The 144,179-nt window shown below is 44.6% G+C and overlaps 3 protein-coding genes across 4 annotated transcripts in view; 1 reads left to right on the top strand and 2 right to left on the bottom strand.

Annotated features, from left to right (window-relative positions):
• Positions 1-24,193, bottom strand: part of LOC309561984 (putative endonuclease 4) — an 89,304-nt gene extending 65,111 nt beyond the window's left edge. For both annotated transcript variants that reach the window (XM_082266080.1, XM_082266081.1), the window contains exons 1-2: positions 24,101-24,193; positions 316-444 (exon numbers count right to left, since the gene is read on the bottom strand). In XM_082266080.1, the coding sequence (XP_082122206.1) occupies positions 316-444; positions 24,101-24,191 (220 nt within the window). In that variant the 5' untranslated portion in view covers positions 24,192-24,193. The remainder of the gene's footprint in view (positions 1-315; positions 445-24,100) is intronic.
• Positions 24,194-64,661: 40,468 nt separating this feature from the next.
• On the top strand, positions 64,662-65,418 carry LOC309562399 (noggin-2-like; the record flags this gene model as incomplete). The annotated part of the gene is made up of 1 exon (XM_082266601.1): positions 64,662-65,418. Exon 1 carries the CDS (start codon positions 64,666-64,668, stop codon positions 65,416-65,418), a length of 753 nt encoding a protein of 250 aa, XP_082122727.1. The 5' UTR covers positions 64,662-64,665.
• Positions 65,419-71,759: 6,341 nt separating this feature from the next.
• Positions 71,760-137,332, bottom strand: GCAT (glycine C-acetyltransferase). The gene is made up of 10 exons (XM_082265040.1): positions 137,088-137,332; positions 121,478-121,608; positions 120,782-120,883; positions 112,007-112,153; positions 109,783-109,937; positions 107,233-107,315; positions 82,124-82,295; positions 77,215-77,336; positions 73,381-73,762; positions 71,760-72,003 (listed from the first exon to the last, which is right to left on the bottom strand). Exons 1-9 carry the CDS (start codon positions 137,269-137,271, stop codon positions 73,611-73,613), a joined length of 1,248 nt encoding a protein of 415 aa, XP_082121166.1. The 5' UTR covers positions 137,272-137,332; the 3' UTR covers positions 71,760-72,003; positions 73,381-73,610.
• Positions 137,333-144,179: the final 6,847 nt, after the last annotated feature.

Here is a 144,179-nt window from a genome sequence, read left to right as displayed (position 1 = left end):
CTGGTATTTAAAAAAGTAAGAAAAAATCAACAGAATTAAACAGCTGCTGCAAAGCTGCATACATCACCATGTGCATTTGAAAACTGCTGGCCACTCCTAAACCACCTAGCATGTTTTCATACTTTGATGCAAAAAAACTAAATTTGTCGAATGAACAAAAAAAATTGGTCAAATGTAGTTGAAGTAGAAATACAAATATAGAGAACTTCTATATTGGATGCAAATACTTAAACAATTATTTCTGCAAACAATCTGATAAATATGGCATAAGTGTGGCAAAAATTAGTGAGCACCCAAAAAAGGCCTCAGACCCACCTTCATCGGGTTCCTTATTCATGGACACGTCTTCATCATTCTGATCTTCAGTTTTCTCTGCAGTTTCTCCTCTTTTTCTCCTTTGCTTTCTGGGAGACCCTGATTTGGGCACATCTACATCAGGATTGTCTGGCGACATAAGGAGTATAAGTAAACAAAATGGAAATAAGTTTAAATACAAAACGTGTTGGACAAAGGGCATCAAAGTCTTTATCAGTGCTCAAAGGTGAACATTAACAGGCCATAACAACTGGAACTGCCACTATTCTAACATTTGTCTAAAGCGGACCATACACAGCGTGAATTTCGACTCATACACACTACTAGTGACAGCTCAGGTCGGAGCTGCTGTACTAACTGTACGGTGTGAGTACAGCGATCTCCCCTGCTGAGCTTTTGTGTTCTGACAGAATACTCCCATCAGTGCTCATTAGCACGAACTGGAAGCTGGCCGGCAGACCATGAGCCGTTCGGCTGGCTTCTGTCTGACTGGCTGCCGTACACACACGGGCTGAATGTTGTCCGGTTTCTATTGAACCTTGTGTACTAGGCTTAGGACAAAGACCAAACAAGGCTCTAAGGACAGCCCTGTAAAACTCCTCCCACTACCAGCATGCCTCAGGAGTGGATCATAAGAACAGAGTGAAGGGACTCATGTCCTGTTATGTACTCTAAAAAAAGGTTTTTACGGTAAGTCAAAAATCATAATACAGGACAAAGGATGAGTATTCAGGTACATAGGGACATCAAAAGCAGTCCAAATGAGGAGGTGGACAACACAGCAACAAGGTGATATTAAAGACAAAATAATTAAGAGCCATTGTTCAATTTAAAAATGTGTGCATAATGTTACAACAGCTCTTTTTAAAAAAAAAAAAAATTCCAAATACCATATTTTTTGCATGTACAGCAGTAGTCATGTGATCTTTCACTGCTTGTTCCTGTCCGCAGGGAGAGATCTGGGTGAGGATCCTCTACCATACAGATGATGTATGCTATATACATCATCTACTGAACTGTGAACTACATTTCAGTGTCTGATTGATGCTGTAGCAATCACATGACTTAGGCTCCGTTCACATGTAGGCGTTTTGGGGCGTTTTGAGGGCGTTTTTCTGCTCTAGGATCAGCTCTCAAAACGCCCAACAAGACAAATCCTATTCATTTCAATGGCCCCTGTTCACATCTGAGCGTTTTAAAGCTGTATACAAAACGCCCAACACTCAAAAAAGTACATGAGCTTCTTTTTGGGCAGATTACAGGTGTTTTCCATTGGTCTCTATTCAATCTAAAAACGCCTGCACAAAAATCACGGTAAAAATCGCGGTAAAAATTGCGGTAAAAAAACGCGCGAAAACGCTACGCTCAGGTGTGAATGTAGCCTGAATAAAAAAAAAAACACTATCAGAATGAAAATAAAAAATAAATATTATAAAGGGGTGGGGGCGCTTCAGAGCAACGATCCAAGATGGCCACGCACTAGTCACATACAGTTAAATTCCATAATTGGGATGTGGTCCACTCCCACAGGCTGGGGTTCCCCCATATTGGCTCTTTAACCACCTCCCACCCGGGCCATTGTACATATACGGCCGGGTGGGAGTCTCGTCCTTCTGAATGGACGTTCCGGAACGTCCTTCAGAAGGAGCGAGATCGCGCCGCCGCGGGCACGCGCCGCGGGCACGCGCAGCGGCGCGATCTCGATGTGCCTGTGTCCCTCGGACACAGCGCAACAAGATGCGTCAGGAGGGCCCTGTGATTGGCCCTCCTGATCACATGACGGCTGTGTCCAATCACAGCCGTCATGCAATGTAAATACAGCCGTTGTAACGGCTTCGATCTCTTCTCCTCTCTGACAGATCCTGTCAGGGAGGAGAAGAAGAGGATCGATACTGGAGCTGGGGTGATCAGTGAGTATTTCTAAGTACTCACTGATCACAGGGGGGGTCTGTGCTGGTAATCAGATGATTGATTACCAGTGCAGCCCTGGGGGGAGGGGATGCCACTAGAGCCACCAGGGATGCCCACCCATGACCACCAGGGATGCCCACCATGGCCACCAGGGATGGCAAACAGCCTGCCAGTAGTGCCCTCCTATCAGTGCTGCCCACCAATGCCATATATCAGTGCTGCCCACCAGTGCCCGTTATTGCCATCCACCAGTGCTGCCCACCAGTGCCCATTATTGCCCACCAGTGCTGCCTATCAGTGCCCATCAGTGCCCCCCATCAGTGCCCATCAGTGCCCCCCATCAGTGCCGATCAGTGCCACCTATCAGTGCCCACCAGTGCCCATCAGTGCCGCCGATCAGTGCCCATCAGCGCTGCCTATCAGTGCCCACCAATGCTACATATCAGTGCTATCTATCAGTGCTACCTATCAGTGCCCATCAGTGCTGCATATCAGTGCCACCCCATCAGTGCCACCCAATCAGTGTCTCCTCATCAGTGCCTGTCAGTGCGGCATCATCAGTGCAGGAAAAAAACATATCTATTCACAAAATTTTATAACCTAAACAAAAAAACTTTTTTTTTTTTTCAAACTTTTCTGTCTTTTTTTATTTGTGCACCAAAAAAGAAAAAACCTGGCAGTGATCAAATACCACCAAAAGAAAGCTCTATTTGTGGGGAAAAAATGACACAAATTTGGTTTAGGTACAATGTTGCATGACCGCGCAATTGTCATTCAAAATGCAACAGCGCTAAAAGATGAAAATTGGTCTGGGAAGGAAGGGGGTTTAAGTGCCCAGTATTGAGGTAGTTAATCATGCCTATCGCGCCCTGGACCTCTTTCTTACCAGATTGGCTTTCTCCCTACCCACTATGGCGAACGCTAACCCTGAAGATCTATTCACAAAATATACATGTTCCCCTATCGAGAGGTCGAAGGTCTTTCCACAACCTCAAGACAAGCCAGGTTGATATACTTTGTCCGCAGGAGACCAGGTTTTCTTCCACCTCCTCCCCTCGGTTTCTATCCCATTACTATTCATTCTTCTATTTGGCATCCGCCCCCCGAGAAACACCAAGGGGTTCTGATCGCTTTGACGCAACCTGTTATTCTCCTGCTCCAAGGAGGTTGCTGACTCTTCCAGCAGATACTTGCTTCTGGTGGGCTCCCTAAATGGTCATGAGGTCCCCTTGGTTACCCATTATGCCCCCCAAATGGTTAAGACAAATTTGTTTTGCCAACCTCCTTAATGTGGTTTCCCAACATAGTAAGGGCGTGCTACACCTTTTGGGAAACTTCAATTTGATCCTAGACTCTGTAGGTGATAGGCAATACACCTCCGGTACTGCCCCTTCTTATGATTCCTCCTTAGAGGCTCACATGTGTGTGATGCTCCAGTCTCATGGTCTGATCGATGCATGGAGGGAACTCCATCCAAGGGAGAGAGAATTCTCCTTTTATTCGCACCCTCATGATAGTTTTTGCAGGATTGGCCACATCTTTGTGCTTCTTCGGTGCAATTCAATCAGACAAAGTCTCCATTCCTGCCTCCCCATGACCCTGTTGTGATGTCCCTTACCATATCGGGTCTGCACCACCCCTCTTTCCATTGGCAGCTTAATGAGTCCCTCCTTACATCCCAGGACTCATACCTTGGAGGTCCAAACCTGTATCCAAACTTACTTTTCAGCGAATGCTGGCTCGGTGTCCTCGGCAGGGTCCTTATGGGACGCCCACAAAGCTACCCTTCATGGTCAATTCATCCAGCTGGCTTTGGCTAAAAAATGAGGAAGGGAACAGAGGCAAGCAGGAACTTGCTTTGCAATTGGCTTCCGCTGATGAGGCGTGTAAATCCCAACCCTTCGGCTGCAACAAAGAAAGCATGTGACTATCTCGCTGCGGAGCTGGACCTTTTGGCTTCTGAGCAAGCAGAGAAAGCTTTGAGATGGTTCAAACACAAATTCTTCTCCAGGCCAATAGGTCTTGCAAGATGCTTGCAAACAAACTGAATTCTGTAGGACATTCCCACAACCCGATTTGTTTGCTTACTATGGATGGTAACCCAACTTCAGACCTGGTCAAAATCGCTACTTCCTTTGCTGATTTCTTTTACGCCCCAACCTGCCGCTTTCCACACTGACCTTGCAGATTATTTTTTCCAGGATCTTTAAATCCCCTCTCTTTCCAGCTCTGTGAAGGAAACCTTTCACCGCTGAGATTACTGGAGCCAAAGTGGCCCTGGCTATAAAATCGCTGCATCCCCCTAAAGCGCAATTCCCAAATACGCAGAGGATTCGCTAGATCCCAAAGCCTATGGACCAAACTCCTTACTTAACAAGGATATTAAAATCCTAGGGAAAATCCTGGGCTCCCGTATTAGCAAATATTTGCATTCCTTGATACACAGGGATCAAGTGGGGTTTGTTCCCAGCTAGCAAGTAGGGGACAATGTCCGCAAGGTAGTCCACCTAATACATCTTTTACAACGTCGTAAGAATCCAGGCTTTCTCCTCTCACTTGACATCTACAAAGCTTTAAACTCCCTATCCTAGGATTATTTATGCTATGTACTGAAGCGCTGGGGTTTTGGCAACACAATCCTCCGCTGGATCGCAGCTCTTTACTACTCCCCTTCTGCTCACCTCTCTGCCTCCTTCCTATTTCCAGTGGAACCAGGCAAGGAAGCCCCCTCTCCCTGATCCGATTTATACTAGCTTTGGAAGCCTTGGCAATAGCCCTTAGGGTTGACTCTTCTATCACAGGCATTGAGTACGTGGGCTTACACTACAAGGAGAGCTTCTTCGCAGACGACGTCTTCTTGACATTGATTAAACCCCTGACAACACTGCCCAATCTCCAAAGTCTACTTTCTCAGTTCTCAGCTATCTCGGGCCTCTAGATTAATCCCCACCAGAAAATCACCGCCCTTAACATCACTCGGCTATCCCTGATAGGGACGCCTCTCCAGGCCACCTTCCCAAACCACTGGAGCACCTCTTTGGATTACTTTGGCGCTAAACTGACCCCTTCTTATTCAACTCTCTTCTCCTATCCCCTGCTGAGATCTATTACTGCCTTCATGCAATCATGGCGGTTCCGTTACTTACCCTGGATTGATTACATACATGCTATTAAGATGACTGTTCTCCCAAAAATGTTATATTTTTTCCAAGCCCTTAAAGTCCATGTCCCTTCTTTCTTCCTGTGTCTGCTCCAGCAAAGAATGCCATCTTTTCTGGGCCTTTAACCAGTTGCCGACCATCCACCTCATTTATTTTGGAAAATGAAGTAAAAGGAAAATGTATTTTTCTTTTTTCAAAACTTTGTGACAATAATTTGATAATATATATTCATTATTTTGTTTATTTATGTAGAATGTTCTGATGAGCTCCTGAGGACGCAACACATCACGAGACATGTCGAGCTAGAACCCACTCTCCATTTTTTTTCATTTTCCCTATCCGTAGTGCCAACCACTGAGGGGATCTTCATCAGAGACCCACCCTGGGTTAGACACATGCGGTTGGGTTGTATGTCGGTCGGTTGGTGATTGGGTTTTTTATCCTATGTGTTTTGTATATGTGTGATGTTATGTGCTCTTTATTCTTTGTATAAACAATAAAATTTGTAATTTTATACTATTGGTGCCTAAAAAGTCTGTGTTATTCTAGCTTCTATTCGACAGCAGCGGAAGACTGACTAAGTTGCCCTTGGTATTTCCTGCAAATACAGGAGGTGAGTAGAGGGGTGTAGCAGCCGGGACTTTGATGGATTGGTGAGAGTAGTCAGGTAAGTGTTTAGGAACAGGGGGTGGGCAGAACAGGTAGTGGGGCATTTTTTATCTTAATGCAGAGAATGCATCAAGTTAAAAAAAATGATTTGAGTTCAGAGCCACTTTAAGGGCTACTTAACTGGCCACTGCTTCGGCATAGTCCATGGTGGTCTACATGGTCTGATGACCTCAGAGATGGGAGGTCCAGTGTGAAAGGATAACCAAATTGCTTGAATTGCCTGAGTTACAGAATATTGAAAAGGATGACTTACCTCCAAAGTACCTTGTACTGAGAGGGTACCTAGGACTCCTCCCCAGCCCAGATAGCCTGGTATCCATCTTGAGCATTTTCTAAACTGCTAGGAGAAAGATTTTCCCGATTTCAGCTCTGGCGATGTGACTCACCACAAAAGGGGTAAAATAGGGCATATGAGACTGCGCTGAACGAGGACACTATTAGGGCTCATATAAAAACTGTGGTTTGGATGGCTCCTGGTCTGCAGAAGTAGAAAGACTGGAGTTTGTCCTGGGGAAGGCCAACCTTGGCCTAGATACTCCAAGCAAAATAATGGTTCCAGCACTGATTTCTGAAGATTTAGAACCAATCTGAATCTCTGCAGGGATCTGCATGGTTTGTTGGATATTTGCTGACAGAGCCCAAGTCTTCTGTTGCCTCAGAATACTCAAGATGCAGCAGACAGGCCAAAGGGATGGGTAACAAACTGGTAATGTTGCATGCCCACAGCAAAACTCAGGTAGCCATAATGTGCTGGGAAGATAGGGACATGCAAGTAGACATCATCAATATCCAGAGAGATAAGGTTACCTGGATGGAGGGAAGCAATGACAGATCAACAGTTTACAGAGGGAATTTTTTAGTCTGGAGGAGGGCATTGAAGACCTTTAGATGCAGTATGGGGTGGATGCCCCATTTTGCTTTCGGGATGGTAAACTTGTTTGAATAGAAACCTTTCCGTTTCCCACATATTGGCTATGACCCCTTGAGATATACAGATCAGAACATCATAGTGTCATGGGACTGAACTTTTTGGGTACCACAATGATGTACATAACAAAAATATTTCATTTAAAAATTCACAATTTTTATTGTAATTATTGTCACTCAAAATAAAAAATGAGCTGGATCCACTCCTTAGGTAAACCCTGGTGATGCAGAGAGGTGGGGCCAGACGCGGGTGTTTACCATGCATGTACACTGAAGACAGCATGTTGGACATTGCTCCAGCTGTGACTTGTAATGCCAACCCAGACGGAGAACATATAGAGGGAGGGTTTAGACCTATCCCTGTGCGGTCTCTGGGGTGGCACTTCTGACCTCTACCCAGAAATAGATCACATTTTTGTATTGGCCCTTATGTTATACAATGACTAGCTAGGGGCAGCATCCTGTTTTATATTAATACTTTTTTTTTTTTTAAAGGCATAAAATGTATTAATTTTACAAGTGTAACACTCAGAGCATCTAGCCAGGGACAGCAGTTGACACAGGACATTTTTTTATTTAGAGCTTTAAGAAGACTGTTAGGCATACAATGTTAATTTCATAGTGGCAGCCAGGCTACACCAGGAGCTCTGTAGGCAATAAATACACTCGGAGATGGGGCAGAGGTTCTGACTGTGCTGTGAATATCCCCAGCAGCTAAACAAATTTTGTTTGCAGTACAGAGATTGACAACACGTCCTGAAGACTCTTTTGCATCTGACACTGCTTATTCCTAATGTGGAACTTAAAAATATAAAAATATGAGCAGGCAGCCTTTTATGGCAGACGAGAGGTTTCTTCTGCAATAGAATAAACTTACCTGCCTGCCTTGCCTTGCCTTACCTTACAATGTTCTATTAAATGTACACTGAGCTGCGCTTGCAGCCATCTGTTCTTCGAATAATGCCAGTGTGATAGATGAATAATTCCTGTGTACATGCACAGGATTCATGTCACCCCAATAAAGAGGCTAAAAACCTGGCACCCTGAAACAAAGCCTGGGAAGAAGATGGCAGCAGCCGGTAAAGGATCCAGTAGACTCTGGAATGGACATTAAAATTTTGTGGACTATAGTTCCACTTTAGTTGTGCTATAGCTGTAGACTTCACAGGGGGTCAGGGTCAGCATTAACTGCAACCTTTCCAACCCCTAATATTACAGTACTGAATGTGTATTGTCCACATATTCACACATTTTCAGTTGAAATCTCCTCAACAGCCTGTCAGAGCTTTTCTATCATCCTAGATAAGCCTCTTTCAACCGAGGTGCCTTCTGGCTTTGTCAGGGGTGCCTTCAAGCTATGGCAATCCTTGTGATGGTGTAACACATAAATGCAGTGTCAAAGAATTTCTCCTGTTGGGCCACATGTATGCAGCATGTGTTTGTGTTGGGAGCATAAGCAATCATGTCGGCTCCCCCCCAATGCTCAATGAAGGAATAGGTGCTCCCCTCCTATTGATCCCGCACTCACTGCTCCTGATGACGTCATTGATGACGAAACGCGTTTTGGAGTTTCTCTCTTCTTTGCATTTTCTGGATACTGTTATCTTACACTATTGAATCGGTATACCATTGAGGATTTACTGCCTATTAATTCTAATGGTGGAGAGAGTGTGAACGGTTTACCCTGGATTAAGTGGATATCTGGCTAAGTATTGGAGGGATCCATAGGAGATACAGATCACGCTGGTTACCCCTGTAGGGGTACTACCCTCTGGTGAGTGCGGGATCAATAGGAGGGGAGCACCTATTCCTTCATTGAGCACCCCCATTTCTACATATCACCCGGGATCCACTTTTTCCTCACCCTCTCTGGATTTTATTCACATCTGGTTTATGGACTCAATTGTGATAATATTTTTACATATTTATTGCTGCTGACATTTTATGGAATTTTATGAGACTTTTGCCTGAGGCTATCTGATTTATATACATTCTTTCAAGCTGGTTTATTTATTTGGAGCACTGTAAATGCACTTTATATAATCACTTTCTTCGATATAGGCACTTTATATGATTATTTATAGCCACTTTGAGTGGGTTTAATATTTAATTGTTTGATCACTTCCTCACTGTGCAATTTAACATTTGGATTTAGAAACATTTTTTATATGTATTTGTTATCACAAACCCATCAACCATAAGCGCGGAAATCTTTCACTCCTACATTCCACCACTGAAACCACAGGACTTATTCTATCTGAAAACTGGGTGATCCACCTTTGGTGGCACGGTCCATCAGGTGGAAACTGCCTCCGCAAAGGGATAACGGCGTTTAAAGAGCTTGGGCACCACTAGCATGTGCTTAATGCGCCGCCATTGTTCATTAACAATATTGTCAAAAAGCTCCGGACAAGGAAACACCTTGCCTGACTTCTGGGCTTTGCGGGAGCCAAAAGACACCTGCATACCTGACGCTGTAAGATTCACCTGCAATTTTTAAAAGTTTCTCGCACGGAAACTGAGTGATTCCACAATACATGATCCCACGCCGCGGCTGAAGAGGACAGGTCCTCTTAACCATCAGAATGCGAGGACACCGATCCGTCCGGAAGGGCAGCGTGTGGCGGCCATATCTGCCTCAAAATCTGAGGACAGCACTGATAGGGGCAGCGGATGCTGCGGCTATCAATACTCTTGAACACAAAATCTACCTTTGACACCAGGCTTTCCAGACTGCTGTAAAAGCAGACAGACTGCGACCCAGAGGGTCTCGCAGCGGCACTGAGGGGGGTCTGTAGGTGAAACATTATCCTGGGACTCCATTTTCACTGATTTAAAAATAATGCAGTGTCGTTTCAAAAAGATCGCAAAATCGCGTTCTCACCGCCGCACTAGTGTATCACAAATCCCAATCCAGTACAATCTGATAGCAGAGTGAGTAAGGAAAACCTACAGGGGACCCCAAAAACATTACCCGACCGCTCAGGAGGCTTGCTGGAACATTCTGTGAAAAGGAAAGTAAAAACGATCTGACACAGGAAATAGAAATAGAAACAAATGCTTGCGTCATTGCTAGATCAAATGTGCCATGCCTGCTGCCTGTCCAGCGATCTGGACTACAAGAAAATGCCGCCCCATGCATTCTTATGGGGGAACTAAGAAAAAGGCTGCCCATACATTGTCAATGGAAAATGAGCACAAATCTACAGCAAAATGGCGGCCCCAACGGCACGCCATGTGGTCTCCCGGACCCCGAGGGGAGGTCCCAGACAAGTGGCATCGGAAGGTCCTTAACAAAAGACCCCACCAGGACAGCAACCCCCCCCCCGTAGAGACGGCGCTGCGGCCGTAATATTACCCCCCCCAAGGTAGGAACCTACTAGGGGAAGGGGGGAAACAACTGAGGGGGGGGCTGGTATGTCCGAGAGGCCAGAGGAACAGAGGGCTCTCCCGAGGGTCCGACCATTCCCGTGAAGGAGCCCAAGTTCCCCTCGAGACCGCCAGAGGATTGGGGGGGACAGCATTACTCACCACACTGCAGTACCAGGTGTTGGTGCCAGTCCAAACAAGACTACCTCCCACCCGGAGTGGGGGATGCTGCCAATCAGGGCGTTCCAGGTCATCATGACCCAGCGAGACGGTCCACTCGCAGGCTCGTCCCCCCTCCATCGGGGCTCTGTCGTGGCGAGGCCTAGTACTGGACTATAACCTGCTCACGCTCGCTGGCCAGGCTGGGAGACCTTAAGGATCTAGATTATCCAGTCCGAAACCCTGCCGGCTGTTGCTTCTAGTTCTCCAGGAACTCTAAACTAGTAAATAAAAATTACATGTAACAAAAATTTCCACTGGAAATACCTGAGGCCAGTCCTAATGAAATTCAGTATCATGGGCAACTTGTCAAATGCAATACTAGGCCCTTATTTCACCCCAAGTGTGAAGGTTTGGACTTCAGGCATCCTCTCGAACTCTTTTTTAATCGCCAACGGCATCCGTCAGGGATGTCCACTCTCACCCCTGATTTTGCTTTGGTGATTGAGCCTGTAACGGAGCCGCCGACCCACACTGTACTTGTGGTCTTCCGTCAGTATACGGCTTCCTCCCAGTCGTGGACATAGATATCAAATTCTAGCCGCCCCCATACAAACCTAGCCAACAACTTAGCTTGTACAAGTTAAGTAACCTTCTCCTTTAAACAGTTTCACAATCAATTTATACACACATGAGCACATCCCCCTCCTGATCAAATTATTACACACAGGTCAGGGGTTGCCTGACTACATTATCCTATGCAGATGAAATTGTATACAGAAATAGAATTAACATATCTAAACAACAACCAACACAAACAGTATATTTCCACTCAGCAACTAATAGATGACAGTGATTCCATCAACCTGAGCCAATTAAGTAGCAGACAGAGTCCTCGAGCTCCTGCAAGACAATACACAAACAATGGGTGTAAATACAGAACCTATCAGTCTGTGGAAGTCTGGTTTGGGCAGGCCAGACTGGGCTTCTTGGTCACCATGTGTCCCTAATAGACACAGGGTGACTTAGACATAAGAGGGCCTAGGGGGCTGAGAGAGGTATTTCCAAACCTCTCTAAGATAATCTGTGTTCCATGGGCCCTCCCAATGTCTGCACCCACCCAGTACCCCAAATAAATTGTCCAGAAAACAACGTTACTCTCCCAGCCAACCTCTGCCTCTCTCGTAGAACTTACCCGCCACTGGGGATAAGCGTGCACTGGCCCTTCTCCTGGGAGTCCTTTCAGCCACTGGAGAGAAGACAGGGTGGCGGGGCTCACTTGGTCAGGCTGTTGGGGATCTGGGCCGACTGGGGATCTGGGCCGACTGGATATAGAGGTGAAGACCACAGTCCCACCCAGTATCTGTAAGATTCTGGTACCTCCGGTACCCTTAATCACCACTTTCTCTGTAATGCGTCCCACCTTTCTCTTCAGGTGGTACGCATATACCTTTAAGAACGATGATGTCACTGCTGAGCGCCGCAGAGCGGCTATTTCAACCGCCGGCGGTCTCACTCACATTGTTCGTTCAACCTGCCTTGTTATCCACATGCTTTCAAGCCTGTCTCTCGATCGGAACCTCCAGCTATTCCCTTTACCTGGAGCAGACCGGAACCTCGCTACTGATCCCTGTATCTCGCTACCGGATCATTCCTTATCTACTGGACCTCTCTAAACTACTAACATTACAAGTGATAAGTACCCCGCAGGGGAACCCTCCATAACCTTATTGCATTATCTACCTATGCACATTAAGGACTGTTACTACCTATCCATACTATCCTATCATCTGCACTGTTACATAGATTACTAGCTCTTGAGCCTACTACCATCTATCATCTGCACTGCTGCATAGATTGCTAGCTCTCCTGTCTACTACTATCTATCCTTGCACTGGGTTAGTCTATCCTGTATTTGTCATCTGCTGTCCTCACCACCTGTTAGCATACTCGATACTAACCTATCTGCATTCCTAAATACCATCTTGAACTCTCCTATACAAACCTATCAAGTGATTACCATCCTTGTCACTGTTCACACCTGTCCCTTCAGCACATCACCTTCATACTATCATATACATCCTATCACTCCAGGAACATCTCATTGAGTGTGTATATATCTGTATGTTGAAGCTGACAGGCCCACGGTGATGAGTCCTGGAGAGTTGGATCTGGTATTCAACACATCTCTACATGACTACTGAGTGGAGATTTTGCAGCTGCAAATCCAGCCTATACTAAAAACGCAGGAGCGTTACAGATTGAACGAACCTTAAAAATGGATTCAGCAGAATTACCCACTCAAGTGACACAATTAACACAACAAGTAAAAGCGTTAATACTTGCTCTGACTGACGTACAAGAAAAGAATCAGACTCTGACACAGCAGGTAACCCAGCTCTCACGGCTTACTGCTGTTCAGCCTCCTGAACCTAAAATAAACCCTCCTCTAGTGTTTACAGATGATCGGAAAAAATTTTGTGAATTCAAAAACGCATGTCAATTGCTTTTTTTGTTAAAACCTCGTACATACCCCACTGATCAAATAAAAGTCTGTACCGTTATTTCATACTTGACGGGTGATCCACGGGCCTGGGCAGACTCTCTCTTTGAGAATAATGATCAGATTCTCAACACCTATTCCTTATTCCTAGCGGAACTCGCTAGTTTATACGATGATTCCAATAGGCAGAGTACTGCTGATATTCAGTTGAGGGCCTTAGAACAAGGAAGGAGACCTGTAGAAGACTTTGTATCTGAGTTCAAAAGATGGACCCTTGATTCAGGGTGGAAGGACACATCTTTGCGAACTCAATTCAGACTCGGGTTATCAGAAGCTGTTAAAGACGAGCTCGCCCGAGCGGATTTACCTGGCACCTTGGAGGCCTTGATACAACTTAGTATCAACATCGACAGACGACTGCGAGAAAGAAGGGCTGAAAAGATGGGAATGCCATTGTCTAGTCCTTCTCAGATTTCGGCCGTTGACCCTACTCCCATGGATGTAGGAACTATACGCCCACCTTTAACGACTACTGAACGAGCTAGAAGAACATCCAGAAATCTCTGCATGTACTGCGCATCCTCGGATCATTTGATAAGCACCTGTCCCCTTGTCCGCAAAAAAGAGGGTGAGTGTTCACATGTCTTGCTGGGAGGATTAACGACTTCCTTTTCTAACCCCTATCTTTTTGTTCATTTAATATTACAGTGGGACCAAACTAGGATCACCACCAAGGCTATGGTCGACACTGGATCTTGTGGAAACTATATTGATACACGCTTTGTTACCTTAAATAAAATACCTATTATTTCAAAATCTAAGCCTGTTTCTGTTAGTTTCATTAATGGTATTCCACTGTCTTCTGGTCCAATCACCAACCAGACACAGGCACTCCTTGCCACTACCAACGAATCACATGTGGAGACCATCACCTTTGACATACTATCCTCACCCCATTTTCCTATTATTTTGGGACTTCCCTGGTTACACACACACCAACCAATCATAGATTGGAAAAAACGGACTTTGGTTTTCCCTTCTCACTATTGTGAGAATACGTGTAACCTCCCATCTTATGGGAAGATTCTGTCTGTGGTGTCAGATGAAATTGCACCACTATGCTATCAGGATCTGTCTGAAGTGTTCCTTGAGAAAAATGCTCAAGTGTTGCCTCCCCATAGGGATTACGATTGCACTATCGATCTACTCCCTAACAGCAAATTGCCTTTCGGTCATGTTTATCCCCTTTCACAGGATGAACTTTCTCATCTCAAGGAATACTTGGATGAGAATTTGACAAAAGGGTTCGGTTCATTAGACCCTCTACTTCTTCCACTGCTGCAGGACTTTTCTTTGTCCGCAATAAGGATTCCAGTCTCAGGCCTATTATCGATTATAGGCAATTAAACACGATTACGATAAAGGATCGCTATCCTTTGCCGCTCATCCCTGAACTTATTGAACAGGTGCGTGGGGCTACTTATTTCACCAAATTAGACCTGAAAGGGGCATACAACCTAATCCGAATCCGTGACAGGGATGAGTGGAAAACAGCATTCAGAACCAGATACGGACTATTCGAATACCTTGTGATGCCATTCGGGCTATGTAATGCTCCCGCAGCTTTCCAAAGATTCATAAACGACATCTTTAGAGACTTACTTGATGTCTGTGTTGTAGTATACCTAGACGATATACTTATTTATTCTCGATCTTTGCCTGAACACATAAAACATGTAAGACTTGTGTTGTCCAGACTGCTCTCACACAGACTATATGTGAAATTAAAAAAATGTCTATTTCATAAAGAAGAAATATTATTTCTAGGATACTTCATATCCAAAACTGGAATTAAGATGGATATGAGTAAGATATCCTGTATTCTAGACTGGCCTATACCAACAACTCGTAAGGCCCTACAGCGATTCCTTGGATTCTCGAACTTCTATAGGAAGTTCATCAAGAACTTTTCCGCTATTGTGAGACCTCTCACACAACTGACAAGTATAAAAAAAACATTCAAATGGTCAGAAGAAGCAAATCAAGCTTTCTGCTTGTTAAAATCAAGCTTTACTTCTGCTCCTATACTACGCCATCCAGACCCATCCCTCCAAGATATTCTAGAGGTAGATGCGTCAAATATGGCAGTAGGAGCAGTTCTCTCCCAACGACCAACAAACACTTTATCACTCCACCCAGTTGCTTTCTTTTCAAAATCACTAAGCAGCCCAGAGGTGAATTACCCAGTGGGTGAAAAGGAGTTGCTTGCCATAAAACTGGCACTGGAGAATTGGCGACATCTGCTCGAAGGTACCCAGTTACCAATACTCATATATACAGATCATAAAAACCTTCAATACCTCCAGACTAACAAGACTCTCTCCCACCGGCAGGTACAATGGTCATTATTCTTTTTAAGATTTAATTTCCTAGTGACCTACACGCCTGCAGACAAAAATAAAAAAGCGGATGCGCTATCACGATTAACCGAAGATAACTGCGCCGAAATCCCTTCCATTCCCATAATACCCTATGAACGCATTATTGGTGTTGTCCGTTCCTTGAAGGAAGAGATTTTGCACAGTATAAGAATGGATTCACCTCCACCACAACTAAGTACTGATGCAGAAGGCTTCCTCTATTACAATGACAAACTCTACATACCCCCTACTATGCGCACCAAGATCTTGGAATTATCGCATGATGTGCCCATGGCAGGACATATGGGTATAACGAAAACCTTTAATTTGCTCACCAGGCAGTTTTGGTGGCCTGATATGAAGACGTCTGTACAAAAATTTGTTTCTTCGTGTGACATCTGTGCAAGGTCCAAAATTGACACTACAAAACCATCTGGACTACTTAGTAGTCTACCAATACCCCAGGTTCCATGGGAAGTTGTGTCCTTAGATTTCATAGTAGAACTACCACCCTCTAAAGGATTTAATACCATCCTAGTGTCAGTGGACCACTTGACAAAGATGGCACATTTCATTGCTATCCGTAGACTACCTTCATCTAAACAAACAGCGGAACTACTGATGAAACGTGTTTAAGTTGTATGGAATTCCAAAAACTCTTTTGTCCGACCGTGGTTCACAATTCATCTCTAAATTTTGGCAAGCACTTTGTCAAATTTTACGCATTGAGCGAAAGCTCACTTCTCCCTACCATCCTCAGACCAACGGACAGACTGAAAGAGTCAACCAGTGCATTGAGCAATATCTACGTTGCTACACATCATACTTGCAGGATGATTGGGTGGATCTCCTTCCTCTAGCAGAATTTGCTTACAACAACGCAACCCACAGTACTACGAAGCAAAGTCCGTTCTACTTGAACTATGGGTTTCATCCCACTCTTCTTCCACCACGCATCCTACCATCGAGTAACCCAGTAGCCTCGGATTACCTTACCCAAATAAAAGACTCTTTGGGTTTACTCAATACCACTATATCACACGCTCACAGTCAACAAAAAAAGTACTACGACCTTTGTAGAAGACCTTCTCCTCAGTATGCTATTGGGGACCTTGTTTGGCTATCGACAAAGAACTTAAGATTAAAAATCCCTAGCAAGAAGCTTGGACCTTTATTTTTGGGACCCTTCCCAATTAAAAAACTTATCGGAAAAGCTGCAGTACAGCTCACCCTACCAGCAGATCTCAAGATCCATCCCATCTTCCATGTGTCGCTACTGAAGCCCCATGTTCCTAACCAAGGAATAAAGCCTACCATCTTGCCTCCACCTCCAATACAAGTTGAAGGCGGAGAAGAGTATGAGATCAAGGAAATTTTGGATTCTCGCATCCATAGAGGAAGACTCCAGTATCTCATAAGATGGAAGAACTATGGACCCCAAGACGACACCTGGCTAGATACCTCTGATATTCATGCGCCTAGACTTATACGGAACTTTCACTCGAAACACCCAGAGAAACCTGTCCTATAGGCCTTCCGGAGCCGGCCTTAAGGGGGGGGTACTGTAAGATTCTGGTACCTCCGGTACCCTTAATCACCACTTTCTCTGTAATCCGTCCCACCTTTCTCTTCAGGTGGTACGCATATACCTTTAAGAACGATGATGTCACTGCTGAGCGCCGCAGAGCGGCTATTTCAACCGCCGGCGGTCTCACTCACATTGTTCGTTCAACCTGCCTTGTTATCCACATGCTTTCAAGCCTGTCTCTCGATCGGAACCTCCAGCTATTCCCTTTACCTGGAGCAGACCGGAACCTCGCTACTGATCCCTGTATCTCGCTACCGGATCATTCCTTATCTACTGGACCTCTCTAAACTACTAACATTACAAGTGATAAGTACCCCGCAGGGGAACCCTCCATAACCTTATTGCACTATCTACCTATGCACATTAAGGACTGTTACTACCTATCCATACTATCCTATCATCTGCACTGTTACATAGATTGCTAGCTCTTGAGCCTACTACCATCTATCATCTGCACTGCTGCATAGATTGCTAGCTCTCCTGTCTACTACTATCTATCCTTGCACTGGGTTAGTCTATCCTGTATTTGTCATCTGCTGTCCTCACCACCTGTTAGCATACTCGATACTAACCTATCTGCATTCCTAAATACCATCTTGAACTCTCCTATACAAACCTATCAAGTGATTACCATCCTTGTCACTGTTCACAGCTGTCCCTTCAGCACATCACCTTCATACTATCATATACATCCTATCACTCCAGGAACATCTCATTGAGTGTGTATATATCTGTATGTTGAAGCTGACAGGCCCACGGTGATGAGTCCTGGAGAGTTGGATCTGGTATTCAACACATCTCTACATGACTACTGAGTGGAGATTTTGCAGCTGCAAATCCAGCCTATACTAAAAACGCAGGAGCGTTACAGTATCACAGGAACTCCATCTTTTGTAACGTGGGGGCAGAGGCCAGCCGCACTCTGCTCTGTTGCCAGTTCTTCTGCTGGGTTAGTGTCATCATTCTGGGGCGCTGTCTGCTGCTGGGAAGGGGAGTCAGCTTTTCCATCTTCCTTACCCTCATCTGGCTGTTGGGACAACCTTTCTCTGGTACTGTCTCCCAGATGCACAGATCCTGGCTGGGGAGGGAAGACAGTTTCCTCAGCTCTGACTGACTGTTGGAGAGGGAGGACAACAATCTCCTCTCCCTTCTCACCCTGGGCCTCCGGAACTGCCACAGGTGTGGGGCAGAGAGTTGCCAGCGCTTTAGCTGGGTGTAGAAGCTTCACTTCATCAGCTTGTCGCTGGGGCCAGGGGTTGGTAGCACTCTGCCCTGTTGCCAGCTGTTCTGCAGGAAAGTAAACTGTACAGTCAGTGGCCCTGCACACATCTTCCTGGGTCACCAATTGTTGCAGGCAGAGGTCAGCAGCAATAGGCCTGGATGCGGCTCTTCTGCTGTAGGCTCACTGGGATTTTCCTCCTCAGCAGAAAAATATATTAAATCCCCAGTCTCTGGAATTGCTGAAAGTCCAGGGCATGGGCTGGTGGCATTTGGGCCCAGTGCCAACACTGTGGCAGGTGACTTATCATCCATAACATCCTCCGATGAAAAGCCAATTACATCGGTGATCCGTGGTTGGGGAATCAAGATGGCTTCCTCTTCTCCCATACATTTATCCAGTGGCTGGACAGACGCATTCCTCCATCCAAGCTCGTCCTGTGCAGAAACAGGTTCGTCAAGGTGAGTAAGTACCTGCTGCATCCGCCATAAGACCTCCGCATCCAAGACCGTGGGTGCAGGTGAGCAAAGCACACTATTACTGTGCGATATTGTAGATTCTTCAGCCAGAATATCCAGACAGTCAGCTGGTACTTCTGGATATTCCCAGGCAAGGGGAGCCCAGCGCTAAACAGAGTCTAGCAGCCGTCTGTAGGCGATCTCTAGCTCCCATTCCTGAATGGCCAGAAACTTCATATCTTCCAGTGCCCAGAACACTTCTGAGATGTTCAGAATCCTTTCTCTGTAATCCATAATTTCCTCTAACCGCCATTCCAAATCGCTCCCAAAGTTAGGGTCCCCTGACAACAGTCCCCGGCCGCCGTAGCCAAAGCCTTCCGTTGCATTGTCATCTGCTATCCAAGGGCATGTTTGGAATACATGCCATTGGAGGGCTCTATAGCTCTCTTCCAACTGCATCTCTGCCCAGACCAGCCTACTTAACTCAGCTGTCTGCTCCTTGTGCGGTGTATCTCCCAAAAACAGCTCCCGCAATCCATACTGCGACCAGTACCTTTTCTGGATGGAGGGGAGGATTTTTCCCTGGTGGCACTGGTCACGGGCTAGCGTTTCCTTGCAGAGATCCAAGCGCACAGAATCAAGCCATCCTAGCAGGACCTGCTCTGACACTGGTCCCCTGTGCTGTATCCGCATCTCTCAAACCTCCTTGCAAATTCCTCTTCCATGGCGGCTGATATCTGTACCTCTCCTCTTCTGCTATCCGGACCTTGGATCCCGGTGGAGGTTTGGATGTCCCAGACTGCAGGAAGCATCCCACCGCTTGCCACCAATGTAACGGAACCGCCGACCAACACTGTACTTGTGGTCTTCTGTCAGTATATGGCTTCCTCCCAGTTGTGGACAGATCTCATATCCTATCTGCCCCCATACAAAGCTAGCCAACAACTAAGCTTGTACAAGTTAAGGAACCTTCTCCTTTATTGAACAGTTTCACACTAAATTTATACACACATGAGCACATCCCCCTCCTGATCAAATTACTACACACAGGTCAGGGGTTGCCTGACTATATTATCCTATGCAGATGAAAGTGTATTTCCACTCAGCAACTAATAGATGACAGTGATTCCTTCAACCTGAGCCAATTAAGTAGCAGACGGCCGTCCTCGAGCTCCTGCAATACAATACAGAAACAATAGGTGTAAATGCAGAACCTATTGTAGATAACTGGCGAGTACATCAGCATATTCAACGATGTCTGGAAGACAGATGGTTGAGCCGATTATATTAGCATATGGTCTGTCTTTCATTCCCAGTGACACTGAGTACTGTCACAGAGCCCTTGGCCCAAGCTATCCAATTCAGCTCTCTTATCTCCGGGATAACGAAAGGACCCACTTCTCACAGAATCTGCCTCTATGCAGACGCTGTTATTATCGCACTTATGGACACACTGCGTTCGCTTCCCCTTTATACCAGATCCTAGAAAACTTCAGTGCTGTATCTATGTATAACTTGAACAACTCTAAATCATCTCTGATGGGGATCTCTCTTCCCCATTCACTTAAAACCGATATATCCAAAACACCCCCCTTCTCCTGGGCTCCAAACATGACCAAGACTTATTTGGGCATACAATTGACCTCTCCTCTCACTATGCTTATATGTACTAACCTCACCTCTCTTCTGCAGAAATTACAAAATATTAGTTCCTCTAGGTCATCTTCAATTGATTCATCTGTGCGGACCGAAAACCCAGACTTTACTCAAATCTATTAGGCATACCTAGAGATTTTGCTGGCCTTGGAGCCCCTAATATCAAACTGTATTACAAAGAGGTCATACCAGACCAAACAAAACAATGGTGGTCCTCACTTTCTTTTGCAACCTGGCTCCAAATTGAATCCACTGCAGTCTCAAGCTCCTCACTTGCTGCTTGCAGCGACCTGGCTCAATTACCATTTACCTCGCTCCTTCTTACCTACATTCAACGCCAGTTGCAGCCTGGAAAGCCATGCAACAAGCCTACTGAGGTATCCACTTAAAAGCCCAGTCTCTCCCTGCAATCTCCACGCTGTCTTCCCCGCTCTATCCCATCATCGGGAACTCGGCATTTGAGCCCGAAATCGCGGATCCAGTTCTTCGCGGATTGGAGGCGCGGGGAATAACCCAGGCTTCTCACTTTCTTCGGGGGGCCTTCTGGCCATCGATGGAAGACTTGATGGCACAGGAGGGCCCCTTTCGCTTGGGGTTCTGGCGGGCAGTCCAACTCCATCATTTTTTGCACTCTCTGTCGGACCCTTCGCTTTATGCGAGGGACCTTACGCCGTTCGAAGTCCTTTGCGTAGGGGAGGGTGGGCTGCCTAGCCCTCTTTCTAAATCCTACAGTTTGTTGATTACCCCAGCAGATGACTACGCGCTACCCAGTCTGGGGTAGTGGGAACGGGACCCCCAGCTGCAGTTGACCTCGGCTCAACGACTAAAGATCTGTACCCTGGCTTTGAAAACCCCGACCTGTACGAAATTACAGGAATTGAATTATAAGATCCTTACCCGTTGGTACAGAGTCCCCTCTCTTTTACACAAATTCTTCCCGGACACGTCGGAGCTTTGCTGGCGCTGTGGGGAAAGTGTAGGGACCATGTTGCATATCTTCTGGTCATGTCCGCTGATTGCACCCTTCTGGAGGGAGGTGCGGGCGCTTCTGGGGGAACTCACAGAGCGTACCCTCCCCGACACCCCAGAGTTTTATCTTTTGCACTTGTCCACCATGCCGATTTCCAAGAGTAAGAAGTCAATTATCCCACACGTGCTCTGTGCTGCTAAAGCCTGCATTCCGATGCTTTGGAAGTCGACTAAAGCCCCCACTATACAGGATTGCACGCGTAAATTAGTGGAGATCAACCGGATGGAGGACCTCACACTCACGGCACAAAATAGAAGGGAACGATATGAGAAGACGTGGGGATTCTGGAACGCTTTCATCTTCACTGACATGGGGAAGTCCCTATTGGGCGCTTAGAGCTGAGGATTGAGCTGGCGCTTGATTGGCAGGTGACGCAGTCGATGTCGGGCGCCCCATCTATCCCCCACCTCCCCTCCCCCCCCCTTTTTTTCTCTTTTTTTCTTTCTTCGCTTTCGCCCCTCTGTTTCCTTCACTCTTTCCCCTCCCTTGGAACTCCTGCTCTGCACTTCCTTATCTTGTATTTTCAACATTCTATAAAAGGTTGGGTAGTGACAGTTTGGGAAAAGTCGTTGATACCCTGCTGATATCTTGTATCCCTCTCCAGGTGTCTTGAGCTACTGTAGTTCAGACGAGTCCCGAGGGGGGGGTGTTTCGCCCCCTCTTTTGGACGTGGAGACTTGTTTTTCCAGTTTTCTCTTGCACTAATGTGCTACCATTCTTGAATGTTTATTATGTATGGAAGATGCTTCCCCTATTTGACTGAGGTATTTTTCTATCACGATTGTATTTATGTTTGTTTTTTCCACTGTACTGCCTTTCTCAATAAATAAAATATTTGGAGAAAAAAAAAGCCCAGTCTCTGCTTCCACTTCTTTCCTTACATCTCCTCTCTCCAGATATCCCCCTCTTCAACATTGGACTCTATTGGACCTATACCATCTTCTAGACCCTAAAAACTACCAGCAACTCTTAGCCTCATACAATCTACCTAATAAAGACTTCTCAATATATACCTCCAGATCCGTCATATACTCTCCTCTATACCCATCACCAATAGAACAGTATCCAAAGATCCACTCTCGTTTTGTATCCAGACATCCACCACAACCAAAGGAATCTCATACATATACAATTTATTATCTCAACCAGCATCTACTCACAAATCAACAAGTATGGTCTTCTGGGAATCAAAACTACATATCTCGGTACCCCCTGCTGCTTGGTACAAAGCTTCCAGGACTCCATCTCTCTTCTCCAAAAATGTGACTCATTGGGAAACCCTCATGAAAATATACAACTGGTATTATACACCTGCAAGATTAGCCCACATATATCCATCCCACTCTCCGAAACACAGGAGAAAATGTGACACTGTTGGAAACATTTTTCCCATCTGGTGGGAATGCCCAGTCATAGCCCCCTTCTGGAGGAACATCTCCACTATCATTTCTGACATTACTCAAGTTTCACTTAAGTTAACTCCGCAAATGGCTCTCTCTGGTCTACATTCTTCTCATTGGCCCACTAAGTTTATCCCCATCATAATGCATATCTTGATTGCAGAACCCCCTCCCACCAACACTCCCTTCAGTCATTTCTACAATTAACAACCAATGTCATATGGAATACCTCCTCTCCAAATCATACCCGACGGGAGATAAATTCTCGAAACACTTGGCTCCCTGGCTATTAGACCCCTGATGCATTATATTATCTTGACTGTATATACCCCCTCCTCTAACAAGCTCTGTCTATGAGACATGCATTTCCTTAGGCAAAACAAAGCCAGACAAAAGCTTTTGTTTCAGGTACACAGCCTTATACTTGTTAACCTACTTAGTATTTAGGTACACCTTCCTACTGCCTTCTTCCCCTTCTCCTCACCTTTCCTTTCTTTTTCTGTCTTCCTTCCTTCAGCCTTGATACTACCCCCAATGAAGTAGTAGTGTTATGGCTGACCAATGGTTTAAAACTTGCATTCAACTGCATTTTATTCTGTTGTACTACTGACAAGTAACCCAAGATGCTATGTATATGTACTTCTATACAGTTGGTGATTCTTCCCCCTATGCTTGGATTCTTGTATACCTTTTCTCAATAAAAATGCATTGAACAAATAAAAGAAAAACACAAGAAAAAAAAAATTATAAAAATAGTTGAATTAGTTCTTGAGCTTGGATATGGTTAGGGTCCATGATTTTAGGTCCAAAAAAAAAAAAAAGTTTTTACACATTTAGTGTTTGTTTATGTAATAAAAAAAAGCCAAATGCTCACTATTGTTTTTTGGCGATACTACATTTAGAAACAGCAAGTAATGCACACATACAGTATGTGGTATCCTCATGTAGGTCAGGTGATGGATCATGGTAGGATCATGGTAATAGCATAAAATATACAGCTTCTTTCTACTATCTTGCGCCAGTTTTCATATGAAAAAAAAAAAAAATCAAGAGAGATCTATTAATATCCATCTACCAAATAGATTACAATGCAAGTCAGTGATCAGTAAAGGCCTAGTAGGCCAACACCTGGGAGAGTGTTGTAAATCTATAGAAATAAATTAAAAAGCACATTTCCACTGTATGGAGCAACCTAGTGAGGGGTCAGCAGAAAAATATCTAACCTTAAATTAGGTGCTAGTGAATTCAAACAATGTTATTAGATATTAATAAATAACAACTACTTTCTGATAAAATACATAGCCAATACTCTTACCTTTGTTTTCTTGTTTTCGCTTTATTTTAGCACGCCCTACATGTTTTTTAATTTGCTTTTCTGCAAGTTCGACACCATCCTGTCCAGCCATCTTCTCTTTACATTCAGAAAAAAAAAAGAAAATTTTCATTATATGGTATTTAGTACAAAATAGAAACACCAGATAGTCTAGACTAGAGGAAATGAATACATATCTATCTATTAATATGTGAAATACAAACTTAATAACAATGTTTTGCAGGTTTTTGCTTTGACAGTCAGTTCTTATGATTTCTCCTACCTATGGCACTGTCATATAGAATACATAAAAATATTTTAAAAGCATTCTTACTTTACAGCATATGTCCAACACAAGGCCTGCAGGCCGAATCTGGCCTGGTGGGCCATTTCATGTGGCCCTCGCACCTCTCCTGCACCCCCTCACTTCCACCCCCACCTTGTCTCAGCAGCAGACAGGACAGAACTCCTCCATCAGATCCTAAACTTCTGTGTGTAGCCACAGCACCCCCTCCCCTGCTCTCAGCATTCAGCAGACTTCAGCAGCTGACTCCCATCCTTCAGACCATGCACTTTGTGCTTGACCAGCTCTGCCCCCAGCTTCTTCCTAGCAGCAGCACAAGGTAAAGGGCGGGTGCACTGTGATGTAAAGGTAAAGGGGGGGGGGGGACTCTTGACATCTTGACTCTGATATCGGGAAAAGTGGGGTGCTCTGGACCAGTGTTTCTCAACCTTTTTTCAGTTGTGGCACCCTTAACAATTCTGCACAATTTCGAGGCACCCCATTCTAAAAATTAAAAACAAAAAACCTAAACAACAGAACGCAGCAACATCCATACACATGGGCAATCTAACATTAGAAGTGATTTATTCCTCTACTATTGCAAACTGGTATGGACTAGTGTTCTAGGGTTTCTCTTCTCCCTCAGTTTCTTTTCTTCTATTTGCTAATGTGACCCCAGTGCTGATGGAGAAGGGATGAGGAGTAAATAAGGATGCTGTGCAAGCACCGTCATTCTCCTTATCAACCTGGTTGTCAGGGTGTCAGTGGCTTGACCTGCACAGTGCCCAGGGTTGTCAGGGTGCCAGTGGCTTGACCCACACAGTGCCCAGGGTTGCCAGGGTGCCAGTGCCTTGACCTGCACAGTGCCCAGGGTTGTCAGGGTGCCAGTGGCCTGACCCGCACAGTGCCAAGGGTTGTCAGGGTGCCAGTGGCTTGACCAGCACAGTTCCAAGGGTTGTCAAGGAGCCAGTGGCTTGACCAGCACAGTGCCAATGGTTGTCAGGGTGCCAGTGGCTTGATTAGCACAGTGCCCAGAGTTGTAATTCTACAAAGTAAAAACCTGTGGCCATTTTTAGCCATTTTGCCAAGGCACCCCTGAAGAACCCAGGAGGCACACCAGAGTGCCACAGCACCCTGGTTGAAAAAGGATGCTCTGGACATCCAGGGGGAGATTTACCTTAAACTGGTGCACACAGAATCTGGTGCAGCTCTGCATTGAAACCAATCAGCTTCCAGGTTTTATTGTCAAAGTTTAATTGAACAAGCTGAAGTTAGAAGCCGATTGGTTACTATGCACAGCTGCACCAGATTCCGTGTGCACCAGTTTTTGTAACTCTCCCCCTAGTCTTACAGATACAACCAGACCTTTAGGCTACGTTTCCACCAGTGTGACGCCAAAGTCGCACAAATTACAGTGCGACTTTGCAGTGCGACTAATGCAACTTTGAGTGCAATTTTGATCTGACTTTATACACAGACTCAAAGTCGCATCAAAGTAGTGCAGGCATCTTTTCAAAGTCGCTGCAACTTTTAAGACGCAAAGATTGGAACGGGTGCCATTGAAATCAATGGGCTGTGACTAGTCATACGACTTTGTGTCCAAAGTCGCATCACAAGTCGCACTAGTAGAAACAAAGCCTTAAGGGCAACCATAATACTTTTGCAGCCTGCAATAAAATGCAGTTCAACATTAACACTCCTGCTCTACAGCATTTCTTCACACCTGCCTAAAACTTTTGCACAGTAATATTTACACACACACACACCTCAAAAAAAATTAAGGAACAATTTGAAAACACATGAGATCTCAATGGGGAAAAATCTCAGACTGGATATCTATACTGATATGGACTGGGTAATGTGTTAGGAAGGAAAGGATGCCACATCATTTGATGGAAATGAAAATCATCAACCTACAAAAAGGCTGATTTCAAAGACGCCCTGAAAATCAAAGTGAAAAAAATCATGCAGCAGGCTAGTCCATTTTTGCTGAAATTTCATTGCAGCAACTCAAAATGGTACTCAGTAGTTTGTATGACCCCCCCATGTGCTTGTATGCATGCCTGAAAAACGTCAGGGCATGCTCCTGATGAGATGACGGATGGAGTCCTGGGGTAAACCCTCCCAGATTCTGGACCAGGGCATCACTGAGCTCCTGAACAGACTGAGGTGCAACCTGGCAGCTTTGGATGGACCGAAAACAATGTCTCAGAGGCGTTGGATTTAGGTCAGGCGAGCATTGGGGCCAATCAATGGTATCAATTGCTTCATCCTCTAGGAAATGGTTGCATACTCTCGCCACGTGAGGCCAGCCACTGTCATGCACCAGGAGAAACCCAGAACCCACTACACCAGCGTAGGTTCTGACAATGGCTCCAAGGATTTCATCCAGATACCTAATGGCAGTCAGGGTGCCATTGTCTAGCCTGTGGAAGTCTGTGTGTTCCTCCATGGATATGCCACCAAACCGGTCGTGCTGAACGATGTTACAAGCAGCATAATGTTCTCCACAGCTTCTCCAGATCCTTTCATGTCTGTCACGTGCTCAGGGTGAACCTGCACTCATCTGTGAAAAGTGCAGGGCACCAGTGGTGGACCTGCCAATTCTGGTGTTCAATGGCAAATGCCAATCAAGCTCCATGGTGTCTGGCAGTTAGCACAGAGCCCACTAGAGGTCATCAGGACCTCAGGCCACCCTCATGAAGTCCGTTTGGTCAGAGGCATTCACACCAGTGACCTGCTGGAGGTAATTTTGTAGGGCTCTGGCAGTGCTCATCCTGTTCTCCTGGCACAAAGGAGCAGATTACCAGTCCTGCGGATAGGTTAGGGACCTTCTATGGCCCCGTTCAGCTCTCCTAGAGTAACTGCCTGTCTCCTGGAATCTCCTCCATGCTCTTGAGACTGGGAGACACAGCAAACCTTCTGGCAATGGCATGTATTGATGTGCCATCCTGGAGGAGTTGGACTGCCTGTGTAACCTCTATAGGGTCCAGGTATCACCTCATGCAACCAGTAGTGACACTGACCCTAGCCAAATTCAAAACTAGTGAAAAACAGTCAGAAAAGATGAATAGGGAAAAAAAAAGGTCAGTGGCCTTCACCTGTAAATCTATTCCCATTTTGAAGGTTGTCTCATTGTTGCCCATCTAGTGCACCTGTTAATTTCATTAACACCAAAGCAGCTAAAACTGATAAACAACCCCCTCTGCTAGTTAACTGATCAGTTTAATCAGAGTTTAATCGACTTGATGCTATTCTCTGATTAAAAAGTGTTCCTTTAATTTTTTTTTTTGAGCAGCATATATTAGTGAACGAACTATATAGTTTTTTTTACCGTGGATACCGATTTTTGGGTCATCGGATATCGGTATTGGCCGATATTTGCGGACATTAAACTTTTTTTTTTTTTTTTTTTAATGTCTACAGGTATTGTGGTGGAGGGATCTGGGGGTCTAAAAGACCCCAAACCCCTCCTCTGCACTTAAAAGCATTCAAAACGCCAAGTTTGGCTGTTTTGAATGCTGTAAGTTTTTGAATTCTGCGCCGCCAGTAGCAGGAAGTGATGTCATGTCATGACATGTCAGACGGCGCCAGTGAAGGTAGGATGCCCGAGTCTCCTGAGCCGCGGAAGGAGGTGGGAGGGGGGGGGCGTCCCCTCCCGCTCCTTGGAATGACAGCCGAGCGGCTTTTCAGCCACATTGGTTGTCATTACAACACAGCCGACCATCGGCTATGGACACCAGTATCGGGGTGATGCCTCTAGCTGCAGGCATCACCCCGGTACATGTACTTTCCCAAAATATCGGTAATATGGGTAAATCAAAAGGCCAATTCCGAAAAATATCGGGGAAAGTGCATATCGGCCCTCGATATATCAGCTTTGCCGATAATCGGTCGATCTCTAGTATATATTATACAATTATTATTATTCATACAATCAGATATTTCCAGGACAATCTGACATTTCTTTATGTTAAGACAGAAATTTTCTTACCTCAATTGATACCTAAACAAAGTAATGACACAATTTATCATATGCCCCCAACAAGTACTGTCATCAAATCTGTACTACCCTGTAGGCACACTGCACATCACAGTACACTTCATCGCTCTAGAGCAGGGATCTCCAAACTATGACCCTCCAATTGTTCAAGAACTACAATTTCCATCATGTCTGTGAATGTCAGAGTTTTACAATTCCTCATGGGAAGTGTAGTTCCGCAACAGCTGGAGGGCTGTATTTTGGTGATCGCTGCTCTAGAGTGTACAACCTTAGGGTGCATTTTTATATGTCCAAGGGCCTGTTCTAGCAGCTATTTCTAGGGCTATGCCCTGCACTACGATGGGGGCGCACTTAGAAAAAGTACTGAAAGCGCCATTTTATTTCAGCACAGTGGGTTGCAGTGCAAATAGAAATCTATTGACATCTTATGAAGCAGATATCCTACAGAATGACCTGGACAAAATAACAGAGTGGGCAATGACATGGCAAATGAGGTTTAACGTGGAGAAATGTAAGGTTTTGCACTTGGGGACTAAAAACATAAAAACACAATACACGTTAGGAGGGGAACCCTTGGGGGGAATAAAAAATGGAGAAAGATCTGGGAGTCTTGGTTGATGATAGACTAGGCAATAGCATGCAATGTCAAGCGGCAGCTGCCAAAGCCAGCAGAATATTAGCATGCATAAAGAAAGGGATGTATTCCAGAGATAAGACTATAATCCTTCCACTTTATAAAACTCTGGTCTGACCGCATCTGGAGTATTCTGTCCAGTTCTGGTCGCCAGTCCTCAGGAGGGATGTGTTGGAGCTGGAGAGAGTCCAGAGAAGGGCAACTAAACTGATTAGGGGATTGGAGGACCTTAACTATGAAGAGCGGCTGCAATCGCTCAATTTATTCTCCCTGGAGAAGAGACGCCTGAGGGGAGACATGATAGCAATTTATAAATATCTCAATGGGGATCTCAGCTTAGAAAAAATGCTGTTCAGTCGAAGGGATTGCATGAGGACAAGAGGGCATACAATGCGATTAGAGGAGAGGCGTTTTAACCTCAGGCAACGTGGGGGGTTCTTTACTGTTAGGGCTACAAGATTGTGGAATTCTCTACCACAAGAGGTGGTTTCTGCGGGTAGTATGGTGGCTTTCAAAAGACTCTTAGATTTGCATCTCAGGGATCAGGACATTAAGGGCTATGTGAGATGATTACAGCCACACACACCTACACAGGTTGAACTGGATGGACTATTGTCTATTCAACCTCAACTACTATGTAACTATCTTATGATATTTCAATAAAGCTCTATGAAAAAAAAAAAGTTAAAGGATAAGTCCACCCTAAAACTAAAATCCCTGCATCTATAGATCTCCATGTTCTAACACTAACCTATAGAGCCCTGTAAAGAAGAAAGCAGTATACTTACCTTTTTTTAAGCCGATCTGCCCCGATTCCACGCTGAGCTGTCAGCTGCGGCTTCGCTACAGAGGCGGTTGCAGAAGACACGGCGGACAACGGAACCCCCATAGAAAGGTGACGTCACATCCCATGCATGTCACAGCCGTTGTCGGCCATGTTCTCTGCAGAGCTTCCGCTGCTGGAGTTTAGGCCGGATCGGCTTCAGAAAAGGTAAGTGTACTGATTTCTTCTTTTTTACAGGGTTAGATGGGTTAGTGTTAGAACATGGAGATCTATAGATGCAGGGATTTTAGTTTTAGGGTGGACTTATCCTTTAACAGTCAGCACATCAACTATTTCAACAACTAAAGGGAACCTATTATTTTCTCAAGGGGCCCATTTACACTTATGCTTCAGTCAATGCAATGCGATTTGGCAAAGGGTGCAGGCGCTTCTTTTGCCCTATAGTCTCCAATGAAAAACACCTGTACCATGCATTTTCATTGCATGCGTTTTGATGCATGACAACTAGCCCCCACCCCCTAGTAACCAATACTTTATTTCAACTTTACTGGCTAGAAAAAAATAAAAATAAATACATGCAAAACATTAAGGCTACATTCACACCTGAGCGTAGCGTTTTCGCGCGATTTTTACCGCGATTTACAGGCGTTTTTTGTGCAGGCGTTTTTTGTGCAGGTTTTTTGTGCAGGGGTTTTTAGATTGAATAGAGACCAATGGAAAACGCCTGTAATCTGCCCAAAAAGAAGCTCATGTACTTTTTTGAGCGTTGGGCATTTTGCTCACAGTGTCAAAACGCTCAGATGTGAATAGGATTTGTCTTGTTGGACGTTTTGAGAGCTGATCCTAGAGCAGAAAAACTCCCCAAAAACGCCCCAAAACGCCTACATGTGAACGGAGCCTAAGGCCACACTCACATGGCCACATGCGGTGTTCAGCATGCACCAGTGTGAACCCAGACAATGTTCCATGAACGACATCTCGAAACAGAACCCAGGCTTAAAAAAAGCAATGGAATAAAAAAACATCAGTTAGCGGCGTTTTTTGGCGTTTATCAACTTTTATTGATGATTTTACAGCTGAAAAAAGCCACTCAAAACCCACTCGTTTTTGGGGGGTTTTTACAGCCAGAAAACGCCCCTGCCAAAAACTGCTGATACCAGCTGGGGCTGTTTGCCTGCATGGGGATGCACAGGTGTTCCATGCATCCCTGTGCAGGTCTTCCCATTCATGTCATTTGGGACACAGCGTGCACAGACGCTGCTTGCAATTTGACATTCTGTGCAAATGCGGGTGCATGGCATTCATTCAGGGCTGCGCACCTGTACCCACAGGGCTATCAAACTGGAAGCAGTGGTTATATCCGTGCGTTTTTCCATGTGGGCTTGTTTTAGACATTGTTAGCATCAAGACCTGATTTTTCAGCAAAGACACAAAAACAACGTGCCCGGTTCTCACCACAGCACGCCAGCATTGTGCTGTGAGCAGAGCATGTGACAAATGTTTTGTGTGTGGCTTGCTGAGACCAGTGTTAAAAAAAAATACGAGTCTCTCCCTACTGGGTGCCAACAAGCCCATTAGAGCTCATTTAAACCGTTATAAAAAGGCAGATGCTTTAAGACTCCATTCACACTATTACGACTTGTCAGGCGACTTGTGAGCCTGAGAAGTCGCGGTCCGTCGTGGTCCCATTGTGTAGTACGGGAACCGTTCTAATAGGAGCGACACCAGTCGCTCTAACTTAGAAAAAGGTTCCTGTACTACTTCGGGGCGACCTGGAGCGACTTGCATAGACATTCATTTTGTGAAGTCCGTGCAAGTCGCGCCGAAGTCGCGCTGCACGCGACTTCACAGGTCGCCCCCGAAGTCGTGCCGCTGCAGTGTGAATGCGGTGTAAAGCTGTTGTATCCTCAAAAAAAAAAACCCCTGCCGGACAAAGGCATAATGAGCTAGTATGCATCGCATACTAGCTTATTATGAAATACTTACCTTAGAACGAAGCCCCGACACGGTCGCCCGGATACTGCTGAGGCAGCCAACATCTTCACTCGGTGTCTCTTCCGGGTTTGGCGATTCCGGTGCTGTGAGGGGCTGGAGCCGCGATGACGTCACTCCCGCGCACGCATGTGGGGAGTTCACTTTTCTGGCAAGCAGCCAGCAAGGAGCTCTGAAGGTCCACCGGACCTTCAGAGCGCATGCGCCGCTGGTGTCAGTGGCTGCATGCAAGGCGAATATCTCCTAAACCGTGCAGGTTTAGGAGATCTTAATTTTACCTACAGGTAAGCCTTATTATAGGCTTACCCATAGGCAATGTTCCCTTTAAGGTGCGCGCATGCACGGACGTGCAGTGTCATTGAAGGTCCCGCGCAAGCACAGATGCAGATCGTGCAGCCGCAGACGTGGCAGCCGGGGAGCAGAGCATGCGCCCCGAGAGCACGCCCATTGTGTGACAATAGCGAATGAAAATTCACTATTGTCACACGGATCCTCCTCCTGGCCAATCAGGGAGCAGGTCCTCCCGCTTCCTGATTGGCCGAAAGGCCAACCCCATGCCATTGGCCGAGGAGGAGCTGTCGGGAGGACTGAGGAGACGCGGGAAGCCAGGGACTGAACTGGGGAGAAGCTGCCGTGACCGTGAGGTGAGTGCACGGACGGGAGCAGACGTGGGGAGTCGGGACTGAAGAGAAGCTGCCGTCAGGTAAGTGCACTGGTCTCGCGGGGGGAACGCTTGCATCTCTGCATTGATTGGGGGCAATGCTGTGGGCAATCTGCATTGATTGGGGGCAATGCTGTGGGCACTCTGCATTGATTGGAGGCAATGCTGTGGGCACTCTGCATTGATTGGAGGCAATGCTGTGGGCACTCTGCATTGATTGGAGGCAATGCTGTGGGCACTCTGCATTGATTGGAGGCAATGCTGTGGGCACTCTGCATTGATTGGGGGCAATGCTGTGGGCACTCTGCATTGATTGGGGGCACGCTGGTCACTCTGCATTGACGTACCCCCCCCCCCCCCCCCCCCCAGCGGGCCACAGAAAAATGATCAAACGTTGACCGGTCCACGGCGATAAAAAGGTTGGGGAGCACTGCGCTCAGAAATTTTTTTATTTGCTTAGCACAGTAAAAAATTAGAGGGAACATTGTCCATAGGTAAAAGTTAAAAAGCGGAGTATACTACTGCTTTAACTGTAAATTGTCACGTTAAAAACTTGTTTTGCAGTGTTTTTGCATTGGTAAAACTATACTTCTACAAAAGCTTATGGCTCAAAGCGCTCAAACGCCAAATAGCTGCGCTTTTCAGTGTTAGATCGTTTTTACAGCTGAAAACTCAAATCCACTAGTTTCTGAGGGGGGGGGGGGGGGGGGGGGTTGCAGAAGGCTGCTAACAACAGCCTGTGTGTGCATGGACACATAGGATAACATGCTGGGGAGTTTACTGGCTGCAGAAAAAAAATGCCTGAAGCCAAAAACAGCAGCTGTAAAAATATCCAGTGTGCACTAGGCTTTGAGCCCCTGTTCACATCGGGCCGATTTAGGCCTTATGCACACTGGACGTTTTTACAGCGGCTGTTTTTGGCGTCAGACGTTTTTTTCTGCAACCAGTAAACTCCCCAGCATGTTATCCTATGTCTCCATGCACACATAGGCTGTTTTCAACAAGTTTTGGCAGGGGCGTTTAAAAAAAACTAGTGGGTTTTGAGTGGCTTTTTTGCTGCTGTAAAAATGCTCTGATGTCAATAAACGTTGATAAACACTGATAAACGCCAAAAAATGCTGCTAACCGACGTTTTTCATTTCATTGCTTTTTTTAAAGCCTGGGTTCTGTTCTGAGATGTCGTTCATGGAACAAAGCCTGGGTTCACACTGGTGCATGCTGAACACGCATGGGATTTGCACCAAAAACACACCGCATTTCTGTGCGCATCACACGTGATATCTGTGCGATGTGATTTGAGACATATATTTTGTATGGCTCAAATTGCATCACATTTGCACCAAAATGTTGTAGGACCCTTTTTTTCCTCCACACCTAATCGCATTGCATGGGTGTGAACAGCCATGCGATGCGATTTTGGCAAGCACACTGCATTTTGCAATCTGTTTCAGGGTATCTTTCATGGAACATAAAGCCCATTTGACGTTGTGCCGATTTGGCATGCGATTTGTCATGTCAAATCACATTACAAATAGGAGGCTATTGCCGGCAACGACACCGGGTCACACTGAGGGAGGGTTTGAAATCATTCAGCTGAACGCGCACAATTTCAAACTTGCATGTCTGTACAACTTCTGGGGCGATTTGACAGACATCTGTACAGGTTCATGCACAGATGTCTATTGAAATCGCCCTGAAGTCGCCAAAAGTAGTGCAGAAATGACTTTTGGGAATCAGTGTGGCACCGCAAAGTCAGGGTTGCACCAATTCGGACAGTGACGTTGCCAGCAATAGGCTCTGATTTGGCATGCGATTTGACATGTAAAATGTGACCGATGTGAACGGGGGCTTATTGTTCCATGAACGACACCACAAAACAAATTGCAAAATGCAGTGAGCTTGACAGAATCGCATCGCATGGGTGTTTACACCCATGCGATGCGTTTTTGATGCGGGGAAGAAGGTTCCACATTTGCACCAAAATGTTGTAGGACCCTTTTTTCCCTGCACCCAAATCTTATCGCGTGGGTGTGAACACCCATGCGATGCAATTCTGGAAAGCATTGCATTGTGGGACAGTCAGTTACTAAAATAGCAGAGAGGTGATTTTTAGCTAAAAATGCCAATGCGAAAAAGCTAAAAAAAATGCTGGGAAAAACTCACTACAAAGCTACTGGCATTTTTTATAACGTTCAGTTTGCATGAGTCCTTAAAGCGGTTGTAAACCCTAAAAAAAAAAAAAAAAACCCTGCAAGACAAAGGCATAATGAGCTAGTATGCATCGCATACTAGCCCATTATGTGTAACTTACCTTAGAACGAAGCCCCGACACGGACCCCCGGACATCGCTGCGGGTGCTGCCATGATCCCTCACCGTCTCTTCCGGGTTCGGCGGTGATTGGCCGAAAGAGACGGCTCCGGCGCGATGACTGGCCGGAGCCGCGATGAGTGATTTTCCGGCAAGCTCCCGGCAAACAAAATTGAAGGTCCCCTGGACCTTCAGAGCGGCTGCATGCACTGCAAATATCTCCTAAACCATGCCGGTTTAGGAGATATTATTTGTACCTACAGGTAAGCCTTATTATAGGCTTACCTGTAGGTAAAAGTGTCAAAAAGCGGGATACTACCGCTTTAACATGTGAATTGACATGTCAAATCGCAGCCTATTTCCAGCAACGGTGCCGTCTGAATTGGTGCGATGCTGACTTTGCGGCGTTGCATCGATTCCCAAAAGTAATTTCTGTACTTTTAATAGACATTTGTGCAGAAACCCATACAGAGGGCTATCAAGTAACCCTGAACTTGCGCTGACATGCGGGTTTGGAATCGTGTGAGTTCATCTGAACTGGTGTGATTTCAAACCCGCCCTCAGTGTGAACGAGGACTAAGCGCAGGATGAATTCGTAGGCAAGAAAAAAACGCATTTCAAAAAGCTTTTTTTACACCACAGAGTAGGGTTGCCACTTTTTCTTTTACCCAAACACTTTAGCGGCACACAGTACATTTGTTTTGTTTTATTATACACTAGGATTGTAATAGACCTGGGACACCTTTGGGCACTCCAAAGAGACTATTAATGGGGCGCACATATTGCCCCCTCACCCTCCTGCCGTTCACACTGGGGCGATCCGACTTGCCGGGGCAACCTCATAGGTCGCGGCGCGCTGCTCGCACTGCGACCTCGGAGCGGCCGGCACGGACTTCATAACATTGAAGTCTATGCAGGTCGCTCCAGGTCGCCCCAAAGAAGCTCCGGACCCTTTTTCTAAGTCGGAGCGACTTGTGTCGCTCCTATTAGAACGGGTCCATAGCTTCATTATGGCGGGCGACCTGTCAGGCGACCTGCCCCAGTGTGAACGGGGACTTAAGCCCTGAGCCACATTCCTGTTTGAATAATATGTCCGGGTTTCAAGTTTCAAATGCTCCTAAAAAAACAAACAGGTGGCAACCCTACCGCAGCAGTGCTTTTATGCGTTTCATGCGTGTGCGTAAATGCACAGGGAAGCACCATATGTAAATGAAATTCAGTAATAAAATGTAAAAAAAGAACAAAAAAAATAATAAAATATATTATATATATATATCTCACAATGCCCTATCAACAGACACAATGTAAACGTACATGTGGTGTCGCAGTGTAAACATTCCCCATAGATATGAATGCATTGTTACTGACGTCACGTCTGTGTAGCTGACCTCACTGCTCCTCATAACACATGAGATATATACAGCAGGGTAAAGACATCTACTCTTCATCCACACACTGCTACTGGCCGATCACAGTCACCAATCACATACCGAAAACACAAACTTCCAGCTCTAGGTCTACAGTGCGGCCTTCATATTTGTGTAGACCTTTTATTTATTACAGCGAACCGCAAATGGCTCCGACAAAATGGCGGCAAAGAAACACTCCTGTAGACATCATTTTAGGAATAAAATCCTCTCCAGTGGGCGTGTTCCGTGCAGGTAATGGGATACATAAGAGGAATATAATACACGTGGTAAAACAGACACCATTTCATACGTATAAAATCATCAAACCTTATAAAATGCTCGCATAAGCAGTTTAGATAAAGTGTGACCATGCAGGCTCTACTGACGAGAAGTCACGGTAGGCATTGTACTGTGATTTGTTGTACACTGGCGTCCCCTGCTGGTGAACATCGCCCATAGTTACATTGACTTTATTTTATTCTAACTTTCTGGTGAAGGTGTCACACATTTTAACCACTTAACCACTTAAGCCCCGGAGGATTTGGCTGCTAAAGGACCAGGGGTTTTTTTGCGCTTTTTTACTGCGTGACTTTAACGGACAATTGCGCGGTCGTGCGACGGTGTACCTAAACGAATTTGACGTCCTTTTTTTCCCACAAACAGAGCTTTCTTTTGGTGACATTTGATCACCTGTGCGATTTTTTGATCACGCGCTATAAACAAAAAAAGAGCGTAAATTTTGCAAAAATAACAATATTTTTCACATTTTTTTATATGAAATTCCCCAAAAAAAAAAGTAAAAATCAAAATTTTTTAACATTTTTCGGCCAATTTGCTTTATGCTACCTATGTTTGGTAAAAAAAATCGCAAAAAGCGTATTTTGATTGGTTTGCGCAAAAGTTATCGCGTTTACTAACAAAGGGAAAGATTTTTGTCATTTTTGTTTTTTTGTTTTTTAACGCGTAATGGCGGCGATCTGCGATTTTTTTTCCGGTACTGCGACATTGCGGCGGACAGATCGGACCCTTGACTGACATTTTTGACACTTTTGGGGTTACCAGTGACATTACTGCAGTAATCAGTGCTATACATATGCACTGTTACTGCAAAAATGACACTGGCAGGGAAGGGGTTAACTTTATTGGACAGGGAGGGGTTAAGTGTGTCCTAGGGGCGTGATTCTAACTGTGTAGGGACATTCCTATTGGTGTAAAAGCAAAGATCCACCGTTCTACATAGTAGAACGGACAGATCTTCACTTTTACACAGGGAGAACTGACAGGCAGCTTGTTTACACAAGCTGCTCTGTCTTTCTCCCTTCACAGGAGCGATCGCAGTGTGACTGGCGGACATCGAGTCCGCCGGTCACACGCACTGACTTGCCTGTGAACGAGCCGCGGCGGGCGCGCGCCTCGGCGGGCGGGCGCGCGCCTCGGCGGGCGCGCGCCCGCCCGCGATAGGCTCGCAAGTCAGTGACAGGCGAGTGACGTACCGATACGTCACTCTGCCTGGCCGGGGCTGACCGCCGCAGTATATAGTCGTGCGGCGGTCGGCAACCGGTTAAAGCGGAGTTCCACCCTGGATTTTTTTTTTTTTTTTAATTCCCCCGGGACAGTCAGGGCTAGTACATTCCACAATGGCTAGCCTCTGATCTGTCCCGGGTTGCACTTACCTGTTAGGACAAATACTTACCTTGCAAACGTCTTGTCCAGCGCTGCCATCTCAGATGTGGGCAGCTTGAAGCAAGCGAGATCCCCTTCGGCGTCTTCTTCCGCCTTCTTTGGTCCCACGATGCTCTGCGCCGGCCCCGACGTCACTTCCGGGTCGCGCGCGTCATCCCCTTCTAAACAGGGGATGACGCGCGCGACCCGGAACTGACGTCGGGGCCGGTGCAGGCGCAATGATTCCTGGGAGCTATGACGTTCAGCTCCCAGGAATCATTGCAGAGCCAGGAAGTGACGACGGGCCGCGGCCGAGGAAGGAGGAAGAAGGAAGTAAGGTAAGTATTTTTTCTTCGCTACGAGGCAAGTAAAAAAAAAAAAAAATATGCGATTATCCATTTCTTTTTCAGGTGACCCGGAGCGAGAAGATGGAGGTAAGTATAAAAATAGGGTGGAACTCCACTTTAAAGACCAGGCCTATTTCTGACACTTGTTGTTTACAAGTTAAAATCATAAATTTTTTTTTTTTTCTAAAAAAATTACTTAGAACCCCCAAACGTTAAATATATTTTTTTAGCAGAGACCCAAGAGAATAAAATGGAGATCGTGGCAAAACTTTGTCACACCGTATTTGTGCAGCGGACTTACAAACGCAAATTTTGGGGAAAAAATAAACTTTTTTAAATAAATAAGGAAACAGTAAAGTTAGCCCACTTTTTTTTATATAATGTCAAAGATAATGTTACGCAGAGTAAATTGATGCCCAATATGTCATGCTTCAAAATGACGCACGCTCGTGGAATGGCGACAAACATTGGTACTTAAAAATCTCCATAAGCAATGCTTTAAACATTTCTACAGGTTACCAGTTTAGAGTTACCGAGAAGGACTACGGGTAAAATGATTGCTCTCGCTCTAACGATCGCGGCGATACCTCACCTGTAAACCGCTGGCATGTGTCCGCCCCCTCTAGACAGCAGGAATGCCTATCCAGGGGACCAGTGTCACCGACTGCCGCCGGGCACCTGTGATCGCTCCCCGCTAAGAGAGAACGTCAGTCAGCTGTTGTAAACACAGCTGACTGTTGTTCTCTCTGAAATGATCACAGAGCCCATGTGATCTCCTATTTAGGATCACAGGTCTCTATGATCATTTCACAAGTCTCTCCACCATATAGTTAGAAAACACTTCCCTAGGCTCACACTTAACCCTTTGATCCCCTCTGGGTTAACCCCTTCCCTGCCATTGTAATTATTACAGTAACAGTGCATATTTTTAGCACTGATTACTGCAGTAACGTCACTGGTCCCCCGCAAAGTGTCAAAAATGTCAGTTTGGGGTCCGATCTGTCCGCTGCAATGTCGCAGTCCCGCTAAAAATCGCAGATCGCCACCATTACTAGAAAAAAAATATAAATAAATAAATAAAAACGATCACTCTTTCCCCTAGTTTGTAGACGAGATAACTTTTGCGCAAACCAATTTAAAATACGCTTATTGGGATTTTTATTTTTACCAAAGATATGTAGCAGAATACAAATTGGCCTAAAAGGATGAAAAAATTAGATTTTTAAATATTTTTGGGGGGAATATTATATAGCAGAACGTGAAAAATATTGTTTTTTTTTTTTTTTTTCAGAATTGTCACATTTTTTATTTATAGCGCAATACATAAAAAATCGCACAGGTGATCAAATACCACCAAAATAAAGCTCTATTTGTGGGAAAAAAAGGACATGAATTTTATTTAGGTACAGCGTCACACAACCGCGCAATTTTACATTAAAGTAACGCAGTGTCGAATCGCAAAATATTGCCTGGTCATTAAGGGGGCAAATCCTTCAGGTCCAGAAGTGGTTAACCACTTGTCAACTGCTAGTAGTACATATATTGCGGCAGGTCAGCTCTGTCCCACAAAACGATGTAACTGTACGTCACTTTGCTGGACCGCTAGTGCACCGATTGGCCCCCGGGCACCCGCAATCGCTCCCCGTGGAGACAGAACAGCGGTATGCCGTTGTAAACACAGCAGACCACTGTTCTGCCAGTAATAAACACCGGGATCCTGTGTTCCTCTTATTTAGGAACACAGGTCTCTGTGTTAATAAAGTGAATACATCCCCCACACAGTTAGAAAGCACCCCCTAGGGACACCTTTAAACCTTTGATCACCCCTGGTGTTAACCCCTTCCTTGCCATTGTCATTAGTACAGTAACAGTGCATATTTTTAGAAATGATTCCTGTAGTAATGTCACTGGTCCCCCCAAAAGTGTCAAAAATGTTTCAGTTAGGTGTGCGACCTGTCCCCTGCAATGTCACAGTCCCGCTAAATATCGCTGATCCCCGCTATTACTAGTAAAAAAATAAATAAAAATGACATAAATCTTTCCCCTAGTTTGTAGACGCAATAACTTTTTTGCGAAAACCAATCAATATACACTTATTGGGAAGTGATTATTGTGAGATCTGGGGTCAAAAAGACCTCAAATCTCACATCTACCCTTAAAAGCAAAAAAAAAGAAAGAAAAGGGTGAACAAAAAGAATGGTCTCTTTAGGACCGTCGGGTAGGAGCGACTTTTGACGTCGCTTTGGTCCTCCAAGGCAATAGAGTTAAGTGGGGGCCATCTTGTCCTCACTTGACTTCCTGCCTGGGACTGCAACAGACCGGATCGTTTTCCCGGCTACCGATAGCTCCGGTACACGGAGAAAATGACTAGAAAGTGGCTGGGGGGGGGAACCTCTCCCATTGCCCATATAAGTGATCTTGTGTGGATTCTGCTGCTGGGACCACTTTTATGCGAAAAAGGACCGCCGGCCCTGTAAGAAAATACCGGGGTTATGGTAGCCATCTGCTGCCTTAACACTGGTATTTAACGTCAAAGTACAGACGTAAAACTGCGGCAGGAGGTCCAGAAGTGGGTAATAAGGTAGAGTTACGGATATTTCTAACTTTTCTAACTTCTCAAAAATGTATCCTGATCATTAAAGATAAATTCCAGGTATGGACACTTTTGCATAGTTGTACTAATCAATGTAAGTATGTACAGTGCATCCGGAAAGTATTCACAGCGCTTCATGTTTTCTACATTTTGTTATGTTACAGCTTTTTTCCAAAATGAATTTAATTACATTTTTTTCCTCAAAATGCTACAAACAAGTTTCTACAACTTAATTGGAGTGCATGTATGGTAAATTCAGTTGATTGGACATGATTTGGAAAGGCGCACACCTGTCTATATAAGGTCCCACAGTTAACAGTGCATGTCAGAGCACAAACCAAGCCATGAAGTCCAAGGAATTGTCTGTAGACCTCTGAGACAGGATTGTATCAAGGCACAGATCTGAGGAAAGGTACAGAAACATTTCTGTAGCATTGAAGGTCCCAATGACCACAGTGGCCTCCATCATCCATAAATGCAAGAAGTTTAGAACCATTAGGACTCTTCCTAGAGAAGCCACCCAGCCAAACTGAGTGATCAGGGGAGAAGGGCTTTAGTCAGGGAGGTGATCAAGAACTTGATAGCTACTCTGACAGAGCTTCATTGTTTCTTTGTGGAGAGAGGAGAACTTTCCAGAAGAACACCCACCTCTGCAGCACTCCACCAATCAGGCCTGTATGGTAGAGTGGCCAGACGGAAGCCACTCCTCAGTAAAAGGCACATGACAGCCCATCTGGGGTTGTCCAAACGGCACCTGAAGGACTCTCAGACCATGAGAAACAAAATTCTCAAGTCTGATGAAACAAAGACTGAACTCTTTGGCCTGAATGGCAACGGTCATGTCTGGTGAAAACCAGGCATCGCCCATCACCTGGCCAATACCATCCCTACAGTGAAGCATGGTGGTGGCAGCATAATGCTGTGGGATGTTTTTCAGCACCAGGAACTAGAGACTAGTCAGGTTTGAGGGAAAGATGAATGCAGAAATGTACAGAAACACCTGAAGGCCACAGATCCTCTCCCTTGATATCAGGGCAGACCCAAAAAATTGGATTTTTATCTTACGGTAAAATCCTTTTCTCTGAAGTTCAATGATGGACATAGCTCCAGAATCTTTTTGACCATTGAGTTATGCTGCCCCCTACAGGGGTAGGACATTATACAGGAAAAAAAAACTTTACCACACCTATGGGGCAGTCCCAGGGGGTAAACTCCCCCTTCCTGCCATAGGCACTCAGCTTTGTTGCAAACAGTGTCAGAAGAAATATAACCCAATTCAATAGAAGGGTGGGTGCTGTGTCCGTCAATGAACATCAGAGAAAAGGATTTTATGGTAAGGCAAATATCCAATTTTCTCTTTCGTTCATTGACTATACCGCTCCAGAATCTTCTTGACCATTGGGATGTCCCAAAGCAGTGTCAAACATGAGGGGTGGGAAAAAAACACAGCAGAAGAAAATTCCCAAAAAGCTAAACCTAGCCAACCAGGTAACAAGAGCTCAATCAGGAATAACTGGAGCTCACTTGAAAAATACACCCTCAAAGAGGACTAATCCTCTCAAACAGTAGCCTGCAAAACCTTGCGGCCAAAAGGCAGCGTCCGCAGATGCCAACACATCCACTTTGTAAAATTTTGTGAAAGTGTGCACAGATAACCGAGTAACCGTCTTGCAAACCTGCACCACAGACACCTGCAGGGGCGGACTGACCATTCGGGGATTAGGGCACTAGCCTGCATGGAAGCCAGGAACTTCCATGCAGGCTAGGCTGTGGTAGATATTTAAATGCCCACTCTATGTGGCTGAGCTGAAATTTGAAGGTGGGGCTTTGTGTGGCTTGAGTGTGGACACAGGGGGCCCCATGATCTCTGATTGCCCGGGGCCCCATGAGTTGTCAGTCCACCCCTGGACGCCTGATGACAAAATTCCCAAGAGGCACTAAGCGCTCTTGTAGAATGCGCCTTAACAGGGAAAGGAGGATCCTGACCCTTAATGCAATAGGTTTGCACTACCATCTGCCTGATCCATCTGGAAATGATCGCAGCAGATGCAGCCAGCACTTTACGAGGTCCATCCGTAAGGACAAATAGCGCGTCCGATTTCCATAAATGACTCAGTCACCGCCAGATACACCCTGATTGCCCGAACCACATCCAAGGAATGTAAGGCAATTTTCTTAGGATGTTTATGCTTAGGACACAAGGAAGGCAACACGTCTTCCTTTAGATGGAAACCAGAAATTACCTTAGGAAGGAAGGAACAACTGACCGGAAAGAAGCACAACTTTGTCACCGAAGAGGACACAAATGAGGGGCGCCCTGGCTTCAGCTGCCCACACCGCAGATGGCAGCGCTGGACAAGAAATTTTCAAGGTACGTTTTTCTTCTTACAGGTTCACTAAGCAGGGGACATTTCAGAGGCTATCCTTGCTTAAATGCACTAGCCCTGACTGTCCTAGGGGTATTTTTATCCCAAAATTTTTTTTGCCCTGGAACTCGGCTTTAACACCAATGGCAAAATAAATCTTGTACTTTTGTTTCAACTGTAACAGGTAAATCATATCCCATCAAACATTCCATAACTAAGAACATTGTGTACCTTATTACTTGCCCTTGTGGTAAACAAAATATAGGGAGAACCACTCAAACCTTTGCAATACGTGTAAATGAACACGTTGATAACATCAGAAAAGGCACCAAAGACCATACAGTACCCAAACATTTTGCAAGATGCCATAACAGGAACCCTAAGGGCAGGGGAGGACTGGGCGATAGGGCAGGGGGGCAATTGCCCCCTGGGCCGCTCTGATGCCCCATAAAAAGGCTGCACCGCTTCCGCCACAGACATGCCTAAAGGATTCCTGGTGAAGAGAAATAAAAAGTCCCTGCCACTGACCTACTGAGTGTGGGTTGAAGACAAGGACAGAGCGCAGTCTTCCCCCCGCATTGATGGTGTAAACTGTGTCTGAGCAGAGGCCAGTTTCATGTCCACTGGAGACTCTTCTGCCCCAGCCAGCCAACCGAGCTGTCCCAGCTCCCCCCAACCTCCCCCTGCTGGCCAGGTTGGGAACCCAGATTCAGCCGGTAAGTAGAGAGTACCTGGAGCAGGGCTTCAGCTTGGAATGGGGGTCAGGAGGAGGATTGGGAGAGTAGGATGTGAGGGGTGAGAAAAAGTGGGAGGGGGCCTGAGTCACTGCACCATGGGCCTCTGGTTTGTACTTGCCCCCTGGGCCGAAAGTTGCCAGTCTGCCCCTGCCTAAGGGGACCTCCTTTTGTAGCTATTGATAAATATATACCACCTTGGAGAATGGGTTCTATTAAAAGGGGCGTGTCCCAATTGTAGGTTAAGTGGATTTAGGAATTTAAATCCTTTGTCCCCCATGGTATGAATGAGGGCCGGGACATTAATGCCTTTATCAAAAATGCTAAACCCAGTCTCACATTTTTTTTTTTTTACATTTGTTTTTTATTTGTAATTTATAACCATTAGAATAATAAATTCCACCAGTCTGTTGCTTCGCTATTTGGGTCAACATTCTTTTGCCTTAACTCGGTGGAATGTCATTGTTTGCAATGCTGGTGTGTATTTAAATATGTTTTAACCAAGAGATATACAAGCCTCTTTTTTGGTGCGAGATCGCAAATTCAATGGTTAATTGGTTCATTGGTCACAGATGGTGGCTGGCGGGCACATACCGACTCCACGTGACAGGCAAGGGCGGAGCCACGCACAGAACGCACGAGAGGTGAGAGACGTTGGTCACGAACCTTCTATAAAACCGTTAGCACACCAGAACTTTCGCCATTGTTACAGAAGTTCTACAGGAAAGTTTCTCTGTACTACGGAAATTTCTCTGTACTACGGAAGTTTCTCTGTACTACGGAATTTTCTTCATCACCAGAGTTCACCCACCGCAGAATCTTTGCTGTACGATCGAAGGTAAATTCATTTCTTTACAAGAATAGAAAGAAAAGGGGTTTCTATGAACCCCTTTTCTATATGGGACAGTGACAGGTAGTAAGCTATGACAGGAATTAGCTTTGGCGGGCTTAGGTAGGAAGATTTGAGTTACCAGGGGGAAACAGGGTTCCTAGCTGGTGGTTGGCTGAAATAAGCCCCTATCATAGTGGAGATAACAGGTAGCTAGGGAGATTGTCAGAGGTACCTGTTTTTTCTGGATAGCTTCCCGCCTTCTGAGCCTGCTCTCAGCCCTATTTAAGGGGGCTCTCAGGTAGCTGGACCCTCAGACCACCTCATCATCCCGGATCGTGCGGTCCCTGTATCTTCCAGACCATCCATCAAGATGAGCCTCCTTCGCCGACTAATTGAACGAGCTGGTGAAGAGGGTTAAGCGGTGTCTCGCTATCCCGAATCCTTGTCCAGCTGAGCCGCTGGATCCCTTACCTACGCTGCCGGTGGAGTTGGAGCCCGTCGCCGGCCCAAGCTGGAGAGCGGAAGCGCTGACCCCAGCGAGAGGAAGTGCGCAAGCGGTGACCCTGGTGAGAGGAAGTTCGCAAGCAGTGACCCCGGCCAGAGGAAGATCGTCTTCTACCCCGGAACCGGATGAAGATGATCGGGTGACGGCGGAAGTGCGCAGGCGCAGCGCCTCGGGTCCGTCCGCCGAAGATGCCGGTACAGCGAAGAGGAAAAGAATGCCCCGCTGGAGATTCGCCCCGCCCGCCGTGGACCGGACCGCACCGAGACGTTCGAGGAGGTCCTCTTCATGCGCAAGAGAAGCCAGTCAGGACGTCGCCCCCGCCACCGGTAGGCTGGCCCGTTCCAGGGCAGCCTCTCCTCGGCAGCCGCAGACACAGGAGCGCCCGTCCAGGAGTGGAGCTGGTCATGCTGCAGGTGAGCTTTTTAACCCTGTGAGCGCTGTCCGTGACATGTCATTTTTTGCCCCTACAGGTGCTAGCAGGAGGGATCCCTTAGTGGCACCCGAGATGGACAGGAGCAGTGGGTCGTCTGCTTTGTCCTCCATGGGGGATATTGCCAGTATTCTCCAAAATTTTTTGTCAGATTTTAAAAGCCTGCTTAGTTCTCCTGGTGCTGTTCCCTCTACTACGGAGGTAGTGCAGCCTGTGAGTGCTTCTATTGTGGACGTTTGGGCGCCATCTAGCGGCCAGTCCGCTAATTGCGCACCAATTGGTAACAATAATACTGCTAACATGGCTAATTCTGTATCTGATGCCACTATTTTACATGATTTAAATGTTTCTCAAAATTCTAATGCTTTACCTGCTGAGTCCAATTCTTTCTTGTTGGCTAAAGCACAGAACTTGCCCGAGGTTTGCCTGAGAGAAGCTCTGACTTGTGAATTGTCCCCTCTGGGCTTTCACTTGTCTGATTCTGTGAAAGAAAAAATTTGGAATGGAAGCTTTGTAGACATGCTCTCTCTCCTACCCTCGGCCAGGGATTTTGTGTCAAAAAGCGACAAGAAAGAGGATGAGGAGAGGAAACGCCCCGTCACAAAGAATTTTAACAATTGGTTGCAATCATTTTTTATATACGCTGCTGTCATGTGTGAAAGATTCCCGTCTAGGAGTACTGGCCTCTTTCAACACCTGGACATTATTTTGGAAGCGTATAAGAATTTTGGTGGCACAGCGTGGTACAACTACGATGTGGCCTTTCGCCAGAAGTTGGCTGTTCAGCCGAACCTAAAATGGGGTGTCAAGGATGTAAGCCTTTGGCTGGACTTGTTATTTCCTCAACGGCCTGTTCTTAACCGACAGTCCTTTCCCGGCCAGCAGCCTCAACCAGCCACTTCCACTTTTCGCAAGGGAGTGTGCTTTAATTATAACGAAACGCAGTGACGATGGCCTGGGACCTGCAAATATAGGCATGAATGTGCCTTTTGTGCAGGATCCCATCCCGTCCACAAATGTTTCAAGAAAATGCAATGTGCTCAGAACCCAGGAAATTTTCCAAAAGGCCTCAACGCCGGTGAACCTGCCCGCAATGCTCCCTTGGCTGCAGTGGGACCCCGACAAGGTGAAGGCCACCTTAATAACTGAGGGCTTTAGCGATGGTTTTATTTTGCCCAGGTTTTCAGGACAGGGCTGTTCTTTGGTACCAAATTTGAAGTCTGTTCATTATTTAGAAGATGTTGTTGTAGAGAAAATCAATAAAGAATTACAAGCCGGAAGGTTTGCTGGCCCTTTTGTTTATCCTCCCTTTGACAACTTCAGAATTTCTCCTCTGGGCATTGTGCAGAAGAAGGAGCCGAATACTTATAGGCTTATTCATCATTTGTCGTTCCCCTTCGGCGGGTCCTTAAATGATGAGATAAGCGAGGACCTGGCTTCTGTACAATACTCCACTTTTGATGATGCCCTAGTTATATTGAGACGTTTAGGCAGGGGTGCGCTCATGGCGAAGACGGACATCAAGTCCGCTTTTCGCCTTCTGCCAGTACACCCTGATGCATTCAATTCTTTAGGTTTTTATTTTTTAGGCCATTTCTTTTTTGACAGGTGTCTCCCCATGGGCTGTTCCCTGTCCTGTTTTTATTTTGAATGTTTTTCATCCTTTTTAGAGTGGCTAGTCTCTTCAGCATCTAATTCAGCTAATATAGTCCATAATTTAGATGATTTTTTATTTTTAGGTTCAGCCGGATCTTCGGATTGTTTGCATTTATTATATTCTTTTTTAAATATGTGCAAACAATTTGGCATTCCCCTAGCCCACGAGAAGACTGAATGGCCGTCAACGTGCGTTCAATTCCTGGGCATTACTATTGATTCCAGCTTGATGGAATTCAGGTTACCTGTGGATAAAGTGGTTAAACTGGAACATTGCCTTTTAATGATGATTCGCAAGAGGAAGGTTTGCTTAAAAGAGGTGCAGTCTCTTTTGGGCTTGCTCGCCTTTGCTTCTCGGGTTATCCCCCTTGGCAAATTGTTTGCCAGGAAACTTTACTCCGCGATTTCTGGTTTGAAATCTCCCACGGCCCATGTCAGACTGTCAGCCGACATTAAGGAGGATATGCTAGTCTGGATTCAATTCCTGGTACATTTCAATGGAAGGTCTGTCTGGCAAGAGGACTGTCAGGGCACAAACACCAGAAGAAGGGCTCTAGGACCCAGCAGCGCTATCAGCACTTTGGCAGGAGAAGGCCTTTAGGACCCAGCAGCACTACCAGCAATTTACCTGGGCCTATTTAAGGAAGCCTGCCAGTGATTTTAGTTGCTGGTTGATCTTCAGCTCCTCCAGTGTGTTATCCCTGTGATATTCCAGTTCCTGTCTCCTGTTACCAACCCGGCTTGTCCTTGACCTATCTCCTAATTGCTTCCTGTGTTCGACCTCGGCTATCCATCTGACCACGCTTGCTCTGATATCCACCTGGCTCCTGATCTCGGCTATCCACCTGACCACGCTTGCTCTGATATCCACCTGGCTCCTGATCTTGGCTATCCACCCGACCACGTTCCAGTCTCAGCATTATCCAAGTCCTGCAAACACCTCACGGGCGCCACCTGTCTGCTGATTCCACTCCAGCACTCCAGCTGTACTCTGGATCCTCCTGCACACAGTCCAGCAGGCGACCCGTGCTACTTTGGGCCTGACCTCTCCTGTTCTCATCCTCAGGGGGGTCTGGAACTTAGCCGCAAGGGAAGCCCTCTCTCTCCATTGGCCTCTAGCACCAGGTACGTGATAGTATCAACCAGCCAAGATGTCTGAGGCCGAGAGAGGTGCTTCCGCATTAGAGGCCCTATGTCAGCAGATTACAGCTCTTACACAAGCAGTCCAGAGCTTACAAGATGGCTACTTTCAGCTGGAAGGACGCCTTCACCCTCTTAGTTGTTCCGCACCTGCTATGGGTTTACCCCCTCCGGAGCCCAGAGTCCCCACTCCCGATCGCTTTTCAGGTGACCGACGGAAATTCAGAGCTTTCAAAAATGCTTGTGACCTTTACTTTGCCTTACAACCAAGGACTTTTTCTCTTGAGACTGTCAAGGTGGGTTTCATCATTTCACTCTTAACTGATGAGCCACAGTCCTGGGCTCATAATCTCCTTGAGCAAAAGAACTCAGTCCTGGATTCAGTTTCCACCTTCTTTGAAGCTATGGCTACCCTATATGATGATCCACAACTGACTGCCACCGCAGAGTCGGTCCTTCATGCTCTTGTACAAGGCAGACGACCTGTGGAGGATTACATTGTGAAATTTCGCTAGTGGTCAGCTGATACTGGGTGGAATGATGCCGCCCTAAAATACCAGTTCCGGCAAAGCTTATCTGAGTCTCTCAAGGACGAGTTGGCTAGGATTGAGGTTCCCGCCTCACTAGAAAGTCTCATCCAAGTCTCTATCCAACTAGACCGACGGCTGCGGGAGCGAAGGTCCGAACGCACTCAGACCCTTCGACCCACATGGATAATGCCAAAGGTCCTAGGACCAACACCCCCAGCCTCTATTCCCCAGTCCATGAATATGTCTGATGGGGAACCCATGCAAACTGGCCTACTCTGCCCTGCTTTAACCCCTGAAGAGAGAGCACGCAGATGACAGGATAACTTGTGTCTCTACTGTGGGACTTCGGGCCACTTCCTTCGCAGTTGCCCTGTTCGCCCAAGGAAGTCCACGCCCCTCTTACCTCCAGTTGTCTGGGACTATATCCACTCATTTAATCCTCCCCATCTCTCTGCAGGTGGATGAAAAGAAAGTTAAGCTGTGGGCGATCATTGACTCTGGAGCCTGTAGTTGCTTCCTAGATATCAACCTAGCCAAGAACTTGCGCATACCTCTGAAACTGAAGAAACAAAGACTTGATGTACATTTAGCAGATGGCACTGCTCCTAGCTCTGGACCAGTCACTCAGGAGACTATCCCTATCCTTGCCGCAACAGAAGCAGGCCATCGGGAATTCCTCCGCTTTGATGTCATCAGGTCTCCTATTTTCCCAGCCATTCTAGGGATACCCTGGCTACGGGCCCACAACCCGCAAATTGACTGGCCCAAGGGAGAAATTATCTTCTCATCTTCCTATTGTCATCAACACTGTGGCGTCCCCACGCCTGTCAACTCTTCAGTGTGTCTCTCCGTTCAACCTACACCGGATCCCTGTCATGCTGTTCCTTCAGCCTACCTTGACTTCCTTGATGTGTTTGACAAAAAAGGTGCCGATGCCTTGCCCACCCCACATCGGTCCTACGACTGCCCAATTGAGTTGCTACCTGGAGCAGAAGTCCCCTTTGGGCGCATCTTTCCTTTATCCGAAGTGGAGCTGGAGGCCCTCCGACAATATATAGATGAAAACCTTGCCAAAGGATTCATCCGCCCTTCATCGTCACCTGCTGGAGCTGGCATTTTCTTAGTTGAGAAGAAGGATCGTTCTCTCAGACCATGCATTGACTATAGGGACCTTAATAAAATTACTATCAAGAACAGATACCCACTCCCTCTCGTCCCTGAGTTATTCCAAAGATTCCGAACAGCCCAGGTTTTCACAAAGTTGGACTTGCGGGGGGCCTATAACCTGGTTCGTATTAGGGAAGGTGATGAGTGGAAGACCACCTTCCGAACACGCTTTGGTCACTTTGAGTACCTTGTGATGCCCTTCGGGCTATGTACTGCCCCCGCCACATTCCAACATTTTGTGAATGATATTTTCAGAGAATACCTTGACCTGTTCTTAATCGTCTATCTGGACGACATACTAATTTTCTCAGCCTCGCTTGAACTCCATCGAGAGCACGTCAGAAAAGTGTTAAAGACCTTAAGAACCCATGGCTTATATGCTAAAGCAGAAAAGTGTGAGTTCGAGAAACAATCTATCCAGTTCTTAGGACTCATAATCTCCACGAAAGGGATTTCCATGGATCCTCAGAAGGTATCAGCAATCTTGGAGTGGCCTGCACCTTCTGACAAGAAAGGGGTCCAGAGGTTTGTGGGCTTCGCTAATTTTTATAGGAAATTTATTCGGAATTTCTCAACTATTATTGCCCCGATCACCCAGCTCACTCGCCTGTACTCACGCTTCTCCTGGAACCAAGATTCTCAAGCGGCTTTCGAAAAACTGAAGGCTCTCTTCACCTCTGCTCCAGTGTTGCAACACCCTGACCCAGCTCTTCCCTTTGTCCTTGAGGTGGACGCATCCGAAGTAGCTACGGGAGCCGTGCTCTCGCAGCGTCAGGGCCCAAAGGCCCTGCTCCACCCAGTAGCTTATTGCTCCAGGAAGCTGAATCAGACCGAAAGAAACTATGACGTGGGTGACAGAGAACTCCTGGCAATTAAAGTCGCTCTCGAAGAATGGAGGTACCTCCTGGAGGGCGCTAACCATCCAATTATGATCTTCACAGATCACAAAAATTTGGAATATTTAAGATCTGCAAAATGCCTAAGACCTCGACAAGCCAGGTGGGCCTTATTCTTTTCGAGATTTAATTTCCACTTGACATACCGCCCAGGTTCCAAAAATGGGAAAGCCGATGCCCTGTCCAGGATGTTCCCCGAATCTGCTGAATGTGCTCCTCCAAGCACTATCTTATCTGCCCAAAATTTTTTGCTGATTCAACCCAACCTAAAGGCATCCATTGAGCAAGCTTCTGTATCGTGCCCCGAATCTGAACATGACTCATTAAGGAGGCAGGGTGGATTACTTTGGCACCAGGACAAAATCTTTGTACCTCAAGAAGCTAGGTCTCTGGTTCTCAGGGCATTCCACGACCACCAACTTGCAGGGCACTTTGGGGCCCGTAAAACTAACAAGCTCATTCAGTGGTCCTTTTGGTGGCCTAACCTCAGTCGGGACTGTAGATCCTATGTCAAGTCATGCACCATATGTCTACGTAGCAAAAGCGACAAAGTCAAAGCCTGGGGGTTATTAAGACCCTTGCCTATCCCTAATCGCCCCTGGGAAATGATTTCTATGGATTTTATTGTTGATCTTCCTCCCTCTGAAAGATTCACGACCATCCTTGTTGTGGTAGACCGATTATCAAAAATGGCCCACTTCATACCAATGATTGGTACTCCCTCTGCAGCGGAAACCGCTCACATGTTTATCAAGGAGATCATAAGACTTCATGGACTACCAAAGAACATTGTTTCGGATCGGGGGGTGCAATTCACCTCTAGGTTTTGGAGAGCCCTTTGTAAAGCCTTGGAAGTGGAACTCTGCTTATCATCTGCCTACCATCCCCAAAGTAATGGGCAAATGGAGCGTACTAACCAAACCCTCGAGCAATACCTGCGCTGCTTTTCAGCTTTTTCCCAAGATGACTGGGCATCCCTGCTTCCGCTGGCGGAATTTGCCTATAATAACTCTGTCCATTCAGCTACAAATCAGTCCCCATTCTGGGCTAATTATGGATTCCACCCTGCTGCCCTGCCTGAAATTATGCCTGAAACTTCTGTACCCACCTTGCAGGACAGACTTGTTTTCATTCAAAACAATTATCAGGTCCTCCGGGAGTCCATACAGAAAGCCCAAGTGGATTACAAAAAACACTTTGATCGGAAACGAGGGGGAAATCCTTCCTTCAAGGTTGGGGACAAAGTGTTGCTGTCGACTGCCAACCTGAAATTGGCCTGCCCTTCACGGAAGCTAGGGCCAAGGTATATTGGGCCCTTTCAGATCAAACGGGAAATTAACCCAGTGGCTTACGAACTATCTTTGCCTCACTCATATAGGATCCATCCGGTTTTTCACACCTCCTTGCTTAAACCAACTGTTCCAGATCCATTTCCAGGGAGAGTGGAGCCACCTCCACCGCCAGTGACGATTGGTGAGGACACAGAATTCGAGGTGGAAGCAATCCTGGACTGCAGGAAGAGAGGGAGACAAACCCAATTCTTAATTAAATGGAAAGGGTATCCACCCGAAGAAAGCTCATGGGAACCCGAAGCCAATGTACATGCCCCCAGACTCCTCCAAGAGTTTAAGGACAAATACCCAGAGAAAATTTCTCAAATAGGCATCCGGAGGCTGCCCGTCAGGGGGGGCACTGTCAGGGCACAAACACCAGAAGAAGGGCTCTAGGACCCAGCAGCGCTATCAACACTTTGGCAGGAGAAGGCCTTTAGGACCCAGCAGCACTACCAGCAATTTACCTGGGCCTATTTAAGGAAGCCTGCCAGTGATTTTAGTTGCTGGTTGATCTTCAGCTCCTCCAGTGTGTTATCCTTGTGATATTCCAGTTCCTGTCTCCTGTTACCAACCCGGCTTGTCCTTGACCTATCTCCTGATTGCTTCCTGTGTTCGACCTCGCCTATCCATCTGACCACGCTTGCTCTGATATCCACCTGGCTCCTGATCTCGGCTATCCACCTGACCACGCTTGCTCTGATATCCACCTGGCTCCTGATCTTGGCTATCCACCCGACCACGTTCCAGTCTCAGCATTATCCAAGTCCTGCAAACACCTCACGGGCGCCACCTGTCTGCTGATTCCACTCCAGCTGTACTCTGGATCCTCCTGCACACAGTCCAGCAGGCGACCCGTGCTACTTTGGGCCTGACCTCTCCTGTTCTCATCCTCAGGGGGGTCTGGAACTTAGCCACAAGGGAAGCCCTCTCTCTCCATTGGCCTCTAGCACCAGGTACGTGATAAGGACTTTATCCTGGATAGGGATTTTTTGTTGTCCACAGACTCAGCAGGCTCAGTGGGGTTTGCCGCCATTTGGCGCCAATCATTGGTGTGCTGACTCGTGGTGTCATAGGTGGGTTTCCTTAGGATATACCCGAAATAGTGTGCTTTTAGAGCTTTTTCCCATTATAGTAGCATTAGAGATATGGGGTCATCATTTCCGTAATAAGCGCTTGATGGTTAGGACCGATAATAAAGGTGTGTTATTCGCTATAAATTATCTGTCCTCCAAGTCCCCACCGGTGCTGAGGTTGTTGAGATATCTTGTTTCTAAATGCTTACTTTTGAACATTTGGATTAAAGCTACCTTTATTGCGGGCAAAGACAACATATTGGCAGATTCTTTGTCTCGCCGACAGATGGATCGTTTTTTCCAGCTGTTACCAACCGCAGATCGGACGAGTCATCAATACCCAGCCCACCTTTGGGATATTGTTTAAATCTGGTTTCGGACAATATATCAAATTCACTGGCCCCAGCAACCATGGCTGGATATCAGTCAGCATGGTCTCTGTGGTTATCTCATTTAAGCGTGTAAGGGGAAAGTTCTGATGCTTTTTCTGAACACCTGCTATTGATTTTTCTGAATAAATTGTTCGCACAACACTACTCGTGGTCCCACATTAATAAAATTCTGGCTGGGATATCTTTCTTTGTTAAGCTGCGTAATTGTCCCCCATGTTCGTCCTTTTTCTCAATAAGGCAGGCTATGAAAGGTTACCGTAAGAGTACCTGGCAGCGAGATTCCAGGCAACCTATTACACCGGAAATTTTAGAGCAACTGTGCGAAGCTGTGACAAAGGTATGTTTTTCATCTTATGAGTCTTCTCTTTTCCAAGCTGCCTTCTCCATTATGTTTTTTGCTGCTCTAAGAGTCTCCGAGTTGGCCATGGATGTGAGGTATGGCAAATCTGGTCTGCTAATGTCAGATGTCCTGTTTTGTGACAATTCCGTGAGCATTTTGTTGCGCTTTTCAAAGACCGACCAGCTTGGGGTGGGTAAATGGATTCACCTGAATGTTTATAAGGATTCATGTATTTGCCCAGTTTTCCTAATGAAACGATTTCTGTCGGTCCGGTGTCCCAGTCCTGGCCCCTTTTTCGTTCATCAATCAGGAAAACCTTTGACAAAATTCCAGTTCATTGCTGTTTTTAATAAATGTTTAAGTTTTTTGAAGCTCAATCATCTGAAGCTGTCCTCTCACTCTTTTAGGATTGGGGCAGCGACAGAGGCTGCAAGATTGGGTGTTAATGTTGAGTTGCTGAAAAGTATTGGTAGATGGCGATCTAATGCCTACCTGTCATATATTCGCCCTAATTTTATGTTTTAATACTTCTAGGACGCAGGGTCTCAGTGTGGATCGTGAGCCATTCTTTCATCCTCTGGGCCCGGGCGAGAGCTAGAAGGCGAAGTTACACAGAGAATATCGGCTTGGATCCACGTCAGTTTAAGGTCCAATGGTTCAGCAAGCGGGGCATGAAATGGTCCGAGCTTATATTTAAGGTCTGTAGGCTGATGCAGCTCCTTTCCCCTCCAGATGTTCTCATCATTCATCTGGGGGGAAATGATGTGGGCAACATAAAAACTCTTGATTTAATTTTTAGGATTAGGGATGATTTTTGTTTTTTGCAATCCTTTTCCCCTCACACGGCTTTGGTTTTCTCTGAGATTATTCCAAGGTTGTCATGGTTCAAACATCCACATCTGAAGCCTTTAGAGAAAGTCAGGAGGCGTATCAACAGGGCTCTGGAAAAATTGCTGGGAGGTATGGGAATCGCGTCCTTTAGACATCTAGAGCTGGAGGGCGGAATTCCCGGTCTCTATAGAAAGGATGACACACATTTGTCTGACTTGGGTCTGGACATTTTAAATGCTAATCTGGGCACTTGTGCCAAGAGGGCCGCTCTGTGGGGTGGTGACAGGCGGGCGTAAAGTCGCCTGTCTATTGGATATTCTTATTGAGTATTTATTATTGTTAAACCTGGACCGTAGTGGTCGAGTTTATTATTTATGAGTTTAAATCTTTGATGAGTTTCAATGTTATTAAATAAATAATAAACGGCCGCGGCCTTTTAATCCAACAGCTTGTGTGAAGTGTCATCCTTTTTTATAGATAAGTATTAGCTTTAAGGTAAAAGAATCCTGTCTACTGTCCATTATTCTTTGTGGTGTATATGCTATTACAAATGATAGTTGACATTAATTTTGTATGTTGCAGGCGACATGGCAGACAAGTTCACATCACCTTCCTTCTTGCCCCAATTTATTGAGGAGTACAGACAGATGCCCTGTTTATGGAAAATTTAATCCAAGGAATATTCTAACAGGGTTCTGAAAAATGAGGCTTTGGGAAAGCTTATGGAGATGTGCAAAACCATAAGTCCTAATGCAGACATTAACTATGTGAGAAATTAAATTTCCAATCTGCGCACAGTGTTCAAAAAGGAATTGAACAAGATTAAGGAGTCGGAACGTTCTGTAGCTGGAGCAGATGACATCAATGTGACAAGATTGTGGTACTTTGAAAGCTTACGCTTTCTAACGGATCAGTGTGACTGCAGGCCTTCATTGTCTACATTACCATCTACTTCTACTGAGTCTGAGTCACCTGAACTGGTTGGAGAAGAGCACGAGGAGATACCGCTCACACAAGAGCCATCATTGACCCAGGAGTTCTCAGGGACACCGGTAAGTTTTTTTAAAATTTTAATTTATAATAACATTTTTTTAGTTAGATGAAAAAGATGTTTATATGTCTTTTCTCATTATCATCTCTAGGACAGCGACACTGTAATGACCACATCACGCTTGCCTGTAGCAAAAAGGAAGCGGAAACATATTGAGGATGCTACAACGTTGTTTTTAAGTCAAGCTTTAGCAGCTCTAACCAAAAAATATGATGCTTCAGATGCGTTTGGGTTACTGATAGCAAATAAATTGCGTAGCATGTCTGAGGAACAAAGACAAATGGCGGAGTGCCTGTTATTGAACGTTCTCAATAAAGGAGTAAGAGGTGATATTACCAACACCTGTGTGTCTGAGTACATGGCTCCTACTCCACCTCCACCTCCAGCTTCACCTCTGCCAACATCACATTGGCGTTATCCTGGACCAGATGCACATAATAACTCACCATGGCCCCAGGATTACAGATACACTAATTTATGAGTTTGGTTACATATGAAATCTTTTTTTTTTCCACTTTGCATTTGCACTTTTTTAATAAATTTATGTTAAGTTACATGTAAGAGTGATAAATATATGAATTTATTTCCATTTCCAGTTGAGATGAGTAGTGTTCAATGTTTTGTTTATTTTGTTTAAAATAATAATAACCGTTAAGTGTCGGTTCACACTATGGCGATCCGACTTCATGGGGGCGACCTGTGAAGTCGCGTGCACCGCGACTTCGGCGCGACTTGCACGGACTTCACATAATGGAAGTCAATGCAAGTGGCTCCAATGTCGCCCTGAAGTAGTACAGGAACTATTTTCTAAGTCGGAGCGACTTGAGTCGCTCCTATTAGAACGGCTCCTGTAGCACAGAATGGACCGCGACTTGTCAGGCTGACCAGTCGCCTGACAAGTCGCGGTAGTGTGAACCGGGACTAATACATAAAATAATAGTTGTGTTTTTATTTATCCCACACACATACGTCGTTGCAATGCGTATATATCTACATGTATACACATATAATGTAACAACATTGGTGTATAGAGTTTGCATATCCCCTGTAGACTGAATACAAAGACAATGGATATCTAAAGTCTTCACAACACTGTAGGTTTCTGTATGCTGACATATCAACATTGCTGTATAGAATTTACACATCCCCTGTAGACTGAATACACATGTAATGTAACTAATGAATTGCTATACACATACAAAGACAAGTAATACCACGAATATAGATACGAATTATCCATTTTAGTTGTTTTTTTTATGATAAACTTCCGGGTCGTCAGTAACTTCTGATCATGCGCGGTCTTTCGTAGCCGATTTTTCCCCGACGTACTGTGTGCACATTAAACGAAAATTGGTCACGCTGAGGACGGGCGATTAAAATTTTGGTGTTTGTCCCTCCATTTTTTTTCGTTGAAAATGTCGGGATCGGCTGCTGAAAGTTGTGTACACACTAGCCGAAAATCGGACAATTTTACCTCGGGCGGGAATTTTCGGCAGATTTTCTATTAGTGTGTACCCCACTTTAGACTATTACCAAAATGGCCATACCTTTGATTAGAGCATCAGGAATGGCTTTACCCTGCCTATTCATGGACAGTATATACTTGCATGGTGTAGGACATGGACCTCATGCCCCAGGTGACGTTAATTCAAACTGTATCAAATGTTGGAACAACAAAATTTATAACGAAGGTATACTGGACAGCCACTGAAATATCTAGTGAATAATTAAAATGAACAGACACACCAAGAGCAGTTTTGATAAAAAGGCATAAAACAAAACTTTGCTGGACATCAAAATACATAAAGCTTCTTAGCCCCCATTCACACTGGGGCGACGCTACTTCCCGGGGCGACCTGTGAAGTCGCGGTGCGCTGCTCGCACCGCGACCTCGGAGCGGCCGGCACGGACTTCATATCATTGAAGTCAATGCAGGTCGCTCCGGGTCGCCCCAAAGAAGCTCCAGACCCTTTTTCTAAGTCGGAGCGACTTGTGTCGCTCCTATTAGAACGGGTCCACAGCTTCTCTATGGAAGGCCACCTACGGCGACCTGTCAGGCGACCAGGTCATCTGACAGGTCGCCCCAGTGTGAACGGGCTCTTACACATAAAAGTTACCATAAACATTACACAAAATACCATGACTTAAACATACACCCCTACTCCCAATATCCCAAAATATCAAATAATGCTTAGCTTTGGTAGTTGAATGTCAACAGCTTACACTGGATAGCTGGAGGAACAGGACAATAAGTTATCCTGGCTGTATGCTTGGTCTTTCCACAGCTCCAAAAAACAGACTATTCCTCATGCTATGGGCTCTTTTCATAGTCCTGTATACCAGAGACCATACACAGGATGTAATCATTCCTCTTGACCACTCACAGGTCATTTTGTGAGTGAGTTCAGCAACACATGGTTTCACTTCCCCCAAAACCACATGGTCAATTTGATATGCGGCAGCCATCTTTACACACGACGTCAAAGCTTACTAAACCACCTGTGGGTGGGAGATATTATTACACATGTATGGGGACATTTGTCATGAATCAGTTAAAAAATACCCACAACTGATACACACGATATACAACGAAACGCGTCAGAAGTCTATGTCCGGGAGGTACCACGCATGCCAACCCTATATACCAGTCGATCGACTTCTAGAATGTCTTGGATCTATTAATGCTCATTTTATACTGTATTTCTGTACGTGTTTAGCTCTGATTTCTTTTAATAAACTGTCAAGCAGTTTTACACTATGTGGCTGTTTGATCTTTCCTTCATGGGCCCTTCTATGGAGTAAACTTTACCATCAGTCATGACAGTACCATCAACTGCAATATAATAGAGGAAGCTGATTGGATCTTCTATACTTGCATATCACGCCTGACTAGACTCTTATAATTTGGAGTCTACAGACCTCTGGTAAGGAGGCATTTTATATCAATATTGGTGGAGGTGCGCTTGAGTGATCAAAACGCACATCAATTACGCTCACCGTTATTGGATTTTCATCAAAGAATTCACCTGCACTATTTAGAACAGCACTAGTTGTTCACACTTCATAGACACTTGTTTATTTATTATCTATGTTTAGGGCAGCAACATTTTTTATTGAATCACATGGCAGCAACTCAATGCATTTAGGCATCTAGGGTGTGGTGAAGATGACTTACTGAAGTTCAAACTGAGCATCAGAATGGGGAAGAAAGGGGATTTAATTGACTTTGAATGTGGCATGTTTGTTGGTGCCAGACAGGCTGGCCTGAGTATTTCAAAAATACAAATTTTCTGGGATTTTCATGCACAACCATCTCTAGGGTTTACAGAGAATGGTCCCAAAAAGAGAAACTATCCAGTGAGCAGCAGTTGTGTGGACGAAAATGCCTTGTTGATGTCAGAGGTCAGAGGAGAAAGGGCAGACTGGTTTGAAATGATAGAAAGGCAACAGTAACTCAAATAACCACTTGTTACAACCAAGGTATGCAGAATACCATCTCTGAATGCACAACACAACAATCCTTGAAGCAGATGGGCTACAGCAGCAGAAGACTATACCAGGTACCACTCCTGTCAGCTAAGAACAGGAAACTGAGGCTACAATTTCAGCTGCAACATTCAGATGGTAGGGTCAGAATTTGTAGTAAACAACATCAAAGAATGGATCCATCCTGCTTTGTATCAACGGTTTAGGCTGGTGGTGGTGTAATGGTTTGAGGGATACTTTCTTGGCACACTTTGGGCCCCATGGTACCAATTATTATTGAAATTTTATTTTTGGAAGTCTGCACAAAGATTCACTTTATAATACATATTTATTGGACATTTTGGACTTTTACAAATTTTAATAATGTTATATGGGATATGATCTATTCATTTATTATTCTACACTATTTACTTGTAATAGATTTTATGAAATTTAGTATATTCATTTTATAGAGATTAATTTAAAGCAAGCGCTATAGGTAGCCTTTTGACTACTTACCTACACATCACTTTCTAATTTCTATAGCAGCTGCTTAAATTACACACATATTTATATATCTATTTATTCACCAATTTTACTCACAAAAATATATATATATTATTTATTTCACATATTTACATAGTTACATAGTTAGTGAGGTTGAAAAAAGACATAAGTCCATCCAGTTCAACCTATGATGTGTGTGTGTGTTTGCTTTTAACCGTACATTGTATACCCCTGTATGTTGTGGTCTTTAAGGTGTCCATCCAATAGTTTTTTGAAACTATCAATGCTCCCCGCTGATATGACTGCTTGTGGAAGAGAATTCCACATCCTTACCGCTCTTACAGTGAAGAAGAGCTTTAAAAATTAAACACGTGGCGCGGGGCATATACACCAGTATATTCATACCAATTGAGCTTAGTTTAAATGCCAAGGCCTACCTGAGTATTGTTGGTGACCATGTCCATCCCTTTATCGCTACAGTGTACCCATCCTATGATGGCTCCTTCCAGCAGGATAATGCACCATGTCAATAAGCTCAAACTATCACAAACTGGTTTCTTGAACATGACAATGAGTTCACTGTACTCCAATGGCCTCCACAGTCACCAGATCTCAATCCAATAGAACATCTTTGGGATGTGGTGGAACAGGAGATTCGCATCAAGGAATGTTTCCACCACCTTGTTGAATCTATGCCACAAAGAATTAAGGCAGTTCTGAAGGCAAAAGGGGGTCCAACCCAGTACTAGCTAGGTGTAACTAATAAAGGGGCTGGTAAGTGTATATGTGGGGGGTCCTAAGGCACATGGGGTTTGGGTTTGAGTTTCTAAAATGGATTGATCGCCTATATAACCACCCAGTGGAAGCTATCAGGAATAGTGGGATGCTCTCCACATATATTCCAGTCTCCAGGGGTACCAGGCAAGGCTGCCCCCTGTCTCCCAGGTTATTTGCCCTGATGATAGAACTGAAGCTTCCCTATCAGCTGCCTTGTCTATCCTATACAACTTTGCCTCAATTTTAGACTTGCAGTTTAACTGGAACATATCAAAGATTCTTCCACTTAGGGATATTGTCAGGAGCCACCTGCTGACATTGGATAGACTAACTGCGTAGCACAGGACCATGCCACGTCACTTCTACTGTTGCCACTTGGTGACTGGAACGCATGGTGCTTTCCATGGACCACTAGTATACTTCCTCATTCTCAGTGATTGCAGTGAGTGCATTACTTGAATATTATGGCAAAATAAAAAATTAACAGGATCACACTATTTCTTGCACCTTTCCTGTCTTTCCTTTTACTCTATATAGTGGTTGTTGACTTAAAAGTGGAGTTCCACCCATTTTAGTAACTTTAGATGTATGTAATCCCCTTTAAAACTACTTTTACCAATGGAAACTTTTTTTTTTTTGCTAGGAAATACCTTATTTTCTTCTTTATGCATCATCTCCTCACTTCCGGGTCCGGCCGCCGATTACGTCATTAGGCGATTCGCAAGGGCTGCTGGGATGTACAGTAATCCCCCGCTCCATCGCGGTTCAGTTTTTGCGGTCCCGGTAATTCGCGGTTTTTTTTGTAATGTTATTTTACTATATAAATCATTAAAAATGAAATATTTTTGTGTTTTCCATAGCTCTTGCTATGTCTCTTAGTATCTTTTATGTGTTTAAATAAGTTTCTATTGTTTTAAAAGTGTGTTTAAAGACCTTAAAATGCTTCTACACGTACAGTGACAGTATAATAAACATGCCTACAATGCATTTTAATAGGGTTTTTCTATTTCGCGGAATTTCACTTTTCGCGGCTGGGTCCGGAACGTAACCCCCGCAATGGAGGTGGGTTTACTGTATCTCCTGGGATGAAATCTCGCATTATTACACAGGAGTCCTGAGCTGTACTGTATGTATTGGATTGAGTACGTGCTCTGCCCCGCCTCCTCTCAGTGAGCTCAGTGAGGATATAATGCTTTCAGTCCTCGCTCACTGAGAGGAGGCGGGCGGAGGTGGAGCGAAGCACGGCCTCAAATCCAATACATACTAGTACAGCTCAGGACTCCTGTGTAATAATGCGAGATTTCATCCCATGAGATACATCCCAGCAGCCCTTGCGAATTGCCAATTGACGTAATCGCCGATCGGCGGCCGGACCCGGAAGTGAGGAGAGGATGAATAAAGAAGAAAATAAGGTATTTCCCAGCAAAAAGTAGTTTTAAAGGGGATTACATACATCTATGTAATCCAAGTTATTAAAATGGGTGGAACTCCACTTTAAAGAGGAGAAGGCATGGAGGTACCCTATATTGGTAATGGGCACGGAGGAGTGGAGACACCAGGATTTCCAAGGGTAGAGTACACAATAAGGGGTTATATTTATCTGGTGTGTACCACTGGGGGAAGAGAGCACATGTGTCATCTCCCTTTTTGATAGAATTCATTTCACTTTGCGGGGAGATATTGAAACAGGGATAATACATATTCTGGACATTGTGCACCTATTTATGATTGATTTTGTATGCATTAGAAAGTATATGCACATGTCTGTGGACCCAAAGGGAGGGGGTGGGGGTTGTAGAGCTGACATTTGAGCTTCTCTTTTGAATATACACGTTCACTTTAAACCATGTTTTTATTTGCAACAGGATTTCATATCTTTGGCTGAGCTAACACAAGGATGGAGGTGTATTGTAGTGCATTTTTTGTGGATGTACCTGTATACGAGTAATCTGGATTTTCTGTTAAGTGTTTGGATCACTATCGCAAGGAGAGCGATTTGTATTGGATTTGGGCAAACTGGGCTGCACCTTAAAAATTTTTGAATAAAAAGAATTTTCCAAAAAAAGAAAAAAGGTAAGTACACAGATATAGTTAATGATATACAGTATAACCATAGAGATATAGTTAGCCTTTACTTACATTTTAAGGCTGCATTCATACTATAGCATTTCAATAATGTGCGCACATGCACGTTATCACTCTACACGGATAGGGCAGCCTATTATTTCAATGGGAATGCCCTGTGCGCAACAAACTCTGCAAAGTAGCTAATGTACAGTGCCTTGCGAAAGTATTCGGCCCCCCTTTAACTTTTCGACCTTTTGCCACATTTCAGGCTTCAAACATAAAGATATAAAACTGCAATTTTTTGTGAAGAATCAACAAGTGGGACACAATCATAAAGTGGAACGAAATTTATTGGATATTTCAAACTTTTTTAACAAATAAAAAACTGAAAAATTGGGCATGCAAAATTATTCAGCCCCCTTAAGTTAATACTTTGTAGCGCCACCTTTTGCTGTGATTACATGCCACTCTTCCATAAAGGCCAGATTTGTGCAGTATAGGACTGATTGTTGTCCTATGGACAGAGTCTCTCACCTCAGCTGTAGATCTCTGCAGTTCATCCAGAGTGATCATGGGCCTCTTGGCTGCATCTCTGATCAGTCTTCTCCTTGTATGAGCTGAAAGTTTAGAGGGACGGCCAGGTCTTCGTAGATTTGCAGTGGTCTGATACTCCTTCCATTTCAATATTATTGCTTGCACAGTGCTCCTTGGGATGTTTAAAGCTTGGGAAATCTTTTTGTATCCAAATCCGGCTTTAAACTTCTCCACAACAGTATCTCGGACCTGCCTGGTGTGTTCCTTGTTCTTCATGATGCTCTCTGCGCTTTAAACGGACCTCTGAGACTATCACAGTGCAGGTGCATTTATACGGAGACTTGATTACACACAGGTGGATTCTATTTATCATCATTAGTCATTTAGGTCAACATTGGATCATTCAGAGATCCTCACTGAACTTCTGGAGAGAGTTTGCTGCACTGAAAGTAAAGGGGCTGAATAATTTTGCACGCCCAATTTTTCAGTTTTTTATTTGTTAACAAAGTTTTAAATATCCAATAAATTTCGTTCCACTTCATGATTGTGTCCCACTTGTTGTTAATTCTTCACAAAAAAATACAGTTTTATATCTTTATGTTTGAAGCCTGAAATGTGGCAAAAGGTTGCAAAGTTCAAGGGGGCCGAATACTTTCGCAAGGCACTATACCTTTTTGAGTCTCAAGTGTTTTGTTTTTTGTTTTTGTTACCATACACTTACCATTTATAGCTTGTTCTTTCACGCAAAAACTGCACGTCTATTTTGTAATTGCCATGTTTAGGGTTTCATTAACATCGAAATGGCACAACAAGGGCAAGATGCATTTTTATTTGTTCTCTAAACCCATGCATAATCAAACAATTTTGCACACGCTTGCGAAACACTATAGTGTGAAAGCAGCCTGGGGAGTTTAATTAGCAGTTATAAGCTGGTAATGTAATGTGTGCATGAATATACTCACCTGCCACTGATTGTATTTTGTATGGATTCAATGTTGTCCTACATTTTAGATTGAACAATAGTAAGTGTAAACGGTGAGAGGGAAGACAGGCCAGAAGTAGGAGTACTTATAAACTATGCAAGGGTTAAAAGATTAATAAAAGGAGGCAGGGCCAGACATCAATGACAGACTGCAAGAAAGAAATGAACAGAGATACACTGAAGTGAGGACAGGCAGGAGACACTAAGCAGCAGTGCTTGAGAGCAGAAAGTTCTCTATTACTTCTCGGAAGAAACATCTTACGTTAAAAAGCTGAACTATCAAATGGGATTGCTACAAAGGTACACGTTTATCATCTGCTTGATGCCTCTTGGGATACCCTGGGTTTCAGCAATGTCCAATCAGACAACAGAATTGAAACGCTTTGACGAGAAGCAGTCGGACCTTGATGTGGCTGCTTTGCGGCAGAGACTTTCTTCTGGTACCCGTCCTTACAGTCTGTCCTTGTCACCACTGGACTATCACTATTCACCAAAACCGAAGCACCTTCGTGTGCCCCGTCTACTTCGGCTTCTAGGGTCCTCCTTTGACCCGTTCTGGATGTCTGTGGAGAAACCAATACACAACGATACCAACAACCATCTGTCACCATTTAGCCAGGACCTTTTCGAGGGTGCCAGTCGTTACATAAAGAAGCTTACCCAGGAGGCACAATATATTGACTTTGGTGCTCTCAAACTGCCAGCAGATCTGTCTGAAAATAATAGCCAGACATTACTGAATGAACTACGTCAGTGGCTGGTACAGAAAGCAAGCTGCCAGCTAATGTCTACATGGGTGGATCTGGGCCCTGTGTTTTGGCCTCGGTGGGTGCGGCACACCAATTGTGATGAAAGCAACACCGCATGCTCCTGGCCTCCTGGAATGTCTTGCCGTCAGGCTCAGCTCACTCAAATTAAATTGCTAGCTTGGCACTGCTGGATAAAAGATGCTGGCAAAGGATGGACATCTCAAAACTGCATGTGGAGGCAGGTACCTTATCCAGTAGTGGCTGCCTGTAAGTGTATGTGCAGGTGAAGATATATTGCCGAGATTCGATTATTCACGTAGTCACATCTTCGCTTTTTTACAACTGTCATTACACCTCTCTACACACCACTGCAAAATATAAAGCATGCTTCAATAGAATACATTTTTCATGTATAATTTTTTATTTTACAATAGAGTTACTGGATGTATTTTATAAATTGTTTTATTCACCTTTTGCCAATTAAAGTTGAAATTCAAGCTGGGAAGGAAGTTTGTGATGTGGGGTTAATTTGATCACTAAGAGCACAAAACAAGCCTGAGACAGCGCATCTAGAAGAAAAGTGAAGGTCACAGGGTAACCCAAACACAGCTGACAGTAAGCAGGGTACAGCAACTTTTACATGGAAGCACAAAGAGTATGTGCATTTTACCCCCAGTGAATGCTGTGGTTTACCGATATTGCCATATAAAATCTTTTTTCGTTATTTTAACAAATAAATAGTTTTATTTTGTCATTGTTTGTCCTAAAATGATTTGAGCAAAATGGCATTAATAACACAAACATGCAAACATTTAAAGAAAGATTATATACCTACAGTATCTCACAAAAGTGAGTACACCCCTCACATTTTTGTAAATATTTTATTATATCTTTTCATGCGACAACACTGAAGAAATTACACTTTGTGAGTACACCCCATAAGTGTAAAATGTCCAAATTGGGCCCAAAGTGTCAATATTGTGTGTGGCCACCATTATTTTCCAGCACTGCCTTAACCCTCTTGGGCAGAGTTCACCAGAGCTTCACAGGTTGCCACTGGAGTCCTCTTCCACTCCTCCATGAAGACATCATGGAGCTGGTGGATGTTAGAGACCTTGCACCTCTCCACCTTCCATTTATACCCTCAGCTTCTTTAGCAAGGCAGTGGTCATCTTGGAGGTGTGTTTGGGGTCGTTATTATGTTGGAATACTGCCCTGCGACCCAGTCTCTGAAGGGAGGGGATCATGCTCTGCTTCAGTATGTCACAGTACATGTTGGCATTCATGGTTCCCTCAATGAACTGTAGCTTCTCAGTGCCGGCAGCACTCATGCAGCCCCAGACCATGACACTCCCACCCCCATGTTTGACTGTAGGCAAGACACACTTGTCTTTATACTCCTCACCTGGTTGCCGCCACACACACCTGACACCATCTGAACCAAATAAGTTTATCTTGGTCTCATCAGACCACAGGACATGGTTCCAGTAATCCATGTCCTTAGTCTGCTTGTCTTCAGCAAACTGTTTGCAGGCTTTCTTGTGCATCATCTTTGGAAGTGGCTTCCTTCTGCAACGACAGCCATGCAGACCAATTTGATGTAGTGTTCAGGGTATGGTCTGGGCACTGACAGGCTGACTCCACCCCCCCCCCTGCCCACCCCTTCAACCTCTGCAGCAATGCTGGCAGCATTCATATGTCTATTTCCAAAAGACAACCTCTGGATATGAGGCTGAGCACATGCACTCAACTTATTTGGTCGACCATGGTGAGGCCTGTTAAACCGCTGTATGGCCACCAGGGCTGCAGCTCAGTTTCAGGGTCTAGGCAATCTTCTTATAACCTAGGCCATCTTTATGTAGAGCAACAATTGTTTTTTTTTTCAGATCCTCGGAGAGTTCTTTGCCATGAGGTGCCATGTTGAACTTCCAGTGACCAGTATGAGAGAGTGAGAGCGATAACACCAAATTTAACACACCTACTCCCCATTCACACCTGAGACCTTGTAACACCAATGAGTCAGATGACACCAGGGAAGGTCAAAATGGCTAACTGGGCCTAATTTGGACATTTTCACTTAGGGGTGTACTCACTTTGGTTGCCAGCAGTTTAGACAATAATGGCTGTGTGTTGTTATTGTGAGGGGACAGCAAATGTACACTGTTATACAAGCTGTACATTCACTACTTTACATTGTAGCAAAGTGTCATTTCTTCAGTGTTGTCACATGAAAAGATATAATAAAATATTTAGAAAAATGTGAGGGGTGTACTCACTCACTTTTATGAGATATTGTGTGTATGTATGCCAGAGGTGGGGGGACTCAAGTCACATGACTTGACTTAAGTCACCAGTTTGAGGACTTGAGACTTGCTTGACTAAAATTAATAAAAGACTCGACTTGACTTTGACTTGGTATTCATGACTTGAGACTTGACTTTGACTTGAGACATATGACTGGAAATGACTTTACTTTTTTAAGTTATTAAATATTTGCATTTTCTCAAGATGTGGTAATGCAAAATTAATGTGCCTGTTATGTTTCTGACACCACAGTCACTTAAAACACCTCAGTGTGTTCTGATTTTTAAGACACTGGCTGTTTAACAATGGAAATATTTAACATGTTTTTAGTGACTGTGGTGTGTAAACATGACCGGATGAAGGATTTTGAGCTGTTTGGGCATTCAAAATGTTTCTTTAATATGCCAAGAAAAAAAGCACTAAGCAGTTTTGTTAATGTTGAAAATAAAACAAAACCTTTCCTGACCACGGACTTTTAACTGATTTAAAAGGTGAAAATTGGGGTAGATCAGTATTTTGACTTGATTTGTGACTTGACCAAAATAAATGACTTGACTTGAATTGCTTGACTTCTAGCAGGGACTCGACTTGCTTTTCGCCACAGTAACTTGGGACTTGCTTGTGACCTGCACATGCGTGACTTACTCCCATGTCTGATGTATGTATGCATGTATTCTGTATACTGCACATTATAACTGAAAGTTATCAGAAGTCCATTTTGGTATAGTACAATAGGTTTAGCAGGTCAAAAATACAACTGCTTAGTGTGTTTATGTATGTATGTATGCATGCATGCATGCATGCATGTATATACATACGTACGTACATACATACACACACACACACACACACACACACTAAGCAGTTATATTTTTGACCTGCTAAACCTATGTATGTATGTATGTATGTATGTACAGTACGTATGTATATACATGCATACATACATACACACACTAAGCAGTTGTATTTTTGACCTGCTAAACCTATTGTACTATACCAAAATGGACTTCTGATAACTTTCAGTTATAATGTGCAGTATATAGAAACTTTACTATATACTGTGTATTTACCATCCATTATTTGTCTTAAATATTTTCCAGGCTTTTCATACAAGACGTACAAAAAAAAAAAAAAAAGATAGGAGCATATATTTATTTTATTGAGGACAGACCAGGACAGCTTAAAAAAAAATATAAATCATAAAAATTGACCTATTTATGTATTTAGGATGATCAAAAAATACATATTTGAAATTTGTATAAAAAACTATGAACTCAACCGCATTTACTCATTGATTAATTGATGCAAAGTACAATGCGTAAAGTGAAATAAAGTAGAGCTATAGACATTTTTTTTTTCAGTTTTTTTTCCTTTGCAATCTGTGTCTAATTGGGGTGATTTCTCTTCACTTCCTGTCCCACAGCCAAAACGGACAGTGGGAGAAAATCCCTGCAAATTAAGGGAATTCATTGGGGGCCCCCTTGGTTACCAGAACTAGTGTCACCATTGAAAGACTTACCCTCTATTATTGTTCTGGGGACAACCTAACATTTGAGATGTTCTCTTACTTTCAGTTTTGAGGATAACCATAGAACAGGACAAATAGAGAGGATGAATCATCCTAACGGGGGCAGAGGTAGCAATAAAACCTGACAGGTGTTATATTCCAAACGCACTCTTTCCAAAACTAAAAAAAAAAAGCCTAAACCAACTAATTAGAACTCATTTTTACTACTTTAGCCAGTAACCATATCGGATAATGGGTTACTATACTTTGTGCATCATTATAGTGTTTCTTGGAAAACCAGTCCTGTTCATGCAGTGTATGACACTGGGATAAAAAAACGTCACACACACCTCTTCCTTAACCTTCTTAGAGGAGATCATCAGCCAGATATTTTTGGTGCAGAGGGCTAGTTGACCACTATATTCCAATATCTTGGAACAGCCCTTCGGGTAAAAACCTTCTGTACAATAAAAATTAATATTTTAATATATTTGTGAATGTTTTCACATCAGTGCTGTCTAGAATCCCTGGCAGTTATTAAACTTCCAAGTAATAAAGTTTATGTACTTCTTGTCCCCAGGCTACAATATACTGTCCAGTGCTTAAGGTGCTTTTCAGCAGACCTGGGCTTCCCTCTTCATGTAGATAATGACTTTGGGAAAGTTGCTGTTTGCATTTACAGTATAATTGTGAGGCTTGGATCACCTACCTGCTATTGCAGGTAGCTTTACTTTGTTTTTAACCACAGGATCACTGCTACAGGGTCACTTTAAGGGCTCTTTCACACACTGTGTCCGTCTAACGGACTCCGCTTTTCTCAGGGGGGGGATCGGTGAATACACAGCTGTCAGTTCCCCATGCATCTCTATGGGGGGAAATCGGATGGGAACGGACCGATCCGCTGGACGGATGGAAAATAGGGTTTCCATCCGCCCAGATTTGACGGATCGGATGTCAGCGGACATGTCTCCGCTGACATCCGATGCCCCATAGGAATGCATGGGGGGACCGTTCAGATCTGCCAAAAAAACGAACAGGCGGATCTGAACAGTCCGCCTGTGTGAAAGGGGCCTAAGAGTTCGAATCCCCTTCCCTATTGACTTTACATTTTTTAACACTATAGAAATTGCAACTGGAAGACTGAGACCCTGTGCTGCACCCAGAAAAAGGTCAGGAACTAGATCTTACTGTTTAATGAAACCTGAACTAATAGAATTAGAAGGCTGTCGTTGCTGACTTCAACTTTTTTACATTTCCTGAATTGCATGGCCTGATATTCTGTGTGTCAAAGACCCAGAACAATTATTTACATAATTTCTGGCTCAGACGCCTGCTGCATTCTTGTTTGAGGTCAGTGATTCAGAGTATTGAAGCCAGAGTAAACAGTAGCAGCCCGCATGTGTACTAGCTAGAATAATGATCTACGTGTTGTCCCTGCTCAGGAGCAGCTAGCACAAGCATCCCACCAAGAGAATAATACTAGATTGCATACAAAAGTATCAGCACTCCTCCCCTACAGTTGTGCCTCAGAAGAATACAAAGTACCTCTTACAAAATCCACATTACAAGCTATCATCCAGTATCCTAAAACGTACTTCACCCATGTAAACTGTCTCATGCACCACAACACAACTCTAGCACAAGTCAAGCTGCATCTACTGAGACTTGTTTGTTCTCCAGCCTTGTCACGGCCTTTACTGTATCACAGGCCTATATCTCACAGTCCTTGAACAAAGCAGGCCGTAAAAAGTTTCAGCTATGTACAATTGTGGAGGTTACTGTACAAGTGCCAGTCATTGGAGTTGAAAATTAGACTTGACTCAAAGTCCTGTGACAGGGCCAATAACTCAGACTATGTAGACTAAGGTGACCAGATTTTTAAAATTAAATCCAGAGACATTATATATATATATATATATATATATATTTATTTTTTTTTTTTTTGGGCAAATGGCACAGGACTGCATAATACACAGAATGCTGGGCACAGGACTGCATAATACACAGAGCGCTGGGCACAGCACTGCATAATACACAGAGCGCTGGGCACAGGACTGCATAATACACAGAGTGCTGGGTACAGGACTGCATAATACACAGAGCACTGGGCACAGGACTGCATAATACACAGAGTGCTGGGTACAGGACTACATAATACACAGAGCGCTGGGCACAGGACTGCATAATACACAGAGCGCTGGGCAAAGGACTGCATAATACACAGAGCGCTGGGCAAAGGATTGCATAATACACAAAGCACTGGGCACAGGACTACATAATACACAGAGCGCTGGGCATAGGACTACATAAAATACAGGAGGGCATACAGTGCAGGGTTCAGAGGTTTGCTATGCACAGAGGACACTTCTGCCCCCACATCCATAGCTCACCTCTGCACCCTTCTCTTACAGATTCTCTACAGTCACCTCTTAGCCCTTCGCCCTTCCCCCACAACAGTTAAACTCTCCATATAGCTGAATCAGCTCTGACCCCTGCTCCCCCACTGCTCTCACCTGTGTACAAAAAGACCCCCCCCCCCCCCCCATCTGCTCACCTCCCTGTCTCAGCCCTCCACACAGTAAATTTTTGGCTCTGCCTCTCCTCCACTGAACAGCAGCAGGAGCGGCAGTGAGATCATCTAGCAGGGGGCATCTGCATCTGAGCCACTAGGCCGTTTCTCAGCCAGCATAGGATGCCCTGTCTACATTAATCTGGCCCTGAATCTGGGAACAAAACCGGGGACAGACTTGGACCGGGGAGAGTGTCCTCAATCCGGGGACGACTGGTCACCCTAATGTAGACACCGTTGTGTTGCAGGGCATGAGACTGTTGATCCTAGGTGAATGAGAACCTTGATATAGTGGATGCGTAGCATGAAATTTTACAAGAGGGAGTTTGCATTGACCTAAGGTGGGTAAGGCAACCTTGGCACTTCAGCTATTGTGGCACTACAAGTCCCACGGACATTGCAAGACTGACAGCCATGTACACAACTGCCAGACAGCTGCATAATGAGATTTTTAGTTTCACCAAAGCTGGAGTGTCGAGGTTGCAATCTAACCTGCATTTGTTATAGAAGAAGTGTGAAGATTGGTGGTGGCGCTACCTCTGAAAATAAAAATAAAAAATGCCCCTTGTGAAGTGTAAGGGGAAGTGTACTGGTAGACAATAACCCACAAATGGTGCAATATCTAAAAATAATAATAAATGGATAACAAAGATATATTCAAATCAAACCATACATGCGAAGAAATTGTATATATATATATATATAAACCGATGTGGTGACAAAAGACCCACAACCGAAGATATGTGAGTGATTTCCAAATGAATGTGCCACTTGATCTGTAACAGCGTGAGTGAAAAAAATATATAAATTAAAATAAAATAAAAATAAAAAAGTGGATAAGTGAAATTCCACGAGTGGCCACTAGGTGGCGCAAATAGCTTGGTACAACCTGTATGTTGATGTATGGAGATGTTCCTTTTCGAGATGAACGAGCAGTCAGAGTAATCAGCGGCGGGTAATCAGCGGCAGCAAAACAGTTGTGGAATCCGCAGTCCGGATGCTGCGCTCCGCTCCCCGGTAGGGATATCGGTGTAATCCTGGTAAGATCCCGGGAATCCAGTGCGGGGAAAGTTAGTTGTAGAAGTTGAGTCTCCCTCTCGGTCCGGGCAGTGTGATGGAGGAGGAGTGATCTCCTCCTCCTCCATCACACTGCCCGGACCGAGAGGGAGACTCAACTTCTACAACTAACTTTCCCCGCACTGGATTCCCGGGATCTTACCAGGATTACACCGATATCCCTACCGGGGAGCGGAGCGCAGCATCCGGACTGCGGATTCCACAACTGTTTTGCTGCCGCTGATTACCCGCCGCTGATTACTCTGACTGCTCGTTCATCTCGAAAAGGAACATCTCCATACATCAACATACAGGTTGTACCAAGCTATTTGCGCCACCTAGTGGCCACTCGTGGAATTTCACTTATCCACTTTTTTATTTTTATTTTATTTTAATTTATATATTTTTTTCACTCACGCTGTTACAGATCAAGTGGCACATTCATTTGGAAATCACTCACATATCTTCGGTTGTGGGTCTTTTGTCACCACATCGGTTTATATATATATATATATACAATTTCTTCGCATGTATGGTTTGATTTGAATATATCTTTGTTATCCATTTATTATTATTTTTAGATATTGCACCATTTGTGGGTTATTGTCTACCAGTACACTTCCCCTTACACTTCACAAGGGGCATTTTTTATTTTTATTTTCAGAGGTAGCGCCACCACCAATCTTCACACTTCTTCTATAACACTTGCACCTTACACCCAAGGTCTGATTGGGGCAGCTCACACCTCTATCTAATATATTTCTCTCCCAAACATCTAGTCCGTAGCGCTGGTCATATTTCTTTATTACTAACCTGCATTTGTACTTTTATATATCTTTCATAAACATGAAGCTGGATGATGAATCAACCCACCACTGTCTGGTTATCTTTTATGTAACAATTGCATTATGATAAGTGCATTGCTACCGATATTGCATCCAAACTGGCAAACTTATTTTTCTTTCATTGTTGCAGCATCTTCATGATAGGCAATTCCAGATGAGACTTTATGATCAGTCATGTCCTCTGTTAGTTCCACTGTCTTATGGCACTATGCCGTGTTTACGGCCCACTTCTGTGAATGCCTTTACACAGGTGTCAATATCTTCATCACTATGAGCTGCTGAAATCTGTACTCGAATGCGAGCTTTACCCTTTGGCACCACAGGGTAGCTAAATCCAATGACATAGATTCCTGGCAGAAGAAAGATAGTATAAATGTAAACATGTTATGAAAGTACATGCATGCTGCATACTTAATTCTTCAAATGTTACTGTATTGATTATATACATGGGAAGACCGTTTCACAATTTGGACAATAATGTGAAAGAATCGAAGTCCTAAAGAGCATGATTGACTAAATTGGGAGAGCAGCTGAGCATTAACAAGGGATCTGGCAGATCTGATTTTTTCTGAATACCAATGGCTCATTCACTAATGCAACTAAAAACACCACAGTGATTGCATGCATTTAAAGTGCATTGCATTGCTTGTCTTTTTAGGGCCTTGCCTTACTATTTTCTCTGCAGGACTGACTATAAAGCAAAAAACTGTAGGTCAACCCATCCAAAACTATTCTGAAAACATACTGCAATGCATCACTCTGCTCACTCTGCTGAGACCAATCTCTAAAGTCATCATCACATTATCACAAATGATGGAAGCTCTCTCTGCTTGCACCCTATTATATGCTTATGGCAGCTGTAACAAGGATTGCTCATAACGATTAAAAGGTAAAGTGGAACGCCAGACATTACACAACTAGTCTTTAAAATGCTCTCTCCCCCCTCCCAACACATATTGTGACTAACCTGTGTAGGTAAAAGTTATATCCTTTTTTATTTTCAGGCCACTCTGGTCTGGGCACAGGATCCAGCTAACCAATGTCAGCCAGCTGCTATTGCAGAGCAGAGAGTGCAGACAAGAGATCGGCCATAGTAAGCCTTTGGGTGACGTCACTGCTCTCAGGCATAACTAGCTGTTGTCAAGGGCTCTCTAATTCCCGCAGCCAGCAGTATATATTTTCTGAAAGTAGACACCCTGTACAATAAAATGGTGGTGGTTGCAGTTTTTCATGTTGCAAGATATTTATGCAGTTATCAAATGCATGTTTTCAAGAAAAAATACACTATAATGAATTATAGTGCAAACAAACATTATTATAAGCATTTTTTGGCAACATAACTGATGGGTTTGTAAATATGAGTAAATATATACCAGAAACGTCAGGTCTTAAAATTGTGTTTGCCTGTGGAAAATCAAAAAAATACAGTACGACATTTAAATGTCTTTACAGGTTATCAGTTTACAGTGAATCATGGCCCTAGAATTATTGCTCTTACTCCGATATTCACAACAATATACTCGCTTGCCCTACGCTGAACTTTTCCTTTTATGGGGTGCAGGGATGCTTTACATTTTTTGTTTAATAATTTATACTTTTTTTTTTTTATTGCTTGTACAATATACCTTGTTACATAGTTACATAGTAGGCGAGGTTGAATAAAGACAATAGTCCATCCAGTTCAACCTGTGTAGGTGTGTGTGACTGTAATCATCTAACATAGCCCTCAATCTCCTGATCCTTGAGATGTAAGTCTAAGAGTCTTTTGAAAGTCACCATACTACCCGCAGAAACCACCTCTTGTGGTAGACAATTCCACAATCTTGTAGCCCTAACAGTAAAGAACCCCCCACGTTGCCTGAGGTTAAAACGCTTCTCCTCTAATCGCATTGTATGTCCTCGAGTCCTCATGCAATTCCTTCGAATGAACAGCTTTTCTTCTAAGCTGAGATCCCCATTAAGATATTTATAAATTGCTATCATGTCCCCTCTCAGACGTCTTTTCTCCAGGGAAAATAAATCGAGCGATTGCAGCCGCTCTTCATAGGTAAGGTCCTCCAACCCCCTAATCAGTTTAGTTGCCCTTCTCTGGACTTTCTCCAGCTCCAACACATCCCTCCTGAGGACTGGCGACCAGAACTGGACAGAATACTCCAGATGCGGTCGGACCAGAGTTTTATAAAGTGGAAGGATTATAGTCTTATCTCTGGAATACATCCCTTTCTTTATGCATGCTAATATTCTGTTGGCTTTGGAAGCTGCCGCTTGGCATTGCATGCTGTTGCCTAATCTATCATCAACTAAGACTCCCAAATCTTTCTCCATTTTTGATTCCCCCAAGGGTTCCCCTCCTAACGTGTATTGTGTTTTTATGTTTTTGGTCCCCAAGTGCAAAACCTTACACTTCTCCACATTAAACCTCATTTGCCATGTCGTTGCCCACTCCTTAATTTTGTCCAGGTCATTCTGTAGGATATCTGCTTCATGCTGTGCAGTTATTGCCCTGGCCAATTTTGTGTCATCTGCAAAAACTGATAACGAACTACTGATCCCTTCCTCAATGCTGTTTATGAATAAATTGAACAAGGTTGGTCCCAGGACTGAGCCCTGGGGCACCCCGCTTACTACCTCAGACCAGTCTGAGTATGCGCTGTTTATTACTACCCTTTGGACACGGCCTTTTAGCCAATTCCGTATCCAAGAGCAAACCCTGCTGTCGATACCTGCAGACCTTATTTTATAAATTAAGCGCTTGTGGGGAACTGTATCAAACGCCTTAGCGAAATCCAAGTACACCACATCCACTGGTCTCCCCCTATCTAGCTCACAGCTCACTTCCTCGTAGAATGCTAAGAGATTGGTTTGACAAGAACGCCCATTTGTAATACCTGTCCCGTGTTCTATCATGGGCAGGTCTACTGGACCCCCAATGTCTTCACAGCCCTCTAGTGCAAATATTCCACCACAGAACATGCTGGAATAACTGCATGCTTGGCTACATTAGCCAAGGAAAGACAGCTGTGACCCCGGAAGTGATGTCACTTTTAGGGTTATTAGTTGCAGGAGGGATCAGGGAAGCGCCTCTTTGAGAGTCTGGTAGAACTGCCCGATCACCATTACCAGAAAGCACTTTGCCAACTCTTACATCCAGTATTAAGCTCACACGTACATCAGCTTTGAGCATGATTGTCTACAATGATGCTTATAACCTGGCCAAAGTCCAACCCCCCCATATAAACTAAAAACATGAGTTGTAGGCGTGTACCTTGGGCACCCACTGCCGCTGAATCACCTGCATGTATGTAGAGTAAATGTAAGAAAACCAGTCACGAGAAAGGCTGCTGTTCCCAAAACTTCTTTTAAAACAATAGTTGTTGGGCTGTTACACTGATGCTTTTGTATGAATCATTTAAATCACTGACCTGGAGCAAAGATGCAGAAGATATTCTGAATTTTCTCAGTCTTTCCCAAGTGATCTGAACATGTACTAAATGAAGGCAGTGGGTCGGCACAATAGCCAGGCAACTAACGTGTTCCGAAGGAGGCCAGTAAGGGCAGTCTCAATATTTTTCTCCTTGCAGAAAAGACTTACAGGAACCTGTCAGGATAAAAATATTGGACTTGCCACTGCTGACTCGTTCTGGCTCCACTACAGATCAGGTTTCTTATCCTCACAAAATCCATTTTAAAAAAGGGACCTACTGCACATTCTATTTTGCAAATTTGAGAATGTCTTCCAATTTTCTCAGGCATCGGATTCTGACCAGACAAATTCTTAAAAAAAAAAAAAAAAAAAGAATACCTCTTTCTAACATATCATCTGCGATCGCTGCAGCTAGTCTGGCATCTCCAAGCATCACAGGACAAATGGGATGGTCATTTCCAGATATAGTAAAACCTGCAGCTGCCATCTTGTTGCGAAACCTATAACACATCACAGGTCATTTAGAAGTAAAGTTATAAAACTGCTTTGCTGTCGAAATAAATAGACATTACATACATGCAAGTCCCTCAAATTTATTAATGCAGACTCTGATGGCTGCCAGTTCTTTCCCAAGTACTAAGTAAACACCAGCATTAAAAGAAAAAAAAAAAAAAAAAAAAAAAGGGCCTTAACTATTTTCAAGTGAGATTAAAATGACATATACAGTACATGTAGAGCAGACATCAGCCATAATATACAATGTGCCACACGAAATTGCAACCCCTGCAAATAACTACCGTATATATGTATTATCTGAGACTAGTAAATAAGGACTTTACCCCACTAATTATGGGCCTCCCAGGTGGTTTTTCAACATTTTTATGTAGTTTGGGCACAAAATACATCACCAGTTTTTGATGTATCGGGTACGAGCTATCTGTCTTCTTTCTTATTAAAACGGCTCTTCGGTCATTTTTTAAACTTTCGATCTATTAAATTCCCTACCTTTGTGGTTTTAACTTTGGATAGTAAAACATTTTTTTTTCTACCATTAAATACCTTATACAGCCCACTTCCTCTTCCTTGTCTGGGAATTAGCCTAGGCTAACGACATCATGCACAGCTCTCTCTCTCTCTAATCTAGTGAGAGTTTGCCAGCAAGGGAGGGAGAGATTATTCCTAGGAAAGCTGCAGAGCTACCTGTGTGAGTATGGTACAACGACAGGCTCAGGACGACTCGGCTTTTTTTCCCCAATGGCAATGGCTGCTGATAAAGGATGCATGCACTGTACTGTCACCATTTAAGGAGGAGACAAGAATGGTGAGCCGTGACAATGCATGCATCGGTGACAATCCCTGTTGTGTTCCTGCTGGAGCAGATTCTGCATGGCAATATGGACAGGGCACTTGCAGCAGAGCAGTAGGAGGACTACCTTTCCTCTCAAGGTCCACTTTATACAGACACCATTCTTGCCACGCCACAGAACACACGCAAGAGGAGGAGGATTCTGGCAGTTTTGGAGGCATTGAAGCAGAGAAAGACATACGTTAAACCTTAAGAGATTTCCATCCCCAGAACCCTTGGGGAGTAGTACATGGCTGGGAGCAGGCAGTTCCAGATACTGTAGTCCTCAGTGACCCCGAGGAATCCTCTTCTGATGGCTCCGCAAACTTGCGACACATGGGCTCCCTCATTCTTCAAAGCCTGTGAAAGGACCCAAGAATTTGCGGCATCAAGGAGAAGGATCACTATTGGTTGGCAACCCTCCTTGACCGCTGTTACAAGGGGAAAGTCTTGGAACAAATCCCATCCTCAGAGAGGATGAAATATCTTGAGGACACCTTAAAGAGGAGTTTATGTAAAGCCTTTCCAGACTCTGCTAGGTTACAATCTCATGGAAAGACTAGTTTTGAGGGTTCTGTTGGTCAAGAGAGGAACAGTGGACAAGGGTGCCGCCTCAGTGATGCATTTCAAAATTGCTTTATTCCTTGGCGTCCAGGGCTTTTCGCTTCCACATCCCATCGGCAGCGCCTGCATCATATAGTGGGAGATTATCTAGGGGCGAAAACAGACATGGAGAGCTCTCCAGTTGACGATCCACTGGGTTACTGGGTCATGAGAATAGACCACTGGCAAAAGATTGCCCAGTATGCAATCAAGTTGCTGGGCTGCACTGCATTCAGCGTGCTTTCAGTGCTGCCGGACGTTTTGTGACAGATAAAAGAGTGCATCTTTCCACAGACTTCGTTGACAAGCTGACATTTATCAAAATTAATCAGTCTTTGATTAGCCTCAGCTATCAAGCCCCTGATGCTGATGTCACCAATTAATCTCTGCAAGACTGTCTACGCTTCCTAACTTTGTGGGTGTTGATTTTATCTGGAAGAATTTTTTGGTATAGGTCTCTATGGGCACAATTAACACCCAAGGACCGATTTTTTTTTTTCCCCCCCCGCTACGGTTTTGACCGGGGCATATAATATACATTTTTGACAGCAAGGGCAATTCTTACTTTCATCAAGAGTACCTCTATAGGGGTATGGTGTGAAGGCACTACCAAAACCCAAAGCCCAATTTTTCCACACCCATTACTTCCCTCCGAAGTCTGCGAAACAGACACCATAATGTATCCAAAAAAAAATTCTAATTTTGTTCCAAGTGCACTAAATTGTGGCCTTATACAGACTGGTTCCCCAAGCTGTTTAAAAAAAACTTAAGAAAACTTGCAGGGAAAATGTCAATTTTTTGCCTTTCTAAAAGCCATGTTTGCTGCAGCAGATTCTATACACGGTACAGATGCGCCACTTTACAGGCAGACTAAAAGGGGACCCCGCAGGCACTACATTTAGAGAGGAATTTTTCATTTTTATGGTTTCATTTTAAGCATCAGTAAATCTCTGCTCATTTAAGAATTATCTTTTTTACAAACTTTTTTTTTCATTGATACATGTCCCCCAGGGCAATATCCGGACACCCATACAATTTTGCATGCCTAATAATTTATATTTAAGCCCTCTAAATGAGCACTTTTTGATTTTTCAATAGACTTCAATGGGGTTCGTTATTCGGCTCTAAACTTGCACACTGTTAGAGAGTCCTGGCGTGAACTAAACTGGGGGGTGTTCATCTCTACTTATGGTCAGTCAAAGACTGGTACATAAGTACCCATGAGGAGATGCCTCCACTCTTTAGGAGAGAAAACGATGGCTGATAATGCCCTGTCCCCAATTTCATAATTGCATTCTGCTGGAGACCAGTTCTTAGAAAAGTAGCCACAGTGATGCATAAAGCTCTAAGAGGTAGGACGTTTAGACAGGAGAGCGTCTACTCCAGTCTGACGCATCAACTTCAAGAATGAAGGGTAATGTAGAATCAGGATGTCTTTAAAGCCTTTAATGGAATCTGGGGATCAATCCTGTGGGTTGCCATCTTTCCTGGGCATATCAGTCAGGGGTTTGACAAGAGAACAGAAATTACAAATAAATTCCCAATAATAAATGGCAAAGCCAAGAAAATGTTGTAGAGGACGTAGACCTTTGGGTTGAGGCCACTGTAAAATTGCAGGTAGTTTCTCAGGATCCATCGAAAACCCAGCAGCAGAAATGACATAACCCAAAAATGTAACCTGTTCATGATAGAATTTGCACTTTTCAAACTTGCAATACAGGTTATTCTCTCAACCTCTGTAGCACATGGCAGACATCTGTGTGGTGGTTATCGAACATATGAGAATATCATCTAGGTAAACCCCCACACACTGCTGCAGCATATCTCGGTGGTGGGACTGAACACCCTTGTGCACCTGCATGTTTTGTATGCCACATGCATTATTCCCCAATTGATGGGCATCTTTGCTGTGTCCTGTTTCTGACATAGATAGACTTCATATGGTCATTTTAAAACATTTATAGTTTTGCCATTGCGCTGCACTTCCTCTTTTTTTTTAAGCTGCTGTAGAGGGGGGGGGGGGGGGGGGTCTCTCTCAATAAAAAAAAAAAAAAAAAAAAAAGCCCAGAGTTAGGCTTTAGACTTCATTCACACTTGCACAACTCCAGTCATCTGATTTCCAGTGTCATGTAGAAAATGTGTAGAGAAAACGGGGCTTTCTCGTGCGGAATTACCCCACTCAGTATGACTACATCAACAGAATATTTAAAACATTAAATTTTATTTATATCAAAAATATAAAAATACAAACCAACATATGATGAGTTCATGTGTCATTGAATAACCATACATAAATATACATGGTAAAATAAACCCTTTCCTCAAAGCCCAGGCTTGACCTCTCACAGAGACACACTGAATGCCCGTGTGCCCATGTGCATATCAGAGGGCAAGATGATCCCAACGCGTTTCACCTCTAGAGCTGCCTCAGGGGTATTTGGCGAAGAGGGTTCAAAATATCAAATTAATATAACTGTGATTTCGATGGAAAAGGGGTGAGAAACAAAGTGCCCAGTTCGGAGTTGCTGATAAGCCAAGGCAAATGCAATGCACTATTCAGTGTTAATTACAAGCAAGACAAAATCTCCTGCATCATGGCGGGAGAGAGGTTAGGAGAGGTCCAACCACATCCAGGAGTTCAACCCAATTGAGGGGGGTGAGGAGTATTCCTCATAATTCCACTCAGGGACATATTTCACATTAACACTGATATATAGAAGGGAGGGGGGATAATGCGCCCAAATGCAGCCTTAATATGGGGTTGGTAACCCCAAGATATAGCTTCCAGTATCACCACAGACCTTGCTGAAGTCTGATCTTATACTTCCTAGTTTTCTCACTGCCGAAATTCCAGTGTGACTTTGATACTACTTTACACTCTCTGGATCGAAGTCGCCTAGGTACCTTTTCAAAGGCGCTATGACCAAGTCACACCGCTTTGAATGTGTGCCATTGAAAAGAATGGGCTGCAACTTGTCATGCGTCTTTGATGTCCAAAGTCGCACAAGTATGAATGGAGCCTTAAAAGTGGAACTTCAGGCAAACAGCTTATTACAAAAAAAGTGCATATACATTACTTTTAACACTCTGCCACACTTCCCAGCCAGGAAGATAGTGTGCTACTACACTTTGCCAGTCTTATTGCTTCCTTGGACACTTCCCTACTCATTGAACAAAGGAAATTATGCTGACTAATCATCAACTGAGCCAGCTGAAAAAAAGAGGACACATAAAAAGCCACAAAACTGAACCCGAAAAGAAGTGTGTGCAGTGTGGGAGAGCTGTGTGAATCACAATTTCCTGAAAAGAAATTTAAATGTTAAATGTTTATGTTCTTACCGTGCCGTTTTAGCAGTCATCGATTGAGCAATTGTATTGTTTTCCATCAGGAGGTCAAGTGCTTTAGAGGCACTGCCAACCACAGCTGGAGGAAGTGTATTGGAGAAAAGGTATGGCCGGGAACGTTGCCGCAGCAAGTCAGTCAGAGGCTTTGGGCCTGTTGTGTACCCACCTAGGGGGATGTAGAATTAGGTTATAGCTAGTAGAAAACAATTTGACAGTTAAAGTGCATTTGAACCCAAGAAGAAAAATGTAGGATATTGCAGTTTACCAGTTCCTAGACGTGGTGGTTAAGTTCATTTTTATTTTTTTTGTTTACCCGATGGTCCTGCCATTAACACACTTCTTGTCCTAGGATGACAATGTTCACTCACTGTACTGTACCTATGGAGGAGCAGCATTGTCTCCCTAAGCAGCGTGCTCCTGATTTGGGCTACTGAACACCACCCCTGGCTCTAGAACATGAGGAGGATGTATTCTGTAGTTCAGAGAGGAGAGAGGACAGGGCTCTTATTAAGGCTTGAAATTTCAGTGCAGCAGATGAGAGGCAGCACACACAGAAAGTTACACGCTCACTGGATTTCTGACCAGATCAACAGGTATTTTTCTGTACTGTGCAGCTTGCTGAAGAGGTTTTTATTAGAAGCGAAGCTCCATCCAAAAAGGGGAAGTTCCGTTTGAAGGCCTCTTCTTCTCTAAGAATTAACCCCTCCACTTCCATCATGCTCCAGTTTTATGGAGAAACAATAGTAGAAGTAGTTCATAATAAAGAAGAGGGACCTGTGTCCCTTTGAAGTGATACTAAAGGCAAAACTTTTTTTTTGCTTTAAAATAAAACGGTTATAGTTGCCTGCTGTGTGCAAAATGAATGCACCCGCCAGCACTGTCCACTCATTCCTTCATGTGTTCCCTTGATGTGGGGGCACCCATACAGGCACACTCTCGAACCAGGCTGTGTGCGTCCATAGGCACGCATAGCTCCAGTAAGCCCCGCCTATGCTCTCTGCTCATAGGAGTTTGACTGACAGCAGCAGGAGCCATTGGCTGCGAGTCCAGAAAGCAGAGAAGTGCTGCAGCCAGGACAATGCTGTGATGAGACAAGCCAGGTTTAGGGATGGAAGGGATGTAGGGAGGTAGTGGGCCTAATTTACTTTAATGCATGCAATGCATTAACCACTTGCCGCCCGGCGATCGGTGCTGCAGTGTGTCACTCTGATGTAGGCTCTTTACCATGTGACCAGCTGTGTCCAATCACAGCTGGTCACATAGTAATTAGGAAGGGCCGTTGATCGGCTTTCCTCAGTTCGTGCCTGACAGGCACAAGTAGAGGAGAGCCGATCTGCGGCTCTCCTGACAGGGGGGTGTCTGCACTGGTAATCAGGGCATTGATTACCAGTGCAGACACTTGGGGTGGGGTGCCACTAGAGCCACCAGGGATTGCCCACCCATGGCCACCAGGGATTGCCCATCCATGACCACCAGGGATGCCCACCCATGGCAACCAGAGATGGCAATCAGGGCTCAAGGACCCTTTCAGTGCCCTCTCCATCAGAGCTGCCCATGATTGCCATATATCAGTGCCGCCCACCAGTGCCCATTATTGCCCACCAGTGCCACCCATCAGTGCCCCCTACCAGTGCCCACCAATGCTGCATATCAGTGCCACATATCAGTGCCATCAGTGCTGCATATCAGTGCCGCCCCATCAGTGCCTGCCAGTGCGGCCTCATCAGTGCAGGAAAAAAACGTATTTACAACATTTTATAACAAACAAAACTTTTCAGTCTTTTTTTATTTGTGTAACAAAAAAGAAAAAACCTTGCGGTGATCAAATACCACCAAAAGAAAGCTCTATTTATGGGGAAAAAATTACATAACTTTGGTTTAGGTACAGTGTTGCATGACCGCGCAATTGTCATTCAAAATGCAACAGCGATAAAAGCTGAAAATGGGCCTTGGCAGGAAGGGGGTGGGGGTTTAACTGCCCTGTATTGAAGTGGTTAAAATACAAAAAAAAAAAAAAAAAAGTTTTTTTTCACTTTAGAACCACTTTCATGTAATTCAAGAAAAGATTTTTATGACAAGTCAAAAAGCCAGTTTTCTTAAGCACACATTAAGGGACATAGGGTGAAGTAATTCTTGTATATTAGGACATCCAAAAACAGTCCAACTAAGGCCTTGTTACTAAACCCAAGACCCTGCATTCACATGAACAGAACATGGAAATGCAATTATTTTAGTAAATATAAACTGCAAAATACCATTTCTCATCAGAATTATATAGCAGTCTTGTGACTTCCATGAGTGTCTGGTTAAAGCTTGCAGGAGAGTTTTCATTCTGTTCTGACTGTCCTATGAGGCTGCAGAACCCCCGACCCACTGTTTGGACAGTGCGGATTGGCCCTGTGCCAATCACATGCGCCCAAGAAAAAAAAAACTCTCTAGCAAAACATACAAAACTTGGCATGTGCAGAGTGCCCCCAAGGCTCTGTTCTATCAGAAGACTGATTGGGGACTTCGGGATAAGGGGAGGATCAAAGACAGAATCAAACAGTTTTTCTACTCAATGTGGAGGATTAACCCCTTTGGTTCCACAGCGAGTCTAACAAGCATGCTTTACTGCATATATAGACAGATTTTACTGTTGTGGGTTAGGCAACACTTTAAGTGTACATCTTTGTATTGCCTGCATTGGATGCACAAGTGTTCTATGCATCCATGTGAACGCATTCCATTCATGTCAATTGGGATGCACAGACACAGCCACTGCTCCCAATCGGACATCCATGAGGGTGCAGGTTGGGTTTTCAATTTTCAAACAATTTTGAAAATCTATAGGATTTAAAAAGATAGTTTTCGGTTTTTCATAGATGCCAACCAAATTTTAACCAAAACGTACAATTTTAATAGGAAAATTGAATTATATCTATAGTTAGCAAACACAAACATTTTAAATTGCAAATTTATGAATAAAAAAAAAAAAAAAAAAAAAAAAAAAAAAAAGGTAAAAAATGAAAGCCCAAGTTTTTTTTTTTTTTTTTTTTAAATAAAATGGGACAGCACGTACATGCTGGCTGCTGTTGTAGTCAAACGAAAGTCCTTGCACTCCCTCCCCCACCCACAGTTGTAATCTACCAGTGCTGCTTGTAATATTAGACTCGAGGGAGAGGTCACAGGCACTAGTCAAAGAGTGCAAACTATGTCCGCCCTTTCCACTCAGTTCTTCATTCATAGAAGCTGGATTATTACTTCTGTCAATTAGACACAATCTATGACTGGAGGAGGCAGACCTTTCATTTATCTGTCTTTCCTCTATTCATAGATTGGATTGGCAAAGATCTCAGCGACAGAGTGACAAGGGAGTCTGCTAGAATGTGCAAATATGCTGTGCAGTGGAATTTAGTTCCAATTTAAGTCTCCATCTCCTCACCCCTACACTGCATGTGTACTGACAATGAATCCAGAAGTGCCAGGTTTACAGACCTCAACTTGCAGTTAGCTAGAAAAAACAATAAAGTAATGATATCAGCAGTGAAATGGTTAATGTTAAGCAAGCAAACCAAGCATTATCTAGTTAAGCCCCTTTTCACAGCACTGCGACTTGTAATGCGATTTGACAGTTCCAAATTACATGACAAGGCGCCCCCGTTCATGTCGCAGCGATTTTGAAAAAAAGGTTCCTGTACTACTTTTTACTAATTTCATTGTGACTTGCAAAGACTTCTGTTAAATAAAGTCACAAGGGGGGCGTGGCTTGGTCATGGCTGTGTGAGGACGTGTCTCACTGGTGCTCCCGCTCCCTAGCCACCCCAATCTGACTTTTGCAGTGACTTACCTGCTGCCATGAGCGTTCAGAAGAGGAGAAAGACCAAGAGCTCTGCTAAGGTATCGGCTGCGACCCCCATAAACAGTTTCTTCCCGGATTCCCAGGGTCTCTCACCCAGGACATTGCCGCCGAGTCCACATGGCAGACTGGGACAATCTACCCAATCAGCGCTGATCGGTCTGGCCCCGTCGGGAAATCCGTCTGCCTCCCAGACCTCCTCCACCACAGGGGTTGCAGATGATCCGGAAAATAAAGCCCTGCTAAGAGCGCTACCCACCAAAGCGGATCTCGAGGCCATGGTGACACAAGTGGCGGAGCAACACCGCCGGGACTTCCAGCAGCTTAGCGCAGAAGTCGCACAAATGGATGTCCGCCTATCCAGTGGAGAGTAAGTGGGGAGTGCTCTTCAACTCTGGGTCTCACAGCTACAGCAAGCCCAAGCCTCCCATAGGGACGGTTTGACTGAGACCCAGCTTCATTTGGAGGATCTGGAGAACCGGAGCCGCCGCAACAACTTGCGGCTCCGGGGCATCCCAGAGGCGACAGGGTCAGAGGATCTCACGAAAACTGTGCGGGCCATCCTGTCTCGGGTATTGTCTCTGGATCCTCTGGTCACCCTGGAGTTTGACAGGGTCCACAGGGCATTGGGCGCCAAACCAACAGATCCAGATCACCCAAGAGATGTCATCTGCCATCTCCACAGATACACAGTGAAGGACAAGATCCTCAGGGAGGCATGGGCGAAAGGCCCGATTGACTTCGATGGGGCTTCATTTTCTATTTTTCCTGATGTGTCTAGAGCAAACCTGCAGCAGAGAGCTATGCTGAAGCCCCTCCTGGAAAAGCTCAAGCGACCGGATATCACCTACCGATGGGGGTTTCCCCTGCAGCTGACCGTCCGCAAGAATGGTTCTTCCTTCCTCCTGTGCAGACATGCGGATCAACCTGCCTTGTTCCAGTTCCTGGACATCAAACCGATCACCGTTCCAGATTGGCTGGTCAGACTGCCGAGCCGTGACCCCCGCCTGGGAACCAGCGATCCAAGTCGGAGCTTCCGACGACGCCCGCAGAGGTGCTCTGGAACACAGTGGCGGGGGCCGCTGGAGTCGGCTCCGGAAACCTAAGCAATGCCTGGGTCTGTTTCGTGAATAAGGTCCCTGTTCTGCCCCTGTTCTTTGTAGCCTTTGTGTGCCCTGCTGTTGCCAGGTGACTTTTCTGACTGCTATGCCCGGTGAGCTCCCTCCATTTCCGCCCTGCTGGAACTCTGGTGCGATGGTGGCCCGACTGCCCCCTCCGCTGTCTCAGCACCGGAGCCTGCCTGCTCCCCGACACTGCCGGTCCTCATGGTTCCCGGCGCTGGATTGTGACCTCTATAGCCGGGTCCTCTCCTTAATGACTTCCCTGTCCACGGGGCAGAGGACCTTCTGAGAGCCCCACCGCTGGGTATCCTTTATAGGGTGCTGTTTGGGGGGGGGCGGTCGGGGGGAGATGGGTATTATGACTGCATTTTGGATTATGTAATGTATTGTGGTTTTTTGGTCACACACTAGAGAAGGTAGAAGGGCCTGGCGCCCGTCATTATGGTTATGCCACGCTGCCCCGGCTACTTGCTCATTTTGCCCGCCTTTCTGCCCCTCCCCCCCCCCGCGGTTTCCCACTCCAATGCGGGACCACCCTTTCTCCCTCCCTGCTCTCTAAATGTCTTTCTTCCTCTCATCCCCCCTTGCCTTCATCCCCGTTCCACCCCTTCCAGTCTGCCCACCCTTCCCCCCTCCCCTCGCCATCCTGCTCCATCCTTCTTACTCCCTCCCTCCTCTTTTCCCCCCTCTCATTTTTGCCTCCTTCATCCTACTGCCCTCGGTTTATTTCTCCTGCTCTACGCCGATGATCTTGCGAAGCTTTCTACTGCAGCTCTGCCACCTCCCATCCCCGGATGGCTGCCTGCTGACGTTAGCGGAGCATGGCTACGGGCGTCCCCTGGCAGGTTCTTTATTAGCTACCTGATACCGACATTGCTGCTTTGGTTGCAGGGCACTACGGTTGCTGCTCCTTGCGGTCTGGGGCCTCCCACTCCCCCTTGTGGGGACAGGTGGGACTCCTCACAATCAGACCCTGTATTGTGTTGGGTGTCATATGTTGTTCTCCGTGCGACCCCTCTGCTAACTGGAGACTAGGTTTATTTGTTGCACTCTTTTATGTCGTATATACATTTTCATTGGTTTGCACTCTCTCTCCTGTTACCCATGTTCTCCCACATAGGCAGCTACTACAAGATTCCTTTTTTTTTTTTTTATGTTGTCTTCTACCAGTTGGGGGATGGACACCATTTCTCCCCTGCGGTGCCCTTCCTCGTTCCTCCTGTAGGTTGGACTCCTTTGATCCACTCCGACACGTTCCATTAGGCGGAGCGGACCGGACCAGCTATCTGGGAGTCTAGAGACTAGGTCTCAGTTGCGCCTTTGGCCCAATAGTGAAATTCTTCTTGGGTCTCACTCAGACTTTGTGACCCTCTTTCTAGTTCTGGGTTTTCTTTTCTGATTCAAAGTCTCTATCTCCACTCTACTCCTCTCTTCCCGGTTCTTTGTCTAGTTCTAATTACCTTCCCTCTTTTTCCCGTCCCCTTCGGGGGTTTTGACCTTTCTCTCCCACACACCCCCCCCCCCTCCCATAGAGATGGCCACCGTGCGGACGAACCCTGTCCGTCTGGTGTCTCTCAATGTGAAGGAACTTAACATGCCCGAAAAAAAAAAAACAAACACTCTATGGTCCTGACAGACAGGAAACGCCTTTGTGCCCATATTTGCTTCTTGCAAGAGACTCATTTCAGACTAGAAAAGATCCCCAAGTTGGGGGACAGACAATTTTCTATTGCATATCATAGCTGCTTGTCTGACTCCAGATCCCGGGGGGTGAGCATACCAATTAGTAAGTGCTCTCCGTGGGCGTTTTCGGACCGGCGGTGTGATGAGCATGGATGTGCCCTTTTCGTTAAAGGCCGCCTGGGGACTACAGTGGTTACCCTGGTCAATCTTTATTTTCCCAACTCTAACTATTTTGCGTTCCTCGAACCACTGTTCTCTAAATTGTCTGAATTTGCAGAGGGCGAAATCATTGTGGGTGGCGACTTCAACTTTGTTCTGGACCCTGCCCTGGACGCCTCGAGGGGCACCTCCCATGTCTCTTACGCGGCCTTGAAAAGGCTTAAAAAGAACTTCTAGGCCTTCCGCTTGAAAGATGTGTGGGGCATTCTTCACCCGACTACTCGAGACTACACTTTCTATTCTCCGCCTCATGATTCCCACACTCGTATTGATTTTTTCCTCACTTCCGCAGTCCTCATTGACCAGCACCTGTTCCGCCTCCATTATTAGTTCAGATCACGCCCCGCTACTTCTGGAGCTGGATCTTCGGAGACTGCTCCCAAAGCAATGGCAGTGGAGGCTTACTGACTCCTTGCTTCAGGATCCATCAATCTTGAAGGAGTTGACGGCGGAGCTTCGGCAATTCTTTGATATCAATGCCCTCCCGGAAAGTCCACCTTTGATGGTGTGGGAAGCTCAAAAAGTTATATTAGAGGGGTTCTGATCAAGATTGGATCCTGTCTTGAAGAAAGAGCAGTCAAGGCAGCTGACGGACCTTCTGGGTCGCATTGGATCCTTGGAGGCTGCACACAAGGGCTCACAAGCTAGAGCAGACCAGGAGGAACTCACCGCCCTCGGTGACCAGCTTCGTGCTCTGGCTCTATTCAGGGCGAAGGCTACTCTAGCCAAATGTAAAACGCACCTTCTATGAACATAGTGATAAATTCGGGAAGATCTTGGCAAGAGCCATCAGACAATAGAGAGCCCAAACGACCTCCCAACAGAAAGTGCATGGAATGGAAGAAATCGCAGAAGTTCTCCGGCAGTACTACGCCTCGCTCTACAACTTGGCGCCCGTTGCCTCTCAAGAGTCTTTACGACATTCTCGGTCTGCAATTCAGGTTTATATTCGCCGCTCGGGACTTCCGAGCCTCTCTGCGGAGGAGCTTGAGACTCTGGAGGAACCCCTCCAGCCCTATATGAGCTGGCTAGAGTGATTGCAGGCTCAAAATTGGGCAAAGCACCGGGCCCGGACGATTTCTCTCTCATGTACTACAAGATCTTTGAGGATGCCCTATCCCCCCATTTCCTATCTGCATACAATGCGGCGGGCACAGGTGACGAGTTTCCAGAAGACTCTCTCCGAGCACATATTACGGTGATCGCGAAAGAAGGTAAGGACCCTCTCTTATGTCAGAGCTATCGACCGATATCACTCCTCAATATAGGCCTGAAGCTTTTCACCAATATTCAGGCTATGCGACTGGCCTCCCGATTCCCCAGCTGATCCACTCGGACCAGGTGGGATTCGTGCTGTCTCGTGAAGCACGAGACAACACTACCAAAGCAATCAACCTGCTCCATGTGGTACACTCCCGTTGAATCCCCACGATAGTCCTTTCGAAGATGCCGAGAAGGCATTCGATCGGGTGAATTGGATGTTCCTGTCGGAGACCTTGCGACATGTGGGTTTAGGTCAGAGGATGATGTCCTGGATTGATGCCATCTATTCCAAGCCTTCGGTGAGAGTGAAGATCAATGATCTCCTCTCCATGCCTTTCGGGATCTCCAACCGCACGCGAGAGGGGTGTCCGCTGTGCCCCCTGATCTTTATTTTAACCTTGGAGCCTTTCCTAAAGGACGGTAAGAGCCAACACGGACATCACAGGGTTACTGGTTACCTCATCGCTCTCTCCTAAGATAGCGGCATACGCGGATGACCTCCTGTTCTTTCTGACTAAACCACTGATCTCCCTCACCAACCTACTGAAGGAATTCCGAACGTAGGAAACCCTTTCTTTCTACAAGATAAATCATCAAAAGTCTAAAGCGCTCACTCTTGCAATGTCGGCATCCATGACCGGCTTGCTTCGGTCAGACTTCCCTTTTAAATGGAACTCGTCCCATATCAAATATTTGGGTATCCTCCTTCCTAACTGTACGGGTCACATCTTCGAATGTAACTTTCCCCCTCTTCTTGTCCATATTAAGAAAAACCTTGGGGAATGGCAAAGGGGCTTATTTTAGTGGTTCGGCTGATGCAACATAATCAAGATGAATATTATGCCCCGCTTCCTCTATGTGTTTCAGGCTCCCCCCATCTCTATCCCACCCGCCTTCTTAAACAGATCAATAGGACCTTCAGGGAGTTCCTTTGGGCCAGGAATGGGTGATCCTTGCTTCCGCGACTTGAAGACCAGGGGCATACACCAAGTCAGACACTTCATTCTCCAGTGTCAGTTGATCTCTAGGAGTCAGCGCCTTGCCGACCAAAGTTTCTCCTCCGTATCTTTCTGGCAAAGGGTACAATGGGCCCATTTCTTGGGTTCTCTGGCACCGACAGCCTCGCATACCAGGCCCCTCACGCCCTTTGAGACCCTATGTGTGGAGCGTCATGTGGTTTCCTTGATTTATCGCTTTCCGACGTCTCCCGTGCCCTCGCACCGGTCCCCCCCTACATCGAACATTGGGAACGAGACTTGGGACTATCTTTCACAGATCGCCAATTGGAGAGGCTTTTGTTCTTCTCCTATAAGAACTATCTGCTCCAAGTATCAAGAAGCTGGCTATAAACTTTTGACTACGGTAGGTCTTATTACACCCCAACCAGGCTCCGCAAGATGTTTCCTCTCTGCTCCGATCTGTGCTGGAGATGCGGAGAGGAGCCAGCGCTCTCCTTCATGTTTTTTGGTCCTGTCGGCACCTGCGGGAGTATTGGTCCACGGTGTTGGACCTTACACAGAAATTCACTGATCGCCGACTCACATTAGATCCCGCACTCTCTTTCTGCTACACCACCACTGGTTTCCGGGGACGTCCTACAAGAAATCTGTCTTACGGATACGGATTATGACGGCTAGGAGCTGCATCCCCCTGCTCTAGAAACAGACCCAGCCCCCCACGGTGGCCATGTGGCTACGAAAAGTTGCTCATATCAATGCAATGGAGGACCTTGTTGCTGCGGGGCGAGGAACGAGGGATCAGTTTATTGAGTGGTGGTTCTACTGGCATGAATTTGTGTGCTCTGCAGAGTACAGAAATCTTGTTACTTAAATTCACAATAGGTTCTCAGGTGGTCATCCCTATCTCTACCCTCCCCCCTTCCCCTCCTTTTTTTTTTCTCTTTCCCCTTCACCCCTCCCACCTTGTCCTTCTTTGTGCCTCCTCCCTGCTCCTTCCTATCCCTCTTTGTCTTTCTATCCTCTTCAGTGCCTTACTTGCTACTTGACTCTTTCGATTAACAAGAAAATGTCCTTATTCTTCTGTCTTGTTTTTGTGCTCAGGTGTGCTTGCATCCGGGACGAAATTGAAATGTGGGAGTGGGGCCCAGGGTGGTGTCCCTTCACCTTCGTGTTCCGGCCATGAGACAGACGCCGGTGGAGGCGGGGGTTTTTTTTTTATTGCTTCCCGTTTGTATCGTATGCATTTTAAATAAAGTCAAAAGCCACAATGAAATACAAGTACAAAATTTTCTGCGCCTGAACGTCTCAATCTGTCTTTTTAGCTATTTGGTTACGTTAAAAAGAAGCCCAGAAGCAGAGTATTGTATACCATATTCGGGGCCAGATTTTAGGGCCTGAAGACAGTGAGTGAAGTAATGCACACTTGTTGTTTATTGTAAACACCGTTTCTCCTGACAGGGAAAAAAAAAAATGTCCTCTTGGACATGGTACTGATGTTGAGCATCTGCTTTTTTTTTTTTCTTTACGTAATTTCAAGCATTTGTTTTGCGTGCATTTGCACATTCGCACGCACAATACATTCCTAGAGAAAATTCATTCATATTTATGCCCATATCCAAGTATTTGCGCATACCAGCACAGAATACTAACCGTAAACAAACATTTTTTTTTTCCACTCTAAAATTATAAACAACGGGATGCATTCTAAATCAGCAAAAAAAAAAACAAAAAAAAAAAAACCGCTGTACTGAGCTTTATCGAGATGCAGTGTGCAGAAGGCCTCTAAAGTCACCTAAACTAAAGTTTTAGTTTAGGCTGGATTAGCAGTGTTTGTGTTTTTTTTTTTTTGTTTTTATTTCATTGACCAGAATTTTAATTTAATCTGGCCACTGAAATTAATAAACACTAAAGTGCTTAAATGTGCCAAGTGCTTAGGCGTGTTTGGCGTTTTATGCCCAAAAGCTCTTCTCATGAACGAGATTCTTCTGAATTCTGGAGAAGTAGCTTTGACTGACTCTAAACTCCTCCAAAAGGCTATGAGTGAATGGACACATAGGCTTTTACAGGGTGGCTTTCAGGCACTTAGGCAAAAAAAGTCATAAGCCCCAAAAATGTCAGTTTAGGAGCAGCAGTGTGCATGGGGCCTGGAGTAGCTGACAGGGAAAACAACTGTAAGACACCAGGCGACCAACAGGCTGATGAGTCAAGCCTCAAAAGAAGTAAGGCTTAAAGGGGTTGTAAAGTCAGAAGATTTATCTAATGCATTCAATGCATTAAGATAAAACGCAGCAGCCCCCTTAATACTTACCTGAACCCCCTCTTTATCCAGCGACGTTTGTTGGTCACACATTGAATTACCTCGGTAATGATCGGATGGCGCAAATTATATGCTGAACCATCTTGGCTGATGACCGGTCTTTCTTCCTAAACCATAAACAGAAGTGTGGAGAACATATCGCTTTTGGTCTCTATTATCTGAGACCCATAGTCTCTGGTTAGAGGCGAGTGTTATCGGTGGAGATGGATCTGTCAGAGCACCCTATTACTATATATGTTGCCGTGTTTTCACTTCTTTATCACTGGGAGAACCATATGGACTTTTTATATGTGATTAAGTTTCAATTTTCAAGTTGTTTTGTTTTAACCACTTAAGCCCCGGAGGATTTGGCTGCTAAAGGTCCAGACCCCTTTTTTCAACTTGGCACTTCGTGACTTTAACTGATAATTGCGCGGTCATGCAATGCAGTACCTAAACGAAATTTACGTCCTTTTTTTCCCACAAACAGAGCTTTCTTTTGGTGGTATTTGATCACCTCTGCGCTTTTTATTTTTTGCGATATTAATAAAAAAAGAGCGAAAATTTTGCAAAAAAATGACATTTTCAACTTTGTCTTTTAAAAAATATCCAATATACTCAATTTATGTCATTTTTTTTGGCCAAAATATATTTAGCTACATGTCTTTGACAAAAAAAAAATCAATGAGCGTATTTTTATTGGTTTGCGCAAAAGTTATAGCGTCTACAAACTATGGTGTAAATACTGAAATTTACGAAGCTTTAATTTCTGACTGCCTATCTCATTTCATGAAGTGCTAAAATGGCGGGGCAGTACAAAACCCCCCCAAACTACCACTTTTTGGAAAGTAGACATCCTAAGGAATGTTCTGAGGGGCATGTTGAGCTCATTGAATATTTTATTTTTTTGTCACAGGTGTTTGAAAAATGACAAAAATAATTTTTTTTTTTTTTTTTACACAAAGTTGTCATTGAAATGATATATTGCTCACACATGCCATGGGTATATGTGTAATTACACCCCAAAATATATTCTGCTGCTTCTCCTGAGTACAGGGATACCACATATGTGAGACTTTTTGGGAGCGTAGCTGTGTACGGGAGCCGGAAAACAAATCACCACCATCAGAATTTCAAAGGGCGTACATTTTTCATTGCATTTTCTCACTACCTATAACGGTTTTGGAGGCCCTGAAATGTCAAGATACCACAAAACCCCCCCAAATGACCCCATTTTGGAAAGTAGACACCCCAAGCTGTTTGCTGAGAGGCATGGTGAGTCCATGGAATATTTTATATTTTGCCACAAGTTTCGGGAAAATTACAATTTTTTTTTTTAATTTTTTTTTTTTACACAACGTTGTCACTAAAAGATAAATTTCTCACACATGCCATGGGTATATGTGGAATGACACCCCAAAATACATTCTGCCACTTCTCCTGAGTATGGGGATGCCCCATGTGTGAGACTTTTTGGGAGCCTAGCTGTGTACAGGACCGCGAAAACCAATCAACACTCTCAGGTTTTCTAATGGCGTAAATTGTTCATGTCACCTCTGCACTACCTGTCGCAGTTTCGGAGGCCCTAAAATTCCAAAATAGCACAAAACCCCCCCAAATGACCCCATTTTGCAAAGTAGACACCCCAAGCTATTTGCTGAGAGGCATGGTGAGTCCATGGAATATTTTATATTTTGCCACAAGTTCCGGGAAATATATATATATATATATATTTTTTTTTTTTTTACACAAAGTTGTCAGTAAATGATATATTGCTCACACATGCCATGGGTATATGTGAAATGACACCCCAAAATACATTCTGCTGCTTCTCCTGAGTACAAGGATACCCCATGTGTAAGACTTTTTTGCAGTCTAGCCGCGTACAGGACCCGGAAAACCAATCTGCACCTTCTGGCTTTCTAAGGGCGTAAATTGTTGATCTCACTCCTTACTACCTATCACACTTTTGAAGTCCATAAAAGGCCAAGATGGCACAAAACCCCCCCAAATGACCCCATTTTGCAAAGTAGACACTCCAATCTATTTGCTGAGAGGCATGGTGAGTATTTTGCAGCTCTCATTTTTTTTGGAAAATGAAGAAAAAACAGGAAAATGCATTTTTTTTCCTCTTTTTTCAATTTCCAAAACTTTGTGACAAAAAGTGAGATCTGCAAAACACTCAACATGCCTCTCTGCAAATAGCTCAGGGTGTCTACTTTCCAAAATGGGGTCATTTGGGGGGGTTTTGTGCTATCTTGGAATTTTAGGGCCTCCGAAACTGTGATAGGTAGTCAGGAGTGAAATCAACAATTTACGCCCTTGGAAAGCCTGAAAGTGGAGGTTGGTTTTCGGGGTCCTGTACTCGGCTAGACTGCAAAAAAGTCTCACACATGGGGTATCCCTGTACTCAGGAGAAGCAGCAGAATGTATATTGGGGTGTCATTTCACATATACCCGTGGCATGTGTGAGCAATATATCATTTACTGACAGCTTTGTGTAAAAAAAAAAAAAAAATATATATATATATATATTTCCCGGAACTTGTGGTAAAATATAAAATATTCCATGGACTCACCATGCCTCTCAGCAAACAGCTTGGGGTGTCTACTTTCCAAAATGGGGTCATTTGGGGGGGTTTTGTGCTATCTTAGAATTTTAGGGCCTCCGAAACTGTGATAGGTAGTCAGGAGTGAAATCAACAATTTACGCCCTTGGAAAGCCTGAAAGTGGAGGTTGGATTTCGGGGTCCTGTACTCGGCTAGACTGCAAAAAAGTCTCACACATGGGGTATCCCTGTACTCAGGAGAAGCAGCAGAATGTATTTTGGGGTGTCATTTCACATATACCCGTGGCATGTGTGAGCAATATATCATTTACTGACAGCTTTGTGTAAAAAAAAAAAAAATATATATATATATATATATTTCCCGGAACTTGTGGTAAAATATAAAATATTCCATGGACTCACCATGCCTCTCAGCAAACAGCTTGGGGTGTCTACTTTCCAAAATGGGGTCATTTGGGGGGGTTTTGTGCTATCTTAGAATTTTAGGGCCTCCGAAACTGTGATAGGTAGTCAGGAGTGAAATCAACAATTTACGCCCTTGGAAAGCCTGAAAGTGGAGGTTGGATTTCGGGGTCCTGTACTCGGCTAGACTGCAAAAAAGTCTCACACATGGGGTATCCCTGTACTCAGGAGAAGCAGCAGAATGTATATTGGGGTGTCATTTCACATATACCCATGGCATGTGTGAGCAATATATCATTTACTGACAGCTTTTTGTAAAAAAAAAAAAAAATATATATATATATATATTTCCCGGAACTTGTGGCAAAATATAAAATATTCCATGGACTCACCATGCCTCTCAGCAAACAGCTTGGGGTGTCTACTTTCCAAAATGGGGTCATTTGGGGGGGTTTTGTGCTATCTTAGAATTTTAGGGCCTCCGAAACTGTGATAGGTAGTCAGGAGTGAAATCAACAATTTACGCCTTTGGAAAGCCTGAAAGTGGGGACTGGTTTTCGGGGACCTGTACTCGGCTAGACTGCAAAAAAGTTTCACACATGGGGTATCCCTGTACTCAGGATAAGCAGCAGAATGTATTTTGGGGTGTCATTTCACATATACACATGGCATGTGTGAGCAATATATCATTTAGTGACAACTTTCTGTAAAAAAACAACAAAAAAAAAAGAAATAATAATTTTCCCGACACTTGTAGCAAAATATAAAATATTCCATGGACTCACCATGCCTCTCAGCAAATAGCTTTGGGTGTCTACTTTTCAAAAAGGGGTCATTTGGGGGGTGTTTGAACAGTCCCGGCATTTTACGCTCAATCTTAGCCACACATCACCCACTCTTCTAACCACTTGAAAACCAAGCCTTTTCTGTGCCTTTTTGTTTACATGAAAAAATATTTTTTTTTTACTAGAAAATTACTTTGAACCCCCAAACATTATATATTTCTTTAAAGCAGAGGCCCTATAGAATAAAATGATGGATGTTGCAATTTTTTTTGTCACACGGTATTTGCGCACAGATTTTCCAAACGCAATTTTTGCGAAAAAAATACATTTTTTTTAAATTTATTGCACAAATACACTATATAATTCCAATTTGTTTGGTAAAATTTAAAAGATGATCTTATGCCGAGTTCATAGACACCTGACATGACATGCTTTAAAAATTGCGCACACCTGCGCAGCGGCAAAAACGTACGTACATTTTTAAAAACCTTTAAAAGTCTCTACAGGTTACCACTTTAGACTTACAGAGGAGGTCTACTGCAAGAATTACTGCACTCGATCTGGCGATCGCGGCGATACCTCACATGCATGCTGAAATTGCGGTTTACATATGACACTAGACCAACGCGTGCGTGTGCCATTGCGCGCAAGCACGGGGGAAAGGGGGCGGAGCTCGATTTTTTTTTTTTTTTTTTTTTTTTTTTTTGCTCTTTTATGTTATTTTGACACCTTTCCTTTAATTTTTTTTTTTTTTTAAATCATTTTTATTGCTATCACAGTGAATTTAGATATCCCCTATGATAGCAATCGGTAGTGACAGGTACTCTTTTTTTTAAAAATTGGGGTCTTTTATACTCTAGATCTCTCCTCTGACCTTAATGCTTCTGACCACGCCAAAATTGGTGTGATAAAATACTTTCCCAATTTCCCAATGGCCCTGTTTATTTCTGGCGAAAAAGAAGTCATGAAATGCTCGTAGCCTCCGGCATCTTAGGCCATAGAGATGATTGGAGCCATTCTAATCTTCAATTAGCTCTATGGTTAGATAACTGAACCACCGGCTGCACTCTCGGGTTAACCGGTGGGACAGGAGAGCCCGAGAAAAACCACGGAAGGCTGCGGAAGGCGGCGGTGGGGGGGGGGAGGCCCCTCCCACTGCATGTAAAAGCAGTCTAGCGGCCAATTACCTGCTAGGATTGCTTTTACATGTAAGCCGACCGCTGGCTGTAAAAAACGATACCAAGATGATGCCTAAATCTGCAGGCATCATCCTGGTATAACCACTCAAAGTCCAGCAACGTACCAGTACATTGCTAGTCCTTGTTTGGCATATAGGTTTTTTTTTTTTTCATGCAGCCTGTGGGCTGAACGGAAAAAAAGAGAACCTATCAGAAATCAGCACAAGAATAATGCGTAGTATTACTCATCATTAACCGCCCAAACAACCACCCACTGAATTTAATGATGGGTATACACGGCACTATCCACGTATACCAAAATAGGATTTTAACTGCAGTGCTGAAATCAGAAAATCACCACAGCTGCTATCAGCAAAGGTATCCATATATGCTGAGCGCAAACGCTGTTTGTGTCAGAATATATAAAATCAATGCGTGGTAGCCGACGAGGGACCTGCAAGAGAAACAGGTCACAAAAGAATGAAAAAACAAAGTACATTAAAAAAAGTACATTAGGAAGAGTAGGACATATAAAATGACTGACAACAACAAAAGTTTTTGGATTCTCATCATTAACCGCCCAAACAACCACCCACTGAATTTAATGATGGGTATACACGGCGCTATCCACGTATACCAAAATAGGATTTTAACTGCAGTGCTGAAATCAGAAAATCACCACAGCTGCTATCAGCAAAGGTATCCATATATGCTGAGCGCAAACACTGTTTGTGTCAGAATATATAAAATCAATGCGTGGTAGCCGACAAGTACCTGCAAGAGAAACAGGTCACAAAAGAATGAAAAAACAAAGTACATTAAAAAAAAGTACATTAGGAAGAGTAGGACATATAAAATGACTGACAACAACAAAAGTTTTTGGATTCTCATCATTAACCGCCCAAACAGCCACCCACTGAATTTAATGATGGGTATACACGGCGCTATCCACGTATACCAAAATAGGATTTTAACTGCAGTGCTGAAATCAGAAAATCACCACAGCTGCTATCAGCAAAGGTATCCATATATGCTGAGCGCAAACACTGTTTGTGTCAGAATATATAAAATCAATGCGTGGTAGCCGACGAGTACCTGCAGGAGAAACAGGTCACAAAAGAATGAAAAAACAAACAAAGGACATTTAAATGTACAGTAAGAAGAGTAGAAGGACATATAAATTGACTGACACAACAACTGTTTTTGGATCCATTTATTTTTCTTTCTAACTGTTTCTTCATGTCTTGATTTGGGAGGGACTGCGATCTTCTGCGATCTTCTCTTCCAGCTTGGGTCTCTCAAAATGTCGATGGACATCCAACATCCTTCGAGACCCTGTGTTTGTGTGCCCTACACTGTGTCGTGCTGTACCCTACACTAAAACTCCACTAGTGTATGGTAGCGCTCAAAACATTCCCCGATGCAGAGACCAGGTTGGTCAGGACATTTGGGACAATAATAACGGGTGTCACGCCTAAATCCGCGCCTGCTACAGACACGACATCTTCTTTGGGGCCATCTTTGGGTAGGGGTACTCGGGAGGGCATAAGGAAAATGCCTCTCATGCAGCCGGCTCACTGCATCTGGAAGGGGAAGTTGGGCAGGCATGCCTCCTGGGTACAGGTAGGCAAGGATGATCTCTTCCTGGAATTCCCGGAAAGATCCAGTTCGTCCTGACGCCTTGTATAGGACAAAGGCGTTCAGCATCGCCAATTGGAATAAATAAACAGACACTTTTTTGTACCAGCGTCTGGCTTTACGGGCAACTAAATACGGCGCCAAAATCTGGTCGTTAAGGTCCACCCCTCCCATGTTAAGGTTATATTCGTGGACACAGAGGGGTTTCTCCACAACGCCAGTTGCCGTAGTGATTTGGATTGTCGTGTCTGCGTGAAGGGAGGACAGAACATAAACATCCCGTGTATCCTTCCACTTCACCGCAAGCAATTTGTCCGTTTTCAAGCAGGCTCTCGCCCCCCGACTAAGACGGGAATCTACAAGCCGTTGGGGGAAGCCCCGGCGATTATGTCGCACGGTGCCACATGCGCCAATTTGTAATTCGAGCAGGTGACTAAATAGTGGCACGCTTGTATAAAAGTTGTCCACGTACAAATGGTACCCCTTTCCGGATAAGGGTGACACCAAGTCCCAAACGATCTTACCGCTGCTCCCTATGTAGTCTGGGCAGTTGGGGGGCTCCACACAGCTATCTTTTCCCTCATAGACCCGGAAACTAACTGTATAGCCTGTGGCCCTGTCACACAATTTATACAGTTTGACCCCGTATCTGGCACGCTTGCTGGGGAGGTACTGTTTCATAGCAAGGCGGCCAGTAAATTTAATCAGGGACTCGTCAACGCAGACAACTTGTTCGGGGGTAAACAAGGCTGCAAACCGCTGATTGAAGTGGTCTATGAGGGGCCGAATTTTGTGGAGCCGATCGTATGCAGGGTCTCCCCGAGGACGACAGATTTCATTGTCGCTGAAATGCATAAATCGCAGAATTTGCTCATATCTCGCCCTGGACATGGAGGCAGAGTACATGCGCATATGGTGAAGTGGGCTAGTGGACCAATATAGCCGCAATTCACTCTGTTTAGTTATGCCCATGTGGAGGGAAAGGCCCAGAAAGATCTTAAATTCGGAAACCGTTAAAGGTTTCCAGCCGAATTGTCTGGCAAGGGGCGAATTTGGGTTGGCGGCGATAAATTGTTGAGCATATAAATTTGATTGATCCACAATAGATCTGAAAAGATCTTCCGTGAAGAACAGCTCATAAAAGTTCAGGGGCGTAAAACCAGCTGTCTCCACGTGGATTCCAGGTTGGGCGGTGAATGGGGGAAGTACTGGCGCTGTAGTATCAGTGGGTTGCCAATTAGGAAATGCCAGCGCATCAGGGAGGGCACTATGGGCTCTACGGGCCTGTCTTCGAATACGCGGTGGCTGCGGGCCACTACTTGTGCTAGCCACCGCACCAGCTTCAACTGCACTTAGGGGACTCGCCACGTCACCAGGTCTTACTGCAGTGCTGGTTGTACTAGGTCCAGGGTGTACTAGGCCGCTGGCGCTTGCCAGGTCGCCAGAAGGATGAGCGGCACTAGTACCCACACTCTGCTCCATACGAGCACCCTGCGATTCCTGCATCTCAACAACACCAGAATGGGGTCGGGTACGCCTGGGTCTAACAGGGACCCATCTGTCGTCGGAGCTATCTGTCAGGGAGCCGCTGCTGTCATTTGGTTCGTATACTGACCCTGATTCTGCCGGTGAGGCTTCCCCATCGCTCTCACCTGACATGGTCATCATACTGTAAATAGCTTCATCACTGTACGAACGTTTAGACATTTTGGTAACTAAATTTACCCGTACAGTGATGCGACTCACAGGTAATAAAAGCACCTGGTTGTCGAAGACTATTTCAAGCGCTACCAAAAAAACTGCTAATGCTAGCAGGGATCAGGCCTGACTCTGCTAACACAGCGGTTTTGTGTCTTGTGTTTTTTTGTAAGTGACAGTAATCTGTTGATTACTACACTTACCTGGGTGAAAGGGTTAAACGCAGGTGCTGGCAGGAATCAGTGCTGATCGTGCAAACACTGCGTTTTGGGAACCCTAAACTATGGGGGCGCTAGTATAGCTCTGATCAGATCAGATATTGATCTGTTCAAACACTATACTAGAAATGGAAGTGTAGGTGCGTGCGTGTGTGCGTGCGTGCGTGTGTGGCAATCAAGGGGTTACTTCTAAACTATGCGCTGGGGATCTGGGGGGGGTGGCGGGGACCCTAAACCTCCTTTGGGAAAGAAACTAGCTAGCTAGCACAACCTCAAGTCACAATGACACCAATACAAAATACAGTAAAAACAGTATATTATGTGTGTATTAGTGCTAATGTGACAGAGGGTGTAGGGGTTAACGGGATGTGATCAGGGGGGGATCAGGGGTTTAAATCTTTATTGGAAGGGGCTGGCGGGTATCCTAAGGATAAAAGGAACGGTGGCAAGCGCTAAACCTGGTCACAAGTCACACTTATACGGGTATATAGAAAATGCTATATACTGTATACAGTGTGCGTTGTGGCAGGGGGTGTAGGGGTGATCAGGAGGGGATCAGGGGATTAAATCTTTATTGGGCGGGTGGGGGGGACCCTAAACCTGCTTGGGACACAAACTTAGTCGCCTGCGCTAATTCTGATCACAATCACACTAATACAAAAATACAAAAACACTGTATATTACGTTTGTATTAGTGCTGATGTGACAGAGGGTGTAGGGGTTAACTAGCGGTGATCAGGAGGGGATCAGGGGGGATCAGGGGCTCAAATCTTTATTAGGGGGGGGTGGCGGGTAATTCAAGTGGAAAAAGGGGGGTCGCAAGCGCTAGACCTGACCACAAATCACACTTATACGGGTATATAGCAAAATGCTATATACTGTATACGGTGTGTGTTATGGCAGGGGGTGTAGGGGTGATCAGGGGGGGGTCAGGGGCTTAAATCTTTATTGGGCGGGTGGCGGGGACCCTAAACCTTCTTGGGACAGAAACTTAGTCGCCTGCGCTAATTCTGATCACAATGACACTAATACAAAAATACAATAACACCGTATATTGCGTTTGTATTAGTGCTGATGTGACAGAGGGTGTAGGGGTTAACGGCGGTGATCAGGGGGGGTTCAGGGGGGATCAGTGGGTTAAATCTTTATTAGGGGGGGGTGGGGGGTAATTTGAGTGGAAAAGGGGGGGTCGCAAGGGCTACACCTGTTCACAAATCACACTTATACAGGTATATAGGTATATGCTATATGCTGTATATAGTGTGTGTTGTGTCAGGTGCTGTAGGGGTTAATTGGGGGGGCGATCGGGGGTGAAATGTGCCTATCTAGCTGTGTGTGATGTGCTTGGTGCAATTACTCACAGTAAGATGTGCTCTCCTCTCACGCTGGATCCGAAAAGACCGTTGGGAGGGGAGGGCACATCTCCTCTAAGCCTGTGTTTACATTTCACAGGCTTAGAGGGAGATCTGATTGGGCAGGACCGATCAACAGGTCCAGACCAAAAATGATTGGCCTGGACCTGATGACTGATCGGTTCTGAACCCAATCGAGTCATCGGCGGCGGCGGCGGGGCGCGGGAGCGCGCACAGGGCCGGCAAAAAGTGCTGACGTAGGTCTACGTCAGTTTGCCTGGCCGGGGCTGAGCGCCGACGTAGATCGTCGTGCGCCGGTCGTTAAGTGGTTAATTATTTATATATTGGATATGTAGCACACATTTCATGATAATGATTGTTAATTGAGAAGCGCACATGGTCACCTTTTTGCATTAACCTTTTTGAGGCCCGGTTCACACATATACGATGGGGGAACCCTGTGAATCCACTGTGGGTACCCGCATCACACTCGACTCCCTGCCATATGCGAATCGCTGGGGGTGTCAATATACAGCTAACGACATCCCCCAGATCAGTTTGCATATCGCAGTGTGAACTGTCACTTCGAACATGAATCGGATAGAATAGGTGTGAACACCTGTGCAATCTGATGCTGGTGTGGACCAAAAAAAAAGGGTCCTGTGCGACTTTGGTCCGAATGCGATGAGAATTCAGCTATACGATCTGTATGGCTGAAATCGCTACACAGAGACATTGCATGTGATCTGCAGAGCAGCGCGCTGCAAGTCACATGCAATGTCTGACATCGCATATGTGTGAACCGGCACTGAGTCTTCTATTCAGACTTCACTGGGTTGCGGCTCTCAAATTATTTTGAGTAATATTATACACAAAAACCCACTGTTGTTTTTATTCACTTAAGTGGTACGGATTATTATATTTTATTAGTCATATTGGGGAGGATCAGCGCAGGATCCCTCTCCGTATGAGGTCCACAAGTGCATCAGCCGTTTGAGACTCTCTCTCCTGATTGGCTGAGACACAACAGCGGCGCCATTGGCTCCTACTGCTGTCAATCAAACTCAGTCAGTCAATAAGGAGAGAGAGAGGCGGGGACAAAATGGCAGCTCCGTGTTTGAATGGATACACAGAGCTCCAGCTGGGCTCAGGTACCCCCCATAACAAGCTGCTTGCTCAGGAGCTCCAGCCAGGGACCCAAGAAGAGGAGGATCTGGGCTGCCCTGTGCAAAACTATTACACAGGGCAGGTAAGTAAAATATGTTTGTTATTTGAATAGAAAAAACACAAGACTTTACAATCACTTTAATAAGAGAGAAACTATCTTAAATCTGCCCAATTATAATGTTATGCTAAATGCGCAGATTCTTTTGTACGTAAAATCATTAGACATTGTGCCATTACACAATATACTGAAATCCTGTGATTGACCCAGCTTCCGCTATTGGCTACTTTCTGATATTAAGTACTGCTTATATTCTGACGTTCTCTATCCTGGCCTCCCTCACCCTGGTTTGTATTCCCAAATAAGATCTTACTTTGCCTGTCTTTTTTTTTTAAATCAAGAAAAAAAAAAAGTTTATTGAGAAATCGCACATAGAAACAAGTATTGCAACAAGCAGATTGGATCAAAAGCACATCTACAAATAAAAGGCACAGAATCGAAGACAGATCTCAGCAACATAGCCAGTATACAGCATGAATCAAAGAACAGCCTGAACCAAAAACATAACGCAAGGCAACAGTCCCATAACCCAGATCAAAATAATTCCCCCCAATCTAACCTCCAATGGTCCACCCCACCCCCAGCGATTAAAGTAACAGATGGTCTAGGATCAGATCCGTGGGAGCCATCCCCGGAGAGCTCAACCAGACTCCCCAGACTTTCCGGAATTTGTCCGGGGCACCCCTATGCAAGTAAATGTATTTCTCCATGCGAAGAGTGGTGCCCAGTTGCTCCAGCCAGAGTCTATATGTAGGCGGTTCCTTATCAATCCAGCGTCTCAGAATAAGTAGTCGGGCTTGAAACAGAGCTTGCGCCGCTGCCTCCCGTAAGTAGCAGTCATCTATAATGTGATCCAGTATACCCAAGAGGCAGTGCTTGGGATCCAAAGGAATCGCCAAGCCCAGAACTCTGTTTATAGTGGAGGTCACTGAGGTCCAATACCGGTGTAATTTCGGGCACCTCCATAGTAAGTGTATAAGGTCCCCCACATCCCTCTCACATCTATTGCACACATTGTCCGGGCGGAGACCCATAGCATGTAATTTTGCCGGGGTATGATGTACTCGTAAGATATATAATTGGGATATCTGATGGGAAACATTGAGTGAACATATTCTGACTGACTCTAAGGCCTCCTCCCATTGCTCAGCGGGTACCTCCCCCACATCTCCGCTCCATTGGTCACACGCCTTGCACGGATATCTGTCTAAGTATGAACCCAATAAGGCTGCATAACAAGCTGAAATAAAGCCCTTAGTAGAGGTATATTGCTCCATAAGGAAAAATACCGGTGTGGGAGGACAAACTGGAGTGGGACAAGGAAGGTTGGGCCCGGCACGCATGCCGAAGCTGCAGGTAAAAGTACTTCATATTATGTGGCAATGAAAACCGGAGTTGCAATTGCTCGAAGGGCAGTAGCTCCCCATTGAGCAGGATGTGTTTAAGATGGGACACCCCATACGTCAGCCACCTACCAGCCTGATCCAGCTTGTCCAGCTCAGGGTAAGAACGATTATACCAAATGGGACTATAAGAAGTATATCCAGTAACCAGTTGTAACTGTTTGGCCTTATCCCAGATCTTCTGAAGAAGTCTATAGGTAGGGTAGAGTTTATTGGATTTAGCAAAAAGTTGAGCCTCCAACCCCTCAGGAGTGCCGGTGGCACCCGTAAAATACCCCATCAGTTTCAGAGCTGGACCGCCCCCCGCCCCAGCCATCGCCCCAACCAGGTGCTGCAGCTGAGAGGCTAAATAATAAATCCAGGGATTAGGGAGAGAAAGGCCTCCCAAATCCCTAACTTTGCCTGTCTTAACCTTAAGTTGTCCTCACACTTCATTATCTCAGTTGCTGTCATTTCATTGTATCAGAACACTCTTTTGGACAGTCATCTAACTCAGCCTTTTTTCAACCAGGGTGCCCTGGCACCATGGGGTGCCTTGGCAAAATGCCTAAAAATTGCCCAAAAATTGTATACAAGCCGGTGTGTGGATGAAGGCTGCCTTTTAGTTACACTTAGTCACAGGTCTTCATTGTCCACCATTACAACCTTCTAGCTGCCAGCATCCTAATAACTAATGGCATTATCAGTGGATGAGGAGGATGTCAGTCACCTGCATAGCATCCTTGTTTGACCCTGCACTGTCCCTCTCCATCAGCGTTGGTGTCACATTAGCTGAGTGATGGAGAAAAACTGAGGGAGAAGAGAAACATTGGAATACTAGTCAGTTCCAGTTCGTAAAAGTGTATTTGCTTTGGAAGAATAAATCACCTGTAATGCTGGGTGTCCTATTTGGACTTGTGGATGTTGCTGCATTAAGTAAAAATATTAGAATAGCTTTTACATTTTAGAATGGGGTGCCTCAAGACTGTCCATAATTTTTAAAGGGTGCCTGGACTGAAAAAAGGTTGAGATCTAACTGGTATGTGACATTGCTTATTGCGATCTTAATTTAGAAGTTTAATCCTAAATTTACAATTTTATAATATGATTTTTAAATTTAAAAAAGAGAGAGATAAAAGCACACAACCACATTTTTTGATCATTTAAACAGGGATAAAAAAAAAAAAAAAAAAGTGTTACTAGATAAATATTTTATAAACATAAAAAAAAGAAGAGGCATCATGCTATATTGATGGTACATGTTCATAGAACTGACCTGCAGCTCCCCCCAATGCCTTGCCGAGCGTAGAATTCACAATGGTCACTTGGTCCATCACTCCAAGAAGCTCATCTGTGCCCCTGTCAAAATAAATGACACTCAAATACACACACAAATATTGCATGGCAGCAACTCAATGCATTTAGGCATCTAGATGTGGCAAAGACAACTTGCTGAAGTTCAAACCAAGCATCAGAAGAGGATTTAAGTGACTTTGAATGTGGCATGGTTGATAGTGCCAGACGAGCTGGTCTGAGTATTTCAAAAACTGCTAATCTACTGGGATTTTCACTCCCAATCTATCGCTAGGGTCTACAGAGAATGGTCCGAAAAAGAGAAAATGTCCAGTATGCGGCAGCTGTGCGGAGGAAAATGCCTTGTTGATGTCAGAAGAAAATGGGGGAGTTTGAGATGATAAAAAAGGCAACAGTAACTCAAATAACCACTCGTTACAACCAAGGTATACAGAATACAATCTCTGAATGCACAACACCTCAAACCTTGAAGCAGATGGGTTACAGCAGCAATAGACCACTCCTGTCAGCTAAGAACAGGAAACCAAGGCTGCAATTCGAACAGGTTCACCAAAATTGGACAACAGAAGATTGCCTGGTCTGAGGAGTCTCAATTTCAGCTGCGGTGGCTAGAGTCGGAATTTGGCGTAAACATAAAAGCATGGATCCATCTTGGATAGATAAATCCCAAGGGGAAAATTGGGATTCAATAGCGCTTGCTAATAGGAAATGGGGATATTGAATGGACAATAAATATTCAAATAGACTAAAATATCACTAAAATGTCATTAAAAATTACATTAATAATTAAATTCATAAATAGTATACCCAATAAATAACATAAAATATTAAATCGAATAGGTGTCATAAAAGTGCATAATAGTGCCAAAAAAATTGTCCGATAAAGTTCATATGTGAATTGGTGAAAACAGATTGCACTTCAGTGCAAAATAAAGTGCAAAGTGCTCAGTGCTGGATCTTCCAAAGGTCCGTTAACCAGTTGAGTGAAGTGACTTTTAGGGTAAATAAGATATAAGCTTACCAGAAGTAAAGGGTCTAAGTTACCTTACGGTAAAAAGACCAATCGTGCTTAGTGGTCCTCCTGGCCTCAGATCCGGTATCTGCTGGGCTTATCCCCCACTGACCGAGGACCGAGGTTCACTAAGGTATAGTGAAGTCTCACTTTACCTTTCCTTTTCAATCTGCAGTCTCTGTAATTTTCTGTAAAACTGCAGAGACTGCAGATTGTAAAGGAAAGGTAAAGTGAAACTTCACTATACCTTAGTGAACCTCGGTCCTCGGTCAGTGGGGGATAAGCCCAGCAGATACCGGATCTGAGGCCAGGAGGACCACTAAGCACGATTGGTCTTTTTACCGTAAGGTAACTTAGACCCTTTACTTCTGGACCTGGAGGATATCGCTTGCCCAGGAAGGGACCTCTGTCAGTGGGGGATAAGCCCAGCAGATACCGGATCTGAGGCCAGGAGGGCCACTAAGCACGATTGGTCTTTTTCCTGTAAGGTAACTTAGACCCTTTACTTCTGGTAAGCTTATATCTTATTTACCCTAAAAGTCACTTCACTCAACTTTTTAACGGACCTTTGGAAGATCCAGCACTGAGCACTTTATTTTGCACTGAAGTGCAATCTGTTTTCACCAATTCACATATGAACTTTATCGGACAATTTTTTTGGCACTATTATGCACTTTTATGACACCTATTTGATTTAATATTTTATGTTATTTATTGGGTATACTATTTATGAATTTAATTATTAATGTAATTTTTAATGACATTTTAGTCTATTTGAATATTTATTGTCCATTCAATATCCCCATTTCCTATTAGCAAGCGCTATTGAATCCCAATTTTCCCCTTGGGATTAATCTATCCATTTCAATCCACACATACTATAGCTGCTGCTCCCCTTTAGAGTTTAACCCCATCCCACCCTTTAGCTGCTCCTAGGCGCGAAGAATACACTCCACTGAGTGTATATACTACATGGATCCATCTTGCCTTGTATCAACGGTTCAAGCTGGTGGTGGTGTAAGGGTGTGGGGGATATTTTCTTGCAACACTTTGGGCCCCTTAGTACTAACTGAGCTTTGTTTAAATGCTAACAGCCTACCTGAGTATTGGTTGCTGACCATGTCCATCCTTTCATGACTACAGTGCACCCATCTTCTGATGGCTCCTTCCAGCAGGATAATGCACCATGTCACAAAGCTCAAATCATCTCACCACTGGTTTCTTGAACTATATACTGTAATATCTATCTACTACTATGTACTAATTTAAGGAGGCAGAGAGCCGAGAGATGGCTTGATTGATTAACTGGGTGGGTGGGGGGAAGCAAACAGCAAGGTGACAGTCTTTTACCGCAATGCAGGTATTAAGGTGAAAAAAAAAAAACCTTTTGACTTTAGAACAACTTTATTTCTTTATTTTAGGTTTAAAAGCTTAACTCTAGGTAGATGTAAGAAACACAGCTGAATACAATCAAGGTGAATATGTCTCAATATTTCTTACCGTCCATTTGGTCCCATGAAGCCAGTGGCATGACATTCATCTATAAACACCAGGGCATTATAGCGCTTTGCCAGGTCACAAATCTCACGCAGAGGAGCGATATCTCCATCCATAGAGAAGACACCATCAGTCGCTATAAGACGCAGGCGGTGTTTCTGAACAGAGACAATTTTTTAGTTTGAAATATTTAGTTCATTGTAAACAAAAAACATTACAATGCTCCAACCACAACAGATAACTAATCATGTTTTTGGGTTTGGATATGCTTTTTATGTTGGGGGGGTTTGATACATTTTAAAATTTGACAACTGCATTAGTTTTCCGTTTTTAGTTTTTATTATCTTTATCTTCATCTGGTGATACAGCCAGTAAGTGTTATTTTTCAAGTTCCCTTAACAGACCAAGCTATCCAGCAAAAAGGGCAGTTAGAGGGCTAAGACAAACCATTATTCTTCATATGTCTGGGCTGCTTTCTTTGAAAGTATAACATTTTAAAGGTTAGATTTACACATGCTGCAAGGGCTGCTGCGCTTCCTCGCTGCCCGTTTTAACCCCATAAATAGCGCACTACCGTCCAACAACCACATGCATGGCACAGGGTTGTGGCACAGCACCATTTACTTAGTCATGTCACAAACATCGGGCAGTACTACCTGCTGAATGCGACAGAGGGGATCATTTTAGCCACAGAATGTATACACCCCCATCTGCTGCCATTGCAGCTTAGGGAAGGGACGGGGAGTTAAAAATATGTTTTTACTGCCCCAACCACAAGTGCAATCGAGCACTTAGGACTTTAGTTCACAGGATTTATTTATTCAAACTAAGTATTAATAGCTTTCCATACTTGTTTAACTCTAGAAACCCACAAGCTGAAAGACAATATGCAACCACACAATGAAACATTCAAATCTTAACCACTTGCTGACCAGCCACCGCAAATATACGGCGGCAGATTCCTGCGAAACAACATACCCGTACGTCGTTTCGCAGAAGCAATCGTGGGGGGCTTGCGCGCGTGCCCATTCGCTAGAGGGGAAGCTCATTTATGGGGCCGGCGGCCGCGACTGGCCACGATTGTCTCCCCATGGAGACAGAACAGCGGTCTGCCGTTGTAAACACAGCAGACCGCTGTTCTGTCAGGATTGAGCACAGGTATCCTGTGTTCCTCCTATTTAGGAACACAAGTCCCTGTGTTCATTCCATAAGCCCATCCCCCGCACAGTTAGAAAGCACCCAATAAGGGCACATTTAACACTTTGATCGCCCCTGGTGTTAACCCCTTCCCTGCCAGTGTCATTAATACAGTAACAGTACATATTGTTAGCACTGATTACTGTAGTAATGTCACTGGTCCCCCCAAAAGTGTCAAAAATGTCAGTTAGGTGTCCGATCTGTCCGCCACAATGTCGCAGTCCCGCAAAAAAAAAAAAAAAAAAAAAAAAAAAAAAAAAAATCGCTGATCGCCACTATTACTAGTAAAAAAATAAATAAAAAAAATAAAAAATATGACATAAATCTTTCCCCTAGTTTGTAGATGCGATAACTTTTGCGCAAACCAATCAATATACACTTATTGAGATTTTTTTTTTACCAAAAATATGTAGCAAAATACAAATTTGCCTAAAATGATGAAAAAAAATTAGATTTTTAATTTTTTTTTTTTTTATTAGGAATGTTTCATAGCAGAAAGTGAAAAATGCTTTTTTTTCAGAATTGTCGCTCTTTTGTTTATGGCACAGAAAAAAAAAAATTGCAGAGGTGACCAAATACCACCAAAAGAAAGCTCCATTTGTGGGGGAAAAAAGCACATACATTTTATTAGGATACAGCATCACACGACCACGCAATTGTCCGTTAAAGTAACGCAGTGCCGAATCGCAAAAAATGGCCTGGTCATTAAGGTGGAAAATCTTCTGGTCCAGAAGTGGTTAAACTGCGTAAGAGGTTCTTTACTGTTAGAGAAGTAGACGTGGAACTCCCCTCTTCCATTGGTGGTGTCAACAAAGGATGTAGATAAAATAAAAAAACTTTTAGATGCTTTTCTTCGCGAATGCAATCTGCAGGGATATGAGAAACGGTAGTAGCAAAACACACACACACACACACACACACACACACACACACACTCACACTCACTCAGGTTGAACTGCATGGACTGATGTCTAATTAACCTTACCATTTATGTAACTTCCAAACAAAATGTTTCTTAATGATACTGCACCTGTGCTTCTTTCAGCTTGGCCTCCAGATCGTCCAGGTCCATGTGCTTGTATCGGTACTTGTTGGCCTTGCAGAGGCGGATACCATCAATGATGGAGGCATGATTCAGTTCATCTGACAGAACTGCATCTTCTGGAGTCAGCAGTGCCTAAAAGAATATGAGATTTTGAAGTTATCCAGAAAGTTGAAAATCTTATTAAAAGTAGTCTTAGCCTGGCAATGGGTGATACCTGTATTGGAAGGAAAGAAATTCACACAGTAAGTGTTAAGGCCCGTACACGCGTAGCGATTGTCGGCCGTAAATATTCGGCCAACGTCCGATTGTCGGCTTGTTAGTATGATGCTTCCGACAACCGACTGCGACTTTTCGGCCGAACAGAATCTGGTGTGCAGGCTTTAAAATTTTTGTTGGCCAACACCAGAACGGCCGATTGTTCCTCAGTCAGTACAGAATTCGGCCGACAAACAGCAGATGAGTAAGACTGGGCATGCTCAGAAAAGAAAAACCACACGGAAAGTTAACCAGCACATGGCATCACTTCTGAAGTTGGCTGTTGTTGGCCGACAAAATTCGTGTGCAGTCTTTAGCACTTTTCAACCGACAGGACAGCACCGGACAAAAGACGGCCGATCGCTACGTGTGTACGGGGCTTTAGTGGGGGAATGCCCCCCCTGCTGCTGGCAGTAACCGATCGATCGATCAACTTGGGTACAATCAGCCTGTCTATACATGGATCTAACTTCAGCCAGTCTCTGCTGAACTAGCAAAATGTTGATGATCCATGTATGACTGACTTAATAGAACAGTTGCAAAAAAAAAAAAAAAGTTTGTATGTTATAATATAACATTTTTTTATCAGTAGAGACAAAAAGTATAAAAAATGACAGGCTGGAGTCTAACCTTAGCACAATATAATAATTAAATACAAGTTATAGTGAAAAAAAATACCATACCAATAAAACATTTGTGTATGGCCAAGTGATGTGATAAAATACAGTGCATTTTCCCTGTACTAACCACTTACTATTCACCAACCTCCTTCCATGCTTCACAGCAATTTCATTACACTGGCATTTATTACACCATAACAACGAACAGATAGGGGGTGTGTGTGATCCCTGCGCTGTCTGAGGTGGCCAGAGACTCCCTGCTGCAGCTCCACTGGGACTGATACTAAAGCAGTAAATGATATAATTCAAAGGGTAGTGGTGCGCTTCAGGGATTGGCTCTAATGGATCTCTATTTGGGTTGGTGGCAGTGATGTGTACAATTCTTGCTTTAAAGGTGCTCCGCGTGATAAATATAATATTTATGTTTTTAGGTGAAGAAAGTGCAGGTGTATTAATCAAATCAGTCAATATCAAGGTTTTCTTAAAATAAATAAATATATGAGTACGGTGTGTATCAATGGATAAATAAATAAATAAATAAATAAATATATCAGAGTGCTACTTCTTTACCAGTGATATCAATAAGTAAATTATATAAATCCAGTGTTGGTCTTCAATCTGATTAATAAACAGTAAAACACATATATATTGTGCTCAAAATAAAGTGCTACATGCAATTTTCTATTAAAGCGGTGCTAGAAAAGATGTCTGTGAATAATTCAATTGTAATTCTTCAGATATAAATATTTAAATGAAATAGTCCAAAAGAAAAAAATTATATAGAGAACATCCAAAATAGCTTGTGTGAATACGTTCCTCGCTTATATCCGTGCTTCACTCATGCAATTAAGTGACTAAGATCTCCTTCACCTTGTGTGTCACCTCTGAGTGCTCTAGCCTCTCACCTTATAGGCAAGATCAATTTGCCTTTGGTATCTATCCAAGCTCAACGATAGACTCAATTTCTCTCAATCCAGGTCCTTTCTTACTTAGTGGAGCTGCTTTCTTGGATCCCTCTAAATGTTTGTCTTGATCGTTTTTTGTACTATCCTCTTTGTCCGATCTTTAGTGTGCCAGCAACTTTGTTTTTATAAGTCCTCCAGGACAGCCTGATTGCCACCCTTGTTTTATGATGTTTTGTTTAGACTTTGTCCTTTGGTTCTTGTTTTAAAACAAGAACCAAAAGGACAAACTCTAAACAAAACATCATAAAACAAGGGTGGCAATCAGGCTGTCCTGGAGGACTTATAAAAACAAAGTTGCTGGCACACTAAAGATCGGACAAAGAGGATAGTACAAAAAACGATCAAGACAAACATTTAGAGGGATCCAAGAAAGCAGCTCCACTAAGTAAGAAAGGACCTGGATTGAGAGAAATTGAGTCTATCGTTGAGCTTGGATAGATACCAAAGGCAAATTGATCTTGCCTATAAGGTGAGAGGCTAGAGCACTCAGAGGTGACACACAAGGTGAAGGAGATCTTAGTCACTTAATTGCATGAGTGAAGCACGGATATAAGCGAGGAACGTATTCACACAAGCTATTTTGGATGTTCTCTATATAATTTTTTTCTTTTGGACTATTTCATTTAAATATTTATATCTGAAGAATTACAATTGAATTATTCACAGACATCTTTTCTAGCACCGTTTTAATAGAAAATTGCATGTAGCACTTTATTTTGAGCACAATATATATGTGTTTTACTGTTTATTAATCAGATTGAAGACCAACACTGGATTTATATAATTTATTTATTGATATCACTGGTAAAGAAGTAGCACTCTGATATTTATTTATTTATTTATTTATTTATCCATTGATACACACCGTACTCATATATTTATTTATTTTAAGAAAACCTTGATATTGACTGATTTGATTAATACACCTGCACTTTCATCACCTAAAAACATAAATATTATATTTATCACGCGGAGCACCTTTAAAGCAAGAATTGTACACATCACTGCCACCAACCCAAATAGAGATCCATTAGAGCCAATCCCTGAAGCGCACCACTACCCTTTGAATTATAACGAACAGATAGCTCTCTGTTTTTTTACTATCATGCCCACAAGTCTATGCAGCTCTGTACACTGAAAAATGGCATGGATCCATAAAGTGGAGTCATGTTAATGCCAAAATACATGCTGCATACACAATAATAAAAATGTATTCTTTTATTTTCAGCTAAATGCTGCAAAGGGTGAAAAAAAAAAAAAAAAAAACAACACACACACACACACAGGAAACACAGACTGTGGCTCTCACACACACAATATGGTCAGACAAACCACACTGAACGAAACCTTAATCAGAATTGTTCTCACTCCTCTGCGCAGAGCTGCTGATTAGATTAGAGCAAAGTTGAGGTGGGTAGGGAATGGCATGTCAGAGAATTGGGCTGCTCTGCTACAGCTGCCACCATAAGGGCTTGCTGCAAAAAAAACAAAAAACAAAAACAGAGTGGCAGAGGGCACAGAAAACCAAAAATGGCCCCCACTTCAATCAAATATCATTTTTAAAGTCTTGTGCACATGGGAAAAGCATGTCACGGAACATACAAAAGCAAAACTTTATGGCACTCATAGTAGCTAGCCACCAAAAAAAATACCTCACTGACACTTGTAGCTGCAGGCACTGTGGAGCAATTCCTTCTCCAAGCAAAAGCACTGAAGTTGTTCAATTTCAATCATCAATTTAGCTTTGACCTCCCTCCCAACACACCTCCTTTGTGTTTTCAGTTGGGATTAGAGGATTGAGTCACTGCTGGGGGGGGGGGGGGGGGGGAGAGCATTATATAGAGCAGCAAAAAGTAGCCAGATAAAAATGGGAATCTTTATTAATAGGCTCAGTCACAGAAATAAAAAATACATTTGTCATGATAATGTAAAAAAAAATGCCAAGAGATACATCTGTGCTGGGATGCAATGTTCGAGCTACCAAAACGTCAGCTTTGAAACCTTAATGACTTTAAGAGGATCTGTAAAGAGGGGTGGGACAACCCCCCCCCCCCCCCCAGATATGTGCAAACCTGGTGGCCAACTACAAGAAACGTCTGACCTCTGTGATTGCCAACAAGTACCAAGTCATGTTCTGCGAAGGGGTCAAATACTTATTTCACTCATTAAAATGCAAATCAATTTAGAACTTTTTTGAAATGCATTTTTCTGGATAATTTTGTTATTATTCTGTCCCTCACTGTTAAAATAAACCAACCATTAAAATGATAGACTGATTATTTCTTTGTCAGTGGGCAAATGTACAAAATGAGCAGGGGAGACAAAAGGACCTATACTGCTGCATGCAGCATGCTGCAGCCAAACGAAGCATCCTCTTGTGCTCCAACATCCACCTGATAAAACCTAGTGAATGTATGTACTGAAGACCAAGTAGCGGCCTTGCAAATCTGAGCTATAGATGCTTGATGACAAACTGCCCATGAGGCACTTACCCTCCTGCTTTAGTGTACCTTTATCCAAAACGGTGGGCTTTTCCCTTTAAACCATAAGCCTGATCAATGATCTGGCGGATTCAATGGGAAATAGTGGATTTTGATGCTGCCTGCCCTTTCCTGGGTCCTTCTGGCAGCACAAACAAAGAATCAGTTTTGCGAATCTAACGCGACATCTTTAGGGTTCTTTCACACGGGCGGTCCGATCAGATCCGCCTGTCAGTTTTTTAGGCGGATCTGATCCTACATGCAGCAGCGGATGTCAGCGGAGACACCTCCACTGACACCCGCTGCCACCCGTATCCGATCCTGTCCGTGAAATCTGGACGGATGGAAACCCTATTTTTCCATCCGTTCAGGTATCGGATCGGATGAGAACGGACAGGCGGTCCGCTCTCATCCGATCCCCCATAGAGAGCAGCGGGGGCTGTGACACCTCACTCTCCGCACTGCAAGTGGAGATGGAGCTGTCATCCGCCGGCTCAGCGGGGATCGCGGATCGATCCCCGCTGAGCAGCCCGGATCTGCCTACGGAGGCGGACCGTGTGAAAGAGCCCTTAGATAGACACTGACAGCTCGTACTACATGGAGAGAATGTAATAACGTCTCCTCTGCAGAATGAGGATTCGGGAAAAAAAAAAAAAAAAAGAAGGTAGTGGAATATCTTGATTCAAGTGAAAGCTAGAAACTACCTTGGGCAAAAAGGCCGGGTCTGGGCGCAACACCACTCTATTCTGGTGTAAGAATAAAAACAAGAAAGAGCCGCCAACTTAGTTTCCTACATGAAAGAGCCTCCAACACCCTTCTAGCCGAGGTCACTGAAACAAAAAAGGACCAATTTGCTTGTCAAAGGAACCAGGGAAATATTCCCAATGGCTTTCCTTCTTCCTGGATCCTGCGTAGAAGTCGTGGCAGGAGCTGAAAGCATAGATCAGGTAGAACTGATCCCAAGGCATCACCAAAGCACCTGCCCCGATTGCAAGTGGATCCTTGGTTCTGGACACAAACCTGTCCAGCTTGCTGTTGAACCTGGATGCCAACAGATCTACATCCGGGGTACCCCATTGCTGGGAAAAAAACAAGAAAAAAAATCTCAGAATGCAGAGACCATTCCCCTGGAAAAAACGGATGGCGACTTAGAAAGTCCGCCCTTCAGTTCTCCATCCCCAGAATAAATACTGCTGATAGAAATGGCACATGTTTCTCTGCCCAGGTCAGAATGTAGCCCACCTCCTTTTGGGCTGCTTGAATTCTGGTGCCCCCTTGGTGGTTGATATAGGCAACAGCCATGGAGTTGTTGGATTGGTTCCTGATGGGTATCCCTGTAGACCGGTTGTCCAGAATACAAGAGCAAGATAAGCTGCCCAAATTTCTAAGAAATTGATGGGCAAGCTCTTTTCCATCCAGGACCACTTCTCCTGGACAGTGGCTTCCTCCAGAACCGCACCCAGCCCGAGAGACTGGTGTCCGTGGTCACTACCTTCCAGACTACTGGTAGAAAGGATTTCCCTCTCACCAAATTCCTGGATACCAACTGAGACTGTCGCACACTTGGGGACAGAAACATGTGACAATGCAAAGCTTGCATCTTTTTGTTCCAGGTAGACAGAATGTTGCTCTGCAAGGGTCTGGAATGGAATTGTGCATAAGGAACTGCCTCAAATGAAGATACCATCTTCCCCAGCAACCTCATGTAAAGGCGTATAGAGGGGTACCTTGTCCCTCTTACGATCCAAATTCGATTTCTCATGGCATCGACCTTTGCCTGAACTGTGCCTTTGCCTGAACTGTGTCCAAAGTCAAACCCAAATATTACAGGATTTGAACCGGCTGTAAGGCAGACTTCTCGAAATTTAGAATCCAACCTAGGCATTTCAAGGATTGAGCCACATTCTGCCCTAGGCTTAAAACTGATTGATCCAGATAGCCTACTACCGATATTCCCTGAGATCTTAGCACAGCTAATACCAGAGCCAGAATTTTTGTGAATACCCGAGTATTTTTTGATGAGACCGGAAAATCGGCACATGCAGGTATGCATCTTTGAGGTCTATGGATGCTAGAAATTTTCTTCCCCGCAGAGAGGCAATGACTGATAGTATTGACTCCATGCAAAAGGAGCAAAAATTTAGAAACAGATTCGGAGCCTTGAGACTCAGAACATGGGGTCAAATCTCCGTTTGGTTTTGGAAGCCCTCAAACTTCTCGCTGGCCGGAACCTCAACAATCACTTCTTGCGACCTCAAACTTTCTAGCGCCTGGAACAAAGACTTTTTTTTTTAGAAAGTCTGTGGGTACGTTGGATCTTAAAAACCGAGGAGGAGGAAACACCCACAATTCTAGATTGTATCCCTGTGAGATCTTGGAAATAACCCACCTCCTCCCCTATTTCTAGGCTTTAGAGAATGTCAGAAGTCTTCCCCCCCAACTGTACGAGTAGGGGCGCCCCTTCATAAAGGTGGATTTAGAGCCTGCTTTGGCAGGTCTCTGGCCCCAGGGCCTTTTTTGCTCGTCTTTGAGGTTTACCCCTAGGCCCAACTGCCTGAGGCCATCAAAACTGCCTAGAAGCTGAGGTAATAGGCACAGGGACACTAGAAACTTTTTAAAAGATGGACGTTTACTCCTTTTAACCGGTAGGAGAGCACTCTTCCCCTGAAATCTTTTGGAACTTCTTATCCAGATCCTCACCAAGAGGTGCTCCCCATTAAGGGGAAACCAGCCAGTAACTTTTTGCAAGGTAATTCCACAGACCAATTTTGTTCCAACACAGGAGGCTCAGGAGAAAGATCTTTCACACTTTTTTTCCTCCTTGGGAAACCGAGGCATTCATACCAACTATCTTACACTCTAAACCAGCTGAAGCTGATGCTTTGAGACGTAGGCTGTGTCAGATGCACTTGAAGTAGCTACAATGCCTGATAAACATAATGGCTCAGATTGGTCAGTTGCCTCTGGCCTTTCAGGGGAGGTTATAGCATTGGAAACATGACTAGGATCCTCTAACCCTGACAGCAGCGCACTTGCACCTCTTCCTGCTGTGCCCTCCTCTCTGCTTTCAGAAGAACATTGCTTACCCAAACAAATAATTGAGGTAAAAACCCCAGTGCACTCATTTCCTAATGCAAAGCTGTGATACAGCTCTCAGAAGCCATCACAGCTCAGCTACTCACTCCAGATACCAGTGCCTGTCAATGCCTGCATCAATGCACCCAGTAACTCATGTGCCCAGCAGGAAGCCTGCTCTGTGTCCCTGTGCAAGAAACAACTTCCTTAAATAATATGGCCGCCACTAGGCCTTCACTGCGCTTATGCAGCATGCCACATGCACGCCCACCGTGAAACACATGCGCAAGCTCGCAGTACACGCTCCCGGCAGAGGCCATTCCCTTGCTAATGCGACCGCATAGCTCCCATTTCCTGGAGTGGAGGGTGATGCCAGCTGGCCTGTAGGGGGGTGCGACCCCAGGATTCTATGTGTTGAGGCCCACCGGGCTTCTCCGAGCGGCCAGAAGCTATGTCATAAATATGTGAGGCACGTAAAACTTGCCAAAAATGCCTTCAGCATAATCCAACACCTGACACTACTGCCCTCTAGTGGGGAAAACTAGCAAAGGCACCTTGCTTCTGGGGTGGTAGTGCACAAACATTCCTTCAATGATTAACTTACCAATCCCGCTGCAGGATTCTGATTATAGCAAGGTATCTAACCTTCACCCATCATGGCGGGCCCTATCTCTTATGAACCTTCAAGGATCGAGTCCCTCCCGTAATTTGGAGTCCACTGCCTTGGACCTGTACAGCACCCTGCCAGAACTACGTTTTGGAACTATTGACCAAGGATTTGATACACAGGGTCCAGTGCTCACACTCGTGGTCGCATTACAGGCAAAAACCTTCCTTCTTCCGAGGCCATCCATTTTTTGCCTTCAGCCATCCAAATGGATCCGATCACATAGTCCTTTGAATCCTAGCAGGTCCTCTATCCAGGACCATATCATAGAGCATAGATCATGGAGAGCTTAACAGCCATGGCCATCACCTTCAAAACACTGGCGAAAAAACTGAGGTACTTCTTGTATGGGAGGGGTTATATAGAGGGGGACTTTCTGTCTTTTTGATTTGCCATTGTCCATTCACCTATAGGTGACACATAACCCAGATAGTAAATATTATAGCCTTCTTTGTGTCCCGTGATATACGATAAAGAAATCTGTCTTCCATAGTTGTTGGTGCTACAGCGTGCAACATTGCATGATATTTATGGGCTCAAGCTTTCATCCATGACACCTAAACATTTTTAGGTCATCCAAAAAAGACAGAATATGTTTTTGTAAGGAAGTCTAGTATCCATAAACCTCCCTTTCATGGACTGTATTTTAGAAAACTACAAAACGTTTCAGACAAAAAGAAAGAAGAAGAAGGTCTCACCTCAAATATACCGGCATTGGCATCAAAACAGCTAATATACAGGATGGCATCTTCTCTTTTATGGAACTGTGCAATCTTCTCTTCAAGTCTCTTGTGTATAGTCTAAAGAAAGATAAGCCCATATGATGCTTTTTAGGATCAATCTGTTTAGAGAGGGTTGTTATCCATTTTTAAAATGCCATCACCTGTGAACTAACACATCCTAGCCTGTTCATATAACTGAATGCATTACTTCGAATCTGCACTAGCCACCTAACCTAGGAAAATAACCCAACAGACAACACCAGAAAAAGGGTCCTTAAAAGCACACATTTATGAACAAAAGTGATATACTAATGGATTCCACAGTAACTGATGTGAAAAATATTTTAGCAAATGCACATAAATATTCTAACTGTAATGTAACCACATACACATAAGTTGTGCTAACTGTAATATAAGGCCTTGTTGAGAACTGAAGCCAGATATAGCACTGCTAATTAAGAATTTTATACAATTGATAAAAAGATAGATATATATATATATATATATATATATATATATATATATATATATATATATATATATATATATATATATATATATATATATATATATTATATTATATATATAAAAATGCAACTATATCGAAAAGGAAAAAAAAAAACAACAACGCTACCAATATTATAAAACTTTCCTTTTGCTCAGCATAGTCACCTGTGTTCCACATATGAACCTCACAGAGCTCAACCCAGCTCCAAATTCTTCCAGGGCTTCATGTCCTGCACGGATAACTTCAGAGTGGCTGGAAAGCCCAAGGTAGTTATTGGCACAAAAATTTAAAATGCCTAAAAAAAAAAAGGAGTAAAAATACAGTTTTATGTAATCCAAACTCTTTTAAAATGAAATAATGCCATCTAACGAAGGTGAATATTTCCTACAAACATATTTCTTAGGAAAACGAAACGGTGCAGCGCTAAATAACAAATGACATAAGACCATTGAAAGGTCCACATCCAGTAAGTTAGCCCCAGAAGGTTTCACATGATAGAGTGCAGCTTATAACAGTGTACAGAGGCCACCACCGACACCCAACAACACAGCCTCTTACCATCCGATCATGACCCTCACTACAAAGGTCTGAACCAGCGGTATATATATCTCCAGTGGGCCCTTGGACTGCCAGCAACCTCTCTCCTCCAGGACTTAGATGACTCAGATAAATCCAAGCAAAACACTCCTCATAGTGTAGGAGTCTCAAGCCCGTTTATTGTAAAATTTAGTTAAAAAAACTCACTCGCAAGGTGATGATAAAAAAACAGCATGTCTTTACAAAATCAGCATTCCAAACCAACAAGATGGCTGCCACGTTCCAGCATGTACTAACATTTGCGCCCAGTATGGCCAACTTTTTTTATGGCTAAGTGGGAGGAGGATGTCATCGATGTTAGGCCGAGACCGGCGTTAGTACTCTGGAGGAGGTACATTGATGACATCTTCCTCCTTTGGGATGGGGACTTTGATTCCCTAAACCAATTTATAGCCATGTTGAACAGGAATGATAGAGGTATTATTCTCCAGCTTGAATCCAGCAGAACAGAGATACATTTCCTGGATTTGTGGATTAGAGTAGTGGATGGTGCTATTGTCACATCCACTTACTTTAAGGAAACTGACAGAAATAGATTTATCAACACATGCAGTTGCCATCATTCTGCTTGGTTGAGGTCTGTTCCTAGCAGTCATTTTTTGAGGTTGAAGAGGAATTGCACAAATCGTGATGATTTCTTACGCGAAGCCTCTTCCTTCAAGCTTAAATTTATATAAAAAGGCTACAATTCCAGTTGAGTTGGATCATGCACTTGTTTTTTTCTGATCAAAGAAAAGGGGATGATCTATTGGCACCTAGGACCATCAAAGCAAATGACTCTTTTAAATACGCTTTTTTCTCAACCTACTCTTCCCAGCATTACTCAATTAGGAAAATACTACGGAAACACTGGGATGTATTACTTATTCCCCGTACACACGTGCAGATTATCTGAAGACTTTTGTCTGCAGACTTACCAAAACCATATAATATGAGGTCAAACCTAAACACTTTCAATTTGTATGCAATCCGGCAGGCCCTTGCACTACATAGAAAAGGTAAGTCTGCAGACAAAAGTCTTCAGATAATCTGAACGTGTGTACGGGGCATTAGTGATAGAGTCTTAGGACCCATCTACCAGCAGATACCTTCAGTCGTCTTTAGAGGAGTGCCACCTTTAAGATGCAGGTAGCTCCTAACGTGAGAACCCCCCCAGGACTAATGCTTTCTATCAAAATATGGGTGGTTTCATTCCATGTAGGAAATGTTCCATCTGCAAAATCAATGCCCAAAGAGGTAGGAGCCCTGTATTATGTGCACAACAAAATATGTTGTTTATCTTATGTTGTCCCTGCAGTCTTGAATATATAGGTCGCACTATACGCATGCTCCATGTCAGGTTAAAGGAACATGTAGCAAATATTTTAAAGGGATATCACAAACACAGTTTGTCCAGACATTATGATACTCATGACAGGAATCTGGAGGGGACTGTATTTCTAGGTATCGACAAATTTTCAAGTAGTTGGATAGGAAGCAATGCAGATATAGCTGTACCAATTGCAGCATTTATACAACTTTTTAAATATATTTCTTAGTATAAAGTTTGCATTAGATACAAGCGTCAGGCCATTGTTCTGAAAGAGGAGTTGCCACCCAATGAACACGTATTAGTAATATTTGGTCACAAGAAGTTGCTTGTTTTTTTTTTTTTTTTTTTTTTATGGTGTTTCTTTAAAAACAAATATTTATGAAAGCCAGCCAGAAAGCATAAGGGCCCTTTCACACGGGCGTTCCGTATGTCAGCAAATCATCCTATTTTTTTGCGGATGATTTACGGACATAATGTAAGTCAATGGCATTGCGGATGCCAGCGGAATACCATCCGCTGACATCCGATTTTCTTCCTTTCAGTTCTGTTCCGTTTTTTGGAACGGAACAGAACCCTATTTTTCCTCTGTTCAAAAAACAGAAAGGAAGCAAAAACGGATGTCAGCAGTGTCATCCGCTGACATCCGCAATGCCCATATACTTACATTATGTCCGTATATCATCCGCAAGCGGATGGGATGATATGCGGCATACGGAGCGGATGACACAAGTGTCATCCGCTCCGTGAAAAAAAAAAAAGTGCCGGAGCGGATCGCAATGCGGTCCGCTCCGTGTGAAAGAGCCAAGTAAAGTACAGTAGTTGATATCAAAAAGATACTGAAATGCCTGTAAATCCAAAGAGATGGAGTGGGCTTGCATGAGACAAAGGCCTTCATGAGCTTAAAGCTGGACACATTCTAAAAGATTTTTGTATGAACATTCATACAGAAATTTGGTGACATGACAAATGCTGTTGGAAAATTACTTCAAAATTGTTTTTGCTTTTAACATACACAATGAAAACCACATACACTGGTGGAAACTAGTACGGATCAATATTGGGTTGGCCCACCCTTTGAAGCGATTACAGCTTCAACTCTTCTGGGAAGGCTGTCTACAAGGTTTAGGACTGTGTCTATGGGAATGTTTGACCATTCAAGCGCATTTGTGAGGCCAGGAGGTCTGGATGAGAAGGCCTGGCTTGCAGTCTCCTAATTCATCCAAAAGGTGTTCTATCAGGTTGAGGTCAGGACTTCGCACCAGTTGCCAAAAGCAAGGTTGTCACAGGTGAACATCAGGTTAAAAAAAATAAATAAATCATAGTGGGGTTGATTTACTAAAATGAGAGAGTGCAAAATCTGGTTTTGCTCTGCATGGAAACCAATCAGCTTCCAGGTTTTTTTTGTCAAAGATTAATTGAACAAGCTAAATTTAGAAGCCGATTGGCTACCATGCACAGCTGCACCAGATTTTGCATTCTCCAGTTTTAGTAAATCAACCCCAGTATTTATAATTTTGGCAGACTAGTACATGTGGTGAACAGTAGTGCTTGGTGAGATGTTCGGGTCGAGCATCAGTTCGGCCCCGAACAGCACCTATTCTGGTGTTCGCGGAAAACCCGATTTTGCAGGGCGCTCGCCAAGCTCCCCACAATGCACTGCACAGTGCATTTTAACAGCACCGATTGGCTGAAGCAATGCACCCGACTGCTGGTCAGGTGCAAGGCTTTGTCCAATGAGGGCACAGAGCACTGTGAGAGCCCAGAGTGGACAAAGTCATGATGACTTTGCACAATCATGGCTCAGTGCTCATGGTCCCACCCCACACTATAAAAGGTTCCTTCCCATGGAACCTTTTGCAGCGTGAAGTTGGAGATAGAGCAGGGCTCAGCAAACTAGTTATAGTATACTGCGAGACGAGTATAGAGTAGTGTGTCAGCATAGAGTAGCAGCATAGTGCAGTGTTTAACAGCATGGCATTTAGTACTGTATACACATTTTTTTTTTTTGTTCCCCTGCCCCCTTTTTTAAAATTGTCAGCCACAGTTTGTCTTAATGTGACACTGGTGTTCCCCATTTTTGTTAATATTTTTTTCTTAGTTTTTCAATTTGGGTTAATGGCAGTCCCCAATTGTACACAGTTTATAGTGCACTAAGCACCACATTTCATTTTTTTTTTCTTGGGTATTTGGTCACTGTCTTTTTTTTTTTCATATTGTTGTTTTCCCCTTCCCTTTTTTTAAAAAAAAATGTCAGCCAGTTTGTCTTGCTGTGACGCTGGTGTTCCCCCTTTTTTTAATTATCTTTTCTTCTTAGTTTTTAATTTGGGTCAGCGGCGGTTCTCAATTGTACACAGTTTATAGTGCACTAAACACCACATTTCATTAAATAAAGACCCTCCAATCAGCCATTTCCTATTATCGAATACATTTGTGTAAGCCTCCCCCCCCCCCCCCCCCCCATCATGTCTGGGAGGCCAACAAGGAGAGCAAGATGTTCCCATGCCACTATGGAGGGGGTCAGCAGCATCTGTGTCCACAGGAAAAGGTGGATGTGGTCTGTCCTCAGGCAGGGCATGTTTGTCTCTTTTAACTGATGTTGGCCATGCTATCCAGCCACAGGATGCAGAGGTGATGGACTGGCTTACTAAACCATCTCAATTCTCTATCACCTTAGCTGACACTAGTTCGCAGTCCACCGTAGCTGCCAAAGTGGCCTTTTCTGCCTCCTTGTCCACAGCTACTCCTGCCAGAGCCCCACCATTATGCACGTAGGAGTCAGCTGAATTATTTGAACACAGTGTCAGCCACTTGCTGCTTGAGGATGCACAGCCATTACTTGATTCTGATGTTGGTTCTGAGGTTGAGGAAGGAAGTAACATGAGCCTACAAGGAGGGGAGAAAACTGATAAACAACAAATTGGCAGTCATGTTCCCCCATGAACTTTGGCCTAAGTGTACTACAATTTGGCTTCTTCACATAAAGGCTTGTTCACTGTAATGCAAAACTTTGTTATTTTTATTTCCATCCAAAGTTTACCAAAGAGACACCAGAATTTATCCCAAAAATCTCTAATCTTGTTCCGAGTGCACTAAAATGTGGCCTCATCATACAGACTGGCTCCCCAAGCCGTTATTTATAAAACAAAGAAAGCTTGCAGGGAAAAATCAATTTAAATGTAATTTTTTTTCCTTTATAAAATGTCAGTTTGCCTGCAGCATGTATACATGGTACAGATGCGCCACTTTACAGGCAGACTAAGGGGACCCCCCAGGCACTATATTAAAATTAAATTCTTCATTTTTATTGTTTCATTTTAAGCATCATTAAAATAAGTGCTCATGTAAGAAAACTAGAATTTTTAAAAGTTTTTTTTGCATTCATATATGTCCCCCAGGGCAGTACCAAGGCCCCCATACCATTTTTATGACCAAAAACGTGCATATAAGCCTTCAAAATGGGGTCTTTTGATTTTTCGAACTCTGATTCTATAGACTTAACTGATACTAAAGTCGTCTTTTTTTTTTGTTAAAAATAACAAACATAGTTACATAGTTACATAGTTAGTGAGGCTGAAAAAAGACACAAGTCCATCCAGTTCAACCTATGATGTGTGTGTGTGTTTGCTAACCGTACATTGTATACCCCTGTATGTTGTGGTCTTTAAGGTGTCCATCCAATAGTTTTTTGAAACTATCAATGCTCCCTGCTGATACGACTGCTTGTGGAAGAGAATTCCACATCCTTACTACTCTTACAGTGAAGAACCCCTTACGCACTTTAAGGTTAAACCGCCTTTCCTCAAGTTTTAGTGAGTGGCCACGTGTCTTATTGTATTCCCTTACTCTGAATAGTTTGTTCCTTATGCTAGGGTCGCCAGTACAGTATTTGTACATTGATATCATATCCCCCCTCAATCGTCTCTTCTCCAGAGAGAATAAGTTCAGTGCTTGTAGTCTTTCCTCATAGCTGATGTCCTCCATTCCCCTAATTATTTTTGTTGCCCTTCTCTGGACTTTCTCCAGTTCCAGCACATCCTTCCTGAGGACCGGTGCCCAGGACTGGACAGCATACTCCAGATGTGGCCGGACCAGAGTTTTGTAGAGTGGAAGAATAATCTCTTTATTTCTGGAGTGAATCCCCTTTTTTATACAACCCAGTATTCTGTTGGCTTTGCTTGCAGCGGCTTGGCATTGCATGCCACTTCCAAGCCTGTTGTCTACCAGTACCCCCAGGTCCCTTTCCATCCTAGACTCACCCAGAGGTTCCCCCCCTAGTGAGTAGCTTGCTTTCTGGTTACTGGCCCCCAAGTGCATTACTTTACATTTTTCTACATTAAACCTCATCTGCCATGTAGTTGCCCACCCCGTTATTTTGTTCAGGTCTGCTTGCAAGATTTCCACATCCTGCATAGAAGATATTGGCATGCCTAATTTAGTATCATCTGCAAATACTGAGATTGTACTAGATATCCCCTCCTCTAGATCATTTATGAATAAATTAAACAGGATTGGTCCCAGGACAGAACCCTGGGGGACCCCACTTTCCACACCCGCCCACTCAGAGTACTCCCCATTAATCACCACCCTCTGGACTCTCCCCTGGAGCCAGTTCTCTATCCAGGTACTCACCTTATGGTCCATACCTACCTTCCTTAGTTTGTACAGTAAGCGTTTGTGGGGAACGGTGTCAAAGGCCTTTGCAAAGTCCAGATACACCACATCCACAGGCTTACCTTTATCTAAGTGGCAGCTCACTTCATCGTAGAAGGTTAATAGATTGGTTTGGCATGAACGATTTTTCATGAATCCATGCTGATTACTACTTATAATACCGTTTTCATTACTAAAGTCTTGTATGTGGTCCCTTATCATCCCCTCCAAAATTTTGCAGACTACTGATGTTAGGCTGACCGGCCTATAGTTACCCGGGATATATCTCGGCCCCTTTTTAAATATTGGTACCACGTTGGCTTTTTTCCAATCAGCTGGCACCATACCTGTCTGTAAACTATCCTTAAAGATCAAGAATAATGGTCTGGCAATCACCTGGCTGAGCTCATTAAGAACCCTTGGGTGCAAGCCATCCGGTCCCGGGGATTTATTTATGTTAAGTTTCTCTAGTTTAGCTCTAAGTCTATCCTCTGTTAGCCATGGCGGCACTTCCTGAGGTGTATTATTTAGTTCGGCCTTACAAGCTGGGTTCGTGTAGCCCCCCGATTCCTTTGTGAAGACTGAAGAAAAGAAATTATTTAACACTTCCGCCTTTTCTCTGTCCTCTGTGGCCATTTTTCCTTTATCATCTTTTATGGGGCCAATGTGTTCTGGCCTCGCTTTCTTACTGTTTATATACTTAAAGAACTTCTTGGGGTTCTTTTTACTCTCCTCCGCTATATGTCTCTCGTGTTCTATTTTAGCCGCCCTGTTATCCTTACCTGCTCTGTGCAGTGGTTTTGCACAGAGCAGCCCAGATTCTCCTCTTCTGTGCTCCTGGCCCCTCCCTTCTGTTGAGTGCCTCCACAGCAAGCAGCTTGCTATGGGGGCACTTGAGTCGAGCCGCAGCAACCTGTGTCCATTCAGACACGGAGCCCTGGCCCAGCCCCCTCTCTCTCCTCATTGAATTTGATTGACAGCAGCGGGGTCAGCCTGTCAGTGCTCAGACCATACGCTGCACACTGCATCAAATTTGTCTGCATGGCTGTTGTCCCAGAAAGAAGCCTCTTCTAAAGATGATGCACAAGAAAGCCCGCAAACAGTTTGCTGAAGACAAACAGACTAAGGTCATGGATTAATGGAACCATGTCCTGTGGTCTGACGAGACCAAAATAAACCTATTTGGTTCCGATGGTGTCAAGCGTGTGTTGTGGCACAAGGTGAGGAGTACAAAGGCAAGTGTGTCTTGCCTACAGTCAAGCATAGTGGTGGGAGTGGCATGGTCTGGGCTGCATGAGTGCTGCCTGCACTGGGGAGCTACAGTTCATTGAGGGAACCATGATGCCAACATGTATTGTGACATACTGAAGCAGAGCATGATCCCCTTCCTTCAGAGACTGGGCCACAGGGCAGTATTCCAACATGATAAAGACCCCAAACATACCTCCAAGACGACCACTGCCTTGCTAAAGAAGCTGAGGGTAAAAGGTGATGGACTGGCATGCATGTCTCCAGACCTAACCCCTATTGAGCATCTGTGGGGCATCCTCAAACGGAAGGTGGAAGAGCGCAAGTGATGTTGTCATGGAGGAGTGGAAGAGGACTCCAGTGGCAACCTGTGAAGCTCTGGTGAACTCCATGCCCAAGAGTAACCAGGCAGTGGTGAAAAATAATGGTGGCCACACAAAATATTGGCACTTTGGGCCCAATTCAGGCATTTTCACTTAGAGATGCACTCATTTTTTTTGCCAGTGGTTAAGACATTAATGGCTGTGTGCTGAGTTATTTTGAGGGGGGACAGCAAATTTACACTGTGTTAGGGTCCTTTCACACGGGCTGTCCGTATATCCGTTTTTCATCCCATTTTTTTGCGGACGAAAACGGACATAATGCATGTCAATGGGATTGCGGATGTCAGCGGATGACCATCCGATTTGCGTCCTTTCCTATCAGTTCCGTTTTTTGGAACGGAACAGAACCCGATTTTTTCATCAGCTGACATCCGCAATCCCATTGACATACATTATCTCCGTTTATCAACCGCAAACGGATGGGATGATAAACGGACATACGGACCGGATGACACAAGTGTCATCCGTGTCCGTAAAAAAAAAAAATAGTGCCGGATAAAAGCGGATAAAAAACAGTCCGCCCCGTGTGAAAGGACCCTTATACAAGCTGTACACTCACTACTTTACATTGTAGCAAAGTGTAATTTCTTCAGTGTTGTCACATGAAAAGATATAATATAATATTTACAAAAATGTGAGGGGTGTACTCACTTTTGTTAGATTTTGTGTGTGTGTGTGTGCGTGTGTGTTTTTTCAGTGTTTTTTTTCCCCCCATGTTTCAGGGAATGAATCTTCCCCAACCCCTTTAACTGGGATAATTAAAACGACTCCAAAAAATAAAATACATACACATCCACTACTTAATGATCTTTTCATGAAATCGTTTTTTACGTTTTTTCTGTCTCCTTGTAATGTCGTCTGTGAGCTCCCGAATGTCTCCTTTTCCCACTCACGGTGCGGTGCACATTAATTTATAGTCAGGTGTACTGCTCTATGCACACTACACATCCCATAGTCCCTCGTCAAGCCCAGCAGTGAGCAAGAGAAGGTAACTAGGATTCTATTTACAGTGAAACCATGGAGGATGAATATAGCTGTATTTGCAGGGGTGATCAGTGCCACTGCAAATGACAGCGGCAGGAACTTGCGGATTCCTGAAGCTATTCCAGCCACCTGTGAGTGACTAACTGTGGCCTCCAAGCCTACTTCAATGACAGGTCAACAGCGGCCACATCTTTTACCGGTTGTGATCGCTGCTGGAAGCATACAAAATGCATCTAGCAGCAATCACCACAGGTCATTTTCATCCAGCGCTACTTACCTGAGCGAATATAGCCTTGCAGGAAGTCGGATCACAGCAGCAAATCAAAAGGTACTTTTTGAGGTAAGAATTCATTTTTTTTAAATCTGTAATCAGTAACTGAAGCTTACAGTATATAATTACAAAAATGGAAAAAAATAAAAGGTTCTGCTGAAACGTCACCGTCATGTACTAATCTGGCACATGCTTTTGCATGTGTTTTTAGGGAAGGTCTGTCTAGCCAGGGGCAGGATTTCTATGGAAGCAAGGATTCATTACATCAGCAGTCTGGAACCGGACTGTATTACAAGCACCCTGATCATTTACAGGAGTATTAGAATCTGCCATTTTGTAGAGCCTATGCACACCAAACAATGCAAATTGATGTGTTTTTTTGTGAAAAATCTTAAAAACACGAACATTCTTGGTTTATGCCTCTGTATACATTAACTCCAAAATGCTGTACACTATATTAGGATATTATTCATCTTTCACTGTGATAGTTTTTCAGCTTATTTGGACATACAGTATGTGGCTCCATATAGAAACCAGAAACAAGCACACATTTTTAAAGTGTGCCCAGTGGTGCCCAGGGTATTTAAAGTTGGGATCCACCGATTATCGGCGAATTCGATATATCGAGGTCCGATCTGCACTTTCCCAGATATATCGGAATCGGCCACCAATGTGACCGATATTGTCGATATTTCGGGAAAGTGCTTGTACCGGAGTGATGCCTGCAGCTAGAGGCATCACCCCGGTATCGGCGTCCATAGCCGACAGTCGGCTGTCTTCTAATGACAACCGATGCGGCTGAGAAGCCGCTCGGCTGACATTACAAGGAGCGGAAGGGGACGTGCCTTCTGCGGCTCGCCCGGGTCTCCCGTCCCACCGGGAGACCTGGGCAACCAGCCTGCACAGCCGCCGAAGACCCGATCAAAGCCTCATTCGGCTCTGATCGGGTCTCCATGCAAAAACCTAGAAGAAGTGATGTCATGACATCACTTCCAGGTACTGGCACCAGATTCAAAGAAATTACAGCATTCAAAACAGCCAAACTTGGCGTTTTGAATGCTTTAAGTGCAGAGGAGGGGTTTGGGGTCTTTTAGACCCCCAGATCCCTCCACAAAAGTACCTGTCAAGAAAAAAAAAAAAAAAAAAAAAAAGTTTAAATGTACAAAAATATCGGCCCGTATTGGCCTATGCATTGGCCAAAATATTGGTATCGGCAACGAAAAACCGATATCGGTCGATCACTAATAAAAAGTACTCTGATCCATGTGAGGGCCTATTCAGCAGCAATGTCATGTGTAAAGTACAGTCCCCCACAGCCTTTACATTTCATATTATTGTAGTTTAAAAGTGCTAATTATTTGACTTGGACTTCAAATTTCAGCACCTAAAGTATGGAGTCCTCATTTTTTTTAGTTTAAGAGTGGAGAGGATCCCATCAGGTCCTTAACCACTTTACCACCGCCCACAGTAATATTACTGCGGCAGAGTGGCTCGTTATCGTCTGACGACGTAGTACTACGTCGTCAGACACTCCCCCTTCTGGGCGGCGCTTGCGCGCCGCCGGAGGCTCGCTCCCACTGTTTTCAGTCACAGCGGGAGTCGGGCCAGGGGAGGAGCAGCGGCGATCGCCGCCGCTCTTCCCCCGATCGTCGGGGATCTAGTGTGGAGATCCGCCCGCTTGTGCAAACACAAGCGGTGGATCTCCATAGTGACAGGGAGTGACAGATCGGACTGTTCAGCATAGCTGAACATGCGATCTGTCCATGACTCACTCAGTCCCCTCCCCCCCCCACACGTCAGTAAGCACCAGGCATACATTAACCCCTCCCTCTCCAATAAAATTAACCCCTTCCCTGCCAGTGTCATTTTTACAGTAACAGTGCATATATATAGCACTGATTACTGCAGTAATGTCACTGGTACCCCCAAAAGTGTCAAAAATGTCAGTCAAGGGTCCGATCTGTCCGCCGCAATGTCGCAGTCCCGCAAAAAAAAAAAAATCGCAGATCGCCGCCATTACGCGTTAAAAAAAAAAAAACACCAAAAATGACAGAAATCTTTCCCTTTGTTAGTAAACGCAATAACTTTTGCGCAAACCAATCAAAATACGCTTATTGTGATTTTTTTTACCAAACATATGTAGCATAAAACAAATTGGCCAAAAATTTTTAAAAAAATTGCTTTTTACATTTTTTGGGGGGGGAGAATTTCATATAAAAAAAATGTTAAAAATATTGTTATTTTTTCAAAATAAACGCTCTTTTTTTGTTTATAGCGCAAAAAGTAAAAATCACACAGGTGATCAGATACCACCAAAAGAAAGTTCTGTTTGTGGGAAAAAAGGACGTAAATTTCGTTTGGGTACAGCGTCGCACGACCGCGCAATTGTCAGTTAAAGTCGCACAGCGCTGAATCGCAAAAAGTGGCCTGGACGTAAGACAGCAAAATCCTCCGGTGGTAAAGTGGTTAATGATGTCTGTGTTCTCGTTAGGGAGATTTGCCCTATTTGCTACTGTCCTGGTTACCATTTTCACTGAAAGTGAAAGAAAATTCCAAATTTTGGGTTGTTCCCAGAACAGGAATAAAGGGGAAATTTTCCAATGCTGGAACTAGCTCTGGGGACATCCAGGTATTTCCTCACTTTGAAGGGATTTCCTATCACTTCCGGTTTTGACTATGAGTATCAAGTTTGAGTGCAAAACAGCGCTGGATTGGTGCCGCTCGAGGCTGCCTAGTGGCAAGTTACTGTATGGGGGGGTATAGAAGGCATTGCTTCCAATGGGTTGTATCCCAATTGCACTGTAGGTGATAGACTGCATTGGGGTCTAGGGTTGCTACCTTTCTGATAATGACAATGAAGGCATTACTGCGGTGATCATTTCATATAAAAAAAAAAAAAAAATGTGAAAAATATTGTTATTGTTTCAAAATTGTCGCTCTTTTTTTGTTTATAGCGCAAAAAGTAAAATCGCACAGGTGATCAAATACCACCAAGAGAAAGCTCTATTTGTGGGGAAAAAAGGACGTCAATTTCATTTGGGTACGGCGTCGCACGACCGCGCAATTGTCCATTAAAGTCACGCAGTGCCGAATCACAAAATAGGGCCTGGTCAGGAAGGGGGTAAAATCTTCCGGGGCTGAAGTGGTTAATGACTAAAGTGCACTCATTTTCTAATGGCTACTTCCAGCAGGGTAATGTACCATGTCACAAAGCTCAAATCGTCTCAGCACTGGTTTCTTGAACATGACAATGAGGCCACTGTACTCCAATGGCCTCCACAGTCACCAGATCTCCATCCAATTGAGCACCTTTGGGATGTGGTGGAAAGGGAGATTCCCATCATAGATGTGCAGCTGACAAATCTGCAGCAACTTCGTGACCAAAATCTCTAAAGGAATGTTTCCAACACCTTGTTGAGTTTATGCCAAGAAGACTAAAGGAGGTTCTGAAGGCAAAAGCGGGTGTCCAACCCGGTACTAGCAAGGTGTACCTAATAAAGTAGCCGGTGAGTGTACAGCTAAAAGTTTTAAGATTTTGTTTTACTATTTTTTTTCCAGTTTTCATTTATAAAAAAAAAAAAAAAAAAAAAAAATCAGGAACTGTTAACATTTACTACTAAAAAAGCACGGTATAATTCACCTGAATACACTCAGGTTTCATTCACGCGAGTGATCAGCCCCATTTAGCGTGCAGAGCTGTTTATTTGTAGCACCATGCTAGGTAGGTGCTAGAAGAGAGAATATCGTTTTTGGATCTTTTCTGCTTACCAGAGAGATTGCCAAGTAAATTTATTTTGTTCTCTGCCTATCAGAGAGCAGGATCTGCTAGTGAGGTCTGCTCATGGTGCAGCTCAGTTTGTCTGAAGCGTTTACCACTGGTCCAATACCTGACAAATGAGTGCACAGGCATTTATTAGAGCCCTGGTAAGTGCCTTGGTGCATGCTGGGATACTGTATAAAATGCCAAGGACACATGTGCTCGGGGTGTTTCAGCTGGAGAGCTAGGAGGCCGCTGCCCCTCCCCTGTAGAAGCGCCATATGGCCTCAGGTGGTCGACCTGAGGGCTGGGGAGTCAGAGAGGAGCTGAACCCGGATGTACTGCAGGGCGGACTGAAAGGGAGACACTGGAGAGAGGATCCAATTCTGCCTACAGTGCCTACAGATGTGTCATGGGGCCTGTTCTAAGAGGGCCACCCCTTTTGTGGAAAAGCCAGTCAACAAGTGTTAGTCAAGGGGATGCTAGAGAGTGTTCTGAAGAAATTGTAGTTGCATCAAGTCTGCTGCTAGAGAGAGCAAGAAGACTTACTTCTTCCATACAAGTGGCAGCAGTGCCGGGACAAGGTCATCTAGCGCCCAGGGCAAGGATGCCAAACTGCGCCCCCCCCCCCTTCCCTTAGGCTCCGTTCACATGTAGGCATCTTGGGGGTGTTTTTCTGCTCTAGGATCAGCTCTCAAAACGTCCAACAAGAAAAATCCTATTCATTTCAATGGCCCCTGTTCACATCTGAGCATTTTGACGCTGTGAGCAAAACGTCCAACGCTTAAAAAAGTACATGAGCTTCTTTTTGGGCAGATTACAGGCGTTTTCCATTGGTCTCTATTCAATTTAAAAATGCCTGCACAAAAAACGCCTGTAAAAACGCCTGCAAAAATGCCCATAAAAACGCCTGTAATAGCAACGCCAAGATGTGAACGTAGCCTTAGGGTTGGGGTCAAGGCACCCCCCCATCCCTGTAATAAACCATTGCGCCCAGGGCAGCCGCCCCTCCTGCCCAGCCCTTGTCATGGCCCTGAGTGGCAGTATGGTTAACCACTTCATCCCCGGAAGATTTTACCCCCTTCCTGACCAGGCCCTATTTTGCAATTCGGCATTGCGTTACTTTAACGGACAATTGCGCGGTCGTGCAACGCTGTACCCAAACATAATTTACGTCCTTTTTTTCCCCCCAATAGAACTTTTTGGTTAAACAAAAAAAAAAAAAAAAAAAAAAAAATCGCAATAAGCATATTTTAATGGTTTGCACAAAAGTTATCGCGTCTACTAACTACAGGAAAGATTTGTCATTTTTATCTTTTTTTTTTTTTACTAGTAATGGCGGCGATCTGCGATTTTTTGCAGGACTGTGACATTGCAGCGGACAGATCAGACCCCTACTGACATTTTTGAAACTTTTGGGGGGACCAGTGACATTACTACAGTAATCAGTGCTAAAAATATACACTGTTACTGTAATAATGCCATTGGCAGGGAAGGGGTTAACCCTGTGGGTGATCAAAGGGTTAAATGTAAGCCTAGGGGAGTGATTCTAACTGTATGGGGGTTGGGCTTGTGAAATGATCAGAGAGACCTGTGATCCTATATAGCAGGATCACATGAGCTCTGTGATCATTTCAGTGAGGACGGTCGGCTGTGTTTACAACAGACGACCGTCCTCCTTTCTCAGTGGGGAGCGATCGCGGGTGTCAGGGGGCAATCGGAGCTGCCTGACACACGCATCGGCGAGCGTGCCACCGGCGGCGCGTGCTTGCCCCCTAGACTCTAGAAAGCGAACGACGTACATTTGGCTGTCGTAAACAGGTTAAAGCAGTGTGACTGCTTCCACAAATAACCTGGTGAGGCCAAGTGAGAGTTGTCCATATCAACTGTAGATAGTTCCAGATGGAGTATCCCACTATTCCCTTCTCTCATCCAAGTTCCACAATAAATATAAAACCAAATACCCCTGGACTGTTTATTGAGTAACGAGCCATACCCTCAGTGCCAAAGATGGAGATTTCGGGAGACAGCTGGCCCTACACTAACAGACACATGGTGATTAGGGTGTGCCCAGGCACACCCGGCACACCCCGTGCGCACACCTATGATTGGGAGTAAGGATGGATGAGTGAACTATCTGCAGGTAATCAGAGGAGGCCGATCATACAGCAAGCCCTATGGGGACAGTGCTATATATTTATTGTCCTAGCACTGAGCTGCGTACAGGCAACCCAATGCGATTGAACGGACACAGATGGACTGTACAGACTCACCCACACAGGTACACACGGCAGGTGGCAGGTACACACGGCAGGTGGCAGGTACACACGGATGGATCGCAACGTTTAAAATTTGCATGCTGTAAAAAGAGGCCAGCTACGGCAGAAATCACCCGGCCTTATATTCTGCCACTATAACAATATTATTTCCAGAAAAAGGAGATAAAAATAATGAGTAACAATAAAGATCCCAGTAATAAATTGGTGCAGATGTGAAAATGAAGTAATTATCACATTGGTTGCTATGGACAAGGACAATTTTCCTTTCAGCACTTTATAGAAAAACCAAATACCTGTGCTGCTTCCATCCACTGTAATGTGAGCTCCTTGTTTGGAGGTGATGATCCTCTCTTTCTTCCACGTCCCTGCCTCCTTGATGCTTTCCAGCTCTCCTTTCAATATGCCCCTAAGATGGGCAACGCTGGACTGTGCCCGGCCCAGCCTGGCAGAGCCCCTGACAACACACCCGCTCCACATTCCCCCCCTGACAACAAATCCGCTCCACAATGCAGCACACTCCAGAAAGACGAGGAGAAGCAGAGACCACGTGGATGGAGGTGTGGACCTTGGCAGCCAATGATAATTCAGGACAAGTCCCCGCCCTCTCAGCGCTGCTCAGACAGCTGAGCCATTTAACTCTTTCCTGGTCACAGTAGTCAGGTGTCAGTGAGCGGCTCTCTCCGCTGTATTGTGAGTGAGGCTGATCACTAATCACACTGATATCAGCCAGCATTTCCGGTGTCAGGGAACGTCCTCTAATGTCATGGATCTGCTTTTCCCCTTGTTACATACAATGTATAGCCGTACTATAGAGACTCTAATAGGCTGACTATACGTCATGTATACTCATCCACAGCAAGGAGGGTGATCCGATGTGACCTGTGTATAGGGTGACAGCTGGTCTGTCATCTCACGTGTCCCATCAACAGACAAAGACTATAGGCTATAGGGCCATCTGCTGGTTCTAGAAGAAAGTAAGCAAAGAAATGCTGCATCAGCAGTCACCATAGGTTATACATAGTGTGTGTAATGCCTCGTACACACGCAGCGATTATCGGCCGACCGATCGGCCGTCTTTTGTCCAGTGTTGTTGTGTTGGTTGAAATGTGCTCTAGACTGCACACAAATTTTCTCGGTCAACAACAACCAACTTCAGAAGTGATGCCATGTGCTGGTTTACTTTTCGTGTGTTTTTTCTTGCTCATCAGATTTTTGTCTGCCTAAATCTGTACTGACTGACGGAAAATCGACCGTTCTGTTGACGGCCAACAAAAATTTTATAGCCTGCACACCAGATTTTGTTCGGCCGAAAAGCCGGAGTCGGTTGTCGAAAGCATCATACTAACAAGCCGAAAATCGGCCGATCGGACGTTGGCCGAAAATTCACGGCCAACTATCGATGCGTGTGTATGAGGCATAGGGCTGAATGAAGACACAAGTTCATTCAGGTATTATTACAGGTACTAATATACCGCCATAAATGTACACAGCGTTTTACATATATCCCTGCCCTCCAGGAGCGTACAATCTAAGGTCCCTAACTCACATTAAGGGTACGTTCAAATTGGAGAAGGGTTTGAAATTGTGTAAGTTCAGCTGTACTCGCACGATTTCAAATCCACATTTCATTGCAAGTTCAGGGGGGATTTGAAAGACATTTGTGCAGCTTCACTGCACAGATGTCTATAGAAATCGCCCCCGAAGTCGCCAAAAGTAGTGCAGGAACTACTTTTGGAAATCAGTGCGGCATCACACTGATTTGGACAGTGCTGTTGCCGACAATAGGCTGAGATTTGGCATGTGATTTAAGATATCAAATTGCCCCGATGTGAAGGGGGGCTCATACATACACATACTAGGGCCAATTTGGACAGGAGACAACTAACCTACCAGTATGTCTTTGGAGTGTGGAAAGAAACCGTTTAACCTGATGATGGAAGACAACCTATTTTTTTCAAAAGTTGCTAGTTCCCAGGCTATTCTACTCATTCTGTGTCTTTACTATACAGTGAAGCTGACTTACTAAATAAAATCAATAAGGTATAAGGTAGGACAGGGTGCAATTGGATGATGTCACAATAATGTGTTAACATGCGTGATTGCAGTCGATGACCCTCTCTGTTTGATGATACACTTATGTATACAGTGTGGTCCTAGTTTGCCATATTCGTTAATTATCCCAAAAATGTTGCTTTAAAGCGGTAGTATACTCAAAAAAAAAAAAAAACCCTGCAAGACAAAGGCATAATGAAATACTTATCTTAAAACGAAGCCCCGACACGAACCCCCGGACACCGCTGTGGGAACGGACATGATCCCTCAGCGTCTCTTCCAGGTTCGGCGGCTCCGGCGCTGTGAGTGGCCCGAGCCGCGATGACGTCACTCCCGCGCATGCGCGTGGGGGCTTAACTTTCCAGCAACTTCCCGGCAAGGAACTCTGGAGGTCCGCCGGACCTTCAGAGCGCATGCGCCGCTAGCGTCAGCGGTTGCATGCAGTGCAAATATCTCCTAAACTGTGCAGGTTTAGGAGATATTAATTGTACCTACAGGTAAGCCTTATTATAGGTTTACCTGTAGGTTAAAGTCAACAAAATCGGTATACTACCGCTTTAACCTCCTGCCAACCACACAACGTGCGGCAGAAAGGAGGGTGGGTTTCAGTGGCGGCCGGCCCCCCCCCCCCCAAAAAAAAAGAAAGATTAAAAAAAAATGTAATTTTTAGCCCGCTAGGGGCACCGGACTCACTGGTGGCTATGGGGGGTCAGAGGCGCCGATTGGAGGCCTTCTGGGGGGTCACCTGGGCGCAGAGCACTGCGCTCCGAAACTCCCCTTTTTGTGATGTCCTGGATGTGATTGGTCCAGACTCCAGCCTGGACCAATCATGATTCAGGACATCCCTGCTGACCTCGTTGGGGGCTGTGCCGGTGCGTGCATCAGTCACTCACCGTCACCGCCCGGTCACCTTCCCGCCGCCGCAAACGAAGAGGAGTCTCGAGGAGAAGAGAAGCCGGCGCCGCTCACCTTCCCGCCGGTTCCCGCTGCAGAACGTAGAGGAGAGGGAGAAGACGCTCACCTTCCCACCGGTTCCCGGTTCCCGCCGCTCGCCGCAGAACGAAGAGGAGAGGAGAAGCAGCTCACCCTCCCGCCGCTGTCAGCATGAAGAGGACTCGAGGAGAGGAGCAGCCGCCATGGACGTCTTGCAGGCAGCGTGAGTGTGGAGTTAGTGAGCCAGCCCAGGAGAGCAGGTAAGTAATTGAAGCCGCTGCAGCGATGCCATGATCTGTGACATGACCTGTGACCTGACTGTGACATGACCTGTGACATGCCTGTGACATGACCTGTGACATGACCTGTGACCTGACTGTGACATGACCTGTGACATGCCTGTGACATGACCTGTGACATGCCTGTGACATGACCTGTGACATGACCTGTGACATGCCTGTGACATGGCCTGTGACATGACCTGTGACATGCCTGTGACATGACCTGTGACATGCCTGTGACATGCCTGTGACATGACCTGTGACATGCCTGTGACATGACCTGTGAAATGACCTGTGACATGCCTGTGACATGACCTGTGACATGCCTGTGACATGACCTGTGACATGACCTGTGACATGCCTGTGACATGACCTGTGACATGCCTGTGACATGACCTGTGACATGCATGTGACATGCCTGTGACATGACCTGTGACATGCCTGTGACATGACCTGTGACATGACCTGTGACATGCCTGTGACATGCCTGTGACATGACCTGTGACATGCCTGTGACATGACCTGTGACTTGCCTGTACCATGACTTGTGACATGACCTGTGACATGGCTGTGACATGACCTGTGACATGCCTGTATCATGAACTGTGACATGCCTGTGACATGCCTGTGACATGACCTGTGACATGCTTGTGACATGCCTGTGACATGACCTGTGACATGACCTGTGACATGCCTGTGACATGACCTGTGGCATGACCTGTGACATGACCTGTGACATGCCTGTGACATGACTTGTGACATGACCTGTGACATGCCTGTGACATGACCTGTGACATGACCTGTGACATGCCTGTTACATGACCTGTGACATGCCTGTACCATGACCTGTGGCATGACCTGTGACATGACCTGTGACATGCCTGTGATATGACCTGTAACATGCCTGTACCATGACCTGTGACATGCCTGTACCATTACCTGGGACATGACCTGTGCCATAACCTGTGACATGCCTGTGCCATGACTTGTGACATGCCTGTGCCATGCCCTTACCATGACCTGTGCCATGCCCTTACCATGACCTGTGACATGCCTGTACCATGACCTGTGCCAAGCCTGTGTCATGACCTGTGCCATGACCTGTGACATGCCCTTACCATGACCTGTGACATGCCTATACCATGACCTGTGACATGCCTATACCATCAAATGTGACATGCCTGTACCATCACTTGTGCCATGCCCTTACCATGACCTGTGCCATGCCTGTACCATGACCTGTGCCATGCCTGTACCATCATCTGTGCCATACCTGTACCATCACCTGTGTCAAGACCTGTGCCATGCCTATGCCATCTCCTGTACCATGACCTGTGACATGCCTGTACCATCACCTCTGCCATGCCTATACCATCACCTCTGCCATGCCTATACCATCACCTGTGCCATTCCTATACCATCTCCTGTACCATCACCTGTGCCATGCCTGTACCATCACCTGTACCATGACCTCAAAGTCACGCAATTTTTTACCACGTTTTTTTGCCGCGAAGCAATACCTATTCAATTTTTCTTTTTTGCGCCCCCACAATAAATTTTGAGCACCAGCCGCCACTGGTGGGTTTTATTGCCCACATGCCACTTATATACATCTGTGGCAGCCGAGGTTTCTGTGCTGAGAAAGCATAGTGACCAAACTGTTAAAGAAAGCTCCTGATCTCTGGTTATGATCGGGAGCTGGCAGGACAGGCTCCCAATCATGTTACCACTGGGACAGCCAATCATAATGATCACATGATCAGGAAATCAATCCCACACCCTGGCCTAAAGCGGATACTTACCTTTCCCTCAACGGTTTATCTTCTCCTGTGTGCCAGTCATCGTCCATCTTCCAGGGCTGGTGTAGAAGGCATGCCAGCACACAGGAACAGTGCTGGCACTGTAAGCTGAGCTGTGCATGCTTTCTTGTTGAATTTCTCCCCAAAGACCTTAGCTGCTGTGGATGCTCTTTGGTCTATTGTTGGAATGCCTCAGCATAATGAGTAAAATTGTTGGGTTCTAAGTAGAAGTCGATTCACACCAATTCCATGGGTCCTTGACTTTGGAGGTGGCCCACTGGGGTGTCTCTGGAGGGCAAAGTCTTCCTCCAGATGCAGCATATTCAGGAATGACAGTAACTGTTAACTTTGACCCACATACAAGGCCAGAAGACCTCTCCAGCCCTAAGTGACCGTGGTCATCATGCAAGACAGCCAACGCAGTCTGTCAATGCTTTTCGGTAGGAACAGCTGCCACTTGTTTTCATGATCATCGGAGGGGCCCCTTTGTAGACCACCCTGTCATGTAGCTGTAGTCTATTCCATTCATTATGAACCAAGTGTGCATCTTTTGGAGAGGTTTTCTGCTTGATCCTTTTTTAGGTCTTCTTTTGATAGAGTAGGCAGGTCTCCACCTCTCTCTTGAGTGAAGTCACAGTAAAGCCTAAAGAATATGTAAACCCAACATTTCATATCTCTAATATGTGCCTGCTGTACCATGTACCTGTATAAAAAAAATTATCCTCCTCTCTTTGTATTGCTTCCTTTGTGTGAAATCTCTGGTGTTCCTGTCAGTCCCGCTGCTTTCCTATTAAAGCTGACCACACTAAGCAGAAGAAATGGTCCTGGTTAGTTCCATGTTCAGTTCTTTTCCAATGATCAGAGTTGTTCTCACAAACCCCCACCCCTTGCGCAACCTGGGAATATCAGTGCACTGCTGTTTCCCCTCCCCAGCTCTTATGAAACTGAGAACAGAGGGAATATGATCTCAAATAAAAAAGGGAAAAAAGGTATTTAAAATGTTTTTTTTAAATCTATACACAAATGTTTTTCCTTTAATTTCTATTTTCAACTGAATGGGTTTATGGGAGGGTGCAGATGCAGTAATTCACACACAGTCCAGATGCAATAGAAAGAATTTGCATTGTAGTCAAAGTATAACAGTTCACAACAAGCCTGGTAGAAGGCAGCCTGACCAGGGGACACTCACAGATGAACAGCATATTGTAGCAGAGCAGATCTCCGCCAAACTGACAGCATCTATCCTGAAGGGTCGGTCTGTACCCAAGTGGGGAGGTTTTCAGGAGAAGTGGCGGATCCCTAGACTTTCCCTGCTCATCTGGAACCTTTCCCTGCTGTTATTATATTGACTGACAGACGAATGACCTGTACCTACTTTACCCACATGCTAAATATGTGAGCCAATCTCAAGAGCCAGGGCCTTAAATAGATTCTGCCTGACCCAAGATTGCCACCAGAGTAACATGAGCTGTCAGCATCCAACTGGATTCTTGCCCCAGTGACCTAGGAAACCATAGAGAAACCATGTTCCTCTTGACTTCCTCTCCCTCTGCACTGCTACTGCAGTTGAGTGCAACCTGCAGTGGAGAAAATAGACTGCACCTGCCTACAGGTTGTTTTACAAGGTGAGGGTTTACAATCACTAAGGATGCCTGTGGCAGTGACTCCAAAAGCTTCAGCTCTGGTAGCTCCCTTGACATGATACTCAACCTCTCGACAAAAAGCTGGAACCCCTTCTGACGTCAGTTGGATCTACTCTTCTGGGGGAGACTCAGGGTCAAAGGGTCTCCCTGATAGGGTGTCATCATCTCTGTTTCCAACCCCTGGATGATACCTTAGGCTGAAGCAAAAACCAGACAGAGCTGCAAACTATAAATGCCCTGTAGCATCCAATTTGACTCCAATGAGTATGTAGGTGAGTGGATTATTATCTGACTTCATCTTGAAGTCTGCACCATACAGAAAGTTTTTCAACTTATCCCCCACTGCCCACTTCAAGGCAAGGAACTCAAGATTGTGCATGGGATAGTTCTTCTCAGCAGGGATGAGGCTCACATAAACTGGTCCTAGGTGTCTGTCTTGTTCTTTATACAACGTCTTCCCCTAGCCCATTACAGCTGGCATCATCATGTAACTCAAATGGTTGGATTGGATCATCATAGGCCAGAACCCGTGGCAAAAATTAAACTCCTTTTCAATTGACAAGCAGTCTATTTATCCTGTATTGATTCTCGAGACTTCCTGGGCCCTTCGGCTTGACTGGTCAGTCTTGGCAATCTTCTTCATCCTCTCTTCTCAGCAACTCATTATGGGGTCAAGC

Source organism: Pelophylax lessonae (assembly GCF_965119305.1).
Source record: "Pelophylax lessonae genome assembly, chromosome: 8".
NCBI classification, from domain to species: domain Eukaryota; kingdom Metazoa; phylum Chordata; class Amphibia; order Anura; family Ranidae; genus Pelophylax; species Pelophylax lessonae.
The sequence above is the reverse complement of the archived record's forward strand: the minus strand, read 5'-3'. Positions and strand labels throughout refer to the sequence as shown.

Excerpts from the sequence above, each read along its gene's own strand:
- GCAT (XM_082265040.1), bottom strand. The coding sequence starts at position 137,271 with ATGTGGAGCGGGTGTGTTGTCAGGGGCTCTGCCAGGCTGGGCCGGGCA. Across the intron at positions 109,938-112,006 it reads CCAAGCTGAAAGAAGCACAG|AAACACCGCCTGCGTCTTAT; the intron begins GTGCAGTATCAT and ends GTCTCTGTTCAG. Across the intron at positions 82,296-107,232 it reads GGCATTGGGGGGAGCTGCAG|GTGGGTACACAACAGGCCCA; the intron begins GTCAGTTCTATG and ends ACATCCCCCTAG.